This window comes from Anarhichas minor, unplaced genomic scaffold, assembly GCF_050575085.1.
Source record: "Anarhichas minor isolate MPS153535 unplaced genomic scaffold, ASM5057508v1 ptg000042l, whole genome shotgun sequence".
NCBI lineage: Eukaryota > Metazoa > Chordata > Actinopteri > Perciformes > Anarhichadidae > Anarhichas > Anarhichas minor.
In genome coordinates, this window is record NW_027466488.1 from 10,467,630 (window position 1) to 10,586,099 (window position 118,470).

General features: G+C 42.8%; 6 protein-coding genes across 8 annotated transcripts; 2 read left to right on the plus strand and 4 right to left on the minus strand.

Annotated features, from left to right (window-relative positions):
* Window positions 1-13,441: 13,441 nt before the first annotated feature.
* On the minus strand, window positions 13,442-40,835 carry mmp15b (matrix metallopeptidase 15b). The gene is made up of 10 exons (XM_076110254.1): window positions 40,448-40,835; window positions 33,222-33,370; window positions 32,744-32,866; window positions 32,260-32,567; window positions 29,293-29,454; window positions 28,104-28,300; window positions 24,174-24,312; window positions 19,613-19,763; window positions 18,350-18,468; window positions 13,442-16,243 (listed from the first exon to the last, which is right to left on the minus strand). The coding sequence occupies exons 1-10, from the start codon at window positions 40,565-40,567 to the stop codon at window positions 15,735-15,737; spliced, it is 1,977 nt and encodes a 658-aa protein (XP_075966369.1). The 5' UTR covers window positions 40,568-40,835; the 3' UTR covers window positions 13,442-15,734.
* Window positions 40,836-48,415: 7,580 nt separating this feature from the next.
* On the plus strand, window positions 48,416-54,553 carry LOC142969765 (adhesion G-protein coupled receptor G2). Its single transcript, XM_076109766.1, has 10 exons — window positions 48,416-48,436; window positions 48,669-48,782; window positions 48,892-48,937; window positions 49,063-49,157; window positions 49,572-49,690; window positions 49,993-50,261; window positions 50,894-50,990; window positions 51,304-51,433; window positions 52,055-52,211; window positions 53,067-54,553. The coding sequence occupies exons 1-10, from the start codon at window positions 48,416-48,418 to the stop codon at window positions 53,159-53,161; spliced, it is 1,143 nt and encodes a 380-aa protein (XP_075965881.1). The 3' UTR covers window positions 53,162-54,553.
* A 9,822-nt stretch (window positions 54,554-64,375) lies between these two features.
* Window positions 64,376-72,724, plus strand: adgrg3 (adhesion G protein-coupled receptor G3). 2 transcript variants are annotated; one of them, XM_076109880.1, is made up of 12 exons: window positions 64,376-64,495; window positions 64,596-64,650; window positions 64,993-65,083; window positions 65,238-65,363; window positions 66,223-66,387; window positions 66,481-66,541; window positions 66,632-66,723; window positions 68,165-68,283; window positions 69,545-69,825; window positions 71,221-71,323; window positions 71,478-71,794; window positions 71,886-72,724. In XM_076109880.1, the coding sequence occupies exons 1-12, from the start codon at window positions 64,438-64,440 to the stop codon at window positions 71,999-72,001; spliced, it is 1,584 nt and encodes a 527-aa protein (XP_075965995.1). In that variant the 5' UTR covers window positions 64,376-64,437; the 3' UTR covers window positions 72,002-72,724. The 2 variants fall into 2 exon arrangements, with proteins under 2 accessions (XP_075965995.1, XP_075965994.1); XM_076109879.1 differs by having other exon boundaries at window positions 71,478-72,724.
* Window positions 72,725-75,496: 2,772 nt separating this feature from the next.
* Window positions 75,497-80,646, minus strand: slc7a6os (solute carrier family 7 member 6 opposite strand). The gene is made up of 5 exons (XM_076109881.1): window positions 80,421-80,646; window positions 79,367-79,696; window positions 78,029-78,235; window positions 77,480-77,612; window positions 75,497-76,531 (listed from the first exon to the last, which is right to left on the minus strand). The coding sequence occupies exons 1-5, from the start codon at window positions 80,607-80,609 to the stop codon at window positions 76,392-76,394; spliced, it is 999 nt and encodes a 332-aa protein (XP_075965996.1). The 5' UTR covers window positions 80,610-80,646; the 3' UTR covers window positions 75,497-76,391.
* Window positions 80,647-83,691: 3,045 nt separating this feature from the next.
* On the minus strand, window positions 83,692-89,974 carry slc7a6 (solute carrier family 7 member 6). Its single transcript, XM_076110250.1, has 9 exons — window positions 89,485-89,974; window positions 89,268-89,393; window positions 88,938-89,082; window positions 88,731-88,854; window positions 88,538-88,641; window positions 88,241-88,337; window positions 87,822-87,971; window positions 84,673-84,856; window positions 83,692-84,589 (listed from the first exon to the last, which is right to left on the minus strand). The coding sequence occupies exons 1-9, from the start codon at window positions 89,972-89,974 to the stop codon at window positions 84,522-84,524; spliced, it is 1,488 nt and encodes a 495-aa protein (XP_075966365.1). The 3' UTR covers window positions 83,692-84,521.
* Window positions 89,975-95,258: 5,284 nt separating this feature from the next.
* On the minus strand, window positions 95,259-113,387 carry LOC142970055 (adhesion G-protein coupled receptor G1-like). Of its 2 annotated transcripts, none has more exons than XM_076110206.1 (15): window positions 113,002-113,387; window positions 105,352-105,424; window positions 103,546-103,811; window positions 103,240-103,426; window positions 102,996-103,041; window positions 102,670-102,766; window positions 101,445-101,567; window positions 101,121-101,237; window positions 99,748-99,790; window positions 99,517-99,623; window positions 99,254-99,369; window positions 98,905-99,164; window positions 98,721-98,820; window positions 98,244-98,518; window positions 95,259-96,670 (listed from the first exon to the last, which is right to left on the minus strand). In XM_076110206.1, the coding sequence occupies exons 2-15, from the start codon at window positions 105,413-105,415 to the stop codon at window positions 96,543-96,545; spliced, it is 1,929 nt and encodes a 642-aa protein (XP_075966321.1). In that variant the 5' UTR covers window positions 105,416-105,424; window positions 113,002-113,387; the 3' UTR covers window positions 95,259-96,542. The 2 variants fall into 2 exon arrangements, with proteins under 2 accessions (XP_075966321.1, XP_075966320.1); XM_076110205.1 differs by having other exon boundaries at window positions 98,905-99,167.
* Between the last annotated feature and the right edge of the window lie 5,083 nt (window positions 113,388-118,470).

The window sequence follows — 118,470 nt, forward strand, 5'->3', positions numbered from 1 at the left end:
ACAAAATCTACTTTTAGTTTATATGGAGTGTTTAATCAAAGTACCACAAACTAATTGACACACACAACCTGGGGCCAGGTAGTCAGCTGTGTGTACTTTGCTTAATGGGAACTGGAGGGAACAGGGTACATACAAGCTCGGGGAAACTTGTGTCCCAGTGGCCACAAAACAGCAACAGCTGACGTGCTGCCCTCACACACTTTCCAACTCTGAACAAAACCAGGTGATTCCCAGAAATACAGATGGCTAGCTAGCTAACCAACTAGACACAACAGGTAAACAAGACAACTTTTGAACCTACGAGACTATCTGCCTGCAACCCTGCAAGTGGAAAACTAGAGTATACGCATCCTGTTCGGTTCAGTGTGTCCGCTGAATGCACAGAGACAAAACATTTCTAAGGACCAGATCTCTCCTGGTAGGACTGCGAACAAGATGCACGGAGATAGCTGTGCACACATCCTGAGCTATATTTAATACAATATGCAGATACTTTTCTCTATTGTTATTGTTATCCCGCGGCTGGGGTTAAGTCCACAAAGCTGTAATGACTTAAAGAAAATACAATGTTTCGACACATCCAGGTCACCAGACAAATGGGCAGAGTAACTGACGTAGTATAGAGAACATGATAGTTGACATGACGTGTGGGAGGGGAGCTGGATGACTCAAACAAACGTGGGACTTTCGGGTAGGAGACCGCTGTTCATGTTCTGTGCAAAACTAAAAGTAAACGTTGACATTTTGTCACGTCGGTCAGTTTTGCGGTCGTCCCTTACTTAGTCGAGTTAACGTCAACCATGCTCTTTTCTTAAGTGATTTTGTTGCCTAAGTCTTAACTTCCTGTGAAGACAGAAGCTTATTTAGAAAAGACGCTATGCGTGTAACAAGCGTACTGGTAACCTGCCACTGAGACGTGCAAAACTGATGCTAGAGGGGAACGTCGAGCATCATAGTTTGAAGTTTAGTGCCACTGACCAAGCTGCATAATGTGACAGATTAATGTGAGAATGTGGTGTGGTACAGCCACATTTTATCTGATCACTTGACTACGATGTCTACGGGATATAATCAGTTTTGTGCCTGAATATACTTGATTTGGCTGATGAAGACCCACAGGGGTTGAGTATGGAGATATACTTATCCCTAGCATAATTGGAATAAGTAACTCTAATTGAATTACTGATTTTAAAATAATAATCTATTATAGTATTATCATAGTAAAAGTAATCACACCGCAGTAAAGTGGCATAAATGAATGGGTCACTGGCCCACAGAGCTTACCAGTACTTCTCTGTGGTCTCTGACACAGAGTACATCTACATAGCTTTCTCTCACTGCAGTCACACACACACACGCACACACACACACACACACACACACACACACACACACACACACACACACACACAGAGACACCATGTGTCCCTTGTGCTGTTTTCCTCATTAACTTTATTACATCCCATAATTTAACGAGTTTTCCTTGCCCAGTTGTTATGATGATAGGTGTAACAGCCACGTGAAACCAGGCCGTGCAGGGTTTTTATCTGCATACACATTCTAATGCAGTGTAAAAACACGTACTCACACAGATACAAGGTTTATTGTGCAGAGGGGGGAACTACATATAATAAAATATGGACACAGCAGGTCTGCATTAAATCTCACCACCTCATCTGGGTTCTCTTTGTAGCCTCAGCTTTGTAGTGCACATCAATGCCCAGCGCTGCACGTCAACCGGCAGGTTGATGTAGGATGCAATAAAAGTTTAGAGACGGTAATATAAAGTCAGGAGAACATGATGACCAGGTAAGTCTTCCAATGACTTTTGGGCGATTTCCCTGTGGATGCTCATGTGTGAGATGAATGGAGGGAGTTTGATAGCTCATCTTTATTAGGCTGCAAGTGTTTCCCACAGGGTGAAGGATGTTCGGAATATTATGGTTCATCTACGGAACTGTGATGTAAAGGTATAATAATCGAAAAGGCCCGTGGGAAAGGCCATACATTTTCCCCTTGAAGGGTGTCACGAACAAACGGAACAGAAAATGTTAAATAAGCGTGCGAATATTTTGTATCAAAGCTATTCACACCGGCAGCGAAGCATATTTGCGACAGTTGCGACACGTTTTCAATAAAGGGTTTGAATGGATTCTCGCAGGCAGAGGACCAACGACCTGGATCCTGCTGACCCAGAGCAGTGTCCGGTAGTCTGTCTGAGGTCAAGTGTTGTCTATAGTCTAAGCTACTGTAAGATATTTTATTGAGTTTCCTTTTAGCAAATGCTCTGAGGGATTTTGAGTTCCCTCTGGGAAAAACAATTACTCAATGTACTGAATGGGCTTTTATTGTGAAAGGTAAGAGCGGAAGAAGTGAATCTGGTCTGTGCTGCCTCTGTCAAGGTTGAAAGAAGTAATAAAGTTTGTTGTCTTGGTTCGGACTCAGGAGCCTCCGTATTGTTTCTTGATATGTTCGTTGTGCACGACTTGATTGGCTGATGCTGTTTTTCACGGCGTGAAAGCTCAGAAAAATCAACCTTGTTTCAAAATCATCATGTTGCTTTTTCTCATTATATTTGCGTTCTGAGTGAAAGTACTCATGACCAAAACAACACTTTGACATATATATTGATCGTCGCACAAAAAAGTGAGTAAAAGCCTAAACAATTTGACAAAACAAAACTGTTTAAGTGTACAATTATGTAATTATCATAAAATGAGTCATTTAAAACGACAAATTGAAATATTTCTTGATTTTCTTTACACTGAACACAGTAACTTCACAGATACCAGAGAGGATTCATCCAGAAAATAGGTCTCATGCTATTACGTCTCTCCTGGTCCTGTGGAGGTCAAAGGTTCATAACACAAGGGATTGTGGGAAGTTCGGAGTCAGCTAGTCTTTGAGATTCATTTGCTGTGGAAACTGTCAGAACTTTCTCTCAGGAATGGGAGACGGACTGACTGTGGAGGTTTTGTGGGGACAGATCCACACTAATACATAAACGCATACATCCGCAATGCTCATTGTATTCATGCTAATACTTAGAGAATATGCCATTGATGTTGCAAATATCAGATTTCTGGACTATTTATAATTTTGTGCATTATGTGTACGGGTTGTTCGTCCCTACGTCTTTCGGTATGTCCAGTCTCGTCAAAGCGGTATCTCAGGAAGCCCTGTTAGGAATTACTGATCAGATTTTGGTGGTCAAATGTCACTGTGACCCCACAAAAGCTGATTTCATTGTCTTCTGTCTCGATCGTCAACTTGTTCTCGCCGCTGATTGTGTTTGATTCCTGGATACGTCCTTCAAACACCCGTCTGTCTGCTTCAATCTGGGTTTTAAAATGGTACTTTTTCATTTGACCAAAATGTACATTTTATTTCTTCAGGGAGTGCAGTTAGTGACAGTGTGGACTTCCTCGGTATAACGCTGCTCTGACAGCTTTACGGAGCAGTAGCGAGGGGCTTAACAAAGGGTTAATTGACACCCACCTGCGTGTGTGTATTTATTACGGTCCTCATGCACCTGCAGCTGTACATTCATGCATTTCTTGCATGCTTGCGTGTCCAGATGGATATCGTGAGTACATCCAGGTGTTGTTTGTGGTTCCACGCTGGAGGCCAGCTGGGCTTCATTAGCAGCTGAGTAGGCTAGACATCTCTACACAGGGGGGGGGGGGGGGTCTAGAATTTCATTTAGGTACATGCTGAGTAAAAGTCTACATTTTTACTTAAAAATTACATAAATGGCTAAGTTACAGTAATTACACAAAACTTACCAGAGGAATGATATAAGAACATTACTTTTAGATAATAATCCAAAACTGTCTGATTACCTGAAGTGATTCAAATTATAAGAATTGTTATTTGCTAATAACACCTGGTTGGTAGCATTGTTATTGGTAGTGCTGGGTGTAAAATTTACCTGAATGCAACAAATTCTGATTTTCATGCCAGAAAAGTTCCCCATGTTTTGAAGAGGATGGTTTTATCACCATTGAGTTAGGAGGTAAAAATCTCTAAGAGGTCAAATAAAAACTCACCATATTGAAATTCCAGCTTTGATTTCTAGCAAATTAACCCCTTTCAAGCTCAATTGTAAATAAAGCAGGAAACAAGTCTGCAATGTAGATAATGAGGGTTTATGTCCGGGTTACATGGTGACAGAAAAAATGCACCAGGACTTCTGACAGATAAATAAGGCCAGTGGACTTAGTGTCTTTTCCAGAGAGAGAAGGACTGTGTCAATAACATGATCACTGATAAATGGACAGACAAAGAAACTGAAGCTACCAGAACTTCAAGGGGAAAAAAGTTACAGGCCTGACAACAAAGTCTGGTTGACACATGGTCTTTGACAGTGAGTGCTTATCACCAACGGAGGCAAAAAGAAACAGTGACAGTTTGTAAGAGTCTCATGAGATTCGAGGCTTATTCCAGATGATAAAACCAAAATTGAACAATTGCTTGACGTAAACCCACTTTTCCTCAGCACCATGTGACAGCTGCTCAGTATGACACCTCCCACCTCATCAAGGGATCGGCCTCACCTGTTTTTTGAGTCGATCCAGGTTCAACATGGCTGGTGGCTTTCAGTCGTCCTCCATAATGAATAACTTTAAATGTTGCTGTGTGTCCTTCACTGTTACAGCCTGAAGGAGCCGGGCATAACCAGTATCACTGTAGCTATGACCTACCCAGCATTTTACAAGCATGGGGGGTACCGTGGTATTGAAAAACAAAAAAACATTGGCTATCTCACCAGTAAACCCGTTCCGCCCTGCAGGAGCATGTCCACGCCCTGTGCTGTGGCGATGTGTGCCAAAGCTACAGCACCGAAACACACTGGGCCGAGCTCCACTACAGCTCCAGATGTTACCTCGACATTACCTCACTGTGAAACAGTAAATGTGAAGGGGGGGATGTGGCAGAGAGGAAGAGGGGAAAATGGAAACTGTGATTTTTATAGTAAGGAATTCATACACTAATGTATAGTAAACATTATGAGGCTGGATTACTGAGTCCATGGACAATCAGCACATGACGACGGGGCCGACGCAGTTTTGGTTGTTTTCTGATTCTGTACATTTCAAGTTCCTTCATTTAGTTTCAAATTACAAATAATGTCACGTTCCATCCAATATGTGTCATGTTTTCTATTTGTTGTGTTAGTGTACATCTTGTTTTTCTTTTCTGTATCCCATTATCTGCTGCCTCAGTTCAGCCCCAGCACTCATTAAAGTTTCATCTCATCTAATCGGCTGATCTAAATAAGTTAAGTCACACCAAAAGGAAAGTATAGTAAAAGAACATTGAAGCCCTTTTGGATTTATAGCACATTTACTCTTCACTAAAGATATTTTACAAGCCCCAAATTGCTTTACAATGCATGCTGTATGATACATGAACACTTTTTACCGTACAACATTCATTTTTTCAAAAAGGTGGTGGGTGTTGTCTGGGCTCAGGGATCCGGAGTCTAAAATCTGTGTCTAAAAGAGCCAGTTGAGGTGGTTTGAGTGATCAGGAAGCCTCCTGGGCACCTTGCTTTGGAGGTTTCCCAGGAATGTGACGCCCAACTGGTAGGAGACCCCGGGGTAGACCCAAAACACGGCGGAGAGATTATATATGTTATCTGGCCTGGGAGCGAACGTTGCTGGGGAGAGGGATGTCTGGAGTATTCTGCTAAGCCTGCTGCGACCGCCCCAGATAAGCTAAATAAAATGGATGGAATCATGGACGTACATTTTTCAAAAATGTGAAAAAAGTGAGACCATGGTCCAAGGATCAAGGATTTGAAGAGTCATTAACTCTCTACAGTGGCCTGTACTACGAAGCGAGTTCAAACATAGGGTATCTTTTGGCTATCTAGCTCAACACAGCTCAAGAAGCTGACACACATAAGTGAATATATGATGTGAATTTGTGATACGAGCATATAATCAGCTTTTTATTTGCTGGCATTGCAGCTGAAAGAATTAGGCTCAAACGTTGTCATACATACCATAATAATCCATCTGCAACACATTCATTTAACAGAATACACACATGTTAATAGTCAGATCTATCGTGCTGCAGATGGACAGTGATATCATAAATCTGGTCATTTACACATTCATACAGTCAGCGATTTATTGCCAGCTTTCTGTATTTAGCAGTTATTTCGCTGTGTTGCTTTTAGTCTGGATTATAAATTGAACTTCCTCATATTTGTGTAATATTATCTAACAATCCATGAACCAAGCTTTGATTGGTCACTAGCAGGCAAAACGAAATGTACTGTAGAAAGCATATTTTTAATTTGCCTTAAAATAACACTGGAAAATATGAAGTTGTTGATTTGCATTTGTGATAAACAATTTTCATCCAACGGTCTTGGATCGTTGTGATGGATAACAGTCATGTGATGCAGAGAAGAACTGTTGCTTGAGTTTACATCAGTGGGAACAGTCTATGTAGTGGAGAGCGTTGCAATTATGCAATTTCGAACGCAACCATATACTTTTTGTAGTCAAAGTTCCAATGATAACAAACTCAATTTTAAATCTAAACTAAACTGCAGTGATTTATTTCTCTGCCTGTTTGTTTACAGCACTCAGGATGCCCAACAAGTGTGTTTCTGTCAACGTGTTCTTAAACAGGTGGTTCAGCTTCACCATATTTAGACATTTGCAGCTGATTCATTAGCTGTAGCTGCTAGTGATTAACTTCTGTGTGTGTGTGTGTGTGTGTGTGTAGTAGTGGAGCTAAAAGTGAGTTAATTTTCTATCCAGAGTAGAGAGATGACTGCAAGTAATTAAGGTCCTCCACGGGGTGTACCTGGTGATAACTGTAGCAGATAGATTTAACGACGGTCCTGGCCCGACATTAGAAGCATGTAAACACGGTGCAAAACAAGCCGACACACTCGAATAGCGCGTACACACGACACACTCTATTAAAGTTGTTTGTTTACCAACTGCACAGAGGTATGTCCGACTTTATGAAAAACAAATTCTAACAGGGCACCTAAAACTAGGTCGTCTTTCAGGAGACGGAGAGAGTCTGTACGCTGGTTGTGCGTCCTCCTCCTCCAGCGTTACAACAGGCCAGACTCTTTTCTTAAGCAAGTCAATAATCTGACACGAGACCAGCAAAAAACAAAGAGTACGTTTCTCAGAAAGGCTAAACTCTATAGCAACCCAAGGACCGGCAACGGTCATTAAAGATATTCTAATCAATATATCATATTAACAATGGTTGAAATGTCCATGCATGATTAAAAAAAGATTGTTTCGTAGTAATTAACCCACAGAAAACTATCACCTAACTCAGTTCCCATCATCTCTATGGAGCATTTTAACGTCTTTCAGCTTTTTTTGCTTTTTTACGACTTCACTGTTTTGGTTGACTCTCACCGCTCTCATCGAAGCCTCTGCCGAGCACCAAAAGCAGCTGGCAGCATAGTGGCGCATCTAGCAGCTAAAGAGGCACAAGAGTCCCTCAGGAGCTGGTGGAGGTCAAAACAGAGCAAAACATTTGAGTGAACATTGGTCAGGCTGGATGTGTGAATATGCGGCTGTCTGCTACCTTGTTCACCATTCGATTCTCTGTTGTGTTTACAGCTTTTGTGTTTCCCCACCATTGGATGGACGAGGAAAGGAAAGACAGCTTTGCTTTTCTTTGCTTTTGTTAACGTTGTGGATTTTTTTTGTGTTTGTCAAATGTTGGCGCCTTAAGCAAACACGGTAGTGGTAACAGTTAATGGTTAACAGTTCAATGTCACAATGTAGCTCAAAAGTATGTAACAAAAGAGGAAGACCACACATGAGTCTATACATAATGAAAACACGTTTTATCAAGTAAATTAAGCAAACAATACAACAGGGTGTGTTTGTCAGCAGGTCAGTATGACGGTGCGAGGGAGTGCTGAGGATTGTGTGTGAAAACACAAGGTACATAGCCGAGGGGAGACAGTAAGAGGATCATGCAGGTCTGATTTATAGCCTCCCTAGCTCAGTATGCTCAGGTGTGCTGCACCTCTGACGAAGGTCTCAGCTCCACCCACCAACTGACAAAACACAGCCAACAACCAGGGACAAGATAGGGCCGACCCTGAAGCCATCACACTGACCGAAATAGAAACAGAATGGTGTATTTTGTGTGTTTTCTGATCATTTGGATGGGCCATAGACCAAAACGAAAGGGTTAGGGCTGTCACAATATCAGACTTTCACTACACAATTATCGTGGCCATCATGATAACAATATTATCGAAACATCTAAAGAAAATTTGAAAAAAACGAATAATCATAATGCCCCATTATTGTTTATTGTGCACGATGCCTCTTTTTTAGAGGTGGAGAGTCTGTAACCATAACTTTAAAAAAGCATGATTTAAGAGGTGTAGATCTTTTACATTATATTATCATGTGTATTATTTACGAGATATCAATATATCATATTTAAACATCACGACGGCTGCATGAGTGGTTGGAGAAATATAGACATCTGTGAGACTGGATCCTTGATGGAATCTGTTGACGTTTCAGAGCCACCTTTTAACCGGACCCAGATTTAGAAACAACTATTTGTACGGTTTTGTGTGAACGGTTTTGTGTGAACGCAGCGTGAACGCAGCGTGAACGCAGCGTGTGATTGGCCTCAGCAGCTACAACCCGTAAAGTTTTAGGAGTGGTCGAATGTGTTGTACGTGACGGAGTCAGCAGTTCAGCGTGCCGAGATGTCTCCAATACGTTCATAAGTATGGCTATAATGCATGCGGCCTTTCTTAAGAATAAATGCGGTGGTGGTGGCATTTTATGCAGAGGAATGCATTATGGGTATTGAATGAAGTAGAAAAAAGGTATCAAATGAAGTACTCTATTAAATCACTTTAAGGATCGTGGTATTAGTACTGGTATCATGATATTTTTAAACGATAAACAGCCTTACTGTTTTATCTCCGGCAGGAGGATAATGCGATGAGTACCGTGTGTTCATGTGTGTCTGTGAGTGAGTGTGCACCTCTGTCTCTGTCCACGGCTAATCTCGCATTCTGCTGCAGCAAACCGCATAATATTTTGGATGGCCAGTTATGGCTGCATGCTCAAAGGACCTCTCTTGGTTGCAATGACTGGCACTTTCTCAAAACACCTTTTATTACCTGTTTTATGCTGCCATTGACTGCCTGCTGAGTCCTCGCTCACTATTCCTGACTGGCCCCCGGCTAGTGAAAACACAGCTGCCCTCCCTTTTAGGGTTCCGCACGGTGTGTTTGGAAAATCAGTTTGCACACTTTTATTATTAGTAGTCGGATTGAATTGAATGTGTTGTAACTCTGTTATGTTGTTTATTCTGTACACATGACCTCTATTGCACTTCTGTCCATCCTGGGAGAGGGATCCCTCCTCTGTTGCTCTCTAAGGTTTCTCCCTCTTTTCTCCCTGTTAAAGGGTTTTTTGGGGGAGTTTTTCCTGTACCGATGTGAGGGTCGTGGGACAGAGGATGTCGTATGTGTACAGATTGTAAAGCCCTTTGAGGCAAATTTGTGATTTTGGCCTGTACAAAATTTAATTTAATTTTGCTGATTTAAACAGTGTGTTTGGCTAACAGCTATTAGAACTAGCAGTAGGCTACACATACTGCTGAGTACATCGCCGCCAGACAGCTCGTAAATGTTTAACTTTGTTTTTGGCAAAATTTTATGAAACGTCTTATATAACGACTTCGAGCTGATTGCCATCATACATTTTGTTTTTGAGTGTGAATGAATTGTGTTTTACGATAAATGAAATTAAGAAACTTTTTTATAATTTCTTCAAAACAAACGTGCACGGTTCTGACTGAGTACCACAGACAACGGAAAGTATTAAAAGATGTACTAATGTATTGTTGTTTTGGGTCATTTTTATGGTATCTGTTGACAGATTTATTTCCTTATTTCCCTTTAAGTTACTGCTACTACAACAACCCATCCAATGGTTGGCAAGATATTTTACTTGTCTGGACCAGACCGACAAACACTGTGTCTGGTTCTCTTTTTCTCATCCCCATAAAAAATACCTTTTTTCTTTGTAAAAGCTTGCAGCCCTCAGAAAGGCTCCTCCATTAATTGATCACGAGGACTCAGATGAAGACAAAATCTCTATAATTTGGTGTCAATTTGGGCCAATTACGCCTGCGACGGTCTGTGAGTGTCGCTTCATTTTCGAACTTGGCAACAACTTACTCCGAGTCACAAAAACATCTCATTAAAAACATCTGCCGTCAGTCTGTCATTTTGGTGTTTGGATCAAATCCATCAAAAAAAAAAAGTGGTGCCGTGAACAATGAATTTCCTCTCAATGTGATGACACCACAGCCCTGTCACTTTCTTACAGGCTCTACCAGCAGCTCACTAACTTCCTCCCCCGCTCATATGGCTTCCTGGCAATCAGCCAGAGCCCCCCTCCCCCCCACTTCTCATTGGTCCATAAAGCCAGTTCTGCTGCCTGTCCGTGTGAGACAGGAAGCAAGGCCCTATGGACAGTGACCTCACTGCAGGAAGAGAACGGAGGGCGTGTGTACTGTAACTGTACGTGTGTGCTGAATTGTAATCCTCCCTCCTCTTCAGATGGTTCACAGAGCGTTGCACAGCACCGGTCAAAAAAAAGACTGATTTTAATATTTTCAGGGCAATTTTTTAATGTGTACATGTCCAGCATGGCTTGTTAACACACTCAACTAGAGGTGAACACACAACAACACAAATGTATAAAATCTTACATTTTCTACAGATAATCAAAAATAAAACACTAACAACCAATCAAAAAAAGAATTGGAATGTTATTAACAAAATAAAATTTCCTATCAAGTTTGGAGAGAAAAGAAATGCACAAAATCACATCAAAATAAGACAATTATTAAAGACAAACAACTGTTTTGATCAACTGCTGCTTTTTTTTCTATCTCATCCCAGTCAGGGATGATGTTGAGCTCAGAAAGTCACTGAACCGTTACTATGGCAGTAATGAAGAGAGGCCTAGTGTGAGATGCCAAGCTCCACTATTGACGGTGGGTACAGAATCGACCGAATCCAACAAAGTCTACTCTCTACTGTAGCTGCAGTTAGTGGATGAAAACAGTTTCTTATTAAAGCGGGCCGCTCAACAGCTTCAACGCCGGTCTGAAGCCGATCCGCCGCACTCGTCCGGGGCAGAGCGACAAACACAGATGCTGAGAGTCATTCTTTTTTGCTTTCATGAGTGGTTGAGTTAGCAGAGAGGCGATTTAAAATGAGTGCTGTCAGAGTGGACGGGGTCAGTGAGCGAGGTGGAATGCACTTTGGGAAAGTGAGAGAAACATCTGGACAACCCACTATCCTTTGGTGTTGGAGCCGTCACGAGCCACAGAGCTGACGGAACACAGTCCCGTTGGACGTTCTTTTTGTGTCTTTGATCTGTTCAGTTCTTCATTTATTGATCTGGTTTTTCCTCCGGAAGAGTTCAGGCTTTGCACAGGGCTGACGCAACGACTTTTTGAAGCTTGCGGTTACTAAGAAGTGGAGGGCTACACAGTGACGGCGGGAAGCTGAAACACAGAAAAAAGAGAAAGTGCACACAGTGGAGAGCACAGACGCGCCTGGAATAAAAAAACCACCTGCCTTTTGATTGATTGAGGCGATTTTAACAGAAACGCTCATTTAAAAAAAATAAAAAGACAAAAAAAAGAAAGGTATGAAAGCCCAAAACAGCAGGCCTGACAGAGGGATGCTCAAACATGCAGTGTTCACAGAAACACATCCTGAGAGAGATGAAAGCTCAGCGATATCCTCACCTCACCTAAACTTTGCATCACGGCCCTGTACTTCAAAACGAACAGGGCATTAACATAAAAAAAAAAAAAAACTCCTTCTGAATGTGACAACTACAGCGTGTTTCAGTGAAGCCTTCCACAATGTTTTAAAGTTGCTGAATAAGGAGGTGGATCTAAGAAAAAAAAAAAAGGGCTGGACCTCGGCCTGGACTAGTTCCCTTCAGGGGAGGGAGGTTTGGGGTAGACAATAACGTGTTTGTGTGTGCATTAGGAAAAGAGAAAATAGGGGGAGGAGACAGAGAGAAAGAGTGTGTGTGTGTGTGTGTGTGTGTGAGTGAGAGAGAAGGCCATTGTTGTTATTATGATCCCCCTGGGCTCAGAGGGCTGGGCCAAGCCTGCGGAGGGGCGGCGGTAGAGAGAGAGCGTGGGAGATTTACAGTCAGAAAAAACAGGCCTCGCTTATGGAGAGTGGAGCTGATTAACTGAACACCTCGACGCACACACACACACACACACACACACGCATCAATCAGCCTGGGCAGCTCTCCCTCCGAACCCTCTCAAGATTTCTCCCCCGCTCGCTGTCCTTTAAGACGGTCGGCGTCGCAGAGAATGCCTCAAACTGCTGAATAACAGGAACTGGTGATTTCAAGTCAAGAAAGTTCCAGGTGCAACAGACTTTACAGTGGTTACTTTTGCTTCTTTTTTTTTTAATTGGTTAGCTCCCCTATGGGCTGGTTTCAGAGGAGAAGAAGAGGAGTTGATGAACCAGAGCTCCACACACACACACACACACACACAACGTGGTGCCTGGTGCAATGAGGGGAGATTCTACTGAGCCTGTCCAGACACCGGGCTGTCTTAGGCATCGACCCGTCGGACCGATTGGAAGGAACAGGACAGGATAGGAGGGAGCACAGAGCGGGGGGGGGGGGGGGGGGGGGCTAGGATGCTTTTAATGCTGATTAGCTACATCCGCCATCCCCCGATGGCTAGGAGGTGAACTGAACGATGCACACAGGGCAGCGTTTCCTGGCAACTGCTATTGACCGGCCACAGATCAATCAGCAGACTTCTGGTGACGGCTGATTATACTCTTCCTTTTTTTTCTCTTCCCTTTCAGTAAGTGTCCTGTCAACTTCACCTCTGTCCACGTAGATGTGTCTCACCTCGACTTGTCTGCGCCTCAACAGCAGCGGTACGTCTCCGCATCGTCCGTCATCACGCAGTCCGACTGGCACCAAAGGCCGAAGAAGCAAAATCTGCTGCTGCTTCTGAGGCGCAGCTGGAATCAATGAGCAGGTCTCTGATCTTATTCTGTACTACATTACATTCTGTCACCTACTGTAGGCTACACTTTCCTCTCTGGCTCGGGGCTGATCAGGAGAATGTGGGTCACATGGGCTGTTGCCAGTGGGATAGAGCCATCAAAGCTTTCTGTCTCTCTCTCTCTGTCTGTCTCTGTCCCCCCCCCCCCTCCCTTATTGCTGAGATCCAAGCTTTACAGACTCAGGAGGATGAGGTCAGCCCCCAACCCCCCCCCCCCCCCCCCCCCCCCCCCTCTGTCTCAGCTGCAAAACAAACCCAGTCTCTCCTCCTTGCCCTCCCCGTCCACATCTGTAACCTGAGCCGGCTGAGCTGAGCCCCCCCCCTGGTCGGATCGGCAGCTCACTTCTAAATGCCACCTCAGATAAGCCTTCCTCCCATTCATATTTGAAGCCGCACTGTAAAGTCGTCCATTCCCACCCTCTCTCTCTTGTCTTAGGCTGGTTTGTAAACTCAAAATCTCATTTCCTTAGAAAAAAACATTTTCCGATTGCTGCTACGCTATTTGAAATAGGGCTCCTCATTCCCAAAGGTATATGGGTAATGTCAACGGACCAAAGATATTCTTGAAAATGTGTTCCCAAATCAGTCAAGTGGAATTATCTTGTCTTTGATGAATGTTTTTTTTCTGGGACAACTCTGTTTTTGAACCCTAACCCTTTGTGCATGTTTTAGCCCCTTTACTAATATTCAACAGTGAAGGAACCATTTCACAAAACAAAATAGTTAAAATTTAAATAGTTTAGAATTTTCACCACAAGTTTCCAATAATTTCTGTACAGTATGAAAATCAGTAAGCAAACTCTTAAAACTTGCTTGAGTTGTATCATCCAAGTGATTTATTTTAGCACTTTAATGATCTGAGTGATTTTCATGCTGTACAAAAAATGAACTGTAAACCAGGAACAGCTGGAAGAAAAGGCGTACGTCTTCCTAACACCGGTATAATGAGTAGCAAAGACACGCACTGCTCATCAACCCGTCTCCGCTCTTGCGAGATGAAAAGGGAGTGGGGAGTCTTTTGGTTCTGGCAGTTCAAGGTTTAGTTTAGGGGTCGCGGAGGGTTAACAGCATTTGCACACACCTGCTGTTCTTTAATGAAGAGGATTAGTCCGTGTTCACATGAGCCTGCATGGCCCGAGCCCACCCTGCTGCTTACAGCGACATATTAACAACACATGGGCCGCGGGTCATCTGTGAAGTTTCTCAAAATTGTCCTTTGACAAAACACCAGTGGTAAAAAGTCCATTAAAAACTGCGCGGTACGTTAGCTGCACCCTGCCGCTGCTGTGTTGCATTCGTGGTGTTACATCCTGAAGTTAAGGGCCGTGGCTTTGCTTTGTTTGGCCCTTGTTTTATGTCACACACACACACACGCAGAGATACAACGGATGCTCCCTCTCTTGTGTCATTTCACAGCGAGCTGACTTTTTTTAATGAACCATTAGTCCGTCTCCTCTCGAGCTCAGAGGAAAGGTGTTACTGTTGACAGAAAGGAAGCTCTGCGAGAATTAGCCACATGAATGAAAGTTGAGGGAGGAGATCCCCTTTAAAGTCTGAACCCTTTCAGCCAAAGAGGTCTTTAAACACTTTCCAAACAAGGAAAAGAAAGAAAGTGGACCTATTGTCCAACTGTGTACAAGATAAAAAAGGAAAATAAGGCAGCAGCGGTCTGAATTTAAAGGATAATTACTATTTATTACAACTTAGGGCTTATTTTTATAGCCACGGTTTCTATCTGTTGTTGTAAGATTGCTGTAAGACTGGAAGCAGGGGAGACAGCTACACTGGCTCCGCCCAATGCTAAAAAATCGGCCTATCAGCACCTCGAAATTTTGCACTTTCTCTTTCTATAGGCCTGTGGGTTTCCACATCCTCGTAGCAATGTCTCCACATTGTCCCAGCCATTAACTTGATGAATACCGTGGTCTTATTAAAAAAAGTATAAAAATTTGATCCAAGTAATAAACTGGAATTATCCTCTAAAACTAAAGCAGTGCCTGTATGGAAACTGTGATCCAACCTTCAGAGTTACAGCCTAATCGCTGTCAGAGGGACTCTACGTGACCAAACCCGCTGCAGAGCAAAAGGGAAGGGGTGAAGAAGAAGATGACGAGAGGAGGAAGGAGCACTACCGAACTCTGCTCGGAGCAGTGGTTTTCTTTTGTAGATATCAAGCAGATATCAAGTTATCGGCGAGGACAAAGCTCCTACTGAGAGTAGGGCCGAGGAGGAAGGCGGTGCAGAGAGAAAAGAACGGCCTTCCTGGTTATAATAATAATAAAAACAAAAAAGTCACACAAAAACTAGAAAAAACAATGTGCAAACTTCTCTCATATAAATAGACTACAGTCAACGCATTGTAGAGCACCATGGGAGACAGGAGGAGGTTAGGGTGGTGTGTGTGTGGGTATGTATAAGTAAGACGTAATGCTTGCTTCTAGTCTGTGTGTGTGTGTGTGTGTGTGTGTGTATCAGTACAGTATTGGATCTACTACCACATGTACTAAGAGCTGCAGGAGCCGCCGAGACGGATGGATCACTGGGAGGAGGCTTGTATTAGTGGAGGACGGCGTCTATGGTCCGATTTAAGTTCAAAGTTCAGAGTCCCCGTAAGTTCAAGGGGGTCAGACCCAGTCCTGCAGCGAGCGCTTGCAGTGCACCAGCAGCCGCGGCGCCCCCTTGCTCTGCAGCGTGTTGATGATGGCGTAGATCAGTCCCAGGATGCACAGCACCAGGACGAGCGGGATGGTCACCATCAGGATGTTCATGGTCCGCTCCTCGCTGTCGTCCACCTTCAGCACTACATCCACCTCGTTGGTGTCCTCCTCGCGGTGGTCTTCGTCTTTGCCGTCGTCCGACCCCTTGCCCGTGTCCTCGTCCGTCGCGCCGCCGTCCGTCCCCTCGCGGTCTTTGCCCTTGTCGCGTCCGTCCGCGTCCGGGTTGACCGGCGGGCGGTTCACGTCCGGGTACTTGCGTCCTGCGTCAACGTCTGTGTCCGTGTCTCTGTCTGGGTCCAGGTCCACGCTGCAGCCCATGAAGTCTCTCAGGATGGACTTGGGGTAGCCTGGCTCGCTCTTCATCCGGTGGTTGTCAAACTTCCAGTACTTGGAACCCTTGTAGAAGAAGGTGTACGCTGGAGAAGGCAAGGACAGCAGAAGATGTCAGTCAGCACAACAACCTGAAGTCATATACAGTTCAGATGAAATAGTTCTCGTCAGACGAGAAGATTGATACCACTCTCATTATTAGGGCCTGAGCAACCAACAACGTCGGGCCTGCGAAGGCACTATTGAAACTGTAGGGGTTATTATTTTTATTCTGATTTTTATTTGTCCTCAACGATCGCATATTTGGAGTATTTGCCATACCCCAAAACTCGCCAAATTTTGGGGACTTGTCAGGCCTGGTGAAAATTTAAAAAGAAGTTGTTATAACTCCAAGGTACATTATCCAATCCGCACAAAACTTCTTATGCATGATGCTACTTCAAGTCTGAACATACTTCAATTGAAAAAAATGCAATAACTCATAGCGCCGCCTACTGGCTAAAGGAAATGTCATATTTTATACTTTTATTTATTCCTCCTAGCCAGGTGACCTGATGAGACCTGAATTTGGTAAGGATAGCCTTAAGACATTGCTGATAAATCGCCAAGAATATTGTGTGTTTTCGTTGAACGCTGTTGCCGTGGCGATGCATCGTTCGCCATGAAAAAGGAAGCTGATGGTTTAGTGGGTTAAGATGCTCAAAAACTCATGGAACTTTGTACATGTGTCATAGGTCATAGGAAGACATAGTGTATATGGGTTTTGGGCTTGTCCGTTTTAAATTGCCTCTATAGTGCCCCCTACAAGATTTCAAAAGAGCAGCCCCAGCGCTACGTTTGAGCTACATGTATGAAACTTGATAGGCACATGTATACTATGGAGACTTAAATATAAGTCTCTTGGGACCATGCTCTAAACCCTACTGGAAGTCGTCGAGTTTCATTTATGTGTCATTTTTCAATAGATTTTGGCCTATTTCTAGTCTATATACTTTAACGAACTCCTCCTAGGGACTTCATCAGATCCACTTTAAATTTTGTCAGTACCATGTCAATACCGTTGTGATTGAAAGTTATAAAAAGCTTTACGTTTGACAGAATCGTTTAGCCGTAGCGGGAGGCTACTTTACGTGATTCCCCATGAAAAAAGCTGATGTAACTCAGCTGGACTTGTTCCAAACAGTCTCAAACTTCACATGCTTGATAACACTCATGGCCTGAGGATGTCTACAAGCTAATTTCCACTAATACTCACAACGCCACCTGCTGGCGAAAGGAAATCTGGATTTTGTGATAAACACCTCCGATTTACATGACTTTTACACAATGTGGTTCACGGCCGCGCAGGCCGGAGTCCCGCCGGCACCCCCGACGCGCTGCAGATTGCGAGGGCCCGTTCATCGCTGCTCGCAGCTTTAATTTGTTAAATGAAGCTGGAGCCAGCAGCAGCTTGGTTAGGTTAGGTTAGCTTAGCTTAGCTTATCGTAAAGACAGGAAACAGCTAGTGGGCTAGCTGGAAACAGCCTTTCTCTGCTGGTTGCCTGCCAACCTCACAGTGACAACAAGTCTCCAGGAAGTCACAGCTCCAAGTCAAGAAATAGTCCCACGCATTAAAAATATTTATACTTTTTATGCAGATTCTACATAAATTAGTAAACTTTAGAGGTTCTGGTAAGCAGTTTGTTAGCAGTTAGCTGTTTCCACTTGTTTCCAGTCTTTATGCTAAGCTACGCTAACCATCTGCTTGGCTGTAGCTTCATATTTACCATAGAGATATGAGAGTGGCATCAATCTTCTCATCTAACTCTCTGCAAGAAAAATCTATTTCCCAAAATATCAAGCTATTCCTTTAATAACTTAAAATTGTTTATTTATCTCAAACAATTTGCTTTTTCAATTAACTGTCGTTAACAAGGACTCTTGGAGACTGGATCGCTCCATTCTATTTTCACTCTAACCGAACACAGCACAGCAAAAAGCACTTCACATGTAGGCTCAAATTCACACATACGCCGTCCCCTCTCTCTCCTGATGGTTGCATGACCACACCCTGATTCTTTGTTTCAGGCGTGTCTCTGTCCCCCCCTAGCCCCTCCTTGCCCCTTTTTTCACACACACACACACACACACACACACACACACACACACACACACACACACACAGAGAAACCACTCTTCCTGTCTCAGCTCACCACCATCATTGCTGAGGAAGGCCCCCTTGGGAGAGGAGGGCACCGACGATCCCCAGACGTTGATTGGTTTCGGGTAGCCTCGGTCGGCCAAGCGCGACTGTTCGTTGAAGCGCCAGTACCTGCAGAGAGCAGCGTAGAAGAATGTTGTTAGTGTTTAACAACTCTCTACTCAAGAAAAGAGCAGACTTCTTACAGAGTAACAGAACATGACGGGTCTACATGGGGTGTGTATAACAGTGTAACGGTACGGTTTACACTGGACATTTAAAGCTGTTCTGTGTGTAAATGCACTAGTGAACCTGAAGCAGATCAGTGAGTCACACTGTGCTAAAGTGTCAGTATTTTCATAATTAGGTTCCCCTACATACATTTGTGTTTTCTTCTGCTCCACAGCAGTTCAGTATACGTATATGTATGTTCTAACTTTGTTATCAAAGAACTGCAAAAGAACAGCTGCTGCTGCTCTTCTTCTTCCATAGCTTAATACTCAATGCTGGGAACTTCTAACATACACTTTTCCTGTGATTTCAGTCATGTCCATCTTTATATTGAAATAAGAACAAAAACTAAATATAAAGTAAATGATCAAAAACACACGTGAACATTCTTTGAAGCTAAAATCAGAAATCCATCACAACGTGTAGTGTTTGTCTTTGCAGCCTGTGTCTACTGTTGCGCCCGAGGTTACCATTCCACTAACCATACGTGTTCAACTAAGACATGCTATGTGAGGCTGTTCTTACAGGCACGGTGATGCTTTCAGCTAAATGCTAACTTTAATGCGCTAACATGCTGGATGATGCCAACGAGCTCTTGTTTCGCAGGTATAATGTTAGCCAACGTATTTTAGCGCGTTAGCATGTTAACACAGTACAGCTGATAGGAATGTCAGGTCATAGAAAAAAAACATTGGGCACATCTGAGTTCTGACCGGTAAAATAGTCACTTAAAATAAAGGAGACAGACAGTAAAAGGATTACAGTTCATCCTGTGTGAGACATGAACGTCTGCATCAAATGTCACGCTCGTCTTTTCTCTAGTTATGAGATATTTCAGTCTGGACCAAAGACACTAGAGCCATACCGCTAGCATTGTTAACAAAAAGACTGACTCCATGTATTTGAGCATGTGCAATGCATTTGGGATTTGTTTCATGGAATAATAGCTAATCAAACTAATGATATACTGATGCATACTTGTCTCCTGGGTAGCAGGTGAATTAGAGGGCTTTCATGTGATGCTGACAGGTTGCAGGCTACGTACCAGTCTCCTTGGAAGAAGTACGTGTAGCCGGATGGCTCCCACCAGATGGCTGTGTCTATCCGGTCGTAGGGGATATCTTGACCGTAATCAACCAGCTCCATTGGATAGCCCTGTTCCAGGTTAGCCTCCCGGAAAAGCCAGAATCTGTTTCCTGAGGAGAGGAGAGGAGAGGAGAGGAGGGGAGAGGAGGGGAGAGGAGAGGAGAGGAGGGGAGAGGAGGGGAGAGGAGAGGAGAGGAGGGGAGAGGAGAGGAGAGGAGAGGAGAGGAGGGGAGAGGAGGGGAGAGGAGGGGAGAGGAGAGGTGAAGAGAGAAGAGGAGAGGAAAAGTGGTTAATGGTGCATACATCGGTACATTCCCTATCCACCCCCACTCATAATAACCCTTATGGACTCTGGAAAATATTAGCATACACAATCTCACTGTATGTCATGTGCTTGCTGGCACAGAATATGTTCAATTATTGAAACTGAATGAGGAATAAAAAAAAGAGAACAATAAAAACAATCAGAGAAGCCAGACCAGCATTTGCACACTTGTAAATGATGTGAATGCAATAATGATTTGTTGGCAAGCAATCAAAAAAAACAGAAAGGCAGAGCGGAGCACATCACGGACTGTGGAGATTTGGTTGAGCTCATAATTATCCATTAGGAGCGGCTTGTCTCATGTCAGGCTGGAGGGAAGGTTTTATTGTTTTTTACTGTGTCAGACAGGGGGACTCCGTTCCTCCTGGCACCATTACATCTCTGCTCTTGGCTTCAATCCGCCACTCCACCCTCCTCCCCCTCCCACCCACCTCCGGGCCCCTTGCTCCTTGTTTAAAATGAAAGCTCTGCACTCAGCATCTGGAGAGAACAAGAGGCTGACGCAATGCTTCCCAGGGCTCCTGGCGTGCACGGGCCCTGATGTAGAATCCCATGACCTTCCCTGACTACAGCGCAGCGCTTCAGTGACCTCAAGAGTTCTCAGTGCTGTGTAACTGCTGTTTTTCACACAGTTTGGGTTCTATTACAGTTGGGCTTGTCTTGGATCAAAACAGCTGTGAAACAGGAGAGAATGTCTGGATTACATCTTACAACGTAGATATTCCATATATTTGATGTCCAAATTGATTACTCCCTCCATCCACCTCTCCATCTATTCATCCTGATTAAAAACGTTTCCCTTAAGCCTCCATCAATACATAGAATGCCACGTTCAAACTTACTTTCTTGGAAGTTGTTAAATTGAACTTGGCAGTTAATAAGAATGGAACGCTGTTCTTGTTGACATCAGCAGATATCTCACTGTTATAGTCATTACTTTAGAATTAGGTGCCTGGACGAATATATCAGCTGATTATTACAGGTGGTGTTGGATGAGTACGTTGCAGGTTTCTTGTTTTAGGGCTCTTATTTTTTGGGGGGCGGTTTTTGTCATTTCATTTTGCTTGCATTTGGCTTGTTAGAAGAACGTCAGAAAGAAAAATTATTTAGGTTTTACTTGCTATTATAATTATACCTCATTTTTATATTCCTCACCTAAATAATCCCCAAATTAAATTTGGGAAAAATACTGTTCAGACAGCCAACATGCATTACATTGTCAACGCAGAATATGTACAGTGTTTACAGGAAACACCAAGCTCAGCACAGCAGGGAGTGATTGCCGAGACACAAAAACTGTTACTTACTAATTATTGAAACCACCAACTCATGTATCTACTGACCAGGTTTGTTCAACCAGAACTTTACATTCAATGCATTCACCCACATGCATCATTCAAAACTAAAAGCCTGTGTGTGTTGTTCACTTAACACTGCCAATGAAATACCACATTCTATGATCGATCACCTGCACCCAGAATGCACCTGTGAAAACACAATTAGATCACCTAGAATTCAGAGCTACAACACTATAAATAGGATGCAGGTTTGCTCTTTGGCGTTCACAACAATGGAGGCCAATTTTGAGAGAGATCAGAGGACTGTAATTACAATATACTGTATTTAGTTTACAGTAACTACGTTCATGTCATCTTCAGATGAGGTTATTGTGTCTGATACATGATTATTGAGCATACAAACTGCATTTATGTTGGTTTCATGCTGTATATTTACAGCAAATAACTGACAAATGAAAATGATAACAGTGTTTTATGGAAAGAGTTATTTTGTGTGTGTAGAGTTTCGACAAAAGAGGGCCGTTGTTTCACAAATTGCGCAATTAAAAAAAACTGTATTGTCAATTATATCTATATATATATATATATATATATATACTGTATACATAGATATGTAGACTGATATTTGTGGGTTTCTGATTCAATGCGAAATGCATGCTGTGATACTGTCTGTCTCAAAATCAGGACCATTCTATGCTAAGACAAGAACACCCCTCTCTCTTGTGCGCTCAGGTCCGGCAGTCCTTCCTTTCCTTTTTCCTTTCCTTCCTCTTCCATTTCTCTTGTTCTTTCTTTGCTAATGGCCTGCAGCCAAGTGTCACACTGAGAGGCTTGCCGATGACATCATCATCCTCCTCCTCCTCATCATCATCAACAGCTGCCCGTAGCTCCCAGAGTCCAGCCGCATTAAAGACCCGGTTCTTCCCTTTGCGTTCGACTACCTTTATGCACCGTTGTAAAAGACAAGCTGCCCTCAGTAACTCACAGTGCAAATAATGAGCTGTGCTAAAAGAGATTTATACTCCGCATGTAGAATACATTATGTTTGGGTGGGGGGGTATCTTCAGCATAATCTGAAGGAGATGAAACAAGTTCCAGAGTCTGTTTTACTGTTGAAATCTGAACGCATTAAGACATGACGGGATGGAATGACCATGGAGCATTAGAATGCATTGTAAAGAGGAAACCAGATGGTGGACGGTTCTCCGTGCAGTTGAGGATGTTAACGGGTTTGCAAACTCTGCACTACTAGAACACTGCAACATCTTATCTGCAAAGATTAAAGAGAAGAATTTTTCCACCTTAAAGAGCTGACATGCTGCTACATACGTAAGACAGACTGACTTATGATCAAAACTGTCCTACCACAGCGTCCAGTGAATCCAACTGATTGAGTAATGGCGTGGCAGAGAAAACGGCGCCGCGTCACTGGACCCTGAATGCAAACACTGGTGTTGTTTGTCACTCTTACTACTTGAGCAGGAGCAGTGCTGCGACACAACGTCTGTATGTTACTCTGCTGCCTGCTGTAAGACAGCTCGTACCCTCATTTTCTCAAGGCTGGAGGTCTGTCATGCTCCAACAGTGACAAGCTAATAATACCAGAAGAAGTTTATTTAGGACAGGCTCAGGCCTGTTTTTACTGCAACAATAACCAGAAACATAGACCAGTGTGTTCAAGAAATGCACTTTAGATGCAAGACTTTGAGTTTACAGTTTTTATCAATCGTTAAATCACACTAAAATGTGGTGCTTATATATATATATATATATATATATATATATACTGTATATACAGAGAGAGAGAGAGAGAGAGAGAGAGAGAGAGAGAGAGAGAGAGAGAGAGAGAGAGGGACCAGTGTATATTTCTAACTACACAGTATTTACAGTATTGGCCTGGGGGAACATTCACTGTGATGTTGATGAAGTGCTGTGGCCAGATTCAAACTATAGCCGTCTACAGCACATTGATCTGTATGTAGAATACTTTACACATCTGCCTTTGTGTTTGTTGGGATGTATACAGTATTTTGGGGGGGAAATGTTTTTGTTTATATTATAGTACATTTGTGTTTCTATATTTGAGTATGAATTCTACAACCAGAATTACCATTTACCAGTCATGTTGTCATTTACATCCATGTCTGTCCAAACTGTCATCGCGTTATCATTTGTATCATATTAAGATATTGGTGAAAAATGAATGGGCATATGGATTATGAGTTATGGCCACTGTGAAGTCACAGTGACCTTTGACCACCAAAAAATCAATTCATCCTTGAGTCCAAATGGACTGTTTGTGCCAAATTTGAAGAAACTTCAGCATTAAATGATTTTATGACAGACTGTACATAAATGTATCACTGAATATACAAAAAGGACAAGTCTCTGATAAAGAATTCATACTAGAATTTTACATTGTATTGTTTTCCAATCATAGTAGAGTTTTACATTGAGCACATAAGTGTTCAACTGGCTCTTAAAAATGTCATATGATAGTGTGTGTGTGTGTGTGTATCAATTGAGCACAAAATACCGTTTTGAGAAGACAGCATTGATTTGAATGCAGAGTTTTATTTTGCAGGAGATTAGTGGAGTTTTAGCTTTTGTGTGAATGTTTTTTAGATTTGTGTGTAGAGTTGAGAAAAACTGTAGTATTTGTTTTATACAATTCAAAAAAATATGATAATTGCAGGTTTCTGCTATATTAAACGTTTGATTCGACACTTCCTCCCTGACCTACAGTATAAAAGCCAACAAGTAATGGTACTGACCAGTTATCATTTTATATCTAAAACACAGCGAGGTACAGATGATCTTTGCTGCAATAAATCCCAGCACACTACATAAATCTTCTTTAGTACTAAAACTTGCGTAGTGTATCAGCATTTGCTTACCTTTAAAGAAGACGAACCTGCCGTCGTGTCTCTCGTAGGCAGCGTCTATGTCTCCGGGCAGACCCCTCCAGAAGTGACCGATGGGCATGGGGTAGTTATCCAGAACCCTGTTCCTACGCACCCGCCAGAACCAACGGCCCTGAGGGGGAAGAAATGAACCGGTGTGTTTTGAGTGTGCGTCGTCTCTTATCGCCAGTTGAATACAGCTTGAAAGACTCATTGGTTTCTCTTTGTCTTTCTTAACTCCTGAGGCTCCAAGCCAAAGTAAACCAAATTCCCAAACAGGTTCAACACGTACTGTATGGCTTCATATCTCATTCTAAGTATATTTCTCTGAGGTCCGACACTTGATGGTCATCATGCCAAGCAAACTGTGGCCTGCAGGATATCTAGACCAGAACCTACAATAAACTAACAACAGCGGATCTCCGGCAGGCTAATAATAGTCAAGTCTCCGCTCTGGTGGCTTTATTGCCCTCCCTCTGTTGATCACGGCCGGATACCAGAGAACTTTCATAAAAGAACTGTCATCGGTGGCAAGAAACAAGGAAAATCACTGGTGGTGCATTTGAACCTGAGCACAGAGCACATATATCTACTCTTTATGCTGCGCACACGCGCCAGCAGACAGATTTACACCAGCAGCCCTCACACTCATTCAGAAGTGGTGAGTCAGTAGCCCTGCTCGTCCTGGATAATGTAACGGTGAAACACTCCGTGCTGCTTCTTTCTGGCAAGCACAGCCGGTTTTGTCCTTCACACAGGACACTCTGGCAGACAGGACGGCGCAGAACGGAACGGAGGCAGCTGAGGGACGCGAACCAACCGAACAGGCCGCGCGCTCCTCCGTTTGTGTGGTCTGACAGCCGCTCCTCTGCGGCGCCCAGATTAAGACTGAGTTGACCATATTAGTCCTCGGCAGAACAGAGCGCATCTCCGTGTGGGAGTTTCAATATGGAGCTCTGCTGGCCGTCTCTACGTCCAGCCCTCTACTGTGAAGAAATACTAGCAGCGGAGAAAAGAAATGACAGCCCCTTTCTTCTTATAATGGACAGGGCTTTGTGGAGAAGAGAGAGTGGTACTGATGTGCCGAGGATTGCTCCCACTCTCACACAGGACATTAAGTAAGTTGTTCTGCCTATGCAGAGCGAGAGCAGAGAAGAGCCATGTGTCCACCATTAATAAGTGCAATTTCTGAATCGCAAATCTACATGAGGACAGTTTGAATATGAACAGCGCAGTGAGAAATGAAGTCCACTGCTAAATGACAATAAAACAGAGGTATTAATAGCAGTCAATGCTTGCCGACATTTTGCGACAATAATATCTGATGTGCATATGTCACCTCTGACTCTCTGACCACGGGACTATCAAGAAGTGAGAAAAGACGCAAGGCTGGAGCATTTCCAGAGAATATGGACACATGTTGACCTGAGATGTTGCCGTTCCATCGCGTTGCTGCAAACACCGAACAGCACCAAAGTTATTACAATTCATCCTGAAAGGGGCCGTGAATGTGTGAACCAAAGTTCATGGCCATCCGTCCAATAGTTTTTCACTAAAAAACAACAAATGTAAACTTGCTGGGTGACACTAGTTGGGAAAAAGTCATGGGATCACTAGCATTGTTAGGATGCATCCTCTGGGGACTATGAATGTCCGTTCAAAATGTCATGGCAGTCCCACAGATATATGTTGAGATGTTTCAGTCTGGAACAAAGCAGGGAAACCGACAATGCAATGCATAGAGCCGCAGCGCTTGATGGCTGAACATGAAGATACAAGGGGCCGACGGGTCATTTCTATCTGTTTAAAAACCACCAGAGGGCTAGGAAAAAGTTAATTATGGAAACTGATTAACGCTATCCAGACTGTGGATGAAACCCAAGAACATAGACATTACGGGCTGGGATGAAACCCAAGAGCACAGATATAACTGTTTGACCACGTGCAGCACTTGTCCAGGCAGCTGTACGCCAAATCTGATTATTACTGGTCAGTGTCAGATAGGAGATATTCATAGGCTGATCTCTGTGTGTCTGGAGGGACAGGGCTCTGTTATGTTCGACTCTCCGATAACACTAATGCAAACAGAAGCACCTGCATCACTTTTTTCCATCAGCTCAAAGTAGTTTTATATTTCACTCTGGACACAGGCCCGTCAGATGGCTTACTGGGATCCAGTTCAAGATGTGGCTCATAGCTTGATGCTGTTGGATATCTTCAGCTGTTTGAATCCCTACTGCTGCGCTTCCCCGTGAAATGTCAGATATCATGACAGCATCTCATTTTCCTTTCCTTTCCTGGGTGTTCCCTGTCCAGCTCTGTCTGATATCTGCATACCTCTTCAGCGGTCAGCGCTGCCAACACTGGACACCTCCGCTGACCCTGAAACACATCCTCACTTATCTGTGTAGAGCTGCACTATGTATAGAGCATCACCGCACGGATCCCGAAGAGGAGAAAGCACACAGGAAGAAATGGAGTTGTGTTTGCTGCTGAACTTTCAGTTAACTCAACGTTGAGAATGGCCACATCAACGTCTTGCATTATTGGCACCATACTGGCCAAAACACAAAACAAGAGCGAGACAGATGAGTCGTCGGCCCACTTTGATTAAGCACAAGCCCACATCCTCCTCCCAAACCTTGACTGACAGTTTGTTAGTTAAGGTTTTGCAGCTCAAGCGTTAAGACAGAAGACAATAGGGGATAAGTTAAGCAAGGTTTGGATTTGGCTAGCTGGCTATGTAGCAATATCTGGCGCATTTCTGTTGAAACATTCTTTCAAAAAGTTCAACTTTTCACAAAGTCAAAAGTGTCACTTTTCGTAAACTGACCGACCACAGACTGGATGGGGCGGGACATTAAAAAATGTTTTGATTTGTGTTGTACTCATTGTTGACTAACCCACCAATGTAGACCATATTTCTTGCACAAGGAAGTGTCGGTTGTGTATTTCTTAAACTGCTGTATCATCCAATTATGATTATTATTCTACTACTGGTATTTACCATGTTAATACATGACTCAAAACATTATGTAGCTAATATGTTAATATCGTACTGGTCAGATGGTTCCAGAGATTCTTCCATCTTTGTTGCCGTTGCCCTTGTACCAATATGTGCTTCTTCTGGCCAGTCTTCTCCTAAGAGCAACACGTTCCCCTTGTTTTATTTATATCTATTTAACTTAAGTTGTTGTTCTAAATGTTGTTCAGTAATCTTGTTTACATAAATGTGGCGTGGGTCACTGGGAAAGGTTGCGGTGGTCCGGTCTGAGTCTGGAAGTCCGGGGCCATTTTTCATTCCTAATCCGTCCCTGATCGACACTGACCAGGAACCATTGCCTCCAGGATAGGTGAAAACACTTAGCAGATGTATAACAACATGTGACCACATGGCCGAGTTGCATAATATCAGAAGACCTTAAAGATTAAATAAATAATATGAAACAGCTGACAGCAGCTTCAGCCAACAGCGAAATGACTTGTTCTGGCAAACAGTTTTCTAAAACATACCTCCTAAAGGTAAAAAGCCAGCTAATAGGTCTGCTTATGAATGTTTTGTTTGGGTCCAGGGGCTCTTTAATGCAAACACCTGACCACACTCCACCCTTTTAACAGTGTTCCGCCTCATAAAAGACACTGGCCCTGTTGGTTTACAATCCTCCAGGACCTGATTGAAAACAGACCCCTTGTTGGCTGTGCACACGCCATTTGTTTCAAACTGGTTCTACAGAAAGGGGATAACTAATTTATTGACACAGTTAAGCTGTCAGGACAGCTCCTCTGCTGGAAGCCCACTGCATTTCCAAGCAAGGACATGTAGTAAACCACTGAGGAGGTCAACACATCTCTTCTAAAGTTGTATGCTCATAACTAAGAAGCTAGCAGGTCCGTGGCTGGAGTTCAAATCCTCAAACCAGTTACCTTGAAGACGAACATCTCTCCTCGGAGCACAGCGACCGTGTCAAAGTTCCCTTCACAGATATTGGGTCCATAGTGGTCTGGTCTTTCGGTGGTCCTGGGGCGGTCAGGGTGCCGAGGAGGTGTCTGAGGGGGCCTGGGCTCCGGTCGACGGGGTGTCACGGTGGGCAGGGCCTGGGTGGGGCTGCCGCCTGGTTGACCTGTATGGACAAACGGACAGGAGGGGGGTTAACATGTTTTATCACATTATGCATAATGACAAGATATAAGGCTGAGCGACTGAAAAGAGCACACTAAAGCTCAACACTGCCTCATTTTCATGAATGAAAGAACTGGGTATGAATAGGAATAAACTTAAGGTGAGGTTAGTGTCAAAGAGTCAAAACTGCTTGAAGGAATAGTTCAACATGATATACATACAGTACATCTGTTTGTTTTCTTGCCAGGAGTTAGCTGAGAAGATTGATACCACTCTCATATACAGTACATCTTTAGGATACAGACAGATACAGTGAGGAGACGGTTAGCTTAGCGTAGCATAAAGAATGGAAACTAACTATACGATTATCGTGGCCAAAATAATTCACAATAAGTATATTATGACGATAATCAATAGAAAATCTGAATAAAAAAACAAAACAATTATAATAATGCTACTTTGTTTCTGAGCTCTTTGTCTATTTTTTTGGCTGATGAATAACACTCAAAATACAAGTGTAGGAAGATGGAGAGAGAGTCTGTAACCATAACCAAACATTTACACAATATGTTTGATATTATTTTTGGTACAGATTAAACGAGCAGGAAATAAATGTGCTACTTAGTGAGCTTTAGAGGTATTGGTAAAAAAAACAATCCCCTGCTTTCAGTCTTTATGCTAAGCTAACCGTCTCCCACCTGTAACTCCATATTTAACTGATATGACAATGTAATCAATTTTCTCATCTAACGCTCAGCAAAAATTTCCAGAGATGTCGCACTATGGCTTTAATATTTTCAAAACACTAATTGAAAATGGATTCCAAGATAAATCAAGTCAATCTATTGGTATTGGTAAACTTGTCTTTGACAGAGTGGTACTTTTGTTGTTGTTCTGTTTCTATACTACAGAAAGTGTGAAACACCAGCTCACGTCCTGGTGATTCAACACACTGTAAGGAGAGCGTCGTCCATTAAACACTAAACAGCCCACCATAGATCTGCTGTATGCCCCGCAGATCGTCCTCGGGCAACTGGAAGTTCTCCGTCTCCATCCATTGGTAAAAGGGAGCCATGATGGCCAGCGGGTTGTTGGAGTGCTCTAAACCCAGGGCGTGGCCCAGCTCGTGCACCGCCACCAGGAAGAGGTCATTACCTGTGTGAACAATCGTAAAATATGCACTTCATTTTGTTTACCCTTAATCTTTGGAAAGGGATTGCTTGAGTGTATTCAGAAGAAGAGAGAAAGAATAGATGTATCCCTCTGCATTCATACATGTGTGTCTTATGAAAATCACTAATGGGGCCCCGCATAAGCTGCGGCTCAGAGGGAGCAGGAAGTCCCAATAAATATATTCCTATAAGTTCATCTCTGAAGGGATTTTGGGTACTTCCCCTCAGTCAACACCTCTTTATTGCCCGGCCCTGCTCTCCGTGAACTCTGAACTCGCGAGCCATTTTGTCTGGCGCGATGATTGGTCGGATTTTAGCGCTAGTGACATCATGCTGTCGGGGGAATTGGGACCTGGTGATGTCACTGCTGTGTGGGGGGGAAGGGGAGACGATCTGGATGCCTGTCCTTGTGCATCTCCTCATTTGCAAAAGGCACATACACACAAGGACAATCACAGTGCACATCTCCCCCACCATCTGTAATTTCAGAGTCACATGAATGTCCTCGCGGCGTCCTAAGCTGTGAGGGGACAAAACAGCAGAGGGGGCGAGACGGAGTGCTAGAGGTGGCCGAGGATGGAGAGAGAGAGGAGATAAAGAGGCCTTTGTGAGGTAACCGTGACAACCGCTCAGTTGGACGGACAAAAGCAGCAGCAGACTTCAAAGGTCTCGGCGAAGTTAGGAGTTCAGCCAATGCAACTATTGCTTTCTGACCCTACATTTTGTCATTCAAGTCCCACTTCAGCTCTCCGAGGCATTGTTCGCTTGTTTACCACGTCTCACACCTCCCTGCAAAGGACACGCACACTAAAGCAGCGCCACGACAACCACAGTCTCTCTGCCAGTGACTTACTCACATTAGTCTCATCTGACCACAAACAATGAAAGACTCTGACCTTTATATCTGAGTGAGGTGTGTTTTAGGGAGATGAAAAGAGCAAAAAGCTGTTTTTTGTTAGAGCCTCCGTGTGAAAAGAAGGCTGGTTAATGGCACTGTGCGTCACAAGGTTTACACCAACAGAACTGTTTTTCGCTGACGAATGAGACTGAGCTCAAGGGGAAGAGAAGCAACCACGACTGCAAAGAACGGATGAAAGGTATTTGTGCTTTTACCGCCAACTGACGTCGCATTCATTTTTTATGTGTAGCTATAGATCCCTAAGCCAAAGCCTGTCTCTGTTTGACCCCGCTAAAAGGAGGTCAGAGGTCACGATTCTGGGCAGGGCAGACGACTTCTCATTTTAAACAATTATACTGTTTCATGCGAGGTTAAGATACAATCTCCTTTACTTTTGTTTGCCCCAGCATATGAACAGTGGTTCTGGAGGAATTCTCCTAAAACATCTGCGTCAGTACTGCGGTACTGGAGCTCAGTAAATTGGTTATTTGTCCGACTGATATATTCAAATTGTGTATTTTGTTCGACTAACAGTGTAAAACCTAACAATATTCAGAAGCAGAACATCTTTACATTTGACGAACTAGAACCATAGACTGGTTGCTGTTTTGATTGATAATAGCCAAAAACAGATCTGCTGAATGAAGCTCGATTGGTCTGGATGCTGTACAACACAAAAGACACGGTCACCCAATCAGCCAGTCGGTGGATCAATCTGCATGAGTTTCGCCAGCAGAAATAAATAAAGACAAAATTCAAATTTCACCACCGGATTTAGCATTTGTGCGATACGAAGATAGTAGGAACGCTGAAGTTGAATGAGGACTTCATCTGTGAAAAATTTGACTAATTAGACGTGAGTCCAACTCAAGTCAGACAGGATTGTAATTTGCTTCTGCTTTGCTTTTAAGCAGCGCGGTGCAACAAAGGGACCGGTCTAAAGAGTGGAACACACTCCCACTTACTGTGGCATTCCTCCGTCCCTGTGATCTGTCCTGCTGCACATCCCACACACAACTGATCACAGAGATACACACACACACACACACACAGTGTATCTGTCTGTCTGTGGCTGTTGTGTGTATGGAGATAACAGGGCAAGAAAGCCCATTGTTGAGAGAAAAAGAAAATCCCTCAGCAGGGTTAATGGGTGCACAGCAAGAGGAGGAACTCTGAATATGATGAGCTTAGTGCTTGACATTGGTGTTAAGAGTTGTAATTTGGGTTCATCTTAAAGAAAGTGTTCGGATGGGTTTGGGCAATGATTTCAGCAAACTGAAGTCCTCAAAAGAACAAAAGTCCAAACACGTGCCTGGCGCTGCTCGTACAGAGGGATCACAGAGGTAATGGATTAGTGTACGTCAGAGGACTACAAAGAGGTCGGCTTTGAACCTGCACAGAGGTAAACGGAGCAGCCGGAGCTTGACAAATGAGAGATGATGTAGCTAGCTGAGCCATGCCAACTCTAGTTAGGGGCGGAGCAAAGCGATGGGGACAGCTGTTTGCAATCAGCTATACAGATCCATTACAACCGATACATGACACGACACAGGGCTGCAAACTGCTCATCAGCTGGAATGGCCGAAGGCCTAAATAACCACCGACATCCCTAAAGACCTAAAGAAAAAGCTTCTCAACACTGCAAGCTGTCAACTTGTGCATCAAAACCTCCACCCACCTGAAGACGGCGTTTCTGTTCCTAAAGACCTCTCCTAGAAAGGTGTTTGTTTTCGATTAGCATGTTTGGAACGACATTTCCTTCCCACTTGTTAATTCTGCTTTCAGTTATTTTCCTTTGTAGCATTTGGCCGTGACTAAAGAAAACCACCGCTGTCCCTAAAATCCGCAACGCAACAGACGTTCCCTATTCTTCCGGTGGTGAGCGTTTACCTTGTATGTTGTGGTTTCCTATGGTCCACGGTTCATCCGAGTCAAAGTGGGTGTCCCCGCCCATTCCGGGTCCCGGGAAGTATGCGTGCGCCAGGAAGCCTCCCTCCCCATCAAAAGGAGAGCTGTCTCCATGGAAGCCCGAAGCGAAGAAGATCATGATGTCGGGCTCCTTGCGGCGTCCGTATTTGATCTCCTGGTAGGGAATCTCCTCAAAGGTCAATGGGGTCACCGTCTCCCAGACTTTGAACGCCCGACGGATGGCTTCGTATGAGTTGTACTCTCCGATCTTGGGAGTGTAGTTCTGGATGCTACGGGAACAAATGAGGGAAGAGGGAAAAGCATATCACTTTGTGGATTCATGGGCAACAAAGGAAATGAAAAACATAAAAGCTGAATTCATTCAAATCCCAACTTGGAAACATTATTTATTTTTTTACAGTAGCCTCCTACAACTAGTAAGACTAGCAAACGGTCTTTCTGTTACCTGTAAGTGAGGTGGCCTTTGTTCCATTTATGTCCCGTGAGGGCAAAGCGCTTCCGCCGCACGTTGGTTTTGATCTGGCCTCCAAACTTGTCGGGCACGCCGCAGCGGGGTCTCTTCATGGCGCTGAAGGAGTTAAAAGGAAGTCAGCAGCAGGAAGGAGAGGAGATGAAGGGGAACACCATGTAAAAACCTCCACTTTCTCCTCTTGATGTCTGTGTTCTTTGTGTTGTTTAATTTAAAGCCGCCTAGTGCAGCCAGCTCACGGATCCTGTTCCTCAAAAGGAACTCATCCTGTCCTAGTTACAAGTCCATGTTGACAAATTCTAGGTCAAACCATCCTATTAAAAACATTTCAGTGGCTCTGCAAAACTACCAATTGAACTACAGTTTGGGGCCTAAAATGTGTTGCAGGACAGTGCAACAGTCCATAATGTTTTTTCTTCTTATGAGTGTGTGTAAGTCTTTAATCCGTGCTGACCTGATGGTTTGAGGGTCCATCTGTCCAGTGACCTCCAGGCTGTAGAACCGCTGCATGTCACTGATGGCATAGGACAGGATCTGAGCCGATCGCATGGTGGACATCTGTCTGCTGGCCTGGGGCAGGTACCCGTACATCCTCAGCCATGACTGGAGACAGGAAGAAAAACACACAGGAATCTGTTACAGATACTGAGTATTCCTAAAATAAATGTGATACTGAATCAAGGCTCACTAGATTCATATCGACATATTGACAGAATCAAATTCATAAAGATTTACCCAAAGACAGAAAGTGTACACAATAGGCCTTTACACCCAGACAGTTTACTCAACACAGACGTTTATGATCTAGAAGTGAATTATGACAAGAAAATGCAAATAGAAATGATGGAAAGTGACTGAAACTGTCTTCTCCTTCTGTAATCATGAGGTTTGCCCTGGTACTCAGACGGACACCCGTCTCACTGCGAGGCCTACTCTACCGCACTGTCTTCTGGGAGCGTGTGTGGGGGGGGGGTGTAATGACAGACTTTAGGGAGAAAATGTGAAATCTAACCCATTCACAGATGACGCAAAAGTCCATCCCACCTGTTATGTGGAAACCTAATATGACGCGCGCACACACACACACACACACAAGCCAAGCGCTTGCACATCGGGTAGTCTGAGACACCAGATAGGCCGACACATGGACACGCTCCCCACGGGTGGGGGGGATGCAGCAGGGCGTGTATCTGAGTGTGCACGTGTGCTCACGCACGTTTGCCTACCATGTTGGTCGGAGGCCAGAGATGCACCAATTGCCGTTTTTATAGCCGTTTGTTCATCCATATCAGAGAAGAATATTATTCTATACTGTGTATAGTATATCTATCTCAAACTATGTATTGATGTGTCTATTCACGCACTGAATCAGTACAAGAATGTAAAGGTGTGTGACTGTGTGTATTACATGATATTAATTGACAGACAAAGGGTTTATTATGTTGTATGTATGTCCCACACAAACAAAGTGTCCCCACGGTCCAATGAAAAGGAATTACAAAGAGCCTCCCAGACCTTCCTTGATTTACCGTTTCCGCTCTCCTCCCTGAGTATCCTGCTCTGTCTGCACTACTACAACAGGACTGCATGTAATAGAGCCCACCGATGAGAGGAATGGACGTTAGCGACACAGAGCCCAGTTGGGTGATACCATCCTCCACCATTAGAGCAGATTAATGCAGTAACGTCTGATCAATCAATCACTGACAGAGGCTGAGCTGAGTCTGACAGAGCCCGACGGCCTCTCATCCATCATCATGATCATTGGGATCAATTACGGCACTAGATGACTACTGTCAGCCGCTACATATAGAAGGCCTCTGATGAAGTAGCACCTCTGAAGGTTAAGCTTTTACTTCAAAAGTTCTTCTGACAGCAGCAAAAAAGTTCTTCAGAAAGCTCATTTGCCAAAAAAAAAAGAAAGATGAAATAAAAGATCAAATGTTGGAAGTAAAAGCAGAGGATCCGTATGTAATTCAACAAGTCTTGATGTGCTTCTTCTGGTCTCTTTCTCTCTTTAGGTTAGAAAACATATTCCATAAAACGCATCTTTACAATTTGATGAAGTCAATGCAGAAGAATTGTCTGTGGTGAAAACACGGCACACTCAAAGGAGCCGAGCGGAGAACCCGGTGTCTCTCTGCTGGCGGTCTGGGAGGTCCAGGGTGCACACCGGGCGTTCGAGCCCTCAGGCCCTCACAGCCCGCTTCATCTTTATAAAGACAGGCTGCTATGTGGTGAGCTCTGTGGGTCTGCTACTCCAGCAGTTGATGCCCTTTTCAGTTATCACGTATTATTATATATAGTATTGCGCATTATTATATTAATATCATACAGTGCAGAGCTAAAACGCTATACACTCTGTAATATATGTGTCGTGTCACCCTATACCGTCCCATTATACTTCATACTATACTATATGTACACAAGTACTTTAACTACTGCTGGTCAATTTGTATTGGCAGTCGGAGCACACATATCTCATTATTGCACAGTAAACACACAACACTAAAGCTTTTTACTTCAGTCTGTTGTACATTTTCTCTACTTGCAGTTTACTTTTTGTATCTGAATAGAGATGTCACTGATTTTCGATATAAGTGCAGTTGTCACCACTATCATATTTTGTTTCTTCTTCTGCTGCTGTAACACCTCATTTCCTGGGGATCAATTAAGAGTTATCTCATCTCTTTCGCATGTTATTAACACCTTTATTATTTCCTCTTGCAGACGTAGAGCTTAAAACACTTTTTATTATTTGAGCATTTTCTCTCTCTCTCTGGCAGTCCACTCTGTGGGTGAGTGTGTGGGAGCAGGAAGAGGAGTACAGAGGGGTGAACTTGACGTGACCCTGACCAACCTCTGCCTTTAAGATAAGGAAGCTTCAGCAAACACACACACACACACTGTCCAATGCAAACATGCACTTCCTGACACACTATCTAAATACTCTCTCACCCGAACACACACACACAGGCAAGGGAAACAGGTGGCACTCTTCTCATCTGAAATAACCTAAGGGTTCATGTTTTCATTTGCTACACAATAGCTAAGATCAGTAGAGAGCCTTTGACAGTTTGTAAGCAACAGATATGCATGTATGTGTAGGAGGAAACTAGCGTGTAACATGTTCATGAACAGAACGTCAAACACCATGACAAAGGGTTTTTTAAAGGGAGCTACAAGTGGTCCAGCGGTGGTCAACACGTTTAATAGCTTGTAGCCGTAGCCGGTGTTACGGTTCAACCAGAGACCGTGTTAACTGGTGGCTCTCTCGTAGTGCGGGCAGCTGTTGAAAACACCAACGTGTCCTCGTAAAAGCCTTCGATCAACATTAAATACATACTAATCTGTATTTATTGCCTAACTTTCCTTGCTAATGTGTTTTTGTTTTGCGTTTTGTTTTTTCATGAAGTGATTAAAAAAGCCACCGACCCTCCAAACTCTTGAGATGCAGAGTATCGTTCTTACTAAATAGATTAGTTGAGTTGAAGAGAATACAATACATGGATTTACTAAATGACAAAAACAACTAAGCAGTATTTCATGTCACTTAATGGTTCATATTTCATCCTGCCTGAAGATAAAAACAGGGCGCTTGTTTTAATGCCCCCCCGTATCTCCACACGGTCGTCATTGCAGCAGTGATAGCACTTGATGAAAAAGGGAAATGCCTTCACGTCCGTTGGCGTTTGTGGAATCTGATGTTGTCTTTGGGACAAGTATTTACAACAGGCTGCAGTCGGGTTAACGCGCTGGGAGCTGCAGCGCCGTCGGGGAAGACGTATGGAGGCACGAGAACCCGTTGCCGCCCCTCGCCTCAAGCAGCAAAGCACCTCAGTGTGGCCGCTCACCTTCCCTCATCAGCTGGGCTGAATACAAAACAAGAGGGAGAGCCTCGTGCACGCTCGGCCTCGTCTATTAAATCTTTCAAAGAGTCCTTGAGCTCACCTGCCAAAACCAGACCCAGCCATATACAAGGAGTTGTAAAAGCTGCCAGGACCGTGTGTGTGTGTGTGTGTGTGTGTGTGTGTGTGTGTGTGTGTGTGTGTCCGCTACAATGTCAGCCAAGATACTAACAGAGCTTTTATTCCAAGACTTGGTCCGCTGCCATCTCTTACCCCCCAAAGTCCGACCACAGAGGATGAATAAGTAAAAGGAGCAGCAGGACAGACGGAGACACGGAGAGGCCCCTTCTTCTTCTGCAAGGCGATACAGAGTTATGGACAGACGTGGGACGCATGCAGGGACACATAGACGTGATTCTGCAAAACGCTGGAGAAAAAATTGCCCCGAAGCGTGTAAATAAATGCACGATCACCATAACGCACGCTCAAGAGACTGCCATTCCCCTGCCTCATCCCGCCGTCGCTGTAGCAACGCAAGTCTTTGAGGACATGGTGACGGCCAATCACAGGGGAGCAGCTGGAATGTGAAGAGACAGCACGCTGCAGATTACATGGATACAAAGAGGATATGAGATTGAGGAAGTTGCCCCGTTATGTGCAGCAATGAGCCACAGATTGGCCCCTCAGATCGCTGACATCTCTGCTTTAGCTACAAGTTGCTGTCGTGCACTTTTAGGATTCTCTATGCGCAGCCGGTCATGACGTTTCTTTCTCTCGTCGTCTTCCTCGCAAGTTATCTCTCACAGCTCTCTCTCTCTCTCTGTCTGTCTCTTTGTCTCTCTCTCTCTCTCTCTCTCTCTCTCTCTGTCTCTCTCTGTCTGTTTATCTGTCTCTCTCTCTGTCTCTCTCTCTCTCTCTTCGGACAAAAGGCTCCATTGTATTTCCTGAGATGCTTTGGAGTCACGGGCACCAGCATGCTTGTGCACTGTCTTTGTTTGTGTGTCCCAGTTAGAGAACAGCTGTAACATTCAGCCATCACATGCCGCACAGCTGAGACCGACCGCCGCCGCCGTCTCCCGTCCGCGTCCTCCCGTCCGCGTCCTCCCTCCATCTTTGTCTCACTTTCCATCTCTCACAGACGACTCGGCCACAGGTTTCCCTCGGCCTGTTTCCTTTCTTCAATCAAAACTTCTCAGATTCTCCTCACACTCATGATCTCTCTCGCTCTCTCTCTCTCTCTCTCTCTCTCTTTTGCTTCGTTCTTCTCCCTTCCCACCTCGTCCTCTTTATCCAGACAGAGTGGGAGTAGAGGTCCCGGGCCAAACCCTTAACACATGGATTGAACTACATCTGAAGGATGGGGATCACATTGAAAACGTGATTCAGTCGGGGTTGGCCGATGGTTTCTATTTTCATATTGTCTAAACGAGTTTACGATTTGATCGCCGGGGGGCGGCAGGAGTAAGAGGGGATGTGGGGGGGGGGGGGTTGGCAAAAGGAAACCACACAGCCTCTGTGCTGGCCAGGTAAACGATGCGAGCCAGGGAAGGACGTTTGACAGAGCTTCGAAGGGATCAAACCTTTAAGCTTTCTGCAAACAACATAGTTAAAGTAACGAGAGCAAACAGTAAAGAAAAAACAGCAACCATTTCACAGCATCATGTCCCTTTTGACTGTAATATCTTATCCTTTATATTACAATCCATATCATATCTATGACGATATAACTACTCTCATGTAACACAGAGCGACGTTCTGGTGAGCCGGCATATGGAGAACAGAGGCGCTGGGTGTCAGATAGAAAAAAGAGACGGAGAACTGGTTTGTAGTGAAGTTAGTTTAAGATTCACTGGTGCTGATGTATGGGGCTCAGCGGGCGGACATATAGCTCCACCAGAAACCTCTCTAAATGCACAGTAGGGCTAATACTAGAGATTATTCTTATCTAACATCTGATAGCAAGTTAGTTCAAATCACAATACCTAATATTGGCTTATTATCCCTTAAATCATCAATATACAGGCCTCCTTCCAGTGTGTGAATAAACTGTAGAGTACTATAGTTTCAACACAAACCATCACAGTCTGGATTCCTTTAACGTCTCCCCATCATAGAGGTGAGGGGGCAGGTCTTCTTTAAGTTATCACGTACCAGCTGCTCGTATACACGCAGACACCTGCTGCTGCTGCTACACATTCAAATCACCTGAACTTGTCAGCGACAGGTGCTTATTACAATTTCCCATGAGGCAACACGACACAACAACAACAACCCTGGTGTAATAAATTGACTACTAATGCAAACAGCTGTGTTCTGCACATTAAGGGCTTTAAGAGAGTAGTGTGTGGTGCCCTCTTTATGTTCTCCATGCTTTGTAATTATGTTGGTTATTAAATAAATAGCTACCCAGTAAAAGAACTTTTTATCGACTTGATTTTTACGCAAGAATAGTCTTTCTTCTCCGATGAGTTATGTAACCTGAATTCATTTTTATTGGAACAGCGACCATCAATAAAGCTGAAGCGCACCGCACTACCAGAGATTCATGCTTGTAACCAAATGTTAAATAGACAACGTGGGCAATGCAACTGTTACTATTTTCACCTGAGACACACACGCACACACACACACACACACACACATTTAGTAACAAGTGCTGAGGAATTCCTCATCAGTCAACGCATTGTGTAAACCCTCCGTCTCTTGTCTCAGTAAGACACATTAGCAAACACCTGCACACACACACACACACACACACACGCGCGCACACACACACACACACACACACACTACCTCTTTAGACGATGTTGCAACCTGGCTGACAAGCAGACCCCCCTCCCCCCTCACCCCGGTCACAGATTTTTTGTAAAAAGCAAGCTCACCTCTAATGACCGGGTGGTCTCTCTATCTCTCTGTCTGTCTCTCTGTCTGTCTGTCTGTCTGTCAGTCAAACAACAAACAAAAGCTCCACCACTAATCACCTTGTCGGCATAAAGTCAGCTCTCATCCCTCTCGAAAAACAAACAAGTGTGCTGGCTGGCTGCCGGACTGGCGAAACAAAAAATGCAGGAAGTGCTGGGTCACGTTCCAACTTGCTACTTTGGCCTCTAACGGCACACCTAGAAACTGTATGCAGGTGTCCCTAATGGTCAATAGGTCAGGGGAAAATACATTAAACATAATATTAGCCGGACAGGCCCCACTGTATATTCTGCTTCTGGTCTGTGTTACGACGATCACCAAAAAGAAACAAGTTTGATTCTAAATAACGGCTCCTTTAGTGATGATCGGTACAAGTGCAATGAGCATGATAGTGTTTCGCTTTTGTGTGTTTTCCCATTTACTGAAATATGTTTAGCACAAACCTAAATTCTAGCACAGTAATTATTAAAGGAGGGTCCAGAGGCCACCAAGTGGGTTTTTTTGAGAATGGTGTGATGGGGGTGTCCAGAAGAAGAAGAAAAAAACATCTTCATCAAACATGTCTGATTACTGAAAGAGGTGGAGGTCAAAAGAGAGTGTTTAAGGATTGCTGAGGATAAGGTCATATTATTACAGACTATACACCTTGCCAGTCAAGCAAATAAACCACATGGTTAAAAATAAGAGTGTGTTCAGGGTTTCATTATAATAATACAATTAATAGTAGTATCATAACCCGGATGTTGTGCGCTGGATGGTCCTGTGTTCTGATTGGCTAGCTCGTGTCCGAAGCTTTTACACAGGTAAATACGACCACTCCATGTCAGTTGATTTGAAGCACACGAAAATAACTATTCATCTATAAATAAACACAGTAGTAGCCCACTGGCCAGTAAAATTGTGTTTCTACCTCTGAGTTGTAGGTGCCGTCATCCTCCGCTCCCCGCGCCACGAGCGCACAGAGCCACAGCGCGAGGAAAGTCCGTCTCCAGAGCAACCAGACGCAGCTGTTCCGCGAGGTGGGAGCCATGGTCCGGGCGCGTGGGGTGGAATCAGTCGCCTTTCGTCGTGGTTCTATCTCGTCTTCAACGAGTTTTACTCGCAGTATTGGTAGTTGTATGCGTTAAAAGCCCTAATAAAAAATAACTATTGTAAAGTACTCCCTATAAAGAATGTTACGATAAGTTTTCAACAGTGCGCGAGCGTCCAGGAAAAGAGCTCCATGCCAGTTTTACAGTGAGAGCCGCACTACAAACTGAGCTGAGTTCGCTCATGTGTGAGCCTCCGAGCGCGCACTGTCTCACTTTTCTTCACGTAGCCTACTGTTATCTAGCGGGTTACCCACTAGTGAATCAATTACTAACATGTTCGAATCCAGTGATGTCGTGACAATGCCTGTTGATGTGCAGTTAAAAGCCCACCCTGAGGAAGTTGCAAACTTTAGCCTAAAAGCAGCGACCAAATGATGAGCCCAAAGTTGACCGACTCCTTCGGCAGAAGCTTCGCGCAGTGTCGTTGCTGTAAGCGAACGCGGCTGTTTTAGCTCGCGACCTTTCTTGTAAAACAATATACAAATATATATATATATGACGTGCCTTCTACGTCCAGCTTTCCCTTTCCCCAGAGGAAGCCGATACTTAGCTCTAGTTGCTATCTGTCATATCCCGGTTCAGTGGCTCCGTGTGTTGTCTCCCTACCGGAGCAGGGCGGACTGCGGCTCCGCAGCTCGTGGTGTTTCGGCACCTTTTACGAACGTTGGGATGCCAGCGTCAAGTGTGACGGTACAGCAACGAGGTGTCCCTGTCATGACTTTCACAATAAAAGGCAGAGTAGCCCGACTCGTCCTGGCGGACCTGATTGTAATGGAAATGAAAAACAGAATGAGGGGAAACTAATGCAGAACCCCCCCAAAATTATTCTCAATTATTGTTTTATCAACATCACAGTTTAAAATGTTGAAAAGTTCGAGGGAACTTATGGAACAGATATATTATTAGCTAAATGAATCACTGTGGTAATATTTGACATAGCCAGTCAGTGTGACTGCAAACCGCAGGCTTTTGTTTTATAGTCAAATAATTAAAAAATAAAAGTTTCTTCGCAGGTGTGATTACGTTGTGACTCTTATTTTGAAGGCAAATCGTTTCCGGCAATGTATTGTCTTTCGGTGTCCGACTTGATGGAGCTGACCAACTACAATGTGCTATCAACCGGACGGATGGAGGTGGAAGTGGGGAGGGAGCAAAGAAAGAGCCCGAGGCGGACGTCAGCCAACATACCCCCCCCCCCCCCCACACACACACACACACACACACACACACACACACACACACACAATGTCAATATCACAGGAAGTAGGCTACTGATATGACATGAGATTTTAAACCACCATTATGTGTGATAAACTAATTGTAAACTCACTGTATATTAATCAATATGAGAATGTTGTTACTGTAAGTTTCATTCACTTTATGTTTGCAACGGCATCTTTCCTATGCCTGTTCTGCTCTTTGCGCAAATGTTGCTTTGAAATCCTTATTAGAAATAATGTAGCCCTGCTTTCTTTAGAATTAATAATAATAATAATAACATTCCCGTGCAGTCAGCATGCGCCCAGGTGAGAAGGAAGCACCTGACATCGCTGCAGGGGGGTTAACAGGAGAGCAGAGAATGATCCCAGTTCCTCAGGCAGTCCCTGTCCTTTGCACCCTCTCTGAGACCGTGGAGAGACATGTCTACACAATGAGATCCCTATCAGGGGATCCGATCCAAGGCAAAAAGGAAGTAGCTATTTGTCAAATGGGCATCTAGAACTACAAATCGTATCCACAGCAGCTTATTGTTATTGAGTAAGGAGTCACACAAAAAAAAGATTAAAGAAGGCGAGCGAGAGGGTGATACATGATGGGTCCATGCGGTCTGAAGCCATCGGAATACCAGGAGATATACGTTTTGAAGTCATTATTTTAGTACAGTTCACTGTGCACTGTTGCTTAGCAGGGAGGTCTGTCTGAAAGGGTTTACTTATCTTTGTGGCCTGGGGTCAATACACAGTCTCTCTAACACACACAGAGGTCTTTGCTAAGCCCCCCCCTTAAGCTCTTCTCAATATTTGAGCCTCAGTTCATGTGGTGGATTACAGTGTTTCTCAGCGAGTGTTTTAAAAGTTTGTACAAATGAAAACAAAAAACTGACATTTCTCAAGCCATTCCACTTGGGATGGAGGAAAAAAGCAGCAGAACAAGCAAACATTTTGCCAAAAGTGCAGAGCGTGTGCTCCTTGGAAATCCCCATTGTATAATGTATGGCCTTTTTGCTGACGATACAAAAAAAAACTACATTAACTGACAAATAAAGAGTGTGTTTTAATCACCCAGGCTTTTCCAGTTAGCCACGAGGATCAGCACCTGCATGCGTGTGAGTCATATCGCTTCACTGGTCTCTTTGTATCCAGGTGAGCAGTGTATGATGCATTTGTCTCAGGTAGGATCAAACCCCCAGAGGCTAACATCAGTCAGCCCTCACATACCACGGATCTCAACTGTCTTGGCATCAACCAAGCAAACATGGGGAAATCCCCATCCTGATAGATTTTTGTAGCGTTTGTATTGCGTTGTTTTTCTACAAGCAAACACTGATATTTGTCTCCCAATAACCAGTAGCGTTCCAATAAGTATCACCGTTGTATTTATTGCATGGATTACCTTTCAGTATTATGTTAGAGATATGCTGCAATCAGAAGGCTATATTTTCCTAAAACTATTGTAAATTAATTCAGTAATGCCTTTATTTACTCTACACTTGTGTTACAGCTACAGATAAATGCAACAGCGCTAGTCCACCCTGTCTTTTGCATTTGGCCACAAATTCCCATCCACATCACACCTTACGTTCTCCTTACGTCCTCTCTTGTCCCCCCTTTTCTCACCCAGGGCATTGTGAGGAAAGTCTTCCACAGATGTCACACAAGAATGAAAAAAGGCACTCTCGTGTTGTATGGTACTATTTAAAGTTGTAATGTCTTGGAAGGTAGCAAATCACAGTCTATTTTACAATCATCTTGTGTTATGTCGTTGTCATTTTGTGTTATTAAAACGCTAAATGGACCGTAAATACATTACCTACAACTCTGGTGGATGAGTTTGAGTGAGAAAACCATTCATGAAATTTGAAAGATGTGGTCAATGAAAAAGGTATTCACTGTTGTGTGGACTGCGTAACAATGTTTGAAAAAGTAAACTTAGAAGGCTAATGAGAAATGTGTGTAACCAGTTGCAATGTGCTCTTTTATCTTCCCTTTTGTTTTGTTCTATTCTTTTCTGATCAAGACTAGTCTAGTCTGTTTTGTCGGCACTATGCTGCACTGGCCACCTGGTAGAAAGGCCACCTGCATGCCCATCCAGTAAACTTGCTAATGGATAAAGCATAATGTGTAACACACACACACACACACACACACACACACACACACACACACACACACACACAGCCATGGAAAGCATGCACACCCCAATAAACACATTATGTCTCAAGAATTAAACAGGTGGCCTCAGGTTCCTATGATTACAATTCCAGCTCCTAACACCAAACAATCATGATGGATGATCAGTAATTGTTCATTCATTGATATATCTTTTACACAATATAATCATATAACTATTCTTTTTTGATTTAGTTAATTTTGAATATATAATTTTGGGATTCCACAAGTGAGTTTCTATTCTAAATGGTGCAAATAAAAGGTTAATGCATACTTTTGGGTTTTTCATATGCTCCATTGAATGTCACATACGAGAGATAGAAAGTATGGGAATGTGAGCATGACTGGCCATGCAGATGCATGTTTTCATTTGAAATGTTAACTTCTCGATCACGCTGTCAGGAAAGACTCTATTTAAATATTTGTTCCAGTTATACATGTTTTGCAATTCACAACATATACAGATTTAATGCTTGGTTCCAACTCTCAACGCCTCGTTTCGCTTGTTTCTTGATGTGCTACTCCCCTCTTCTGGTGGGAGTAGGGATATACAACCACAAACTAAGAAGTGCAGCATTTAACCAATCAACTGCTATGTTCATGATAAACCAGCTTCTAAAAAGTTAGTGGTTAATGTGTATACAGAGAGTAAGTGCAGTGTTTAAGGCCCATATTCATTGGTGACAGTGTTAACATACACAAGGAAATGTTCTCAATTGTGAAAGATATCTGTTTGTATTGTCATATGAGCAGGCTTGATAGAGTTAATGCAGGTACTGTGTGATGGACAAAGAGAACAGACAATAATAGGTGCTGAAATTGACATATAAAGTGTCAATCAAGTTGTATTTTTGGAAAGAGTTCCACTGAGCAGAACTGATGCCCCACTGTGTTTAATTCCTCTGTAATTATATTCGGGTTAGTACTGGGTATGCACGCCAGAATCACTGAGCAATTTACATAACAGACAGACGCAAGCGATACAGTAGATGTTTTTAACTTTCTGACTGCTGCTGCTTCCTCTTTTATTTCAATATGTCATTTACATGTTTTGTTTTTTCGACACTTCCCATGAAGCTCTATGACTTCAGCAGGTTTCCTCACTTGCTTTTGTGCTGTTGTCACATCAGCTGTACTCTGCCTCTTCAGACAAAATTATTTGTACACTCAGCAACTGGTAGGCTACGTTTAGATTTTCTTTTGATCAGAACCATATAACTTAGCTATCTATATTGATGCTGATATTAGGCTTAAGTAATATGTATCGTTTACTTAACTAACTGTATGGACATGAATGTAAATATACTTGTTAACAGTTAAGATCAATGAATATGGTGGAAGATTGTGTTTGTACTTCCCTCTGTGTCTGTGTGTAAGGCTGAAATACATGACATGAGAGAGAGGTCCAAGGACATTTTTTTACCATACATTTATGACATATGTCTGTTTTTTTCTCTAAATGAATCCTCTTCACAGGATGGAGTGGTGGCTCCTCTGTTCGCTGGTCCTGTTCACTTGTGCAAATCCATGTTTATGTAAGCATGGCAAACGAGATTTATGTCAGGGTCAACAAAACCGAAAAAGTTCCAATTCCGATCAGGGTCCAAATTGTTGTGGAAGGAAAAATAAACGTGAGATGCTCCAATATATTTTTTTTATTAAATACACTATTTGTGTATATCTTGAAAATCAATAAATCATTTGTTTACTCTACAGATAGGCCTATTAAGGACTCCAAAATTTGTTTGGAAGAAACAAACAACATTCTTAAAAATGGAAACCCCAGGGACGCTATCAAGTAAACATTTTAATGGTGTAGAAAAGAATGCATGTTATATCTGTTGGTTCTTATTTGTGTGAGCATCTGTGTTTGTTTTAGTATTTCACCAGATTTGTACATGGGTGGAAGAAACAGGGCAATATGAAGAATTTGCAAAGGGTTTGGGTTAAGGCATGCAGTGGTTCAGAATTAATTATTTGGTTTAAGGAAAAGAGTTATAAATGAGAATGATGTACATGTTTGTAATTTCCTGTCCTTTTCCACAAGAGCCATGGAGAACCTAGAAGAGGTTCTAAAGGAAACAGAGGTGGATGGTACTACAGCGTTCAGCCAGAGCCGTTATTTGGTCCTCCTGCACAAACCCGATGGCCCCTTCAAAGGCCTTGAAATACATGCTAGTGACACAGAGGTGAGGATGCAAGTAGCATGGCCCTAGGAATACTGAAATATCTCCCTCAGTAAACATTGTAAACATGAGTTTATGGTCTCAATCGCTAGTTTCAAGTCTTCTTCAATACAGCATGATGTTCATTTAGTAAATTATGGTCCATTTAGAGTCAAACAGACCATAAAGTAGAGTATGCTTGAGGGCGGGGCTTCAGTGTTATTGACAGGTAGCTACAACAGCGTTTTATTTGTAACCTTTTTGGTTGCTCAAAATGTCTTGTTTAGCATTCTGTGATACTTAACTCCCCCCTCTCATGTCACTTCTGGTTGCAAAAAAACAAGATGGCGGCGGCCAAAATGCAAAACTGGAGGCTTTAAAATGGCAGTGCACTAATATGCAACTAATATGCTACGTTACGGTGTCTCCGTCCACAGGGCAATGCAACTTCTTATCTTATTTTTTACGGTGTTGAGTATGTCAATGTGTTCTCATTGACAATCACTAATACTCGTTGTAAATCAATGACTAATTATTATCAGGATCCATTTAAAACGTTTGCAATCGGTAGTGAGTTACCCGTCCAGGAGAAAGACATTATGTTATGCGGTGTGCTTTTTTTCATGATAATTACAAGACCCCTCAAATGCTCTCCTCTGCGTCAACCCCCCCACAGGAAGGTCATGGGTCAGTGTCAGCCTCACAAACTCAGATTGGTAGTGAGCATGTATACTGTGTTGAGCCAGCATTGTTTGAAAACGTAAAGTCTGTCCCTGCTGGTGCGATAAGGTACCAATGTATATGTGGGAGTTACATTGTTCTGTTACAAGTATTAACATGGAGGGTTTCCCTGTTTTTGTTTCTGTGCCTCTGATATAGATAATGGCAGACAGGGCTGTCAACAACAGCAAAGTGAGGGTCCGACTGCCGAAAGAGTTGGATGCCGGATCAAATAACACCATTGTGTTCTGCATGCTTACCTGGTCTGAAGCAAACGAGGTCAGAGACTAGACTTTATAGGAGACAATCTGAGGATATAATCATTTTGTATTGTGTTTACATTGTACATTTAAATTAAAGGACCACTCCTGATTCTGCATGTTTCAGCCCAATTAAGATTATTGGTCTAATGAATAAAGCTCAGTGCAGGGCAACACTTATTAAGTGAAAACCAAGGGACCCAAATTATCCATAAGTCTTTGCACAGCTACTCCCTTGGTTCAACTTTAACCTGCAGTTCATGCCATACTTGTGAGTGCCTGCATTTCTGGAGTACAGTGGAAACTTAAAGTGAACATTTCATGCATGTCCATCATTGTTATCATGCTCATATTAAGAAATAGTTGATTATTGGGTTTTATTGGGATTTATTAAGAAGCAGCCCGATCTCTTGTTTAAGTTAGATAACACACAACGTATAACTCAAGCTATTGAGTAAATTATGTTATCATAACAAATTCCAAAAATGGCTAGAAGTATTTTAATACTAGACTCAGGTTGTGAAGACATATCTTTTTGTATACATGTCATATAACGGCCCATTTTTGCTGCATTCGAGGCAGCCATTGGTACTCCGTTAAAAAACAATTTACAGAGACTGCAGGTAATCACCTTGTTGTCCTGACATTTTTGGAAAAAATAAATTCCTATAGCACCTTTAGGAATACGTTTTGTTGCCATTACGAGCTGAGTGATTCAGGAAGTGGAGTGGGTGTGCCTCATAGAGGGGTGAACACGGTTTGGGATCAGTTGGTAAAAAGAGGAACACTTGCTACAACGTTGCAAAACTTCCTTCATGGCCGCCATGTGTTCAATGTTGAGACCCCCAGCAACTCATTTTAACTGCAGGAGGACAAACTGTGTCAAGTTAAGTGAGATGAATACGGCACAGGTTCGTTCTGATAAGATGACCAGCATTGCTGTATTTCAATAATTACATTTTTTCAAATCGTACTCAGCTAGTAAAGCTACTACAACAACTCTACATTACATTTCTGGGAACATTTGCTGTTCGATGTTCAGCCTGGTTTTAATTGTTGCTTCTTTGGGCCAAATTTAGATAATATGGCATTAAGAGAGGGCACCTAGAGCTGCTTTTAAATATTACTGGAAAACATGTTGTAGTGATGAACTACAGGTGTGGCTTTCAAAAAGGTCTGATAAACACACTGGCAGAAATCCGACACAAAAAGAGGAAGAGATGTGCGTTCCTGACAAAATACAATATCCTCAAATGACAGCAAATCACACGAAGGTAATGAACTTTTTTTTTTTCTGAAGTAGAAGTAGTTGCGCTTTTGCTCTTCACTATTGCCCTCTGCAGTAACATGCAAACCATAATTGGTTTTAGGAAGCTTTGAGGAAGCAAAGTCTGTACACTGATACTGATAGACTGATAATACCAAGCAGCAAGAGGATTCAGGAGAGTGATCACATTTGAATTGTCTTGTATAAACTAACTGAGTGACTGTATGTTGACCATGTAGACCGCATTGGGAGGTGTATTATATGAGAACAGACTGGTTGGCCTGAGTGTGCAGGGCAAGAATGTGTCAGGACTGCAGGAGCGTGTCACCATCACAGTGAATCTTCATGTAAATGTAACTACAACTTCCTTCCATTTGTATCTTCAGCCCAACAAAAGTAAAACATTTGAACATACGGACAACGTAAACCCTAATGTAAAGCTAGTATATTGTTGTGTCACAGGATGCCCAAGAGCCCAGATGTGTGTTCTTGGACGTTTCAACAGAGGGTGAGTACGAATAAATTAGTTTTTTTGTTATGAGGTTTATGAGTTGTATTCATTGCGGCCGGTTGGGTACTCACGCATGTTATCCAAATGCGTCTGGATCTGTCGGTGTGTTGTTTTATCGTCAGGATTGAGTTGCGATGGCTGCGAAACCCAGTGGAAGCGGGGTCAGAGCATCGTCACCTGCTGCTGTGATCACCTCACATACTTCGGCGTGCTCATGGTAGGCTGGACCTTCTTCGCCTTACGAGGAACAATTGTATAGAGACAACCAAGTTAATTGAGACTGCATATTCACAGCACAGCAGCGAACAACTGGGCCATGAATCCATGAAATCTTTTAAAAGCAGGTGTAGCTGTGAGAAGCACTACATACAGTGGAAAGCCTTTTAGCACGGCCTCCCCGACTACATGGCCGCCACGGCTTGCCGAACATTTCCCTCAAACATACATTGAAGTGAATCTTGACACTCGGCATTGCTGCCTGTTTTAGAGTTAATAAAGCTGAGAGTAATTTCCTTTGTAACAATGTAACTTCATTTATAAACTTATCATACTGTATGAAAATCCTAATCTTCTCTATCAAATAGAGGTAATGAAGTAAAAAGAGAAAATGTCCCGTGCCTTCCCTCCTCAGGTGTCTTCTCCTGACCTCCCACCTGAACACCAGGAGATTCTGACATACATCACTCTGATTGGCTGCAGTCTGTCTCTTTTTGCCCTGGTCATCACCGTTCTGCTCTTCATCACAAATAGGTCATTTATTCTCCTCAGATTTACCTTCAATCTATCCTCTCACGTATTGTTGAGAACAGCAGCGTCCTGTTCTGTCCTTGCTCCCTTCACTTGCTCTCTTCTTCTGCCCTTGTTTGACTTTTTCTTGCTGTACTGCCTTAACGCCTCTCTCCATGTGTTGCCTGATTTGTTTCCTCTCTTCTTTCTATTAGTTTAAAATGCAACGTGCTTTGCCTTTGCTATCATCACATTCAGTCTCACCTTAAGTGAAATCTGCACATGATTTAACACTCACAATGGATCGATTCTCCTCTGTCTGACAGAAAGGTCAGAGCAGATGTCTCCATGAAGGTCCACATCAACCTGGCCATTGCCCTGATTTTCCTCAACCTGCACCTCCTCCCCAGCCAGTGGGTGGCAACGCTGTCCTCCACCGGGTTTTGCCTCTACATGGCTCTCTCTCTTCACTACTTCCTGCTGGCCACTTTCAGCTGGATGGCCCTGGAGGGGTTCCACCTGTACCTTCTCCTCGTCCGAGTCTTCAACATCTACATCAGGAGATACCTGCTCAAACTCAGCGTGCTGGGATGGGGTGAGTGGAGTCACCAAGGCCAGTCAACAAATGCAGCAGTGGTGGAAGAAGTACTCACATCTTGTGCTTAAGTAGAAGTAGCAATACCACAGTGCAGAAATACTTGGTTACAGTTAAAAGTCCTGCATTTTGCTTAAATAAAAGTAAATTTACTATTAAAAGTAATAGCATCAAAATGTACTTAAAGTACCAAAGGTAAGAGTACTTATTATGCAGAATGGCCTATTTCAGAATTAATAAAGATGGCAGCTAAGCTAGCAGTATATATAGTAAAAAATAAAAAAAATAAAAAAAAATAATAATATATATATACAGTATATGGCTTAGCTGCCATCTTTATCCATAGTAATACATCAAAATGTATTTGTTGATTATGTTTTGTCTCAAGAATCTGAATCTGCATACTAACTAAAGTTATCAAATAAATATAAAAGTGGAGTAAAACGTAAAATACTTGCCTCTCAAATGGAATAGAAGTATAGAGTAGCATGAAATGCAAACACTCAAGTAAAGTATAAGCACTTCAAGATTGTACTAAAGTACAGTACTTATTGAGTAAGTATACTTAGTTACTTTCCATCCCTGCCCCTTCAGTGAAGGCCTCGTTGCCTGGATTCATCCTTGTGTTTCAGGGGTCCCTGCAGTCATCGTGTCCGTGATGGTCGCCATCGACAGAGGCTTCTATGGACGCGTCTCTCTGGACTCGTCTAACCCCAACAGCACCGAAGTGTAAGGGAGAAGCAGGAAATACATTTGCAAGCATGTACAATCTAGACTAATAATTAACAGACATTTATTAGATGTTTTGCATGTGCATCGGCCATCCTGTGTATTTCAGTGTATTTGGGAAATGGTGCACAAACCGCATTCACAGTAACAGCTGATGTTATAAATGAAAATAATCTATTGGCTTAAGTACATATTTACTTACATATTGTTGAATCTTTAGTCACCTGAATTGACGTATTTATTACAGAACTCCTGTTGGATTTCTTTAGCGTACGAGATATAATCCTTGTCCATACCCTCTGTCTCTTTGTAGATGCTATATAGTCAACACCACGGTGAAGATGGTGACTACAGTGGGAGCGTTTGGCCTGGTGTTCGTCTTCAACATGATCATGTTGGTGGTGACAGTCAGACACATCGTGGGATTCCGCCAGAGCGGAGAGGTTCGAGTCAATCTGCACTCTTTGCATTCTGCTATTCTTGTCTTTAAAAAAAAAAAGGATGTTCAGAGTCTGGTGATGCTCTTTATATTTCAGCTGTCAAAATACACCATGAAGCCAAAACCAACAACGAAGTCTATCCTGCTAGCAAATATTGTCCATGTATTCACTTATTAAGAGCCATAGAGCTCCATTGTTGTCCAACGGGTTGGAAAGTATTCATAGGCAGACTTACATGTTGTTTGTTTTGGTCTTCTCGTGGGATTTGTAGACAACAAGGAAAATGTAGAACATCATCGGTCTTATTCTTTATCTTTTATTCATACATTTGATTAAAAGTCATTCTAGTCCACGCCGTCTCCACCCAGCCGTATAAGTGAACTACTGCGTCTCGTAGGAAGCACTCAAAATGGTGATTACGCAATACGACTCCCGAGAGCAAAGCTTTTTAAATAAACTGAAGAAGATCAAATCTGCCTCCATTCAGGAGGAGTTTTCTACACTCATGTGTTGTTGTCACAATACCAGACAACAACATACATGTCACAGTCTCTAACTTAGTAGTTTCTGAACGTCTATGACCTGCTAATGTGTCAATTTTTACACAATATTTCTGCGTGTCAGTTTGGGCAGAGCGACGGTAACAGAGCCAAGCGAGGCGCCTGTACCCTGCTGGGAGTCACCACTCTGCTTGGCATCACCTGGGGCCTGGTCTTCTTCTCGTTTGGCTACCTAACCACTCCAGGCCTCTACCTCTTCTGCATCCTGAACCCGCTGCAAGGTCTGCACAGCCTGCCTCCTTTTGTTCAGCTGTATGCTATATGGTGATGATGCTATACTGTAAAAATAAGAGAAAGGCTTATTGGCTGCATATTTCAGTGACACTTGTTATTTATGCGGAGTTGATCCTCTGGGTTCAGCACAACAACAGTATAGAAAGCTGCACATTGCTTTATAGTCTTTATAATACATATATTTTTTCACTTGATGAACTTCGCACAAAAATGTTTACATCAAAAACCTAATGACAGTATAAATATTATTTTCCACTTTCACTGAGTTAAATCTTTTAACCAACATCAGTCCTGATCATGACTACAACATATGGATTCATTTAATTAACACTTTAAACGCCAGTTTGTTTACACAATTGCACTGTTGTGAAAAAAAAAAAAAAAGCATATTCTAAATGCAAGGTTTTTTTTCCAGTCTGGGATATGTCAATGATTAACCAAAAAATGTATTTTGATGGATAGGAAATAGGAAACCAGGAGAATAGCATACACCCCACGGGGCGAACATGAGAAAATCTGGTGGAAAATAGTAAAAACTATGAAAAAGTGTGGTTTTAAAGGGTTTCAATGGCGACATCTTTTTTTTAAAAGCCACGAATTTCCCCAGAGAGGCACAAAGGTTAAAAGAAGGAGCTGCAATGGTTTGTTTATGCCAGACCATACAGGACACCTTGTCAATGTGTAATGGAAACACAAATTTGTTCAGCGCATGGAAAGCTTCCCAATAAATGGTCAAAGTCTCTGCATTTTCAACATAACAGGATTTTTATTCCTCTTACAATCAGCAGTATTTGCATGATCCTGTAGTCTCTAACACTTCTCTTGTCACTCCTTTGACTCAGGTTTCTTCATCTTCCTGTGGTTTGTGATGTCTTTGAGAAAGACCGGAAAACCAACGACTAACACGACTAGTGTAACACCCAGCACCAACAGCTGAGCCTCAACTCATCACACCCAGACGTTTTTTCTCTTCATGTGTGTGTGTGTGTGTGTGTGTGTGTGTGTTGGGGAAATGTATGCAGAAACACTGTAAAGTTTGCCGTTATCATTTCTGCTTTAGATCATGATGTTTTAATGTTCAAGAGAAGCAAGCGTGCTAGTTAGAGCTAACTCGTGCAGGTGACTGTAATAATAAATGTTCAATATTTTTAGCAACTCTGTGATATTTTATACTATTGTCATACCCTGGTGTTCTCATAAAAACATTGTGGTGAAGGGTTTATTAACATAAACCAGTAGATTTATTATGCGGATGCTAGTCATGACCATCCTAAAGGGTTAGTACAGATTTCTTTGTAAGTGGGGTTGTATGAGATACTTTTCCAACCTACAGTACATGGCGGCTGTCAACAGACAGGAGTACCAGCTCGGGGGCAAAGTAATGTACTGCTGTGGACGGGGTCAGCAGCAAAATGTATTTTAACCACCTAAAAAAAACAATATCAGTTTAAGCGTACGCTATATTTCCAATATTTGCACTACTTTACTTTGCTTCAGACAGCATTTTCCAATGGGGAACTGAAGCTGTCATACCCCATCTATGCTCTCTTCAAAGCTACAAGACTCCTTTCACAAGAACAGTCATTTTACCTCACAGAACACAGGAGTTGCTGGTCAACCGCTGCCCCCGATAGGTTAGTTAGTTTGTTTTATTTGTTTGGATTTGGTGTTTTAAAGGGTCAATTCGGATTCACCAAAGCCCCAAAATAAGACTAACTAACTAACAGATCGAGGCAGCGGTGGACCAGCAACTCCTGTGTTCTGCCTGGTAAAAATGAGTCGGGTGCTTGTGTGCCCGTACTCCTGTCTGTATTTCCAAACTGGGGAGCGTGCTGACCGCCATCTTGGTAATAAGTACCTCATACAACCCCACTTCAAAAGATCCGAACTATCCCTTAAAGGCACATTCCAATGCAGCATAGATGGGATGGTTCCACATTTTTACTTTTTCTATTTTTGGGGCAGGGTGACACAGGTCTTTACCATCTCACTCCTTTTTAGTGAATGTTTCAAGAGAGAATGGTGCGGTTAGTGCGAAAATCCCAGAATGTCTGTTGTGGAAGAGAGGGGAAGCACCAAGGACTTGTCTGCAGGGCACACATCCCCTTTTCTGCATGGTGTCCAGATCTGATCTGGGTCTGATCTGGCATTGACTGAGGTGCTGTGAGAGAGCTATAGATTCTCTGAGAGTGTAGCCTCCTGACTTTATATCTATTGCATATTGTATTTTGTCATGTTAAACTTGGTTCATGTTTTTCACAATGTCAGCGTGTGTGTAACGTATGATGTTTTTTTAACCTTTATTAAATCATGAAAGACTGACACATTAGTACACCTGGAACCTTTACATTCTTCAATGATTTTCCAAACCATAAGGTTATTAATGTACGTGATGGCACATCTCTGTTGACAGACCTGCTTTACTGCAGCAGTGGAATTGAGACTCTGACGTCAGTTCTCAACATGAAAGCATGAAACAAACTCACCGGCAGTAAATTTATTGCACTGATAGAAACATATATTTGCATGGAGCGAAAAAATCCAGCAGACCGAACACAAGCACTGTTGTCTCGTGCTTTAAACTCCTGATGGAGAGATAACCCAACCAGCACAGATCAGTGTTTGTCTGGTTCCTCCTGTTCACTTCAGAAGTAAGAGACTACTCCATGGCCTTGCAGTAATAATGTAAGTATTTGTTAGAATATAATTTTGGTGATTGGTTTTATAGATACAGAAATCTTGGTGATGGACTGCAAATGTCCCTTTAGGTGGAACTGTATGACAGATGCTCCTCTATTTGGCCATCAATAAAAGCCATAGCCTTTTCAAATTTTACCTTTTTGAGTTTTGAATGTTTTTTCATTTCTTTCTGTACTCTATTATCATTAGCAGTGACCCCCATACTGGACTGGACTGAATGGGAGGGCTCATATATGTCACTTATTGCTGTAATGAGTTCAAATCCTTTTTGAATTTAACTATATTCAAGTTAAAATCAAGTGTGGTTCTTTGATAAAGGGGCGATCTGCTTGTATGTCTTTACCACTGGTGGAATCTGGAGGGTGAATTCATATTTGTGGGTTTTTGGATTTCATAGAAAGAGCAGCAAAAGAACAGCAGAGGGCGTCATACATGCAGCTCTGCTGTTCTTTTGCTTTGTTTAGTTGCTTTTTGTCCAACTGTACGTCAACATTTTATAATAACCATCATTAATAAATAGTACATTAGTAGTTAATTGTATCTTAGTTAGGAATTATCATTGATAATGTTTACTAATTATTAGTTTTGCTGTCATTAGTTTGTGTAATTTTAAATAGTTATATTGTATCATAGCTGATAAGAGACGATAATAATTACATTCTGATTATATTTCATATATTATATTAAGTAATTGTTAATGATTACCAAATGATTTGTTAACCTTTCATAAATTGTTTGTAAAACATCCATACACATTACGTAGACAGATGGACCAGAAACCAATTATTAGCCATTGACAAAGTTTTAACTATCTGTCCAAATAATGTTAGTAGATGCTTTACATTCAAGTATTTATTAACCATTTAACAACGTTTTAGAATCATCGGCTGCAACTTTAGCCATCCAAATAATGTTTACCTACCAATTTTGGCTAACCTACCAATTAGCCAAAAGTGGTACAAGTATCTTTTCTGCAATGTTGATGTTCATAGATGTTTTACAAAGTGATTTCTTCATGTTTTACAAATCATTTGGTAATAATTTACAAATGTTACGATGTGGGCAACAATAAATTGTTAAAATAACTTAAATTAAGTTGTAAAATAATTGTAATTGAATTGTTTGTTAACAGTAACATATTAATTTAATGAACTATAAATGTATCATTTATGAATGAGGGTTATCATAAAGTGTCATCCTGCTTTTTATCCTTCCATCAGACACGTATTCAGAGGAAGTACAATGGTTCCCTTACTGCTGTTACTGCTGCTGCCTGAAGCGCTGGCTGTCCGAGGTATGAATTTTATTTTCCATTTTGGTTTCGTACACCAAAGACGGAGTAATGCATCAGTTCTAGATCAGCAAAATTAGATAGTATTAATTTCGTTAATTATGTCTGGCTCTTTTTGCTCTCTATTTCTGACTTCTCTCAGTCTTAAAGGAACAGTGTACCTGAAAATATAAAAACGTAGCTACTACCCAGCCTAGTTCAACACGGCAGGAAAACAGCACACGGTTGGTTATCGAGCACAGCAGAACAAAGAAGAATTGGCTAAACGTTGGTTCTGTAGAGTTTAAAAAGAAAAAAATAAAGAGTATTGAAAGTCTGTGATTGTGATTGCACAAACGGGTCTAATAAAATGCCACTGTAGCTCAGCATCTCTTAATCTCTTCTTTCTTGTACTGTGAATGTATGGTTGCCTGCTTGGAATTTAAAAACAATGTCCTTCAATAAAACGTCAACTAAACCATTAAAAAAAAAAGATGAGAAGTCCTTTTTTGTATCATTGTTACTGAATATTTGTAAAGATGCAGTGAGTTGTTCCTCATCTCCTGTCTCTGTGTTCAGTTTGTTTCAACATTTCAGATGGTGACATTACTATCACCATGGAAAATATCAAGGTGGTGGTTCGTGACATCGTTGTTGAGCAGCCTGGTTACATGAGATGCTTGGCGAATGGCTCCCCCTGCATCTTTCAGTGCACCTCCAACAATTTGTCGAAGTTCAATGAACCGTTTGATTGCTTACAGGCTAGCGTGTCACCTGATGGGGTTGCGGTCAGCATAGAATCATGTGAGTACGCTGAATCTCAAGCAGGCCGTGCATACACTCTAACTCAAAGAGGTGCTGTGCCTGATTCATATCCATCCCCATCCACCCTGTCTCCAAAAAAACAGCCTGATTATATATCTGCACATTAAGTCTGATTCCTCTCTCACTTGGCAGATTACAATTGCAGTCTAAACTTATGCATCAACTCGACCCTCCTGTGCCTGATTGATTCGCTGAAAAGGGAAAGCTCTTACCAGGAGAACATAATGCATCTCCTCTACTTTAGGGATTCGTGTCCACTGCTCTTCAGTAGGGACCATGCAATCAAGGAAGCCTTCATAAGGTCAGTGTCAGACCAGATGCTTCGTGTACTCCTCCGGCTGCTGCTCTGCAGACAAATTTAGTTCACACTGTTTTCTATGAATCTGTTTTTAGCCTGGGCGCTAGTGTTAGCAATGTTGGTCCGTCAGCTGGTCGACCACTTTGGTCCAGACTGAGATACCTCAACAAACATTCATGGTTCCCAGAGGATGAATAGAGGATTTGAACAAAAAAACTACCCGGCAATTACACTAATGTATATAAAAAATATATATTTAGTCACCGTAACGTCACCCATTGGTTTGAGGAATGTACGGTTTTAAAGTTCAGACTATTCGCTGTCGCCATCTTTTAAAAAAATTTTTTAACCAAAGTGACACCAGAAACAGTGACACGAGAGGGTGGAGCTAAGTACAACCAAATGTCTCCATAAACTCATTTTTACATTTTTACAATGTTTACTGAGGGAATAAATCAAGTGAGAAGTAGAGTCATTTTCTCACAGACTTCTATACAACCCCTGAGGCAGTTACTCATGATGCTCAGCATCTCAGCTGGCAAATGTGGAGAAAGAAGTAACAGTTAAAGAGCTTAATACATGATGTCTGATGACTGTTGCTCCAGTATACATATATTGAGGGGTCTGGGGATCATAGAATGTGACTGATAAAAATATCTCAAATTTTCTAAATATTTGTATTACCGAAGAACAGATTGGATATGATGGAGCCATTAAGGTAGCTTTACATTTTCTAAATAAAATCTATCGCTTAATTAGAATTATTTTTCTGCCTCAGGCTAATATTATAGGACTAATTATAATACCTGCGACTTAATATTATGGAACAGAAAACAAAAGAGGAAAATAAGAAAAGCCTTTGGCTTATGAAGAAAACGTTACAAAATCCTTCCCACATGTACAGTAATGTTTTTATTCATGAATACATATGAATAACTGAGCGGTCGCTGCTGTCCTTCCTGTTTCCACAGGTAGTTTGCCTATCATCTACAGTTTAACAATCTTTCAATGCTATTAATGTGACAATAATGCTGGTCCCACAACAGCCCGGCCATCAGATCAGCTGACCAATCAATAAACAGATTTTGATCTCCACTCCTTTCCTCTCCTCTCCACGTGTCCTCCGAGATGCATTTTAAGGGGTTGTAACATCCTCAATGTCTTTCTGCAGTACGGAGAGACAGATGATCCATAACATCATGCAGATATCCAAGCTTAACAGCGGTGACTCCATGAACTACAGCATGAAGAGCTTGTCTCTGCACGTGGTCAACATCAGTGAGGCTGAGCTCAACTCCACCGACCCCAGGATCCAGATAATAGCGCCACAGGTACACGAGCCGCGATGAAGATGGCGCCGATGACTTGAAAAGGAACTGTGACCACAACGATTACATGATGTTAAATACTTTGTTACGTCAGGATGGCAGGAGTTTAGGCAGTTCTCAGCTAGAACTTAATTGTCGACCAAGATTAACATCGGTGATTGTTTTTTGCCACTTTGAAAGTGATCCACAAACTGCCCTTCTTAACCTCATCTCCTTCTTTCCACGGTCAGCTGTTGCCTCAGAACCAGTCATCCATCCCTGACGTTTGGCTGCCTGTGTATAACCTGCAGAGCATCCCTCAGGAGAGCAGGGTTGTTGGTTTGGTCAGCTACATGCACCATAGCCAATTCCAAGTATATCGCTCATCCTATTTATTCCTGCATTTTCCACATTACACATACACACATATATACTGTATGTATATATATAATATATGTACACTGTCATAGAAATTGTCTTTTAGTTTGGACAGGTAGAAATCTCATCAATGGTTCTCAGGATAGAGCTACTGGGCAAACAATCCTTTCGTAATCTGGAGACGCCAATCAAGATGACTTTCCGAAATGTTTCACCCAAAGATATGGATGTAAGTCTGTCTGTGCGTGCATGCTTTCACGTTTTTAGCATCGATCTGCTTCGATAGTTCGATTGGTCTAATGATAGACGGTGCTGTATGCTGCACAGATTGTACAGATGTAAACAATTTGACAAAAGTTTTCATAAGATTGACTTGACTTGATTTGACTCTATTTTGATGACGGCACGTGGCAAGCCATGTTTTCATGCTTTTGTGTTTCAAGAGTTCTGTATTTTGTGTATTTTTACAGAAAGACTCCTGGTTACAGTGTAACTATTTTGATGAACATGGTAGGTTGTATATGTAGTTTATTGTTCACAGCAGGATAAACAGCAAAGCATTATTATTATTATTTGTATTATTAATAATAATATTAATAACAATATATACATATATGAATAAATTATATATCTATATCAATTATTATTATTGTTGTTATGCCTTAGCTTGCATTTTAAGACAGCTTGAAGTATTATAGTGTCTTATTTTTTGTGTTTAAGTTTGTCAGCCATAAATTACATGTTATAACCCTTATTCATCGTACAACAAAAGGGTGTGTGTATATAAAAACAATTTAGCACACACACACACACACACACACACACACACACACACACACACACACACACACATATATATATATAGTATATATGCTTTTTATTTCTATTCATGCAATGACAAGTGATGTAAAGTGGAATGTTTATTGTTTATATTAAATGGAATAAAAACGGATTATTTCTGCATGAAAAGATGAATGTCCCATCTTTATAGAATTATGTTTTATGACAGCAGCAGAATTCAACCTGATGGAGATAACCAAGTTATCGTGTGTTCATGTTTCCAGATTGGCGCTGGAAAACAGATGGATGTGAGACCATTGTCTACCCAACTGAAATTATTTGCAACTGTAACCATTCAACACCCTTTGCCGTCCTACTGGTGAGAAGACTCTCTTGATTTGACTGACTTGTTCCCCATGATACATTAACCCGTTAGTCAACCCTTTACTCATTATTTAGTACTGTACCGCTTCATTCACTGTTGAAAATCACTCTCTGACTTGTCCCCAGACGTTTTGGTTAACCTGTAAATTGGAAATAATATCCACCGGTCCATATTTTTCTGCAGATGAGACACCCAATTTCAGAAGTCCACTGGAAAATCCTGTCCTCCATCAGTTACATAGGCTGCGGCATGTCTGCGTTCTTCACCGCTTTGTCCCTCGTCATATATGTCTTCAGTCGGTAGGTATACGTGTATTCTGTGCAGCTAGCTCTCAGCTGATGTCCAAGAGACGACCGTGTACTCGTTCTCCTCCTATCTATTCCTCAGAAACTGCAGAATGGATTTCTCCATCTCCATTCATGTATCTCTGAGCGGGGCCTTGTTCCTACTCAATACAACCTTCCTGCTGACCGAGTGGGGGGCCACGGTGGACCGGGACTGGGTGTGTGTGTTTGTCGCGGCCCTCATGCATTACTCCCTGCTCTGCTGTTTCACCTGGATGGCCATAGAGGCACTTCACCTCTATCTGCTGCTGATAAAGGTGTTCAACACCTACTTCAGGCACTACCTGGCCAAACTGTCTCTCGCTGGATGGGGTGAGTGCTGCAAGAGTGCCTATTCCGTTTTACTAATGACACCAGTAACTCATCGGTAAGTATCAAAGAGCTTGTCAATATCTTATTTAGTTTTCAAGATGTTAACCGATGAACTTCAGAAGGACGTGGCTCAGCACATAGACCAAAACTTCCAGGTCATGTCCACAAGAGTACCTGAAACGTACCCCTGAAAGGTTGACCACTACAGGGCACTTCAAATGCAGAAACAAAAACGAGCGTAGCACAACACAAATCAGACTATTTATCAGAAATTCTTTGTCAAATCAATAAAAAAAACTCGAAGGATGTGTGGCATGACAAAGTTCAAACTAGTTCCAAAACCGTGCCTGGCCCTGGGTTTGTCCAAACATCACCAAACCTGCTGGATATTTTTAATGAAGCTGCTGAAAGCACGTCCCCGATTGTCAAGAAATATGACCAGCAAAACTTTGAGCGTGCAATCACTGAAAGGTTTTTCACAGTGACACAAGTGTGTGATCGGTCTCACTCGGCCTCACCTAGCTGAAGTGACTTTGCTCAGACTAGTGAAGCCCAAAACCCGTTTTCTGCCACCTGCGCCTTTGAATTTTGTCTATTGAGCTGCTTCCTTCGTGTTTTTCGGAGAAAGTTTCCTGCCGTCAAACTCTGTTGTCGCCTCACTGGAAATGTCTTGACGTGATGTCATATTGTGCGCACTTGATGTGGAAAAAGTCCATCAGGAGCAGGTTGTGTCTTTAAACCTATCTTCCACCTCAGCGCATGAATTACCGCGATGTTGAGCGGTGTGTGTTTGTGTGATTCTCAGGGATCCCTGGTGTCATCGTGGCGGTCTCTTTGGGAGTGAAAGACTTTAAACAGTTTTATGGAGTCACACAAATGAGGGTGGCTGATACTAACCAAACCAACGCCATGTAAGTGATTACTACCTGCTGCTGGCAAGCTGAGGGAAATAATAAATTCTCACTCGAATAACAATCCAAACCCTTTACAAAATGAATAATAATCACAATCCATCATTTGTATACTTTGTATGCTCATACAGTGTTTGTGTTACAGGGTTTTTCCCATTTTCACACATGGTTTTTCACAATTTTGCTTATGGTTATACACATATATGATTTATATACATAAACATCTCCTGACGTGCTGTATATCACATACAAAATGTATTGTGTATTTATAGCTTTCTATCAAAAGTGTATGAAAGAGGCCTTAAAATTATAATCTTTACTAATTTGGTCACACCCCTGTTATGGTGGTAAAATCAAGGTGGTTTACATCAATAAAAACAGTAACGTGTGAGTGAGTGAAGACAATTAAATACCGCAAACGAATGGCGGACTCCGCCACTAACAAGGAAAACTATTATACAGAGAAGTAATGAGAGACTATAAATACACTGAATGGCTACTGCTGAACAAATACCCCCCATATATAGTATCAAAAACTGTGCTTGATTTCATGAAAAAAATGGATGGATTGTAGCTTTAAACATTTAAGATCACGTTATTTTATTTATTTATCATTATGTTCAGGCGCTCTACTGCATGTCCCCCTGCATTATCGGTGAAACTATATTCTGACAGTCCATCGGGTTCCCCGTCTGTCCCACAGCTGCTGGATCACGGATGACTCCTTCTTCTACTCCCTGAACCTGGTGTATTTCACCCTCATCTTCATCTTCAACATTGGCATACTGATAGCAGTGGCCTCCAACGTCTGCAAGATGAAACGGGTGTTCAGGAGCAGCTCGAGGCCCGGAGCAGGGGCCGAGGGAGCGAATCAGGGGGACCCCTTGAGGTTCGGTGAGACCTGCAGGAGTGGCCTCACCGTTATGGGTCTCACCTGCTTGTTGGGGACCACCTGGGGCCTGGCCTTCCTGGGCTCAGGATACGTCAACTACCCCATCCTCTACCTCTTCTGCATCCTCAACTCTACACAAGGTCTGCTGCCCGTTCTGTTCCTCTCTGTTCAAAGGTTCTTTAACCTGTCTACGTGTTGACGGGTTCGTCTTTGTCAGATATATTCTCTTGTAACGCCACTCACGGTTTTAATACGTCTCTTTGTCAAGGTTTCTTTATTTTCCTGTGGATCTGTCTGGCAGCCAAGAAGCAGAGGAAGAGAGACATGGAGGAGAGAATGACTTCCACTCCTGTGAAGACTTCAGGAGTCAAATTTGAGTAGACTGCTATTAGTCCACGGCCCAATCCCAATGTCCTCACTCACAGACTTCGATGCGCGTTCCCGCAAAGTCCATTAAGGGTTTAGTTCTGTCCCAGTGTCAAATCCTCGACTGTTTATGGGCTCTCTCGCAGACATTTTGAGACATTGAGTTACCCACAATTTATAGCAATGTGACGTCAGACACAAGGTTACCAGTGGAAGCATGGAGACGTAAGAAAAAAAAGGTAAACAAAGAGGACGGCATCTGGGTGTTCAGCCTGGCAAATTACATTTACACAAACCCATTAGGGATTAATTAAAGATGGAACATAAAAGCACATGAAATCAGAGATTACATTACACAACTTTATTCATCGAACATTTCTTTTCATTTTGTTATTAAAGCCGTTTTGACAAAAAAAGTTGTAAATCTATTATTTGACAAATAACCCATCTAAAAAGAAATGCCCACGATTGTACATAACATGTGATGTTGCCCTCCCTGAGGGTTCAGTGTTTAAGGCCTTAGGGGGACACTGCGTTTGGGCCTAGGTGATAAAGCCCTAATCATTGATAGCACAGCAACGGAAACTCCCACATGTAACCCTCCTAACGTGTTATCTTGAAAATTCCCTGGACTTTTGATGTAAACATTGTTTTCTGTAACTTCAAAAGTGTGTGTCGCTTTAAGTGTGATTTAAGTAAAGCTGTATCCTTACTGTAGAATATTGTACATGTGTTTCTGAATAAAGTCGAAATACATCAGAATAGAGCAACAGTCCCATGTTGCTATTTGTGTGTGGTTTACAGTCCTCGAAATCTTGGAATTATTCAAAAAACTTCTTAATGATCCTGTGAGTTGCACATGTCTGCTGCCAGCTGTGGAAGAACATAATGTGGTTGCAGTCTGAGTTTCGCTTCCCCAGCAAGCTACAAGTGTCAGTACTTGTTGACCATTGTGACTTAACATTTTTTTTACTTCTTGCGTAGGTTCAAAGGAAAACTGTAACATTTAGAAATTTCCTCTTTTCTCTAAGCTCTTTCCTCTAACCTTGGAGATTTAGTCATAGTATGAACAATCATTCACATTGTAAATGGTGGAGGTTTTATTCTCTCTCTCTCTCTCTCTCTCTCTCTCTCTCTCTCTCTCTCTCTCTCTCTCTCTCTCTCTCTCTCTCTCTCTCAGTGATAATTCAGTACCACTAATTTATAAATCAATGTGACATTTTGCTCTCTCATGAGCAACATCGGTGAGATTTCCGATGAAAAGGCGCGTCATGTCTCACTTCTGGTCCATGTGAGCTGTACACCCCCAGCTCCGCCACCACCATGTGATATATGTAGATGTGAAACTCCCTGGTCATCAAGCAGAAACCTCAAGCATGTAGAACCCGGCTGTGCATGGAACAGTCACATCATCTGTGTGTGTGTGTGAGGAACGGCGAGACGCAATGTGGATTTCTCTCTTTCCCCTCACACTCGTGTGGCTGTCTACGACCCAAGCTTCTGGTGAGTTTATTGAGTTTTTTTTGGGCTTCCCTGAGTACGTAGTGATCAAAATATGCCCGAAAATTTCTCTTTCATTTTTCCTTCTCTGTCACCCGGACAGATCCCTGTGAAAACGTCCTCGTCGACTGTATGTCGAAATATGTCCCCTGGACCAGGTAAGCCACACTCTTCAGCTGACACTAAAGAACACATGTGGCTGTTCCCTGTTGTCTAATGAATGCTCTGACATTCCCTAAAACATAATAATAAATGATCATAACATACAATAATGCTGTTGGAGTCACCAGGTTGTCAGCTTTTTAGGAACCAAAAGCACATGACTGTGTATATCTCTGTTTATACCACAGTGTTAGGAAATGGCTGTGTGTTGTAATCATAGGAATAATGTCAAAGGACAAAAGACAACGTATTTGTTTTGTTTCTCAACCTAAAATCAATAGTTATTCATGTTTATGTATCTGTCTAGATTGCTGAAATGTGTGAAATATGCGTTACAGCTGCTATGAGGATAGAATTACAAGCTGTGTGGTAAAAAGACGTTTTCCAATGCCGAACTTCATTCATCGGAGGGTGAGCTGGACGCAAGAGGTGAGGTCATATTTTTGGGCTCCCAGCTGTTGTATCACTTGGCTCTCAAACAATCGGAAGTTGTGCTAAGCGGGGTTCAGGGCGTCTGGCTTCACTGTGTCGTCTCTTCCATAAATGAAAAAAAAATTATTTTGTTTTGTGTTGTAATTCTTAGGCGAATGAGACTCCTACTCTTCAACACAGGGTTCAAATCTCATCGTCAGCTCTCCAGAGAAGCAGAGGAGCGTCTCAGGAGGAGGTGCTGCTGGTGGCCACTGTGATCAACAGCACTTTCTTCAAGGTCAGTAGCTCTGAAGGTCAAACATTTCACTGCAGACCTCTTTTTTTGACATTTTTGGAAGCTTTGGGAAATGAAAAGCGGCTGCAGTTCAGGAATTCAGTTCCTGTTTTTGTACAGCGACCTCTACTTCAAAGAAATAGTTCACCCAAAAACCACAACAACAAAAGTATAAATTGTGTACAGCACTCACGTCCCCAGGCTCTCCTTGGGACCAGGAAGAAGGGTCAAACGGTGTTAAGAAGAGAGGAAGAATAACCGCACATCAGTGCAAATAGACTTCAACATACGACGTGCTAAACAAAGCATCATGGGATTATCCTTCCTGTGAAGGAATTTGGACAGATTCCTAAATGGGAAATGCTTTGTTAAGCAAAAAATGTCATGTTTAGATTCCCATTAGTCCACAAATGGATACAAGACGTTTGGATAATGCTCCACATGAATTTTTAAAAAAGGTTTTGCGGATGTTCTATTCCCTTTTTCTTCCGTCTCGCTGTCTCATTGGGACTCCGTTGATCCGTCTGTTTGCACTGATGTGCTTCCATTTGTCGGGGCGCTCCGCTCTCCTTAATGCCATTCGACAGAAACGTTTTTCTTGGACCAAGAAGAGCCGAGGGAAGTGAGTGTTACAATGCAATTCATATTGTTTTTGGGGTGGGCTATTCCTTTAAGTTAGCACCCTTCAGTAAGATTATACAAGCTAGTATTTTCCCCTTTATGCTGATTTGCATCGATTTCCATGAACTCACAGTCGGCCATCAATGAAATGGTCGATTGAAGAAGCTGATTCAAATCTGATTGACCACACAACAGTGTTAAGGCCATGTGTCTTCTCTGTCACCTCTCTCTGTCATTGCAGCTGAGTCCCCCCCTTCAGGGAACAGGACGCAGGAGACGCATCACACTAGACAGGCCCAGTCCAAGGACTGTTCTGGGGGGGTTAGTCCTGGCAGTGAGGGCGGGGAACCATCCTGTCAGGGACCTCTCACAAGCCATCAAACTAACCTTCAAACACAACAAACAGGTAGAAGAACAAAAGCAGCTGTGAGGGCATCCCAGTTGGAGAATGTATCATTCTGCTTTCCTCTGTTTTTGAATACAGTTATTTTTTTTAAAGTTTCAGGTGGGGACTGGGGCTTGTGTGTTTTGGCAGGAGTCACCGCTTAACGATGGAACAGGTAGGCTACACATGGCGGCCTACAGTCTTTTTTGCTCTTCATTGAAAAGATGATTTACACTGTATCATATGTGCGCGTGTGTGTTTCTAGGTTATTGGAACACAAGCGGCTGTGATACCAGCAACAATGGAAGTGAATTCATTTGCAGCTGCAACCACCTGAGCTTCTTCGCTGTGCTTGTGGTAAAATAATAATTTTCCACCATCAGCCACATACCACTTAACGTGACACAGACCTGAAAGACGTCATTTGGAACTGTTTGAAAAAGGGGCAGGGACTTTCAGAGAAAAACACACGAGCATTATTGTTTCCTACATGTTTCCGTGTGATATGTGATTCCGCGATTATCGCGTGATCTTGTGATATCTCGAGAATCCATCTGCAGTGCAAGGTAACGTGCAAATAAATTTGCCTTTAAAGGATGTCTTCATAAACACAAGCGTGTATGGAATGGATTAAACAGTGAGTTCAGATGCTCCAATGTGAGCCACAAACTTGTGTACAGTAAGCAAACTGTCAATTCAGCCTGAGTTACCGCACAACAATCTCAGAACCCATTGGCTATCGCTCTGGCGACGAGAAGGGGAGCAAGGGGGGATATTTCTGATGGTCCGGTGAAGCCAGCGAATATTCAGGCCAACACTTCCTTTTCCGTGCGCTGCTCATTGTTTACAGTCCGATCAGCAACTTAAGATGCACGACTGGAGTTGGAGTTGGGAGATAACATGGGGCATGGGGCGACTGTGGCTAAGTGGTAGTGCAGGGTCGTCCTTCAATCAGAGGATCGGCGGTTCGATCCCCAGCTCTGCTAGTCCATGTTGATGTGTCCTTGGGCAAGACACTTAATCCGAAATTGCTCCCGCAGGCTGTTCCTGCGGTGCATGAATGGTATGAATGTTAGATAGTCCTGATGGGCCCCTGTTAAAGTCGGAAGATTAGAAAAGCGCTATACAAGTACTTACCATTTATGAACGGACAAGCTAATTTTAAACCAATAAAAAGCTTAGTCTTCGTCAGGATTCCGAGATTTACAGTTTGGCCAATGAGTTCTCCATCTTTTGCTCTGCGCATGGACTGTTTACCTGCATTCAACCAGAGCCTGCTCAAACGTGATTGGTCAATACCACTCGGACTCCAAACCAAAACCAGATAGATTCCAATATCAAAATCTTGTCCAGTCGCCTACAGAGTCCACATTAGAATACAGAATCTATTTATAGAGATTAACCACACTGATCTTCTCTCAGTCGCTGAATGATTATCGGCTGTCATTGTTTGAAAGTACATTTTTGTCCCTTTGGGAACTAAATTGTCATTCTGGTTTCTATCAGAGTGGAGCACAAGTTTTAACACAATTTCCAGAAAAAAGGCAAAAGAAATTAATAGCCGCCACTTCAGCCAAACTTTATTTTTTGTGTGATATAGCTGCCTTTTTTTGAAAGCGCGCAGATTGAAAATGCATACAAAAACAGGTGGATAGAAACATACTTCATATAGGCATAGAGTTTTATTTAAGACACATCTAAATCAATATCTACAATATATCTACTGAAGAGGATTCTAAGCTTCTGAATTTAAACGACATTTTAAATTGAATTTATAAACCATGTTTTTCCCTTCCAGAACCCTGCGCTATCAGTGGATGAAAGTGATGCTGTGAACCTTAGCTATATCACCTACATTGGATCAGCACTCTCCATCTTCTTCACAGTCATCAGCTTGATCATCTATATATGTCTGCAGTGAGTTTGACTTAAAATTATGATTCCCACGCGTCTAGAGTGAATTATATTAAGATACCATAAAATATCTTTAATGTTTTGTTCAACCAAATGACGTAAGGAATTTCTGTCACAAAAGTGAAGCAATACGTGGCTGTTACTGTTAGTGTGTGTTACTATTCATTTCTTCTATGTTTTGTCATACTGATGTACTTTGACCAATGTTGTTTCACTTTATACATCTGGTACGTCTTGCTTGGTCAAGATAGATCTGAACAAGAATAGTGCACACACTCAAATACCAAAAACACATGTACTAAAAAAAAGAGTGAACGTAAAAAAGTATGCCCTTTGAAGTGCATGCCTACAATGTGCAACTTGCTCAAAGGTATGCAAAATGGGTGTAAGCCATAATTTCAACATATGTATTGCACTTTTCCAGTGTAGTGGCAGCTTATTTTACCATCCTTCTTGCAGGCTGTAAAGGGTTCTGACTCGCGTTGACTACCATGTCCAACTTACGCTCTCTTGCAGGCTAAACTTTTCTTGCTAGCTGTCCAATGATGAGGCTCGTAGCTCGTAGTTAAAAGTAGTTTTATTCCATGTCAACAAAAAATGAACAAAATCCTTATGCAATGAATGGAGTACCATTCATTGCATAAGAAACCATATAGCCATTCATGCTCGCTATAACTAAAAAGTCTATAATCTGCAGTCAGAAAAATTGTTGCTCCACATCCTGCTCCATCAAAGCCTAACTAGCACTGAAACCTACTTAAAGGAGTCAACTAAAAATGATCCAACAGCAGGACAGAATAGAGGAGCCTTTATCTCAATAGGGCAAAAACATACGTGACCACTTACCTTTTAACTATATTATATGGTAAACATTGTAAAGGGCGTAACACACATTACTTTAGCAATAAACATAAAATACAAAAAACCGTTAAGAATACAAAATGGCTCTTACAGCCAGAGTTAAAGAGACTTGGAGATAGTGTTGCATAGTGTATGCTGCAGAAGTTTGTCATGCTACATCAAGGGTCAAACAGGCTCTGTGGTTGATCTAATTTCCTGTCAAGCTCCAAACAGGAAAGAACTGTAATAGAACCGACTGCAACACTATGAAGCGGCCCAGTAAGCAGTCGGCCTGCACCACATTCAAGCAGTAGCTATAAGCTAACATCTGAACTGTTTGGGTGAGATACGTGGGCCACATATAGTACTGCATCTGCAGAAGAGGCAATACAAAAATGATCGTAATAAACCTTTTCCCTTTCAGACGGCGGCGTCCCGAGAAGGCTATCGGCGTGCATTTGCAACTAACCGGAGCGCTGCTCTGCCTCCACCTCAGCTTCCTGCTGTGCTGCTTCTGGGTGTGGCAGCTGAACGAGAAAGAGGACGACTGGGTTTGCCGGGGTCTGGGTCTCCTTTTGCACTGGTCCCTGCTGGCCACCTTCACCTGGACGGCTCTGGAGGGATTCCACCTCTACCTCCTCCTAGTTCGAGTCTTCAACATCTACATCAGGAGATACCTGCTCAAACTCAGCTTGGTGGGATGGGGTGAGTGGAGCCTGGTTGAGACGGTGCAAAAAAAAAACTGAGTAAACAGCTTAAACGACTATTTATGATTTATTGTGCAACTACAATAAAAACTCCAGTTATTTTTTAAATGAGAATATTAGTGGCTAACAGCCATGTAAATACTTAAAACAAATTGTTTAGTCAGTATACAAAGTCCTTTACTCATGTTTTCACATTTTAGAGCAATTTCAAGAAGTTACACGTTGGAGTTTTTTTTTTTACCACTAAGGCTGCAGAGCAATGAGGTTCCAGTGAATCCAGGCGGCAAACTCCGGTTCTGCTGAGTGAAGCCAATGCGGAAATGTCTTAAAACGTGCATTATCTCTACTGACCAGCAGGGGGCGACTCCTCCGGTTGCAAAATGAGATAAAATGATTTTCTATGAGAAAATGACTCTACTTCTCTCTTGATTTATTACCTCAGTAAACATTGTAAACATGAGTTTATGGTCTCAATCTCTAGTTTCGAGTCTTCAATACAGCATGATGTTCATTTAGTAAATGATGGTCCATTTAGAGTCAAATAGACCATAAAGCAAAGTATGCTTTAGGGCGGGGCTTACTGTGATTGACAGGTCTCTGCCACTTCACTCCTCCACATTCCAAATATCTTAACTTTTGTTTATTGGTGGCAAATAATACAACATGGCAACGGCTGTAAGCCAAGATGCCGACGGTGAAGTCGCCGAACTCGAGTCTTCAAAACATCAGTCCACAAATCAATGAGTGACATCAAGATGACCACGTCCACTTCTTATATACAGTCTACAGTTGAATCTCCTGTTGTAGCATGCACACACGGTATCATGATGAAGTCAGGATTGCCAACTTGGCGAAGCAGGCAGCAGGGCTTCAGACCCCAAAGGCCCCACATGCATTGTGTGTCAGTAGTTTCATTACTTGCATGAAATGTAATATACCATTTGGCCACTCAGAGGCAGCAGAAACAAGCCGTAAAGTTACATATTTTTACATTTTAAATTGATATGCTTGGTTTCCTATTAATTTCTGCTGATTGCTGGTGATAGAGCTGTTGATGCCACTGTAAAAAGCAGCGATGCAATAAGAGGAAAAGAGGACTTTTTTGGTCTTTGAATGTAGTAAAAAAACGACAGGCCATCTTGAGATTCGGATCTGTCCAGCTGTGAAGTAAAATCGGGCCAGGGGCTAAGAGTGGGGGCGCAGTCGACCATTTCTCACTACCTACCTCACATTTTCAGGATCGCACACAGACTCTCAACGTGAAAGCAATTGTAGCCACACGCTGTCACGGGCTGGTATATATTCTGTTGTTCTGTCTGTGTGCACGCAGGCATATTTAACCATAGTCGAGGCTTGTTAAAGGAACCTCCGTATCCGTCTTGTCTTTATGCAGGTCTCCCAACACTGATTGCAGTGGTTTGTGGGATTTCAGGTGTTTATGGAAAATACAGTCTGGAACTGAGGGACGCTGACAACCGCAATTCAACAGCGGAGATGTAAGAAACCAAGAACCATTGCTACGATTTTAAGTATTCAACCACACGGGAGGTTTGGATTCTTGTCAAATACATACAGCGTTATTCCTCAGAGGGTATTTGGAATTCAAAGTTAACTTTGATGTAAATAAAAATGTTTTGTAATAACCTGCAGATGCTGGATGAGCAGCCACAGGCTTTCGGTCAGCTTCGTCACTACCGTGGCCTTCCCATGCCTGGTGATATTGTGCAATTCCTGCATGCTGGGGCTGGTGGTGTTTAAGCTCTGGGGGCTGAGGGCGGGCCGTGGAGGCGCTGAAAGCGGTGGTGACTCGAAGAAGATGACCAGAGAAAAATGGATGAAGTTATGGAAAGACTGTGCCACAGTGCTGGGCCTCAGCTGCGTGCTGGGTTTACCTTGGGGGTTAGCGAGCACCACCTACATCTCCCTCTCTGGGATCTACGTGTTCACGATACTAAACTCCCTACAGGGTGAGTACGTGCATGACCCTCCTAACAAGTATCCATCCAGCTTTTTTTATTTGTTGGCAGGATTCACAGCTTTTCTGATCATTCTTCCTAGGTGTATTCATGTTCCTGTGGTCCTTGGCGCTGTCCTGCAAGTCTCGGTCTGACAACAACTCCTCCGTCAGAGACCCGTCCACTCAGAAAGTGATGACAACCAGTTTCAATAACTAATATTCACAGCGACCAGTGTGTTAGTGGTCGCCTATATTAGGTGCTTACTGGCCTCCAGTCATATATAAGACATTAAATGACAATAACTTAATCATGTCATGTAACTTCTTGAAATTAAGTTTGCATAGGCAAACATGCATCATGAACCCCTTCTAATTATTTATTGTTGTGACAGTTATGAAACGTATGGTTACAGTAATAACAATTTTATTAATAAAAGTATTATTAACTCTGCCAGGTGGGAATTGCTCGCATATGTGCGTACGCGCTTCTGTGAGTGAGTGAGCGAGTGAGTGTCTGTGTCTGTCCACAGCTAATCTTGAATTCCACTGCAGCAAACCGCATACTATTTTGGGTGCATGCGCAAGGACCTCACGTGGTTGAGGTGACTGGCACTTCCTCAAAACACCTTTTATTGCCTGTTTTATTCTGCCACTGAGTGCCTGCTGACTCCACACTTCCTACTCTCAACCCGCCCCCCAGGCCGGTAGAGACACAGTGGGTGAGGGAACCCACTGTGCAGGAACAGATCCTTACTTGGTTTATCTGTTCTGTGAAAAAATCATTGCGTTCTCTTTTATTGGTTTTGTGAATTGTCAGTGTTCGCCTTAGAGTGCTTTTGTAGTTTGTTGACATTTCTGCTTTGTTTATTTATCCATTGTTGAGTTCACAGGCTTTTTTTTAAATATGTACAAAAGATTAAAAAAATGTAGCAACTTCTGACATATCTTGTAAAGACACTTATTTCAGCTAAAACCAATGCTGTTTACGTTGCATGTGCTGCTCGTGCACATACAACCTGGATGGAACAGTGGCAAATGAGCGCCATCTGCTGGCTATACAAGGTTCAATTTATTCATCCATAAAAACATGGGAATGATAGTGCTCCCACACTGATCAACCAACACTGATTACCAAAACATAGCAAATGAATACCCATAACATAATACCATATATTCCATAATAAAGTTGTTAAAAAGAACCATCCAAAAACAACATTAAAACAAACTAAGATTAAAACCCTAACCCAACAGTAACATTCAGTAACTACAACTCATTTCACAATTACCTAAAAAGTCACAAAGTCTACTACTATTGTCTTGTTGTATCATTTCCTCTATGAGGTCACGGCTTGGAGAGTAATTTGGAAGGAAAAGTGAAACCACTCTGTGACTGGAAGAGAACAGTTTCATACAATATGAATTTTCGTTTTAGATGTCGATGTAGCAGGACGTAGGAATATTGCTGTCACATTTACAGTAACCATTTGCTATATTGGGTCAATTTAACAGTTTTCTCTGTAAAGACACGGGGATTTGGTGGTGATTGAGTGAGAAACAGTTGATGCATGAAGAACACTGATGGTGTTCATTTTAGTTCCACCTCAAAGCCAGATCTTAGGTCAGCTTCTCGAATCCACAGAGGGCCCACAGAATTAGAACTATTTTATTTTAAAGAGAAAACCATTGTTAAAGATTACATTCTTATTATAGGGAAGGGGATCCCTAGTTACTTGGCCAGAGAGGGATGCCCTAAAAAGCTGCCCACAGACCTTTTGCCGGATGCATCAGTGACTGCAGACTGGTATGAGGAAGAGGGGGGCTCATTGACACGAGTGTCACACTTTGGCAGCAACCCGTTTCACAGAGCACAGCACCAGGAAGCTGCAGAGAGGGAATTTGCTTGTGAGGATGGATTCAGTCCATGACATTACATTACATTACATTACAGTCATTTAGCAGACGCTTTTATCCAAAGCGACTTACAATAAGTGTATTCAACATAGGTATTCAAGAGAACTACTAGTCACTAGAAGTCATAAGTACATCTCCTTTTTTAAACAAGCGTCTAAGAGAAACCAGAGCAAAAGTACAGTGCAGAAACAAACGAAAACAAGTGCAACAAACTAGTATGAATACAATAAGTGCTAAGTGGAAGGCTCAGGGTAGCACTTCTTGAAGAGGTGAGTTTTCAACCTGCGCCAAAAGATGGGCAGCGACTCTGCTGTCCTGACATCAGTGGGGAGTTCATTCCACCACTGGGGGGCCAGGACAGAAAACAGCCGTGACCGGGTCGATCAGCCGTAGGGACCTCTGAGCCACGGGGCAACCAATCGCCTCGAGGCAGCAGATCGAGGTGGTCGGGCGGGGGTGTGGGGCTTGACCATGGCCATCCCTTCTACGACCATGGAAACTTCACTGATGGCAATCCTTTTTGGACAGAAGAGTGGTGTGTTTAGGAACCGCTCTTGCTGTGATGATGGAAATCATGTGAACAGATGAACTGCAGACGGAAGAATAAGAAGAATTGAGATACAGCAATACATGTCAAATACAGGAATGTAATCACAATGCAAACAGTGAACATTCTGGTGAGGTCATGTGACAGTGAGTTAATTTGTGTACCAATGACATCACTTCCAAAATGGCTGCCTGGCTGGTCAGCACATTTGGCAGAACTAACACATTTAACAATTCTAATGCTTTGATAACATGTCCTACATTACATCTAAACGGTTCTAACCATATTCCACAAACAAATTTATATCTAAAAAGCTAAGAAAATATTGTGACAGATATGTCACATCGGGCTTCTAAACTTATAATTGTCTCAGAAAAAACAATGAGACATATTTGTCACAATAAGAAAACAGTTATGAGCTGCTCAATTTATTTAGCTGATTCAATTATTTTTAATTAAAATATGTTCTGTTGAATTCAAGACATTTAAACAAATATAAACAAAATGTCAAATTGACTAAATTATTAGACAAATTAATTATGAAAGAATTGTGAAATTATGAAAGAAAAATGTACATATCAGTAAATAAAACACAAACTAGATTTAACGATTCTATTTTTTTAGTGGTAGTGTTCAGGATGCACTGAAGATCATCCAAGAAGACATTTTTGTCTTGTAAAACAAATGTGAAAAATGTTTTAACTTTAACCAGAAAAAATATAATTTTGATGTGTTGTGGAAATGCAAATAAAAAAGCAAATATTTGTTACTAATCAAAAAGTAGGCCAAGTTGATTGGTTTTCAAATGAATACATTTGTTCGTAAACGCCCATTGTGACATATGTAACATTTCAGGTCTTTGGCACTAGTGGTATTATTTAAAAAATATTTTCAGAAATGTGTTCCACGTGGTCCGTTTTATATCCCCTATAATTTTCCTTTAAGGACAAAGGGGTGTGGGTTCATGGTACAGATGGTGAAAGTTTAACTATTTTAATGACTATACATTAAAGGGTTAAATACTCAGCAGTATATAAACACTGAAAAGTAATAAGCTCAAAATGTTACTTAAGTACAGTACTTGGTTACATTCCACCACGTAGCAATAACACTGCTATGAGCGTGCTGACAAAACTTAACTAAAACATGTGGCCCCTCCCCTTTAGTTGGGGATCTAGATCAATGATTTTATGCTCTACCTCCATTATTAGATCTTAACACTTTGTGTTCCATCATGCAGGACAAACTCACACAGACATGTTTAAAGTTTATTTTGAAAGCTTTCTTTTTATACACATCTACATATTTACAAAAAGTTAAACTCACCAAGCATCCAAGAACTTCAAAGAGGGGAGGGAACCAAACTCGCACACCCACAACAAAAACAATGCGTCACGCTTTCACATTGTGCCAAAAATCTAACACACACACACACACACACACACGTATACCTACACACACACGCACACACACACACAACCATGCACAAAATGCAGCCTAAATTGCAACCACACGCGGCCCGAGACATCTCACTGACGGAAGTGTTAACAGCACAAAGCATACAAGGCATATCACGCTAATGTGCAACATCTTTTAAACACACGTCCACATTGAACAAACACCCACACACAAATTCACTCCACCACAATTAAAAAAAAGAAAAAGACACTCTGGATCCTTGTGGAAATAACAGCTACTCCTTCACCAGCTGTGTGGGAGAGCTCGGGATGGATGGATGCAGCTAGCTGGACCATTGGTGGTTGACAAGCTTTGTTACTCTGACAAAGGAAAACCTAGCCTTCATTTATGTAGTTTTGAGTTGACTTAAAGGAATGCTTCGCCCACAAAATGACCATCGAATTCTTGAAGAAACTTTCATGGCGAGTTCTTCCTCAAGAATTAAAGGTAACGCGGTGCGAGTAGTCGATATACAAATGGTTATTTTGTGGGGAAATATTCCTTTAAGTACAGGATGTTGTCAGTCAATTAAACTCGCAACATTCCTTAAATCTGAGCTTTAAGATGAGATTTATTTTGTGTGCAACTCGAGCAGTTGTTCTCCCTCCACGGTCGCCCACACAGAGGTCTAGGAAGCATGCCGTTATCTGTGGGGAGGGCATTGGGAAGACAGGTGGGGGTAACAGACGGATCAATCTGAATTATATTTGTCTCCGTCGTCCTCCTCCTCCTCCTTGTCGTCTTCACCACAGCGGCTCAGCTCATGCAGCACTTCCCTCTGGTAGCAGCCCCAGCTCCTCCGGCTGTACGAGTGCTCCTCCTCCCAGTAACCTGCACAACACGGGAACAGCCAATGAATGACAGGAGGGGCCGAGATCAGCGGCCAACACGGTGGCGGTACTAAAATGTCACGCACATCAGTAATGTGCAGTCACTTATTAATAAATGATGGAGGTTTCTAGTCCTGTCGTGTTTTCTGAGATACATCTAGAGCTGTCCCACCAGGTTGTTCAGGGAGCACTCCAGTTCAGGCTCCGCTTGGATCACATTTTGGGTGAAAGGAGACAATGCATGTTTCTGAATTGTAGTGGAACTGTGTCAATATATTTTCATCTCAATGGAAAACACCATGAGATCAAGTAAAGACGGACCGGAGACGCCATGACAAGTTAAGCGTGGGACAAACCAGAAGACCAGCTAGAACCTACAAAGACTGGACAAACATCATTGACGGTCAGACAGGAGCATCAACATCACAAGTTAATACACTGGAGCAGTCAGAACCAAAGACTGGGTCGCATTAGAGTTAATTTAAGTCCCTAAATACATTTATTGTATTGCACATTTATATCTGCAGTAAGCCGCTGAGCCACATGAGGGAGCCTGCTTTGTTCCGGTTATTGTAGCCTGCTCATAGCAACAGTTTGTTAAACTGAGGAAATGAAATGAAGGAGAACCCGTTTACTCTTCACACATTAATAAAACTAAATTGTGATTTATCAAAAGGTATATCCCTTCTAAATGTCTGCTTTACCTCTTCAAGTTAAAGGGATGTGGAATTAGTAGTAAAAGCCAATTTATACAAATTTGATTACAACCTTCATTTGTCTCAGCGGTCAAAATAAACAGACTGTGACAAACAGATAATTCCCTCTAAATAGAAATCCATCTGTAGACGGAGCTACATGTGTACTGGGTTAAAAACGAGCGCATGTGCAAACCTACACATAACGTCAACAACCGATACATTGCCAAAGAAATGAATGAATAAATGCGTACCACCGTAGCGCTCCTCTCCGTCACCGTCTGCATCACTGTCCTCATCAGGGTAGTCATTCCTCCAGTTGCCTTCCTCGTTTTCGTCATCCTCGTCGTCATAAACCTCCTCTTCATGAACCACGAGGTCAGGCACCTGGGACAAACAACAAGCCATTTATCTGAAAGCCTCCTTTTAGTTGGTTCATTATTGGTGTTATTGTCTTCAATAATAAAACAATATAAAAATGTAAACCAGCTTCATGATTTAAGCCATAAACACTTTTGGACTATCACTTTGTATTACCACACCGAGTACTTCAATGTAAGATACATTTTTTTTAAAGTTCCTCGTTTGGAATCTTTTTGGCCAAAATATTAAAATGCAAACAAAATGTTGTGCATTTTAATATTGCAGAGAGCTGCTGCATGTGAGCGGACACGCGCTGACTTATCCATTTAACTAGTTTTTTTAGCTTTCCACAAGTCTAATCTTTACTTCACCCATGTCTTCATTCACTCACTCCGATTCCAGCACTCATTCATCTGTCCGTTCCATCCATCCACACACACCAGTTCTCCCTCATCGGCGTAGGCCCTGACGGACAGGATGTCCTGGATCCAGCCTGGCGTGACCGTCTCCTGGTAGTAAAGGTCGTAGACGTAGTCGTCGCCCTGCTCCCGGTGCTCCCCCCCCAGCCCCTCTCCGGTTATGCTCAGGCGCTCCCGCAGCATCTTGGTGCTGTTACACAGGATCATTTCCGGGTCTGAGGACAGCGTCTTCACAAAAACATAGAGCGAGAGATTAAATCAATACTGAGGGTTTACACATTAGCAATGCTGACCAATGCCTGGAATTATAACCTCTAAAAGGAACCTGTAAGATTTGTGTACTGTATGTCACAAGCACATCCTAACAGAATCATTACATTATTCAATGTTTCCTGTTGATCCTGTAGAAAGCCTTTGAGTCAAAAGAACGATGTTACAGTCACTTCTCCTCTGTCAGGATGGGAATTGTATTGGTTAGAATAACATTATCATAACTACTCAACTGTTCCTTTTCATTGCTGTGAAAGAAAAAGAGGAAATTCAGAACAGACTGAACATAAATGTCGAAGGGATTTACTGCTTAGCGGGTGCTACTGGTACACGAGGAGGACCGGGCTGCACAAATCTGCCACATTTAAAGACGCGTGGCTGAGTAAGCAAAGCGCTTTCATGCTTTTAGTTTTATCATAGAAATTTGATATCAGCCCAACAAGTTCCGTACGGCTATGGAAAATATACTTGCCATGTGCCATGTCTGTTTCAGTTTGGCAGAGTACCAAAAACTTACCAAAAAATGTAAGTTTTTGGTACTCTGCCAAACTGAAACAGATGTTTCATTCTCTCTGCCATGTTAAAAGTTGTTTTAATTCAATTAAATAGATTTCGTATAGCCCAAAATCCCAAATTTGCCTCAGAGGGTTTTACAATCTGTACACACACAAAATCCTCTGTCCCAGGAGCCTTACATCAGAACAGGAAAAACACCCCAAAAAAACGTTTAACTGGGAGGGGAGAAAGGAAGAGACCTTAGGGAGAGCAGCAGAGGAGGATCCCTCTATCAGGATGGACAGAAGTGTGATAGATGTCAGGTGTACAGAATGAACAACATAACAGGATTACAACAGTGAATTACACTGACTGTTGTGTTTTTGTGTATATATATATATATATAGAGAGAGATATCCATTAGTTTATGAATTAAAGCGAATCAGGCACTTTTTGTCCTCCTAAAATTGAGGCTAGCGATACAAAATACTATATAAAATATTATTCTAATAAGGAGTATGATAATTGACACCATGACAGACTAAAACAAACCAAACAATACTCATAAACCAGCTACAGTAATGCTCAACTCACCTTGCTGGACGACTTGTCCTTGTCCTCTGCGTCCTCATGAAGGAGATCCACCACCTGGATTGCACCGAGAACCAAACATTTGTCTTGCTCTCGCCCAGTCTCCCCTGCGCTCTCAGAAGCGTCTGTCTGGGGGGTCGGCTGCTCGACCGGACTCGACAGGCCTGAACGGTGGCTGGACAGTATTCTGTAACGTTCGTCCCTTCGCGTGCTCCACTTGGTGCTGCGCAGGTCCCCCGTGATCCGTTGAGAGCTGGAAGCGGAGGGGCGCAGTGCGTGGGCCACGCGAGGCCGAGCCAACGCCTGTCGCACCTGCGTCCGAACGGGAGCATCCTGGTGACGAGATGACAGAAAGGGGGGAATTTATATCGCTCTTAGGATGGAAATGACAAGGTGTTTACATCCTGCATTTCCATCCTGACACCTAACCTCACTGCGTCACTACAAACATACGGTTGGTAATAACGTCACAGTGAGCAGAGACACAGTAACCGGTTAGCATGGGACCGTGTAATTAAAAATGCGAGAAGAAAACAGTAGACCTTTATACCGAAAAGGTTTAGACCTTGTAATATAGTACACACTAGAACATGTTTACCGGCTAGGCTAACGTTAATTAGCTCGCATGATGAATTAGTCTTAAATGTTTGACAGTGTGTTAGAACAGTTAGTAACATTCCCATGGTGAAGATTTTGGATGAATTAATATAATTTGAGGCCTGCAAACAAGTCAACGTCAACAACATGAGCTAACGATCGCAGTAGCTAATGCTATTTGGGGTTGACGGTAACGGCTAATGTTGGCTAACACAGTTGCCTATAATGAGTATCATGCTAACAACAACTAGCACAGACGGTGCCTTGTTTTCCAAACAACCACCACCGTTTAAGTGGTTAAATTCAGTTAGATGACAGCCATAAAAATGTACTAAATCGGTACGTTTGTACCGACACACTGATTAATATGTATTTGGCTTCTCCACTGCCCACTGCGTAGATGCTAGCCTGTAGCGCTCGGTTAGCTGTAATACCGCGTCGGTACCAGCGGGCCTCTTACCTGTGTCGCTACGGTCGCCACGAGTTTGAAGACAGAGTTCTCCACCTCGGCTTCATTTGGCTCCGGTACCGCTTCACCTGAGCTCTGGGACGTCTCCGGCCGGATACGTTTACACGCCAGCAACAACGCATCTGCGGGGTCGGTCCCCCTTTTTCTCTTGACTCGCAGAATCGTCGTGTTCGGATCCATGTTGTCCGTTTGTCTGGTCTGTCTGGCGCAAGGAGGAGAAAAACTGTAGAGCTCCGCCTTTATTTCCGGGTATCACTCAGGCTATTGAATGAAGACTGGGGAAAGAGTTCACTGCGCATGTGTGCACCATATGGAGTCACTTCTTTTAATCCTCCTTGGTATCACATCACGTTACAGCAAGTGATAAGCATGATTATTATATCACATCACAGGATAATAACAATGATAATGATTACAATCAATATTTTCTCAAATTACAATTTCCCTCGTATAACTTAACTAAATTATATTCTTTGTTTTGTCAAAAATATTATTTCTTACAAATTATTTAATACACTCATTCTTCAGAGTCTGGATTGTGCCATACTGATAATAATAGGTTAATTATAACCAATAGGCCTAATATTTTTGCATCATAAATAATTTATCGTGGCAAATTAAACATACAATTAAACAATGGTATTCAAAAGCTAAAGGACTATTGAATGTTGCAAATAATAATTATATTTATTTATTGTGTCTTTAAATGAAGACTTAATAAGTAGCCTAACATTTTGAAATAAAAGCTTTTAAAATAGTTGTGTGTGTGTGTGTGTGTGTGTGTGTGTGTGTGTGTGCGTGTGTGTGTTTGTTATCCAGTTATATTTTTCTATGAGGTCCATCTCACATCATCTGTCCTTAAAGGAAGTCCAGCCCACAGAGCAGTTACAGGGTGCTCATTTCATTGGCCAGCAGCTCTTAAGTCAAAGAGTGAGGATATGGAATATAATACAAAGAAGCAATAGTTTTTGGGGAATGATAATATTATTATTTTAATGAATAATAACAATAGCTGTAATAATAATAAAAAGAAAAAAGAAAACACAATTTTAGTGCAGTATTTTACATGTCAATTGAAATATTATGTTATGAATAAATATATTAGCTTGTGATTTCAAGATAATGGAATCAAGTAGAACTATTACTTTGCAAATTTAATTTGAATGTAGTGTTCATTTTCCTAATCCTATCAGATAATTGGTAAAGTTGTAAAATGTACTGTATGAGACTTATGAAACTTATTAGATCAAAGTTGAACAATTCAAAACTGAATTTTGTGAATGCTGAATCATCTGCCGAAACTCAGCAATTCAGCTCAGCCGTGTTATCTTCATGTTCTTCTTTCAGCAGGACGATGTAATGCGATGTAAATGTATGTATACATACACACATCTGGTGGGTCTTGCCAAACAGCTCCAGCGGTTTTAGCATGTTTGGTACACATTCGGTGCATGCTGGGAGGGCTACAGTGCCTTTAAGATCGGTCACTATCAAGACAGTTGGGCTGCTCGTTCTCAGGGAGCAGTCACTTAACCAGTTTAAGTGTATGAAGAGGTGGAGCCATGCTGAAAAGAGTCACATGCCCCCAGTGTAATCAGAGGGGCATAGACCATTTCACAGTTCAACATTCTAAATGGATGAAGGACCTAATCCGATCCCTTGCAAATTGGGCAGCTGAGCACTTCTCTGGTTCTTCCCGAACTGCTAGACATCGTTGTCAAAATCTGAAGATCTGCATCCGCCTGGAGCTCCAGATTTCAATCTGAGGGGTCACGAGACATAACATGGTGGCAAAGAAGAGAGGAGAACCAATTCATCTGGTTTTTGATCTTGTCTTGTGAGATTAGGAAAAAAATGTAAAACATGCTAGAGTCAAACCTTCTGTATCAATGCCAATAAAACTGAAGTCATTGTATTTGGACCACAGCATTTGACCGACACGTCTTCTCATCTTGGCCCTCTGACCTCTTCTGTTTAACCATTCTATTCAGGATTTAAGTGTGACAAATACATCAATGAGGCAGTTCAATTATGTATAATGATTAATAAGAATAAACCAAACATCTCTTTATTTTTCAATTGTCATTATTTATTGCCTCGTGATCAACACACACAACACATCTGTATCAATAACCTAGATAATAAAGGCAGAGGTAAATATGACTAAATCTTTGGTTTAAATAGCTACTCAGCTCAACATACTGTCTGGTTATTAAGTGTCAGAACAAGCCTAACTTCTTTATATTTGAATCACAGATTGTGAATACAAGTTATTGTATCATGCAATCTGCTGACATTATGAGAAACATCAACTGTGCATGACTGTGGCTGATAAACTCATACTGAGCACACAGATGTTTAAAGATACGAGATAAAGTATTGATCTTTATTCAAATAAGGTTTTAGGTCAATTGTACAGATGCTGATCAGCCTTCAACGTTGCAGCTGCAGGTTTTGTTTTCATCACTGGATTCTGCTTGATCACCCTAATGACGTCACGTTTGCGAAAGCCCAAACCTTTCTGAATGAACAGCTCTCTCGCCGGGTGCGATGGCGCGCGCCTGTAATCCAAGTTACCGGGAGGCTGAGGCTGGAGGATCGGTTGAGCTCAGGAGCTCTGAGCTGCAGCGGACTATGAAGATCGGGCGTCCGCACTAAGTTCGGTATCGGTATGGTGCTCCTGGGGAAGCCCGGGACCACCAGGTCGTCTAAGGAGGGGTGCACCGGCCCAGGTCGGAGACGGAGCAGGTCAAAGCCCCCGTGCCGCTCAGTAGTGGGATCGCGCCTGTGAATAGACGCTGTAGTGCAGCCTGAGTAACACAGCGGGACCCAGACTTTTTACACTCTGTAAACAGCTGATACAACAACAACAACGTGTTTACATGTTACAGCAGCTTCATCACTGCTTCTCTATAGTTCCCGTGAAAACATTCAGAAACCAGTCGTGTTTGTTTGTCCTACAGCGCCTCCACCTGGAGGAGAGGAGCGATGAGCATCAATCACAGCAGTCAGTGCAGCACCACAGATACAGCGAACTAACGGGGCTTTGTTTATGACGTTCAATCAACGTGATGGAGAGGTGAACAGTCACAAACAAACCCTTTACTCTTTATTTTTATGTTAAAATAACTGAAATATGTCCATAATAATTACTCAAGGGATAAAAATCTCGACCATAATCATTTAGAAATGTGTTTTTCTATCTTGTGGTAAGTTTGTGAGGGAATCCCCGTCGCATTTATATGATGCCTGCCCACCGTGATTGGCTAGTGTTGGCCTTGTAATTAAAGGTACACCTAGGCCCTGCGAGTGGTAAAAGCTCCCTTCTGCTACATTTGGTTTATTCTTATTAATCATTATAACTTCTCTCTGTGACTGAAAACATTCAAACAATACGGAGTACGTAGAGTCAAATTAAGAAATGTCTTCACGCACATACAAGCACAACCGTTAAACCATAGACTCACGACAACCGCATACTTTATTTAAAGTAGACCCCACACAAACATGAAAAATAAAAAAACTACCAGACAATGACTTTAATAATACATAAAGGCAATAACAATTAGAGGATGACCTAAAGTGTTCACACAGCAGCAGACCAAAAAAACAAAAAAATTGTATTCCCTTTTTTTTGAAGTGAACTTCTTTTAATCCTCAGCATATTCTCACATACTGCACATGTGAAATATGTTTAAAAAAAAGTATTGCATCCTTGTGGTCCCCATGAGCAGCATCTGTAAGATCTCCCAGGCACCTACTGTTTAAAGGCTTTCAGCAAATTACCTGCGGAACTAACAAGGCAAACCCTTTATAATAAGAGGTCATCGGAGAATCTGAAAGTGTCACAGTGTCCACAGCAGCGGTACCCTCTTCCCTCAACGGGTGGAGTCTTTGAATGTCCTTGACTTCTGTGATCAAATCAGTGAGCGGCAGCACTTTCAGTGCCGTAAACAAGTCAGAGGCGTCTGAGAGCTTCAACGTGGAGAACAGTAGCCTACAACCAAATCCTTTTTTTTCCTTTTCTTCTCCCCTCCACAGAAGAATCCCCCGTCCGGTGACCGTCAGCCGTGTGAGGATCCTGGATCCACGCTACTCGCTTTTGTCCATCTCTGTCAGCACACAGTAGCAGGAGGACTGGGTGGAGTGAGTCAGAGAGCCTGCGGTGAGAGAAACCACAACAACGCGTTAGCTGCTTGAGAGAGGCTTCCCGCTTTGCCTCTCAGACGGCCGGTAAACTCACGCAGTAGCTTGGTGATGACGGGCGGCCGTTTGGACTCCGGCAGGTACACGCCCAGGAAGTAGACGGGGATCCCCGACAGCGCGATGCCAATGCCGATGAGGGAGTTGATGGTGTCGCTGTAGAGAGGAACTGCCACCAGGAAGACGGTGCACATGCAGAACACCACCGGGTAGAACAGAGACAGCTGTACACCGAATGGTGGCACTCATTAATGCTTTAATAATAATGTTCAAATAACAATCTTTTACTTGCTCCTTATATTATCTGTTAACTTATCCACAATCTGTCATCTTAGCCAATATGAAAATGGAAATAACTCCATTTGTAATATAGATTACAAATTAATAAAAATGTAATACATTTAATACAAATTAAATGAATGCATTCCTTCAGTTGCATATGTAAAGGTATCTATAAGGACACACATGCACTATTTGTCAAAGTTTGCAGAAGGAAATGTATTTATATATATGTGGGATCAGAAATATAATACAAATAATATGTTCATCGTCTTCAGTTACAAACAAAACACGCACACAAATGACACCAACAAAGGTAATGAATAAACACTTTAAACTAGTGACTAGATTTCAATTTTTTATCGCGATTAATCACATTGTTATGCGCAAAATTCAATAATGAATTCAAAAGTAATAAAAACTAATAATAAAAACTGTTAACGCGATAAAATAATTGTCGGCGTTAATTAATTAATGCGTTAAAGCGATAATAACGCGTTAACTTGCCCAGCCCTACTTTAAACACATTAGTCTCCAATATGGGCTCCTTAGGTTGTGGTAAGTATCAATCAATGTAACGATTATTGATCACATTTAAATTCCTGTTCTGCTATGACCCAGAGCCGGGTGAGTGGCAGACTATGGATGGATGGAGGTATGGATGGGTAGATGGATGGATGGGTGGGTGGGTGGGTGGATGGATGGGTAGATGGGTGGATGGGGGGGATGGATGGATGGGTGGGTGGATGGATGGATGGGTAGATGGTGGGATGGATGGATGGGTGGGTGGATGGATGGGTGGATGGATGGATGGATGGATGGGTGGGTGGATGGATGGATGGGTAGATGGTGGGATGGATGGATAGATGGATGGATGGATGGATGGATGGATGGATGGAGGGATGAATGGGTGGATGGACAGGATTCAGACAGTGAGTTTTGTTGGGATCTGGCCCTAGTCTAGAAGCACCCATGCTCCTTCCTGTCATACAACGTCTGATGGAAAACTCCAAGATGAATGACTACACCTCCCAGCACAGCAGAAACCTGATGCTGGTCCCTCATTGGCCAAGAAAGGGCCCCCCACTGGTTGTGCCACCTGGTTTATAAGCCTGAGCACAGCTAGAATTCTTTCTCTTCCGTCCAGACACCGCTGGTGTAAGGAGATCCACAAGGCTCTCTTCACCCCGGACACGCGCTGGTGTCAGGAGGTCCACAAGGCCTCTTCACTCCGGACTCGTCCAGGGGACAAGAAGATCCACGAGGAACCGCGGCCTCATCAAATCCTATCAGGTCACATGCAACATTCGCTGGTTGAACAGACTGTGTTTTATTTTGAGTTTTGGATCCTGTAGTGCGAGAACGGATAACTTCTATGCCCCGTTCTCCCACCCTTTTTGTGTACACACCGCCGGCAGAAGGTAACAATCTTTCCTCGCCGAAGATTTCCGGGAAGGACGACCCAAACCTCGTCCCTCAGCCGAAGTTAAAAAGCCCCTCTCTGCAGCGAGGAGGCCGAGTCTGCGCCAGCCAGCCCCGAGGCCGCGCCACCGAGAGCCAGCGGCTACTCGAGGACCGAGTGATCCCCACCACGGGAAACGTACCCTACCGAACGAAGCTTCTACAAGTAAGAGTTACTGGTATCTGGGCCTAGCTTAGCTTAGCATAGCATTAGCTTAATTTAGACTATTCGTTTATGTCGTTGTTATTCCTGTATCTTGTTGTGTTAAGTTACTGTCGTGTTATAACGTGTTTTACGCCAGCATCGCGGACCACGGAGTCCCGTTATATTGTGTATTTTCTGCTGTAACCGTTCGCATTTGATCCGTCGCTGTTAGTGGATGTGGAGCTTGTGATTCTATCACTTTAAAAACTAAAACTACGGTGGCCGACTCTCGTCTGGCCGACCGAGTTTCGGGGTGATAGGGAGACAAACTCGCGTTTCACCGCAGTGACAAAGATCTGTTTGTTTTGGGGATTCTTTTATTTTGTTTTTGGTTTTATTCTCTCCTCTTTAAATCGGCTCTGCGAGTGAGATCTAGAACCGCAACTATCACCGCAAAAGCGTGCTGTTCCTCACTGCCTCACTACTGCGCAGAGCACCGCGCTCAGAGCTCGATTTTCTCTCTCTCTCTCTCTCTCTCTACTAACCCGCACACACACGTAGTTAGAGCTACTGATTTTGGGTGAACCTCTCAGACTCGTGATTACTTAATCTCTGACCCCTACCCACATGGTACACCGTCCCACGTGGTTCTAGCAGCCACCTCTCCGCCATTTTGGTCGCCGGTCTCTAGACTCACCATCTTGGCCTGTAGGCTCACGCGCCCTATTGAGATTAACCACCATCACTGTTGAGTAGGCTCCCCCCCCCCCCTTTCTTTATACACACACACACACACACACACACACACACACACACACACACCTACATGTGCATATATTGATACACATATCCTTACCCCACTTTATTCATTTGACTTTAGGTATTAGATATATAATTGTATGATAGTGTTTGTTGATTTTGATAGTACTTGATTTGATCATTTATTATTTTGATTTAATAAACTCTGTTATATTTTAAAGAGCAGTCGTCTGTGATTACTTGTGCATATGTGTGTAATAATAACTGGATGTAGTGGCCTGTGCTCGAACTTAAACCTTCACTTTCACTCTGAATGTGTAATAGTACTCAGACTATTGACATTATGAGTGAACGCTAATTATGAGACTTAGTTTTATTGTTTGGTTATTGGTCCCTGTTCGCAGGGTGGTGCCCCGTTGTTATTAATAATCATTAATAATTGTTACTGACATTAATATTTCTATTGATGTCAAGAATTTAGTTTCTTAGATGCTGATAAACCAAACACGCTCCTCTACGTTCCCAACAGTTTGAACTGGTCTCACCTTGAGAGGTCTGGGTCTGTCCGGCTCTTTCCAGCGGAGGTAGATCTGTCCGGCGATGGACAGGCCCATGAAGAACCAGTAGCTGAAGCTGTAGTAGTTGATGAGCTGGAAGACGTCCTCCACTGTCAGGTAGATCAGCGACATGACACACTGGACAGAGGAGGGAGATACCAGTGGATAAAAGCTGCTTAATGAGTCAGTTCATGTAGATTCCATTACTTTTGCCTTTTAATTTTTATTTATTATTATTTACAGCTGCCAGATATTTTTAGTTTACATATTTATTTTAGAATGGAAGTTAGCCAATATGATGGAGACTAGTAAGAGAAAAGGATCCACCTTACAGTTAACTACCATTAGGTGGAAGTTTCCTGCACTTCCTCCACTATAACCAACAAGCAATTGATCCACTTCCGTACGTTGAAGATGAGAGCGGGGATGGGAGTGAATCTCTGTATGTGGATCATGGACAGAGCGTCTGGAAGGTGGCCCTCACGAGAGCCCACAAAGAACAACCTGGACACGACAAACAGGAGTTAAGACGGAAAACACCAAGCTGCAAAGTATCAGCCTTTTATACTGTTCTTATGAAATTTAACCTCTGCAAAGGACAGTTAGCAAACAATCAGAGCAGCAGTGCTGTTTAAACTGTTGTGTGTGTCTTTGTCTGTGTGTGTGTGTGTGTGTGTGTGTGTGTGTGTGTGTGTGTGTTCTACCTGGATGCAGCTATAATGGAGGAATTGAGGCCTCCGTAACAGGACAGAGCCACAGCAATGGGGATGGTCCAGCTCATCACGCCAAGAGTTTGATCTGCAAACGTCTGAACGGGACACAGAACGTGGTTTAGCGGCATCGGTTCTCCATCTCCTCCTCTTGTTAGTTTGTGCAGTTATGGTTCGTTTTACTCACCACTGCCACGGCGTCACTGGCCAGTATGGCGCTGACATCCAGAACTGCATAGTAGGCCACGTTGGTGAGGATGTAGATGACAGTGACGATGGGCATGGAGATGGCGATGGCCAGGGGCAGGTTCCTGGAACAACGGGACGTTGGGTCATTATTCGGACTGCTCAGCCTTTTCTACGGTACAAAAGTTGCACAGAAGGAAAAGTATACCTCTCAGGATTTTTGATCTCCTCGGTGACAAAGTTGAGGGTGTCCCAGCCGGCATAGGAGAAAAGGGCGGAGTAGAGCGCCAGCGCGATGTCCCCGGGCTCTGTGGACGATCCCTGAAAGGACGACTCGAAGTTGGCAGTGTAACCTACGAGAGACGCAAAACAATTAAAAGGAACAACTTGTCAGTAAATATTTCAATAAAGAGCGGCATTCCTTCGTCGTATGATTCCTACTGTTGACTGGATGATATCCATGTCCCTGATTTCTCCTCTAATTGTGTGAGCCGAGCAAAAGTTTGAGCCTGGCACACTACAGAGGAACATGGCTCACCTTTGCACAGCTTGACGATGCCGGTAATGATGATGACGATGAGGGCCGCCACCTTGGCGTAGGTGGAAACGTCCTGCATGCGGGTGCCCCACTTCACGTAGGCGGAGTTGATGAATGTCAGTAAGCCTGGGGAGAGAGGAAGGCGTTCACAGGCGCTCTTGTGGTTGTGGGAACAACTAGACAGCAGAGGGACACAGAGCGGATCAGAGGTACTTACATAAGCACGCCGCGGCGATGAGCCTGGCCGCCACGTACGGCGGCTCACATGTGGGGAAGAGCGGCTGCACCAGGTAGTTGGCAAACGTGATGGCTATGATGGCCTGGCTCGTGGGCTCAATGATCAGCAGAGACGTCCACAGGCGGATGAAGGCGACGAAGCCGCCGAAGGACTCCAGGATGTACGCGTAAGATGCCCCCGATTTGGTGATGGTGGTGCCCAGCTCGGCATAGCAGAGGGCCCCCACCACGGAGAACAGGCCCCCGATGGCCCAGATGAGTAGCGACAGCCCGTAGGAGGCGCTGTAGATCAGCACGCCCTTCGGGGACACGAAGATGCCCGAGCCGATCATGTTCCCCACGATCAGGCTGACCCCGTTGAGCAGCGAGATCTCCTTCTTGAGCTGCATGCTCTCTTTGGGGGGCTCCGAGAGGCGGGGGGAGCCGCCGGCACTGCCGTTCGAGTTCCTGGATTCCTCGTGGGCGGCCATGGCGCCGTCTGAGGACCGTCTGTGGGCACTGCGGTCCTTTTTCTGGCAACCGTAGGAACAACCTGTCTAACAGATTGAGATGTGACAAGTCATTGGCGGCGATGTAAAGAGGAGCTGAGTCACAGAAGCGTCTTGTGTCTAATCTCTAATGTGTCAAAAAATAAAGGTCAAAACTTGAGCACAGAGTAGAGGAGGCAGGGAGTCATGGAAGAGGTTTGGGATGAACCACAGGTAACAGAGAGGGCAGTGGGAGTGGAAACAGGGACCGCGGAGGTGGAGGAGTGATTTACTGTCCATGGTGCTGATCAGTGGGGACAAAAATAAATAAATATGAACAGAGAATGAGAGCTGCCGCAATTATCAATAGAAAGTGGATAAAAACGCAAGTACTACATGTGTGAAATATTAAAACTAGTCTACTGCCAGTAAAAAAACACATCTAGTGAATAATCTGGTATTGCAAGAGCAAAGTGCCACAACACAACAGTTTGTTATCTGGTGGTGACACGCTGGCATGAAGAGACATGAGCACAATGCTGTCTTTTCATATCAATCACTAGAGCTAAATCATGAGCAACCACCACAGCGGCCATATTTAAAGGTCACTGTGTAACACACAAACAACATCCAAAATAATATGTCAGACCATCTGATGTTTTCTGGATGATCACATTCAACTTAACTTGAATTAACTCAACTTAACTTAACTTGTTCAGACAAAACTTGAAGAGAACCAACTATTCTAATAATCGATTAACTGTTGAAGTCATCTGTCAAACAAACATGTCAAACATGCTGCGGTTCCAGATTCTAGAAGGGCTTTTGGACTGTGGGTTGGAAAAAACATGCCTTTCTTACTTAACTATTGGCTTTTGGAAATTGGACATGCACATTTATCAGTAATGCAAAAAGAAATCATCAGTTGCAGCCCTACTTACTTTGATCATTTTGTATTTATTTTATATCTTTAACTAGTGCGCTTGTATGTGAGCATGCGCACTGTGTTTCTGTCTGATAGAGCAATATATACCGTTTGTGGCTGCGAGTCATTTGAGCATTGTTTTCAGCTCCCTGTGTAACCAGAGGCAGGCCCAGCTGTGGAGGTAAACATGACATAATGAAAGCTATTCATCCACTTCTTCACTTTCCTTATTATTTTTTTAAAGCCTGTGACTGTCAGGATCCCTGTCAGACCAGACGCCTCCCATGGCCACACAGCTGCAGACACTTCAGTTAATCACCTCCTGCGGGCTGACACACCAGACCCAGATCCTACTAATGAGATCTGGGCAGTATTTGAACCCTGGTCCTCCAGACCTGTGTTGTCAGTCCGTACAGTCTTCTCCTCATACGTTCAGCTACAGACACCATAGTTAAACTAGAAGGGTTTTCAGCAGTGCAGTTTAAATGCTTTCGGGCTTCAACATTTTTCAGACAGGTAGTGTCCCATTTCTCTATTTTCAGCAATGTTTTTGCAATTAATTTCACCTTTCAGCATTACAATGCATTTTCTAGTTTAAGTATTTCCTTGTCCTCAAATTCTCTTGCTATTGGGTCCTGTCCAGAACTCCCTTGACAGTGACATTAATACAACAGGCTCATTTCCTCACATGTTGAATAAACTGTAACCGGGATGTTCTGTAAGAAAGTTTAAGGTTTAATGTGTAACAGTGTCAGCTTCACCAAAGCCCAATACTGTGCAGCTGATTACTGCGATCAAAGAATGGGTAACATTGAGAGGCTTAGTCCAATGTGTACTTCATGTGAAGTGGGTCAAAATAGACAAACAATGAAATAAACTCTAAAATGCACGTTATGGCAACACTACAGACTCAAATGTATGCAAAATTGTGGATAAATCATTTCAACAATTGCTGAATTAAAGGGTGGATAGTGATGAGTATATCTCTGAACCTAACGTGAACGTTAACCATAAAGTGGTTTAGGTCACCAGAGCTACAGTAGCAGCAGTCAATTTATTGATACAATGTTACATATGTACTGGGAGTCCCATGTCTTCTTCCACACAATAAGGAACACTATGGTTAAAAAAAACAACCCCTTTTAGTGTTTCCTCACTAGAATAACCGGTGTCAAGTAACATTGAACTACTACACGTGACTTCCGCGTATGACTTTCAAAATAAAGATTCCCAATCAAATCGGCCGCAACTACAGTGGATATAGCAGTTTTGTTTTTGTTTTAAATCTCTCTCGCTCTCAAAGTGTTGTAATGAATGTGTCAAGTCGAATGTATGTGTTAGAACAAAGTCACATAGCATGTCACATAATGAGTTTAACGAGGCAAATGGCATTTCAAAAGGGAGAGCTGTCGTGCAATGACTTGATATTTGCGGTTCTTATCGCGAACATTAAATATAAGTATAATAATAGCAGCTTAATGAGCCGCATAATGACAGACCTATTTTTACGCACCGACTCTTACATAGTTAGGACATCATAGCTAGCATGACGCTACACTGTCTGGACTAACGTTAGATCGGCTGGTCATTCCTACTATTCGGTGCCATTTCAGACAGGTTTACTTCATCAACATTTTTTAAATTTTCCATGATTTTTATATTTCATCTGAAAGAGGGCTTGTAAAACTATAAGAAAAAATGTATTGGTCAAGCTCAGGATATGATGGTCTAATAATTTTGAACAATTCTATACAAGACCAAATGTCCACCCTGTTACAGGACATTCACATCTCTATTAATGTGTTTTGAATACACAGGTATTGTAATTACATTTTCTAAGAGTAAAAATATCCCTTACTTTAGCCTTAAAATATATTTTGAACAGTATTTACAAACAAGCTTTAATTTGAAAAAAAGTTGTTCTCTATTTTAAGGCACAATGTAATTTCCACCCGGTTACTATACCCTGTTTTGCACAGTAACAGGGTGGACATGTTATGGTTTACAACATCATTCAAGCATTCTAACACATTGATTAAAACGGTTTATTAAAGAGTGATACTTACTCTGCTTCTTGTAGATTATTTTCCCCAAAAAAGTGTATGCTACTTCCTTAGTCGCATGACTTAAGGGAATGTCAGGAGGCGTGTGCAGGGAGATTTGCATCATAGTAACAGGGGGGACAGTCAACTCAGGGACAAAACATATCTTAGATGTTAAGCATTAAAAGCGCAGTAATAACATTTGGTGAGGAATATTATAATTATAGCTATACAACAATGAGGAAAAATGTGGAATTTGTTTGATTTATATTACTTATATCTGTATCTTAATTTGACCAAACATGATTGGGGACATGGCAGTTTAGCCTACTTGTGCTAAAATTGGAGTAATTATTTTCAATTAAATTATTCCTGCGTACATATCATTTTGTTTTATGGTAGAGGGGGTTAACCATGCAAGACAAGCTTTTAGAAAGAACTATAAGCCCATCTTCACACAAAATATACCGTATTATGTAGTGGAGACTCAAATGGCACCAAATGACCCGGCTAACTTATTCTTCCATCAGCCAACCGGCTTTGAATCCTACTGAAACAACACAGACGAAAAAAATGTCCGAGTTCACCTCGTCTAAACACATACACTGTCACAAAATAAAAAAAGAAGTGATGAATGGCTAATTTGGGCTTTCATTTTGAATGCGAACCTCCTCACCTCCGGTAGCATCCCGGCTATCTGCGGTTAGCTTGACGCGACTCGAAACAGCCGGGACTTCCCTTTTGTCCCGTTGCCGTAACTGTTACCTAAATTCAGGTATAGGTCTATTTTCGGAGAAAACGCAGGACATTGTCCCGTTTCAGCCATTTTCTTGCTCAGCGGCGACAGTTTCATGACACACTCCCCGGTCTTACCTGTGCTGCTTTGCCTCCTGCCGAGCGCTTTTGACAGCCAGCCAACGCGGCTTCCCACAGCACATGCACCCGGACGACCAGCCCCCGTACAGAAGCGGCTGCTGCTGCCCAGAGGAGGCGTCATGTGACCGCTGTTATAGGAGCATCGCATGATGCGTCTGTATGTGTTAGGATTATTTTGGGAACAGAACACGGCATTCACTCTGTTACTGTTTCTTTTTGCTTTAAGAGTTAGGAAAGTCAATATTATATGAGACATATTTGTGTTTGTGCAACATATTTCCATCACAACTTCATAAAGAAATGTATATAAATGCACCAACAATTATAAAGAAAACGCAAATACAAGAATGTTGAAACATTCTGGCAAATAAAAGACCACCATAGTGTAAACTGTCTAAAGGCACAAAGTCCAAATTAAAGTAGAAATTATTTTTTTATTATTATATTGCTGTAAGTGGCTGATTTGACATTCGCCTGCGTCAGTTTCTCTCCACAGTCCCATGCCATCAGGCCCGACACTGCCGGTGGAGAGTGGACATGCAAGCCTGCAGGCCTGCTAGAGCATGGGGCAGAGGGGACGGGCCCTTGGACGGTATGCGCTATTATCATGTAGGCGACAAAACCAGCCCGGAATAGAACGGCGTGGGTGCATGAGGTGCAGGATCCCGGTCTCAGTCATAGTTAATACAGGACAGGTACAGTGCAGGAGGGTTTCCCACCTTCGGTCAATATTTACCATGACAATAAAAAGGCACAGGAGACATGGGCTTCGTTGGCTGCCGCACCTTTGAAGAGGAACCACAAAGCTGAACTGAATTATCCCAGCTACAGAGGGTATTACATGTATATTTCAAGTTTAAAAAGTACATTTTATTGTGTTGCTCTGCTTATTTGCTATTATGAGGAGGATATTAAATCACACATAGGATGATCCAGTACAGACTTATTTCCATCGTGGTCCTTGATGTAAGGAGAGCAAATGTGCAGGATTCCTGTTTAGGCGGCATATCAACAAACCAATAGAACAAATACCAATAATGATTATCTGTGGAGCAGACAAACAGTCGTAGAAAAGAGTGCAGATGCTTTTCTGGTCCTATTGGTGGCAGAGTCGCCACTTTGTGGAGATCTCCCTTGTTTCTGTGTCTGGTTTGAGGTCATCGTTGGCACACTGGCCTGCCATGTCTGCATCGGCTGGCAGTGAGAAAAGTCGTTTTGAAGCTTTTCTGGTCGTTGAGTCCGCTTCTTCCAACACTCTGGACCACTATCTTGGAGAATGAAAACCGTTTCTATTTCTCATAGCAAGCAAGCAGCATGTTTGTAAAGAGAGCAAGAAATCTCAAAACCTCCAGGGAGGAAACGCACAGGGCGAAGATAAGGAGCAGGAAAACAGTGAGCCTCTGAAATGCTGACCTTGCACTTTCACTTTTCAGACAAACACGCATTCCTTTTAACTAAAAGATGTTTTATTCATTCTCTATATACATCCACACAATAAAAAGCAGCTATACACAATCATTTGAGTGACATAACATGCCACTTCAGAAAATCAAAAAGAAAGTGCAAATATCACAGTATCTAAAAACTCACATGAAATATTCACCAAAATGATATATACATGAAGATGAAATTTAGATTTTAAATCAGACCACATTCTTCCAACCAGATAGTTTGAATTAACTCATATTTGGTCCATTTTGAAGATGAAGACCTGAAAAGTATGATTTCTTTCTGTTAATTATTTTGACTGAAGGTCTGAATTTGGCCTGGAGTAATAAAGAAATGGAGTGATCCTGGAGACATCTATTATTATAAAACATTCAGCTATTACACTATGCGCACACACTGTATATGAAATCTCATCTATTATGCATATTAAAACAAAAAACAACTCACTGTTTTTTTTTTTTTTTAAAGATTGAAAAGTGCTAAAAAAAAGTACAAGTACAAATAAAAAAAATAAAAAGCTTATCTACGCTTCAAGGAGAGCTTCAACAATATTATATATATATATATATATATTTTCTTTACAGACAATAAAATGGAAATCACAGCACAGTAACCTGTAATCATTCAACATCCCCACGTTTCCCTGTCTGGATTTAAAGCTTAACTTTATATCCAGTTTACAATTTAGAATCTCAAATAAATGCTTTCCCTTCTCCAACTAGACCCAGTCTAGGGATTCTACAAGTAAAGGCTTCTGACCTGTATTTCCTGAGTGATGGTCTCATCTCTTCTCCACTGACCCAGAGAAGAGGAACAAAGTAATCAAGTTTGTTTTTTTCTCTTTTAAACCGGTTTGACTGCTGAGTGGATGCCGTTGATTCAAATACATTCCAGCGAGGCGTTGATTACATTTAGCTAACCTCCATCCGTGTGCAATATGGAGCTCTAATTAAACAAACAACATTCATCACAAAATGAATCCAACATCTGATGAGAGATGACAGACGAACACAGGAACGACTGAGTCCATTGAACTGGATGAGCTGGTGCTCCAGTCAGGTGTGCCTGCGTTTAGCGACCAGAGGAATGAGAGGTGGAGGATGGAGAGCTCGCTCTCAGCTACCGCCGCACACGACGACAGGATTCCAGCTGAAGACACAGCAGATATACAGCGCACAGTTCTTCTCCGTTTGCTCATCTACCTTGATAAGAAGACTGCATTTGTTTTTACATAAAAAGCTTCGGTGCTGCAGCGTTGATGTGCCACCACACAGTCCATCTAACTCTTCTCCTGGGCCTGCAGCATGTGTTGCCTGGTCGATCCCGTGCTGGTGCTGCCCAGAGCGGAGCCACCGGCCTGTTTCCGCATCCAGTCCAGCATGTAGAACCGCAGCATCAGGAAGAAACCTGGGAGAGCAGAGCAAAGAGAACAACAAGGTTCAGTCACCCCTTTGGTTTCTCTCCGCTTCACTTTTTCAGGATCACGTGTGCAATAAGTGGGAGGTGGAGACAGTCAAATCCTGTGAAGGCAGGTCTCAGATAGATATTTATTATTGGATGTGACTGCAGCCTAACTTAAAGCGAGACAAACAATCTTACAATGGGAGGAGCTAACTTCATCTGTTCATATGCATAGGATTTGGGTATGGGAACCGTTGTGGTTTCCATTTGTAAGACGAGTGGTATTGAGCAACCCGATTGGGCAGGCTTGGGTTGAATGCAGGTCAACAGTTTGTGGAGAACAAAAGAGTTGCAACTCATTGGCCGAAATGCAATCTGGGAATTAACGGCTATCGCCTGATGATGGTTTAGCTTAGAGGAGTCAATCACAAGGTAGTCATAAATCAAGAGAGAAGTAGAGTCATTGTCTCATAGACCTCTATACAACCAGAGGAGTCGCCCCCTGCTGGTCAGTAGACAGAATACTGGTTTGAGAACCTTCCACATTGGATTCACTTTTCAGAACCGGAGGTTGCCGCCTGGTCTTGCCCAACAACACTTCGTCGTGGACCGGGAATCTAACCACCGAGCCACAGCCGCCCCTTTTCCCTTTTAGAGATGTACATACATGATGTGTGTTTCTGTGGGACTACATCAATGCATGTGGAAGCTGGACTTATTTAATTTTTATGTTTTTTTTTAATTAAAGAGAGAACTTGATGTCTAATCATTGTATCTGTGAAAATATAGTTTAAAGAAATTAGTCAACTGTTGTTTCCCTCGGTTTCTATGCTAAGCTAAGCTAACTGGCTCCTGGCTGCAGGTCCGTATTTACCGTAAGGCCTGAGAGCGGCATCGATCTTCTCATCTAACTCGGCAAGAAAGAAAATAAATAGATTTCCCCAAATTAAGTATTTCTTTACATGCTTCGTGGAATGTTTGTGCCGAAGGTTAGCTCACATTACACGACCCACATTCTACACAACTCAAATGGAACAACTGTTAAATCTACAACTATCACGTTGGCCAGTTGGCATAGAACATTCTCTTACTGAACTACCAATGTGCAGCAACAATGGGGTTAATAAGTTGAGCCTCTGGACTGGAATCAGACACAAGCACCCTGCATGAGAGGGGAAGCAGCTTGTGTTCTGATAGGCACCAGTAACAGGAGGCCTTGAATAACCACGGCCATTGTCTCATTCCCACACTGATACAATGGACCGCTGGCTCCAGATACAGTCACCGATCTCTGAGCCAACAGTGAACATACCCGACTATATATAGTTCAGTGAAGGTGGTAATGATAAGATGATGATAAAATTACACAAATATGTAGCTTGCGGCTTATTTCAAGTGTTTTTCTCCCCTTTGGATCATTAATGCCGTTTAAAGTCTGGTGAAAATGCAACTCTCTGTCCTGTTGTGATCGTTCTGTAGTATGATCTCTTGTAAATGAGAAAAACATACAAAGAAGCAAGAGCCAACCCCAAGAGCAATCTGGACCGACTAACTGGCGCAGTGCACCTCGAGCACGGACCTTGAAAAGAGTTGAGGATGCAGGAGAGGAAGAGCACGACGTCGGAGAGGGGTCCAAAGTCCAGGAAGGTCAGACCCCAAGATGTCCCAAAGAGGCAGCTGAGGCCCCAGATGCTGAGAAAAGCCACGCGGTTCTGCCTCCATTCGTCCCTGGTGCGGATCTTCCTGTAGACCAGGAAGAGCATCACGACGCCCGAGGACACCAGGATGGCCAGGACTGTCATGTTGGTGAAATAGTGGGCCAGCAGGGCCTTGTGGGTGTTTTTCATCCAGCACCTGGAAACACCAAATGCACTCAGAGAGAGAAAGAGCGAACACAATCCCAGAGAGGACGAATAACATGCAATCATGACATATTAAATTCATTTGTATTCCTGCTGATTGCTGCTGTCAAATCATAGGGTGACTTTACTGTGTTGTCACTATCCAGACACTATGTTCCACAGCAAATATCTTTGTCTTAATAAAGCTTGCTTACATCAGGTAAGGATTGGAGACGTCATCACTTGGCAACACCTCTCTCACTCCATAAATGTCACCTACTGCGGCCAGGATGATTATAGGCACGGCAGGGAGAGCTGCAAAGGGATGTTCACGGGTCACATATTAATATCACGTTTACCGTAATGTGCCATGAATGAATATTACTTCATTACGCTCACCGAAGCCGACCAGGTTCCACACATAGGGCTTAGGGGAGGGGCTGAAAACCATGTACACCAACCAGAAGGTGTGGAAAACCTCTACGCCCATCCAGGTGAAGGAGCTGAGCAGGGTGTAGTGGAGGCCCGCCCCCACCCAGACGCACACACCCTCCTCTCCCACGTTGGCCAGGACCCCGGTGAAGAAGAAGAGCAGGTTGAGGAGGCCGAGAGACACAGCCAAGCCCAGGTGGATGGGTATGGACTGCTCTTTAGATCGCCTGCTACAGGGAGAGGGGAATGGAAATGAGTAGGTTACTTAATTGTACTTAATCATTTCGATAAACTGCATATGTAAAAGTAGTATTACCTCTTCCTGCAGAGGTAAACGATGAGAGCGACACAGCTCAACACAGACACAGCACAGCCCAGAGATGTAATGGTGCTCAGGGCCAGGAGGTGGCGCACTGGGCGAGGCTCCATTTGCTGCAACAAACAGAGCACAAAACACAACTGTTTCTGTTCCCATAAAGCGTGTGTGAAATCAAGCATCGATGTCGACTTTTCTGGGTCATTAATGTTCCTAACGCTCTGGTGTAATACAATAGCAGTGTGTCTGCTTGCATGTCTCACCACCAGCACACTGAAGTAAGTCAGATGGTTACAGAGGCACTCTGTGTGTTTCGCTCCTTTCTGCTGCGTCTCGCATCCATCGTCCAACCAATTGACCTGCCACGGATCTGCACAGAGAAAATACAGATTTAAACGTGCTTAATTACCATCTATGGGAGTAAGAGCAAAATAAACAGGGAAGTACAGATATATGTTGGATGAATATACAGTATTTATTTAAAGGGTTCTAACCTTTCCTGGTGTCCCATGACACACATTTCCTTGAATGCAGTTTCTGAAATAAAACAAGGACATTTCAGGTACTTTCAGGTAAGTAACCATTGCATCCTTCTGATTCGGTAGCTGCTACTGTATACTATACTTAAAGTTTCAACAAGAAAACTTTTATTTTGTGTTGATTTTGCGGTTTAAAGCGGTAGTGTTTCCGATCACCAGAGTCCCTTTAGAAAAGCTCTCATTTAACTGCAGCAGGGTCTGACAGTCTGCTACAAGCAGTTCTGGTTCTCCCGTCCCTCCCTTCCCTCCAGCGGGCCCAGCAACACGGCCTTTGCTCCTGGCCAGAGGAGGAGAAGCTGCCGCTGAGCTCTCCTCCTCCTGCCGGAGCTTCCGACTGCAGGTCAACGGCAGGCAGCAAAGCCGGATCTGGGTCGGTCCACGGTGGACAGGTCTCCGCTGGAGTATGAGCTGAAGTACTTTCTGGTGAAACTGCAGGATTTCATCAGATTTTGCGGGGAATCCAACCGGGTGGCACCGCTAACAATAACTGTATATAGACAATCTTCTCGATGGTGGAGTTGACTTTTGTAGGTCATATAGAGTCATCCGTATTAAATTGAGACTGTAACTTTAAGTAATACGTGCAGGATCTGGCCCCCTGCGTGTCTACACATCACCACAGATAGTTTAAGTCACAGTGAAATAACATTTGCACATCAGGCATAAACGGTGGTTTTGTGTCTGTGTGTGCAGAGAGGAAGCAACAGACCGTCGTGAGCGTATAAACAGCACAACCTTCAAGTGGTTTCCGTGTGTTCTCTGTGCTCATGAGGCAGACGGCTCCAAGCAGACATCACGGAGCTGAAACGGTCTTGTTTTTCTAAAAAAAAACAGCCTCCGCAGTAAACCCACATTTGAGGAGTTTGTGAAAAAAAGATGTGGACCACCAAAATATTTACGTTATTTAATAAAAATATACAAATATTAGTTCATTTAATGTAGCATCAGATGCCTGCTGAATTTTGGATAGGCGTTTTTTTGCTATCTATCACACTTCTGTCCATCCTGATAGAGAGATCCTCTGTTGCTCTCTGGTCCCCCCCCCCCCCCCCCCCCATTGAGGTGTTTTTGGGGAGTTTTTCCTGTCCTGATGTGAGGGTCCTGGGACAGAGGATGTTGTATGTGTACAGATTGTAAAGCCCTCTGAGGCAAATATGTGATTTTGGGCTCTACAAAATAAATTTAATTGTATATTTCACCAGATTCCAGTACCGGATCTTTAAAATCGATCTAACGATACAATTTGAAAGCACTGGATTTGTAAAATGTGTGGACAAAGATCACACTGTCACAGACAAAATGAAGGCACAGAAAGCACACAAGCTTACAGGTATGACATCATGGTGAAAGCTAATCCTGATTGGCTCAGACAGGTCAGCGATGATCTCGTTCTCTACGGTGATTTCCACCACATCATCAAGAATCCTGACCCCCTTGTGACCCTCCTGGAACACACACACACACACACACACACACACACACACACACACACACATCTTTACCTGTCCGCTGATATAATACAGAAGAACTAAAGCATTTCAGTCAGTAGAATTGCTGTATTATCTCAAAGTCTCGGCACGTGTGCCGTGAAGTCAGGCTGGCATCATCTCTTCTCAGCTGCCCGTGTTGACTGAGGGCAAAAGGATCCTTACCTGGAACAGGAAGTTGTTTTTGAAGAAAGTGCAGACGACTTCGCTGGACTTTTTCGCCGCTTGCTTCAGAGCGCGGGGGAGGTGGATGGTGGTACTGGACTCTGCGGGTACACCTTTAGTAGCCTATATCCCACAATAAACAGAGAGAGAGGACCACTGCACGGTTAGAGACGGCATACCAGGGTTTGTGTTAATTCACTCTCAAGTCAACGCATGAAAAGAGAAGTGGAAACCCACTGTCCATAGTGTTGATGAACCGCCCTGCTGCTCTGTCCCATGATGTCACACGGAGGTAATTACTGTGGTGGATCTGCATGTGGATTGCCGGGTGCTTACACACATGGCCCTATTTTAAGGCAAAATGTCACCTTTCAAAATCCGTCCTGTACTTGTCAGTAAAGCGCTGCCATCGTTTGCTTTCATGTGGTTCACCTCTCACTTATTTTCTCCACTAAATCACCACCACCCTGAACTCGAATGAAAACGTTAACGCAGCTACTCATTCACCGAGTTAAACGCCTCCTATAAAGTGAGCCCGATTAAAGAGAATGGACGTGGACAAACAGCCTCCTCAGTCGAGCTGCATTATACTGTGGAGCAGAGACACTCTGTCCACCCGTAGGGGGGGAAATAGACTGAGTGAATAAATGAGTTCATTTTTGAATCACTGAATTACTCTGAACTGTCCATCACTAACCAGGAATGTTCTCTTTGCTCCCACCAAAGAAGACATTTTAACTTTATATTTCATCTTTGTAGCAGCTATTGCTATCTTTTACTTCCCTAAACAAAACCAGCTACATGGAAATATGACAAGTCCCTTACTTAGAAATAATCAGTGTTAGGATTCCCTATAATTATTATACATTACATCTGCTATGGTTCCAGCTAAACATGCACAAGAGCACATGTAAAATGTATGCGTGTATTCCAGTTTCTGTTTGTGTTGCAGAGGAAATGCGCTTCATTTTCGACTACGCAGCTAAAAGGCAACGAAGAGGGAACAGGTGTGGTCACACTCTTGCTGATGTGGCCTGTGTAGGCTGCCGAAGGTTAGCTCATGTCAAAGTTTATTCTTGACCTCAGAAACAGATTTATATGTCGATATGATGATGTTACTAAATAGGCCCCGTGGTGAGATTGTTTTCTCGGCTGTTGTTTAAAAGGATGAACTTTGAGTCTGAGCAAACTTTATTTCTTTTGTGTGTTTGTGTGTTATCCTCACAGGCGCCGTGATGTTGTAGCCTCTGAAATCCTCCTTCATGTCCACCTGAGCGCTGCGAGCACACGGATGCTCCATATTCCCAACAGCCGAGGACACTCTGCACACACACATCAACACACACCACCATGATGAAAATGGTAGCTTCAGAAGGTTTTAAAAAGCATGGTTATTTTTGTAACCACCCCCCCTCCCCACCCTAACATGGTATTAACTTTAGCTTCCTTTTTGTAGTCAAAGTTCCCTGGATTACATAAAGCGGACTCAGTAATTAAGACAAAGTCATGTGAAAAAGGATGTGATGATAAAAAAAAGAGAGAGGAAATTACATGCTGACTTGGGTGGATCCCTGGTTCTCTTGATCACATAATGCTTCTGCAAAAAACAACACAGTTTGAATTTGACACATTAAACTGTGACACTTAACCGTAAATCTTCTTTTCATTGAGTTTGGCTTGAATGAAGTTTTGAGTCTGAACAAAAGGATATCTTAACACTCAACGTGGAACCCTTCATCCTGCTGAATACATTTCATTCACAGATGTACTGTAGATGGCATTTGTTCTCCCTTACTGCAGTCGATGGAACGTCCTTTGAACTTGTAGGCTGTCATTATTTTGCGCTGGATTAAATCCTTTTTGACCGTTCCATTGATGATGCCGTAGCGTGCCTCGGGTGTGTTGGCACCATGAGACAGATCGGTGCAGCAGGAGCCCTGCATGCTGGTGGGCCAGCACAGAGTGAGGTTCTTCCCTCCGACCTGAACAGCGAGAGAAGAAAGAAAAGCTGATGAGTCCTTGCCGTCCTCTCACATGGAGCCAGCTTTGAAAAGGCGGGAAACACGTTATCTTCAAAAGAAAAAATGTGGGCTCCTTTTACCTGCAGCTTCAACTGGTCCAGCAGTGGCTCCCAGTACAGACAGAATGGAGTTTCCTCCTCGGAGTCGAGGCCGAGCTGCTTGAGGGGGATCACTTCAGAGCGCCTGCACCGAGCTGTGATCTGCCCGTCGATGGACAGAGAGCTCTGATCTGCTGAGATGGAGATCTCGCTGCAGCCCGTGGAGAGGCTGACGTTCAGGCTCAGGTTGCCCTTCTCATGGCGCCAGGTCCCACAAAAGTCCAAGTCCGTGTCATTTTCACTTAAACCTGAAGGAGACAAAATGTGTAGGCACACAATGACAAAAGGTGGCTTGGTGTTTGGTTTCAACCCTTAAGAAAGTTGCTCTGACGTCCTGAGAGGACAAACATGTCTGTGTCAGAATACTGCCAGAATATGATGCTTCAGTCCTGTTCATCATTACCAATGATTCATTCATTTTCAGAATTCTAACCCTTTAAATGCCAGTTTGTTTACATAATGTCGCTGTGAAAAAGATCACAAACATTTCCTTATTTCATACTTAATGCTAGATTTCTATCACAGTCGAGGGTATGTCAGTAATGAGCAACAACATTGACTTTGAAGCATTGCATCAAACACATAATACAGCAGCAATGTAAAAAAACACATGTATTTGCCCCATAGGGCAAACATGTGAAAATGGTTAAATCTGGTGAAAAATAGTAAAAACTACAAATGCAGAGCTGGAGAATGAAAGCCTGATATAACAGAATGCATGCTTCTACACTATAGCGGCCGAGGGATCAATACATGTGGTTAGTCCTTAAGGAGGGTCTGTATTTTGTCTACACAGTTTATTATGGACTTATTATAGGATGTGAGGTACAAAATTTGAAAATAAAATCATGCCAATACCTAGGCCATATAACACAGCCAAAATGATTGAACAATTTAAAATTCAAAGGCCAAACATGTCCCGAATGAGGCGCAAGCGTTAAAAAAACAAACACTGGAGGTTTACACACAGAAGAGATTTGTCTAAAAATAAAGGAAATCTGCATCTTTAATCATCTTTCAATATTTCTATGGGCTCTAATATTGGTCAATCGGAGTTCCTCATCACCAAGGTTACATGGCCTGCTCATGGTGGCATGCAGCGAGTTACCAAAATGCCAAACCGCCACCGCGAGGAACTGGAGCGTGCCGCATGGAGGCACTGTATGCGCATACACATTTAAATTACAAGTGCAAAATTCAACTGAAATATGTGTGCATGCATCTGTGTGGCTCTGCTTCCAGTCTGTACTCTGGCAGAGTTTTTTCTTTTAGCACAGGTTTACAAAGAGAGACAACAACAGATGTAATTCAGAAGTATTTCATTTCGCAACCTCAACGTCTCACTGACCCTGTGGAGCCCACACAGTTAGCAGCAAGTGGAACTTTTCCTGTGTCGGCAGAATATTCTCATATTGTTTTAGGAGGCACTTTACCAGTAATGCTACACTTATCATATTAACACACTATGGCAATTAGGTCATTAATTACACTGTTTGATGACAAATATATGTTCTACTGTTACTTATACATTATGTACATAAATACAGAGTTATAGCAGTTTAAAGTCGCTGTGTTTTGTTCAAAAGCAAATGTACGTGACAAAAGCTCAGAAATGGTGTGAGATCATCTCCTCCACAGAGGAAACGTGTGGTGTCTGTTTGAAGTCTTTATCATGCGCCGTGTTTCATCATCTTTACTCGAATATCTCTACATCATAATGAACAGCGGGCCAATAGAGCCACTTCAGATGAAAGTGGGTTCCTTTTTGTCCCGGTGTGGTTATCTTACCTGTAGAGAGGAGGATGATGAAGACGAACACCCCCCCCAGGTTATCTCTCAGCCGGGGCTCCATTGGTAACGACTGCCGTTGGGAAACAAAGAGAGAGAAATGCAGTTGTAAAAGAGGAACACGTCTGTATCTCCTCTCTGCATGGGCAGGGAGAGCCAACCACTGAAACCTGCTGCTGGTGAAGTGTGTGTGTGTGTGTGGGGGGGGGGGGTTAAATGGAACAACATTGTGATATAAGTGTAAAAAGCACAACACACACTGATCTCTCACGTTATTTCTACGAGCAAACACACATCTGACATAAAACAAAAGGCCCTATCTAGAGGCAGCACAGGTTAACAGAACACCATGTTTTTAATGTTACTATTCTTATCCAGACGCTTTGTTATCTGCACTCTCTTATCAATGAATACAAATGAGTTGCTGCTCAAAATACACACAGGGCCCTTTCTGTGCTGTTATCAATGGAAACAGTCTTCCCCTTTAACTGGCACGCACACATGCACACACACACCCACACACACACCCACATACGCACACACACACAGTCTTTCCATCCCCATGTAGCAAGTTGATTTTCTCGTAGCAAGTAAAAAAAGAAACGTGGCTGATGTTGCCTGTTTCAACATTAATACACAGATGTTACATTATTGGATAAAAAGAGAAGACAATACAAATTTCCCTGAAAGAGATCACTTCAGGCCATATGAGACTTGAATCATGTGAGCGTTACCACAGAGACGTGTGTCAATGGACCACACGCAAACATTTCTGTCATTTTCAGTTTCTACCAGACATGCTGACTCATTCCCGGCAGCTGCCACTGCACACACTTTCCAGGTTTACTAGATGCCTGCGTATCACAACCCACTTATCAACTTATCATTCAGCCGTGGTCACACCTCGCAATTTCAAACACGGCAAACAAACACTGTGCAGCGACGGTGACAGCTTGTGTAGAGATGCAGAGGCAGATTTTGAAGGTTGTGGTTGTCCTGACCTCAACATCACAACACGGGAAACTGTTGGAACCGTAGACACAGCAGAAAGGAACAGCAACGGAAAAGAAAGACAGACAAAAAGATACAGAGAGAAACATCAAGCTGCAAAGCCTGGGGGGGGGGGTTGCCTATTTATAACGATGTACTCTGAAACACACACCTGATACTCGAGAAGGACCTGAGAGCCTTGGACACTCAGAGACAGACTCATAAACAAACACAAAAAGGATATTGAGCAACACAGAGCAACAACGGAACACTTCAACACGTTACCAGATATATAAGTTTTATATTTAAAGAGCGTCATTCACTGGTATTGACTGTTCACTGTAATCAAACTAATTGAAGGAGCTGCTTCACGTGTTGCTTCAGAGTCAGCAGTGACATGCCAACCTTTAGCTGGTATAGTGTTCTATCTCGCTAATTGCTCTGAAAAAAAGCAATCTTTCAACAAGCTGTCTGGAAACTCCACGCAGCAAAACGTCTCACGACTGGGCTCAGAGTTACTGCAAAGCCTGACACTGTACAAACAGACTTGTATTCAGAGCTTTCTACTGCAAAATGGAGTTTTTTGAGTTTTGCTGGAATGGTTTGTTCTGTGGACAGAAGTTTGGGAGCAGAAGGTGCAGAAATATTCAAAATGTATAGAGCAGGCCGATGCCGCGTTCCAGACGAGCCCGAGGTCGGAATTTTCAGTTCAAATTTCCAACCTCCAAGAGCTCCAGGTGCACCACGACAAACGTAAACAAAACCACGGCGGACCGGGACTAAATTCTTTGGCAAGTGTCCACGTGATTGAACTCTCAGCAGTGCACCCTCCACACTTTGAGTGGCGTTCCATTGTACTTTCTTAGTACGGGGTCGGAAATGTTTGAGTTCCGAGTTGTCTGGAATGCAGCACTAGCCCTGGTCCAGTTAAAGCTAGCTTTAACCAGGTCTAACTGGTGATTTTCATCAAATATACAAATTCAACCAGCACAAAAAAGTAAAGGCTGAACGAAATCAATACGAAAAGACAAAGATTATTTTCACTTCAGTTAAAACACACGGAGATTGTGTGAAACTGCAACCGCTGTCTATTTGACACGGCATGACTTGGATCCTTTGTGGTTTTGACACTTCCCTTTTTTGATAATTCAAGGGCGTCAATAAAAGCTTGATGAAAAAGAAAGGTGTTTAAGTGTGACTTCATGTAGCTTTATGATGGAACCACACACACACACACACACACACACACACACACACACACACACACACACACACACACACACACACACACACACACACACACACACACACACACACACACACACACACACACACACACCATTGTAATGCCTCAGCTGCTCAGAAAGTTCAGTAAAAAAAGAAAACAATGGTTTATATTTACTATATATTTAATATTCTTAGAATAGAGGCAACAGCTCAGAACTGGTTCGGACCCGACCGGCTCTCAACGACCAAAAGAGTACACGCAGCTAAGCTGCATAAAGATGTGATGGCGGTCTACTATGCTAGAACATGCAGAAACTTGCTGTGGTTGCACCGTGGCCCACATAGCCCTTCACAAACCTACCCATCATGCACAGGTGGGCTGTCAAAGCGTGCTCTCATTTTGCAATATCAACATATATTTTGCGATATAATAATAAACATTTGACAGTCGTTTGAGTGATTTCAGAGCGAAGAGTTCATTCTAGAAGTTAACTCACTTGTCAAATTCATGACTAAGATCATCCATCATGAGATCTTTAACTGCCATCAAAATCATTTATGCCATTGTTTAGTATGCTTGTTTATATGTTGTTGTTTGGTTTTGTATATGTGGGGGGACTATCGTTGCGTGCTGTGTTGTACCGGGACGTGTTTGGCCGTGGCACAGTGACAGCAGGAGGACACGTGAAGCGGCATAACTCACTCAAAGTGGTAAAGTAAAGTAAACTAAAGTCAAAGTGTTACGGTTCAAGTTAAAGTGTTCATATTTCCCTCTCAGCTGTGTGCAGCCAGTGAGGTATTCATGTCAATTCGTCATTGTGCATATTTGCGTGCAAACTGTTTGTGTAATGTTAACGTCAGATTGTTTTGTATGTCTAAATGTATTTATACAGTTCGACGGTGGATTGAGGATGGTGGTGTAGAAGGAGGAATAAATCCATCAGTAGAAGGAACTAAAGGTGTCGTGTATTAAGAGGGAGGGATAAGATCCGAGCATGAAACTTCCATGTCAGCTGAGCAAACTTTTTTTGTGGTTTTCTTTTCATTGGTGCGAGTTGCCTAGTTTTGGAGATATCGGCCGTAGAGACGTCTGCCTTCTCTCCAATAGATGGCACTGGACTTATGGTCCTCAGAGCGCAAAAAAAAATAAAAACAATAAAAAATACATTTGAAAAGTCAACAACAATGTTTCTTTCCAGAAATCATGACCCGGTTACTCAAGATAATCTGCAGACCTTGCTGTGAGCAGTATCATGTCTTCCACAGTTCCTACCTTACCTAGTTCCTCCGACAGACAATCGAATGACAGATAATGTAAAATGGGATGTTTTCAGAAAGCAACCAGAAATGATGTTAAACTACGTTTGGTGACAGCTACACACACTTCAAACAATGTCCATGTTGGATTCAATTCAGACCAGCCCCAGGAGCACACAGCCGTGTTTTGGGTTTTAAGTGATGACCCATTACTCAAAAACAAGACTCTCGAGCACTCATTCAGCATCATGCTGGTGACTCACCCCAGCCTCCACCAGATCCCGCACGTTACAACTCTCTGACTACAGCCACCGAATTGATGACGACGAAACACAACTGCACTGAGGGAAGTGCCCGGAGTGGCCCCGACCACAGGAAGCAGGCTACACAGTGATGGGCTCAGTTCTGTAGAAATGTTTGAGAGATGGCGAGAGTGTCCCCCCCACCACCAACACAAACCCTTCTGTGCTCAACATGTAAAAAGTGTTACCACTACGTAGCGTGTATGTATATGCATTTAACATTTTAAAAAGTGTCAGATCCTTTGTATGGGGCTTGAAAACACAACTTTACTTTCCAGCTGAACCCACCTATAATCTCCCTCTCTCAACTGGCTGAACTGACGTGTAAACTGCCTCTCTCTCTACCCCCACACCCTCTCTATTGTCCCTGCAAGGCGCCCAGGCATCAAGAATTTCCCCTTTTCTTTCGCTTCCCAGCTCTCATGTGTGAGAGAGTGTGTGTGTGTGTGTGTGGGTTCTCATTTTTCAGTACTAAGCGCAAACTACCGAAACTTGCTACCTCACTGCACTCGTCACTCCTCCGCACGTATAGCAGGATATAGAGCCCTGGTGCGTGTTGATGCGTGAATGCTCGCATAAACTCCAGCAACCCACGCATGAGTGAACGAGACGGGCCACTGTAAACCCCCGACCCCCAGTCTGTCACTTTGTGATTTCCAGTAAAAATGATCCATGTGTCGTCCTCCCATCGCTGCATCACACAGGGGTCTGACTCACAGCTTGGCTTCATGCAAAGTGGAACGGCAGCCAAAACAATGTGTGCCTCAGACAGCAGACAGGGGTGACAAGCTCCTCTGAGTCATGCCTGAGCCATTTCACGGAGATGGAGAGTTTTTATCTTCACATTTAGCCACAACTACTGCATGTATTGCCACAAACAAACAAAATCCGGTGCAAGACGGACGAAAGCGAAAGCATTTGCCAAGAATGTTTTCATTAATCAAGAACGAAAGAGGATGATCTTTACGCACTTTGTTAATATTTCTGTTTTTCGGTGAATGTCTCAACAACCGCTGGATGGGTTGCCATGACATGACTTTGGTCACCACCCACAGACTGTACATAAGAAGTGGACGTAGTCATCTGACGTCACCCGTTGGTTTGTTGACTGCCGTTTTGAAGCCTCAAGTTCGGCGTTTTGGCCGTCGCCATCTTGTTTTTTTGCAACCAGAAGTGACACGAGAGGGTGGAGCTAAGTACAACCAAACAACATTTTTTAGGCGACTAAAGTGCTCCAATTAACTCAAATCAAAATTTGAATAGCTCCAGTGGCATGTCGCACAGCTTCTAATGTGAAGCCGCGGGCTGCAGTTAGCCAAATGTTCCCACAATTAAGAGATAATTGTCAGATTTGACGGTGGATTCTATCAAAAGGCTGATTTGGCTTTCAAGCTACAGTTGCACCTCAGATCTGATGTGTTCAGTACAGTAGAGTAGTCTACCTTGAAAACACCACTTCCTGCCGCTGTCAAAGACGTCTGAGTGTCACGTTTTCTGCTTTTCATGTCTGCTGCTGACTGCTCACCTGAATGACATATAGTCCGTTTCGTTAGTGCTTATCGTGTCTCAGTTGTTGTTTGCACAGCAGTTTTTTTTAGTTCAGTTAAGAAATCTCGACTCAAATAGGAGTTTACATACATTATCTTGCTCCCGCGTTTACAGTAGACTGAATTTGTAGTTTGGATTTTGTCCTGCAAGTGTTGCGGTTCGCAATGGTCCCACTCCTCTGCAAGCACCAGAGTGAGGTAGCAAAGAATGCGCATGGAAGAGTAATTCAAGGAACAAAAGCTGCTCTTTGTTGTCCGGCCTCAGAGTGACAGTGAGCGTGAATAAGGGTCAAAGATCACTGGCTGCTTCAAGCGGAGGCTGTTTAAGCCAATGGTTAAAAGACAGACACACACTATACACAAACAGCTCAAACTCTCTGGACAACACTGCCAAGATGACAGGGAAGCGGAATATATTTTAAAACACGACCCTGACCAAACCGGTCAGAAATAAAGTCTGTTCTCACTTTTTCTTCTGAAGAAACACACTGACCTCGTTTGTCTTCTTGCCAAAGCCGCTGCTGTGAGAACACTGCACTGTGCTACACTGTTGTGCGCTGCTGCTGCCAACATGGTTACGAGATAAGATTTGCGTTTGTTTTCCTGAGGCACAATGCAAGAAGCAACTGGCATTCTGTGTCTGCCGTTCTACGTGACGGTTTAAAGCACGTAGTCGTCCCACTTCAGGACCTGCGAGTGAAAGCGGAAAGTGACGGTCACACACTGAGCAGCTACTGTGGAAGCTTCTGAAAGGGAGACTTGTGACATGTAATTGCAAGCGTTCATAATAACTTTGGATTTTTTTTTTCATATCCGAATGCAGCAAAACTAACTACAATAGAAATCGTCACCGTCATCTGCGCAGAAACGTATCGACTTGAAGACTGGATGTAATGTGGCTGATGTGGAATGTTCCCCAGGCTACATTTGTGTTGGGACCTTGCATTCTTTGTGAGAGCACCATAGTGATGCAGCGTGCACGTCTGCACGAGTGTGTATACACATACATTTTATCTGTATCCTGCCGTCCTCTGTGAGGAAATTGGAGGAGCAGGTGGAATGCTGCAGATATGTCCTTTGGGGCTATGAATAAATCAATAAAACAATACACACACACACACACACACACACACACACACACACACACACACACACACACACACACACACACACACACACACACACACACACACACACACACACACACACACACACACACACACACACAACAGCATGTTATTAGGGCCTAATTCACCCCCAAGCGTGGCCTTAGGTGTGGGTCACTGGGTTTAGTCTGCCATCAGGGGCTTTCTTTTCCTCATTATGAAAAATGAAGTCAGCATAAAGGAGAAGGAGTTTATACAATGAGTCACACACCCTATGCAATATTTGCATTTCAAGGGATGGGGCGCTGAGAAAGAAAAATCCCTCCACGCTTGTCATTTGTTCACTTTCGGTGCTCATCTGATCTGCAGGGTTTACAGATGTTCAAACTGGTGCAAAGCCCAGGTTATTCACACTATGGTTCTTTTTTTCACTGAGTGAAGTCATTTGATTGTGCACCGAGGCACAGTCAGGAAACCACATGCTGTAAGAAGAGCGAGGTAGAGCCTCTCTGACGTCCGTTTGTCACCATGAACCCGAACACCAACTCTTCATAAGGGAAAAGAATACACAACACCTGGTACAACCCTGTTACTGTAAATAATGATACGGATACCTTCATGACACCAGCCCCGAAACATTACAAAATAAATAAAAACATGTTGTCCAAAGAAATAAGATCTATTGGATGGATGTGCGATTTAGCACGAACAATAGAGGACTGCAAACCAGGCTACTTTATTATTAATCATATAGCTAATCAATTTATAACTGGAAAAATGTACATGCTAATCAAAACCATACCAGTGGGGGTGTATATATATATATATATATATATATATATATATATATATATATATATATATATACATATACATATACATACATACATACATATATATACACACACACACACACACACACACACACACACACACACACACACACACATCTCCACTGTTATAATATATATTATTTTTTTTAAATAAATAAATATATATTCAAATATACTATACAAAATATAATCATTCCAATGTGATTTATGTAGAAATCTGCTATCTGTCTGTCTATATCTATCATGATACAGATAATACAATAACTTCATTTAAAAGTGGTGGAGTGCTAGTGAATATCAGACATGCTAAAATGTATATGTTTTATAGCCTCGCTTGTTTCAAATGAATTGTAACGTTAGCGTTGTTCCTTGGGGTGTGCAGCCTTACCTTGAGGACTTTTTCCGTCAGCAGCGGAGCTTTCTCGTCTCGTGTCGTCTACACTACTTTCTGATGCCCAAAGCCTCCAGGTAAAACTTCCACCCACTGTTCCACACAGACTGGACCCAGTACGAAAGGGGGGAAGCAGCCTTCACGCTACACCTCGCGGTGACAGCCGGGGATGGATGCTCTAATTCAGTCAACCGCACAAAAGGTGGACCAAAGATTAAGAAAGAAAAACTTAATTCGTGTGCACTTGCTGTTCTCCGAGTTATTTCTCACGTCTTCAACGCGCTCGAGACGGCTGAAGATATTTATAAAAACGTAAAGTCCAAAGAACAGACGCCGGGCTTAAGCTTTCACTACGTCGTCACACAGAGCCTGTGCTCGCGGGCGGACTGTCAGCGCGACTGAGGTGCGAGAGACTGGAGCTGCAGTCAAGGCAGCCAGAATGGATGTCGTTTCCGGTCAGGATTTTCACAATGCGTGATATAATGATCACAATGTGGCCTGTGTAGAACTCTGCTCACATAGCTGGTTTTTCTCTCACTTTTTAAATATTCCCTGCGGTCCAGACATGTTGGCTTGCTTGAATTTGTCGACCATTATGTACAGATGTACCACCAGTTGCCCCACCATACTGTACAGCTTGTAGCCTGCATATGTTCACTGCAGCTGAATACATACTCCCACGTTTAGCCAAGGTGTACCCTATTCTCTAACACCTACATTATCAGGCCAATTTAATTTGGCTAATCACTCCTTTGTTTTGTTTTTTTAATGACAAATATTTCGCTTTTATTTTGAAGGCAAAGTCATTTCCCAGTTATCTTCTGTTGTCTATGTCTCAACTTGACTGCTGTCGAGTAACAAGGTGTGAAACGGGAGGCCAGACGGAGTGACATGGATCTGGGAGCACAGAGGAGGGGGCTGCAGAAGGGAGAGTACAATCAGCCAGTTCACTTTCCAAACATTGATATCAGATAGTGTTAGAACTCCACTGCTTCAATGCCACAGGCAGCTGGCACTCTGACAGGTTTCAAATGTGACCACAAACCGCGGCTTCGTATTCGTCAGGCTTTGAACCGAAAACGAGCGCAAAAAAATGTTTTGCTTCTGAAAAAAAAGCATTGACTGGAAAACATAAAGCCCCTTTGGGGGAAGTGTGAAACCCCTACAACAGTTTTAAGTCAGATGTAAAGCATGAACCGCAAAAGTCTCCGTGAGATGTGTTTGAATAGAGAATGGAAACGGTCTATCAGCTTCACCAAAGGTTATTGCTTCCTTTCATGAAAACAAAAAAAAGAATCCCAAACACATTATTAAGAGCATCACTGGGACAGCTTAAAACCTGCACATTGTGCATGGCATTTCCTGTTCCTATCGAATGACAACTTGTCATGTGCTTTGCTACAAATAGATCTAATCACAAACACAGTCTTCCATTAGACATCACAGTTGACATTATGGCTCTGCTGCCACAATACATTTCTGATATGAGAAGATATGATGAAGATATGAGCCAACTCTTCTGGTATTTAGCATCCTGAAGTGAACCAGACACCAAGGCAAGGACCTTTTTTTTTTGCAAGACCTATGCATGTGTGTTTCGTGCATGTGAAAAAGCCCTTTGTGGGATTTCTTCCACTTTCTGCTGTGTGGCTGTTTTATTGCTTCATGTAAAGCGTGTGGTGTTTCCATGCTAAAGAAACACGCCCCACAAAATGAAGTCTGAATGAACTGGACTTTGACTTGTATTTGTATTCTGCCTTGCACAAAGGTATCCGTGACGCACCTGCAGGTGTTAAAAAGCAGGTTAATGTTTAAACCCCAGATATCTCAATGTCATTGTTCATGCTCACCTGACAATTTAAAGCACATTTCCCACTAAAAACGTAAAACTCTTAGGCTTAGGCTTGTATCTTCTTCTGTAGTAAAGAAAAAAAAAGAGGGCAAAAAAAGTTTGGTAAGAGAGGAGGTGAAGAGAGGAAGGGAGGTGGGGGGGGGGGGGGGGGGGGGGGGGGGGAGCAGCACCTGGCTCCTCTATTCTGTTCAACTGTGTGAGTGGTTGAGAGAATGTGTGTGTGTGTGTGTGTGTGTGTGTGTGTCTGGAGCAGGATTTGTCAGTTGAATTGCGTGGGCTTGGCTAATAAAGGGCCATCTGTCTCCGTGTTGACTGGTGCGATTGGCATCACACATACACACACATACACATAGACAGAAAGAGTGAGAGTGAAAGACAGGTTGACGACAGTAAAAAAGCAAACAAAAAAACAGCAGCATGAACATTATCTTATCAACCATCTCCATGTAAAAAACCCATAGGAGACAATGTGGGTGACTGCGGTCATAGAGGACTAGGTTAATAGATGAACTATTAGGCCTGCCGTTAACTGGGTACGGTCCAGCAGAGCATAAGATGTCTGTGCATGCTTGTCAGCAGCGAATAATGTCCTATACGTGAATATATTGAACCCTGCAGTGTGCAATGTCATCTGCTCTCAAAAAGCTCCAAATATGGGCACTAGAAACTCTGACTGTCCTATCATGTGACAGGTGTGGGGGCCCGACAGGAAATAAAACACAGCACTTGGTGATTCAGTCACTTAGCTGGTCTAACATCCTGTAATTATGGTTTCCCACCGGCAACCACTGAAGGATAATACCCAAGAGCAAATTTCTCTATTATTTGGGGACAAATATCCCATGCTTTTAAAAGCAGGGTTCTGTCTGTGAGTGTGTTTATTTGTGTTACAGTGCAAATAAGCCGCACTGTGAAGGGACGCACACCTTCTCAGAGTGAGACACTGCCCAAGGTAACCATGATACATTGTGTACTTGGAAACATGCTGGTGTTACTGCACTTGTAAAGACCAACACGGCAACTACAACACACTTTGCAAATGCTTTAAGGACTTTAAGAATACTGTTTTCTCTTTTTACCAAATCTTAACGTTGACCTTAACCCATAATCTGACTTTAACCTGTAATATGTTTTCAAATCCTTGAATCCAAACCCAAATATCTCAGCTTCATTCTTGCAGAAGACATTGTCAAACACATGATATGCCTGTGTTTTTCGCGATGGTAGACGATCACACGAGCCCTTTCTTGCAAATATACCAGCAAATTACTTATTGCTATGTAAAGATATGGTGGCGCAGGCTGGTCTCATCCAGCATTCGTAGCATTACCAACGAAAAATAAAGCGCCATAATTCGTCATAAATGTAATTTTTTCGTAAGTTGTCCACGTAATCTTGAACGAGGACATATAGACAAGAAGTCAACGTTGACGTTTATGTCACGTAACTTGCGTACTTTAGTAACTACACTTCCCCAAGTGTCTTTCCGTTATTTACTCCAAGCAACGATCTATTCCTAAACCTAACTAAGTGGTTTTGTTGCCTTATCTAAACTGAGTTTCCTGTGGAAATATAATTTGAAAAGACTGTATCCATGTAACGCACAACAAATGAAGAGTAACCTTTCGTAGTACATCATATGAACTGTTATATGAGGATACGCTGAGTCTACCTGAGCAGACAAAGTCGCTCTCCCTCTGTATGTGTGTGTGGTTATCTGAGCTTCTCCTTGCTTTGTTGACATAGCCGGACCGGCCGCATGTGCTTTTAGTGCATGCTGTTGCATGTTAGCGCATGTGAGCGTGCCACACTGGCTAGCTCATGGCCACTGCTCTGCACTGCTCTCATATGGAGGCTACAGCTGAAAACACCGTCCCAACCGACAGCGTTGTCGCGCAAGCGTAGCATCCACCCTCCGGTTCCCCATCAGGTAAACACTGTTGAGCCACCGGCTCAACCGTCGAGAGGCAATAGAAATTCTCCCAATCTCGTATTTTACCACCTTTAAATTCACCAACAATAGTCAGGGCTTTTGGGGATCTCCGCGCTACACCCTCCACACTTTAAATGACTTTACAGCACGGTCATAAAGGCAAAAAGGCCAGCATTCCCCATGAAAACAACAGCTTTACGGGGGTTTAAATCAGGTCTCCACCTGTTCAGCCATTCATCTTTGTGTTTAAGTGCATTTCACAGATTAGTAGCAACCATTCACATCGGTCCATAATTAGTTCAGTGTAACCTTCTTTGCGGTGGGTGTCTGCAGGTTCTACTTTTGGTCCTTTCATTTCAGATGTCAGTGTATAGGTTGCAGTGCTATGTGCATACTGTACACTGCCCTGGTTGAAGTTTAAGTCTAAGTCACTGACATCTGGAAGCATTAAGGACAAGTTATCACTTCAAAAAAACATTTGGAAAAGTAGTTTATTCAAATTTTTTAAAATATTCCAAAAAAGGAACAACTATTAACAGAAGAATCACAAACGTAATATATATATTTATACAGTATATATATAAACTAGCTTAGCAGGAAAGTCAACAGCAGCACACACGCTACTAACTCTCCCCGCAGCGTTTAGCTGTTCTCTACTGATTCAAACAGGGCTAAAGCAAGTCCATCCTCCTTTCTTTGATTACAAAGAGTTCAATACCGCAGTTGTACAGAATATCGGTATGGTTCAGTTCCAGCCAGAGGTCCTCCTGTGAACGTGTTCGTTGAGTTGTAGGCCCACTCGGGTCTCAGCAAAAGTTTTCAAAAGCACCGTAGCTTGTAAGTGTCCTATGCTATGGTGTCTTGTTGCTGCCTTGGTTAGCAAATGTAGCGTAGCTCCAAACACCAAGCCGCTCAGTCGCAAATAAAACGCATTCTCAGCCATAAAATGTGCAACGCTTCTCCGATGCTGTCAGCAAGGAATACGGTTCGTACAAATCCTTTTCCTGTCTGGGTCAGGGCTGCTAGCTGTGGGGTTGGCCGACCCTTTCTTACAGCTTTTCTGGAAATGTCCTTCTCCAGAAAAGCGTTGGCAGTAATCCCAAATCCGTTTCTCCTCCTCCTTCAGCCAGTGAGTGTTAAAAAACAAAGCTACACCAAGCAAAACACTAAAAATGTCATGTCAATGTCATAACTTCTTACATATCTTTCAACTTGAACTCTTACTACTACTAAGTTCTGCTAGCTAGCTTCAGCTTCACAACAGTCACGCTAGTCCACTGACCAATCACAGCACACGTTAATGCAGACGTACTTGTAGGCCACCTAGAAGGCTCTGACATGTCAGAATATGCCCAACATTTCAAACTAAAAATCTGATTGGTTGAAGACTATGACAATCAACAATATCGTTAAACTCCAAAGGCTTTCTAGCGGGCCTCTCTTCTTACCTGGAGACATAGGGGTGAAATCTGATTGGATAAAAGCTCTACTTAAAACAACCTGCTTCCAGCGCTGCAGGCTGGAAGCAGAGCAACTGAGGAAGACAGTAGCTGTGCGATGAGAAAATAAGCTAATGGGAAAAATAATTAGAATACATGTAGTGTATTTATGAAAAATTATTAAATTATAAAATAGCTATAACTTTGTGGTTCTGTTTGGGGCAGCAGAGAAGGCTTTGCTG

What these genes read in the sequence shown, in the direction of transcription:
- mmp15b (XM_076110254.1), bottom strand. Translation starts at nt 40,567, where the DNA reads ATGGCTCCCACCTCGCGGAACAGCTGCGTCTGGTTGCTCTGGAGACGG. An exon ending in AAAGGCCACCTCACTTACAG is followed by an intron (nt 32,568 to 32,743) that starts GTAACAGAAAGA and finishes TTGTTCCCGTAG; the next exon opens with CATCCAGAACTACACTCCCA. An exon ending in TACTTCTTCCAAGGAGACTG is followed by an intron (nt 18,469 to 19,612) that starts GTACGTAGCCTG and finishes TGCTCTCTGCAG; the next exon opens with GTACTGGCGCTTCAACGAAC.
- LOC142969765 (XM_076109766.1), top strand. Translation starts at nt 48,416, where the DNA reads ATGACAGCAAATCACACGAAG. An exon ending in ACTCAGCGTGCTGGGATGGG is followed by an intron (nt 50,262 to 50,893) that starts GTGAGTGGAGTC and finishes CTTGTGTTTCAG; the next exon opens with GGGTCCCTGCAGTCATCGTG. An exon ending in CATCCTGAACCCGCTGCAAG is followed by an intron (nt 52,212 to 53,066) that starts GTCTGCACAGCC and finishes CCTTTGACTCAG; the next exon opens with GTTTCTTCATCTTCCTGTGG.
- adgrg3 (XM_076109879.1), top strand. Translation starts at nt 64,438, where the DNA reads ATGTGGATTTCTCTCTTTCCCCTCACACTCGTGTGGCTGTCTACGACC. An exon ending in CCTTCAAACACAACAAACAG is followed by an intron (nt 66,388 to 66,480) that starts GTAGAAGAACAA and finishes TTTTTTTTAAAG; the next exon opens with TTTCAGGTGGGGACTGGGGC. An exon ending in ACTCAGCTTGGTGGGATGGG is followed by an intron (nt 69,826 to 71,220) that starts GTGAGTGGAGCC and finishes GTCTTTATGCAG; the next exon opens with GTCTCCCAACACTGATTGCA.
- slc7a6os (XM_076109881.1), bottom strand. Translation starts at nt 80,609, where the DNA reads ATGGATCCGAACACGACGATTCTGCGAGTCAAGAGAAAAAGGGGGACC. An exon ending in TGGCGACCGTAGCGACACAG is followed by an intron (nt 79,697 to 80,420) that starts GTAAGAGGCCCG and finishes TCTCGTCACCAG; the next exon opens with GATGCTCCCGTTCGGACGCA. An exon ending in AGGACAAGTCGTCCAGCAAG is followed by an intron (nt 78,236 to 79,366) that starts GTGAGTTGAGCA and finishes GTTTTTGTGAAG; the next exon opens with ACGCTGTCCTCAGACCCGGA.
- slc7a6 (XM_076110250.1), bottom strand. Translation starts at nt 89,974, where the DNA reads ATGGCCGCCCACGAGGAATCCAGGAACTCGAACGGCAGTGCCGGCGGC. An exon ending in CATCGTCAAGCTGTGCAAAG is followed by an intron (nt 89,083 to 89,267) that starts GTGAGCCATGTT and finishes CGTCTCTCGTAG; the next exon opens with GTTACACTGCCAACTTCGAG. An exon ending in GAGATCAAAAATCCTGAGAG is followed by an intron (nt 88,855 to 88,937) that starts GTATACTTTTCC and finishes CCGTTGTTCCAG; the next exon opens with GAACCTGCCCCTGGCCATCG.
- LOC142970055 (XM_076110205.1), bottom strand. Translation starts at nt 105,415, where the DNA reads ATGGAGCCCCGGCTGAGAGATAACCTGGGGGGGGTGTTCGTCTTCATC. An exon ending in AAAACAACTTCCTGTTCCAG is followed by an intron (nt 101,238 to 101,444) that starts GTAAGGATCCTT and finishes TGTGTGTTCCAG; the next exon opens with GAGGGTCACAAGGGGGTCAG. An exon ending in GTTTACCTCTGCAGGAAGAG is followed by an intron (nt 99,168 to 99,253) that starts GTAATACTACTT and finishes CTCTCCCTGTAG; the next exon opens with CAGGCGATCTAAAGAGCAGT.